The following is a 142,902-nucleotide window of genomic DNA, read 5'->3' on the forward strand; positions in this document are numbered from 1 at the left end:
TATTTCCAACTATATTTTAGTAATAATTTTTTCCCAGATAAATAAAATTCTTGTTCTACCATTGTAAATACACGTTAATATTTAGGATAAAATGACATGTAAATATATTGTAACAAGTACAACAACTGTTTAGTACAACAACTGTTTGAAATAATTTAACATTACTTTCTTATTTTTGTTTGGTGATTATAATTTTGAATATATAACACTAGGGGTGAAAGTGGGCTGGGTTGGGCTGGGCCAAGCTTTGCCCCGAAAAGCCCAAGCCTAGGTACTTTTTTTTTTAATTTGGCCTGGTCCAAGCCTAGTACGAATCTAACTGTTAGCCTGACTTTGCCCGTTTATAAAACAACAAATGGCCTGGTCTAGCCCGTTAGCTTGTTAATTTTAAACTTCCAAGCATAACCATGAATCAACTTTACAAAATATTCAAAATCTGTTGCTAAACAAAAAATAATAATTTCAATATCCAAACAAAATCATGAATCACAACAAAACTCATACAATCTGTCTTTAAGTCACTTTCAAAAGCAAAATGCTCAAACTAAATAACATATATTTCATCATATCCAACAAACAAATTCATACTATGTAAATTAAAATAACTACATGAATCCAACAAACACTTCATGATGCTTGTAGTAAATATAACCTTTCCCAAAAATCTTTTAATATATTCATATACACAATTTAACATGCTGAGATGTTGGTTCCTCCTACGTAAGAAATAAAGTCAGATTTCTATTAAAATATAATCGAATATAATTAAGTTATAAATAATTGCAATTGATTAAATTTATATTTTTTTTTTCAAGACATACTTATTCTATTTTATTTTATTTAAAATAAATAGTACAATATAGACTGACATATAGGCTTATAGGCCAGGCCTTGTGAAAGTGGGCCTACGACTTTTTTATTGAACAAGAATTTTTAAGGCCCAAGCCCAACCTATTTTACGAAATATACAAGGTCAGGTCTGGTCTGACGTAGGTCGAGCCATAGGCCCCTGAAGGCCGGCCCGGTCCAGTTGCACCCCTATATAACACTATGAATAATAGAGAATTTTCAAAATTTTAACTTCAACTAAATATTAACGTAAGTTTTAATTTACTTTATCTTTTCTATTATCTCATAATGGAATTGCATATTACAAACGGTTAAATCTAGATTTGAATGTTATATAGCAATTATCAATTAAAATTGAATTTTTAAAACAACATGGCTTCAAGTTCTTCATTACAACGCAAGATATGTCGAAACGGGATTTCTCTCGTCAAGCCATAAATTTAAATATTCATAAATTATTTTTCTCTATATACTATTCTGATTTTATTTTATTTCTCTTAAATTTTTGGGATACTTACATATGTATAATATAATGAGAAAGTTAGGGTGTTGCATTTCACTCTTCCAATCATCAACAGTACTATATATGGATTTTGTCTTTTCACTAAAAAGTAAATAAGAAAATATAAGGTTTGTATAGTTTTCAAATATTTTTTGTGTTTTAATCATTATATTGTTGTATCTAGGGGTGTAAATGGGTTGGGCTGAGCTTTGGCCTTCCTGACCTAAGCCTATGTAAAAAAATATTCAGCCTAAATGGCCTACTAAAGGCTTTATTTATAGGCCAAACCTGACCTATCTAAAAAAATTAGAGAGCCTGATATGGCCTACAGGTCTTGTAAACCTCCATCGTGATATATTTTTAAAAAAATTTAAAAATATTTTTAACAATTTTTAAAATATTCACTTGACATTACAAGTCAATAACGTGTTCATAAATTACTGCATTTTTTACAAGAAATATAAATTTCACTAGCGAGCATTAAAAATTTTACAATAGTAAAAAAAAATAACTAAAAAAATATACTGAGCAAAGTTTCATTCATGCAAACACTAGTACTTCTCATAAGAAATAAAAAATAACAAACAAGAAAGAGTCAACATAATACCCCAGCTCTATAATGTATATCAGAGAGAATAGAGTCAAAGAATATCTACCAAAAAAAAAGAGTCAAGGAAATGGCGAAAATGAAAAAAATACAATTACTAGGCCAACCAAAGCTGAAATAAAGTCTACAAGATAATATCATTCATTGAAATATCTTTAAACTACGATCAAGACAAGGGTTTGTACTAATTGCCACCTAAAATAAATATATTATTTTATTTTATTTTTAAAAATTAAATAGGCCAATCTATAAGGCTTTAGGCCAGGCTTGACAAAATTAGCCTACGACATATTTGTTAAAAAGGCTTTCTTATAAGTCTAAGCCTACTCAATTTTTTAACGCATGCCGGACTAGGCCAGGCTCAATGTAGGCCGGGCTGTAGGCTAGGCTAGGCCGACCCCTAGTTGTATCCATGTTGTTATATATTTTAATAGTTTAATAAATTTCAAAAAACAAAAATTTAATATTAATTAAAAATTACTTGAGTTTTTTTAATTAATAATAGTGATATCTTATTGTGTTTAATTTTTTTTTCAAATGTTATCTTCTTCCCATGTAGCTGTTAAATAATTTTATTTTCGGAAGTTAACCTTTTCTTCAACTTCAAGAGTCCGCGAACTCAATTTACAAATTTAGTATTTTAATAAAAAGGGAAAAGTGTTTGTCATTTTAAATGACATAAAATTATGTCATTTTAAGAGAGAGATAGACACAAAATAAATTTTTTTATTTAAAAAAAAAAACTACCCACTTTCTCTCTCCTATGATTTTTATTTTTTGTGTCTATTTCTCTCATAAAATGACAAACACCAAACCCTAATAAAAATCCCCATATGTAATTGCAACGTTGGCAACAGTGGCGGTAACCATGTTTTATTTAGGTAGGGCCCGAGTTCCAACTACATTTTAGCAAATTTTATTTGTTATATTTAATTATATAAGTAATCATAATTAAGTCCTAGCTAAAATTGTAAGTTGGTCCAAACTAAAATTGTAATAGTTATATTAGACGAAAATTTGGATTAAAAGATTCGTTTCAAACTGATCGAACTTGGCCTTTGTATTTTGGGGTGATAGCTTGGTGTTTGTGGGGGGAAAGAAATAAGGCGATCTTTGATCAAACTATCACCTCGAAGTATGGTCTCATTAGGCCCATTACCTATACTTGTGGTAATATTCAATTGGCTAATGAAACCCTTACTAAGATTGGTCATCAGGAGCTTAGAAGAGAGGAACGTCTTATTCACTGGAATTTTCCCTCTGAGGGTTATGTTAAACTTAATGTGGATGGTTCCAGCATAGACAGTGGGCAAAGGACTGCATGTGGTGGAGACATAAGGGATGCTGCTGGGAACTGGTTAACTGGTTTTACAAAATTCCTTGGGAGTGGTACTTCTACTTCAGCTGAAATTTGGGGGTTCTTAACAGGTATGGATCTGGCTTGGCATAAGGGATTTAGGAGAGTCTTTGTGGAGGGTGACTCCAAGGTGGCTTTGGAATTTATAAGAAAAGGGTGTGACGTAAGTCATCCTCTTTTTGGTTTAATCATCCGAGCTCGTAGCATGCTTCAAAGAGACTGGATTATTCAGCTTAGTCATACTTATAGAGAAGACAATTTTGTTGCTGATTGGCTTGCTACTCATGCACCTCATCAGGATGGACAACTGATTGTGCTGGATGTCCCTCCAACGGCTTGTTTGGAATTGCTTCGTAATGACTTGAGGGGAGTTAGTCTCCTAAGATTGTGCCCAGTATAGGGCTTTTTTTTTTTATGTTGCTTTAGTTTTCATTGTATTTCCAAAAAAAAAATTTGGAGCTTCTTTGCATGTGATAACAGATTGTTTTCTTCTTAATTTCTTCTTCTACTTCTTTCATCTTTTTTCAATTAGGATTTTCTTCTAACTTTTTTTTCTTATTCGCACACACCACCCGGAATCCAGTTATTCTGCGACAAGGTATGATATTTCGTTCCTTTCTCAATATTTAACGAATACATGTTTTTGGAATATGCATTGGTAATTACATTGTCCGTTTGTGAAAAATCAATTTACATTTTTGAACCTTATAAAAGAGAAATTCTTTGTCATAATTTTTTATTGGGTGTTTCAAACATGAGTGAAATTAACGCCCTTTTTTTATTTAAAACTTTCTTTTTGTGTGGTTGAATTTATTGATTTTATTTCTTTTGAAAAATGGAGTGTTGTTTTACGTTTATCTTTTTAAAAAAATTATTTTAATGTAGAGCTACAGTTGCTATTGGTAATGAAATTGAATTGTTTCTTGGTGTTATTTGTATTTGATCTCACAACAGGAATGAAAATTTTGGCGATTAATCAGTGAAAACTGTAAAAGAAAAAAAATCAATGAAGATATATAATATATATGGAGTATGAAAATTTCTTGTACATACACATTAACATCTTCTTTATTTTATTTTATTTTGTATTCTTAAATTTTTTAAAATATCTAAACACTGATTAAATGATTTATGTGGATCTAATGTCATTTAAATAATTTTAGACATTTGTTGCTGATTGTTCCATGTTTCTTTTTTAGTTGTGAAGTTTGCTTTGTCTCTTTACGTTTATGTTCTTCACAGGTCACGGCTAGGGTGTAAATGAGGTCAGGTTAAGCTAGGCTTTGGCTTTGATAGCCTAAGTCTATACAAAATATTGAGAGCCTATACTAGCCTATTAGCTTATCAAAGACTTGATTTATGTGTTTGGTCTGACCTATTATAAAAAAATTAAAAAATCTAATACGGCCTGTAAGGCCTACCAATTAGTTGCAAACTAAAGTTTATAGGCACAAACCAAATTGAAATATAAATGATAAACAGTTTTATTCACAAATATCACATGAAATAAATTTTCATTAACATCACATGAAATAATGTTCATAAAGATTACATGAAAATGTTCATAAAAAATCACATGAAAATTTCATGTATGTATATATACATATATTTTGCACTTTCTTTACTAATTTAATATATTATATTTTAAATTTAAAATAAATATTTATTATTTTTAAAATAACATCAATCTATTACTTTGACAATTAGTGTTACAAATCATGATATCAGAATATGTCTTTAAGTGAATAATAATATATATCATAAATATATTATATTATTAAAAAAATTAAAATGTTAGCATGGAGATATGTCAAATTTTTTATAGTAGATTTGTGTAATTGCAATAAATATTTTGATAATTTGATATGTCAAATTTTTTGACTCCGGCTAAAATTAAATTCTGACTCCTCCGCTGATTGGCAAGAATATTTAAATTTAAATTTTGTTTCTTTTGAATTTTGATTATTCAAATTTTGATTTAATTGAGCAGAAAAATGAAGGCCTAAGTTTTGCACATAGAAACAAATTGAAACGAAATGGACTAGGGAGTCACGTGCAAAGTGCAATATGCAACAATCTGATATCACTAGATCGCCAGCACCCAAAATAGCGCTTGCTGTTTTTATATTCACCTAATAAGATTGTAGATTCGTAATTTTAACCAATATCATAATATATTTTAGTATTAGACGTAGTAAAATAAGTATTCACAAATTTCCACACCAAAAAGAAAAGTATTCACAAATTTTGCAGTGGTATAATTTATTTTAGATTTAACAAATAACTTTTTTTTTTGTAAGCAATTTAACAAATAACTTTAACTAAGCTTCAATCATCTTATGGGGTAAAATGACATGTAAATACATTGCAACAAGTACAACAACTGTTTGAAATAATTTAACATTACTTTCTTATTTTTGGTTGGTGATTTGAATATATAACACTAATAATGGAGAATTTTCGAAATTTTAACTTTAACTAAATATTAACGTAAGTTTTAATTTACTTTATCTTATCTATTATCTCATAATGGAATTGCATATTACCAACGGTTAAATCTAGGTTCAAATGTTATACAGTAATTATCAATTAAAATTTAATTTTTAAAACAGCATGGCTTTGAATTAATAGTTTAAAATATAAGGTTAATATAATTTTCAAATATTTTTTATGCTTTAATCATTATATTGTATCCATGATGTTATATATGATAATAGTTTAGTAAATTTTAAAAAAAATTAAAATTAATTAAAAATTACTTGAGTTTTTTCAATTAAATAGTGAAATTATTGTGTTTGAAAAAAAAAATCAGATGTTATCTTCTTCCTATGTAGGTGTGAAATAATTTTATTTTCAGAAGTTAACATTTTCAACTCCAAGAGTCTGCGAACTCAATTAACAAATTTCGTGTTTTTATAAAAATCCTCATATGTAATTGCAATGTTGGCTAGAATATTTAAATTAAAATTTTGTTTCTTTCGAATTTTGATTTAATTGAGCAGGAAAATGATGGCGTAAGTTTTGCACATAGAAACAAACTGAAACGAAAGGGACTAGGGAGTCACATGCAGAGTGCAATATGCAACAATCTGATATCACTAGATCGTCCGCATCCCAAAACAGCTCTTGCTGTTTTTATATTCACCTAATAAGATTGACTCTTTTCCAAACTTTATTTTTATGTCTTATCTTAATTTTTAAAACCCCTTCTCTCTACTTGAATGGATAAGTACCTAACCCAAATTATTTACCCAAAAAGAATTGAATTTACCCGGATAGCGATAAGGTAAATTAACGTAACAGTAACAGTTCTGTTCTGTCCTGTTTTAATGACATATCCAAAAACACCATCATTGAATTGAGAAAAGAAGTAACAACCGACACTCATTAAAACTAAAATTTGTTGTTGTTTTGTTTTTTTATTTTTGTTTTTATTTTCTCTTTGTTTTGTTTCCCAATCGAAAATGGTGGATAAACCAATGAGCAATCATCGAAGCGCGCGCTTCCCTCTTTCCATTACCAAGCTTCTCTTGTGTTCCCTTATCTCGCTGAGCTTCATTGTGTTTTTCTTGTTCGGATATCCACCCTCCAATGCTTCTTCCCCATCGCGCCGCTCCCTCCGCGGCGGAGCTGACTGGGAAAGTTCCGTTCTTGAATCTGCGACCCCACGTGTTGCTTCATCCAAAGCCGGTCTCAGGGTACTTGTCACCGGCGCCGCCGGTTTCGTGGGGAGCCATGTCTCGATTGCTCTGAAGCGGCGTGGAGATGGGGTTGTTGGCATTGATAACTTCAATAGTTACTACGATCCTTCTTTGAAGCGTGACCGCACCAATGTCCTCACACGAGAAGGGATCTTCATTGTCGAGGGAGACATCAACGACGTTACCCTCTTGAAAACTCTATTCAAATTGGTGAAATTCACACACGTGATGCACTTGGCTGCACAAGCTGGGGTACGCTACGCAATGAAGAACCCTTCCTCTTATGTTAATAGCAACATTGCTGGCCTTGTGAATGTTCTCGAGGTGTGTAAATCTGCGAACCCACAACCTGCTATTGTTTGGGCTTCATCTAGTTCTGTTTATGGTCTCAATTCTAATGTACCCTTTTCTGAGAAAGATCGAACGGATCAACCTGCAAGCTTGTATGCTGCAACAAAAAAGGCTGGTGAGGAAATTGCACACACTTATAATCATATTTATGGCCTTTCAATTACTGCTTTGAGATTCTTCACTGTTTATGGCCCTTGGGGTCGACCCGATATGGCGTATTTCTTTTTCACTAGGGATATCTTGAAAGGGAAGCAAATACTCATCTTTGAAGGTCCTCATCATCGATCTGTTGCTAGGGATTTTACTTACATTGATGATATTGTGAAGGGTTGTTTAGGGGCATTGGACACTGCTAAAAAGAGTACTGGCAGTGGTGGGAAGAAGAATGGGCCAGCACAGTTGCGGGTTTTCAATCTTGGCAACACTTCACCTGTGTCTGTGACACAGCTTGTGAACATACTGGAGAAGTTGCTCAAGGTGGATGCAAAGAAGAAAATGCTGCCAATGCCTAGAAATGGTGATGTTCTTTTCACGCATGCTAATATAAGCTTGGCCACAAAGGAGCTTGGATACAAGCCTAGCACAGATTTGGAAACAGGTTTGAAGAAATTTGTGAATTGGTATATGGAGTACTATTCTGCATCTGGGGAGAAGAGTGTTTGGTAAAGAGCATTACTGGAATGGATGGGTGGTAGAGTCAATTCCATTAGTTTTTCGGTTTATTTAATTTTGCAAATTGTTCTTGCTTTACTCTTCTCCATGAAAAGTCCGGTACAGAGATCATGGGGTTGCTCCACAATTTTACAGGGTATGCTAAATGTCTCTGGCAACCAAATGTTTATTCGCCTACGTATTCTTTTCCTTCTGATTTTACACTTTTGTTTGGAAAGTCATTGGTAGTTTTGGAAATGTACAATCTTAGGTTTGAACATATGTTGATCGGTAATTTAAGAGCAACTTCAATTTTATATGTTCTCTTAAGGGGGCTTCACTTATATTCTGGAATTAATGTATATTTTTCCAAATGTTCACAGAAACACACAACTCTAATCTTATTATGTAAGTTAGTTTACCTCAGATGTTGTGCTTAATGGGAGTCCACTGGAACTTTGAAATTATCGTTTCGTCTTAATATGAAGATGCCAATTGAGGTGAATAGATATTATGATAACTGAAATAGATTATTTTACTATTCTTTAGTCATCTCTTCTAAGGAACGAAGAATTATGGTTTATGATGTGCGAAAATTATAAAAAATTATGTTCTTAATAATGTTACTGGAGCTATAGTAATCAATCAATGAATATAAATTTAATTTTGCCATCCTTTAATGTGATACTCCTCCCTTTTATTTTTATTTTTTTTTCTAATACCTGTCAGATATAATACATTATCTCTTCTAATGCATTTTTTTTCTTGGAATCGCAAGCCCTGTATTCTCAATCAAGTTGAATTGAATATATCCAGTTAGATATCCAATTTTAACACTTTATCATTAGGATATTTGCAAACAACCAATGACATTTTGAAATTCCATAAATTTTTTATCTTGTTTAATTAACAAAATTGAAATTTATTAATAATTTACTTACTCCTCTCTTGGATACCTGATTGCACAATGTGAACTTGATCTGTTTAAAAGTAATAATATAGATGTTCACTTAAGTTCATGAAAATCTGATAAACCATTTTATCCAACGTTAACATAATTTAGATAGGCGTGCTTGATGGAATGGGATGAGCAGATTGTTGAGATCAGTATGTTGTGCGAGAATTAGCAGTGTAATGGGGAAACTTCTGATTAGCATGCGCTCACGGATAGACTGCACTCAAGAATGGTTAGGCTTGCGCCGTGAATGGGGGACAAGAATCATATATCGATCTAATTTGTTTGTTTGTTATTTTATTTTTTTATTTATTTTGGAGTTCACATGATACAGGGAAATTTTTTTCAATACATCATATGTATCCACTTGGATACATCTTTTTTCTAAATAGGAAAATTATTTTTACATTTATACCCTTGCTTTTCTTTATTATTCCCACTTAATCTCAAAAACTTTCCCCAATAGATAAAGATGTACCTACATCTGTATGCTGTGTTGGATTGGATTCATATCATCCCTCTTGTCTTCACATGTTTGGGCTGATTTAAGGCCTTGTTCAATTTTATTTTATATGTTGATTTTTATAAACTTATTAAAGTAATAAAATTAGTACGAGAAAGTCATTACTTTATTAATTATTAAAGTAAATTATCCTCTTTTCTTGCTCACTTTGTGGTTATATAATCTATATTGTATTTTCCTTATATAAGATTGCGTACATTATTCAATACATGAAAAATCAATGTCAAAATTGGTCTTTGTATACATAAAAAGAAATTCTTTATTGCTAATATTGTGTTTTTTAAAATAATATCTTTTTGAGATATTGGCAAATTAGTAAATCACAACCTATGTTGAGTGGTATGTTAAAATTCGAAACTGGGAAAAGCATTCTACCTTTATTTGAAGTTTCTACATTGTATTTTCTGAAGAAATAGCAAATTGCGGGAATGATTGAAATGTGAGAGCCAATGAAAACAACTACCACAACAAGCAAGACACATTAGGTGAAGTAGAATAAGCTATTCCATGTGCATTGTTGCAGGAAGCATCTATCTTTGATCCTGAAGAAGTTGAGGTTATGTTAATTGCATCCATGATGATATCAGTGCACCCTACACCCGTGCCGCAATCCAAATTGATCGCTGTCTCACTAGCAGAAGTTCCATTTACATCACGATATGTCACGTCACATCCTGGTCAATTTGTAGTTTGGTCAAAGGAAAGTCAAGACTATTTCCCGCTTGACCCTTGGAAGAAAAGGTTTGAGCTTGTAAATTATACACAAACACTTATTACCAGCATTATGCTCTCTTAAAAATCAATCTCAATAAAATGCCAAAATACTCTTTTAATACGTAACATTTCGCCTATTATTACCAATGGTAACTAAACTATGCATACATTTCTTTGAATAAATTGGTAGCTAAATGTTGCCACCTGAATTTTAATAGCTGGTTCACCTTCAAAATTATCACAGTACTTTTAAGTGTTTTTTAAGGGGGAAAAAAAGAAGATAGAGAGTTAGATGCATGTGGATATCATGGAACAGTGACCAAAATGTCACTGTTCACCAACTTTTTTACCTAAATGCCACGTGAACAGTGTTATTTTCCAATCTGTCTCGGGGGCAAGTTCGCTTCCCGGTGTAGCGAACTCGGTTTGCTGACGTGTCACGTTTCTAGTGGACACCAACTTGATTTTAACCAAGTTCGCCTACATGCTAGGCAACCTTCATTTTTTTTTTTTTTTTTTTTTTAAATTTAATACTTGTTATCCACTAAAAATGTGACACGTCAGCAAACTGAGTTCGCTACACCGGGAAGCGAACTTGTCCCCGTGGCAGATTGAGAAATAACATTGTTCGCGTGACATTTAGGTAAAAAAATTGATGAACAGTGACATTTTGGTCAGTATCCCGGATGTCATCATATACCGGATGTCATCATTTTGGTCAGTATACCTGCTACACGTTACCAACCTGAAAATGAACCGAAGAGAAATTGCAGGGACCTCTGAATTCAAGAGGATTCAACATGAACGTTTTCGTGGGTGGTACCTTAAGGGTTGCAGAACCATTATTCATCCCACAAACCTCACTCCAAGCTTTGAGGAACACCTTGTATTGCATATTATAATCCCACGAGTCCAAGTAAATAGTAAGAATTAAGCAGCAAATTTTGATTGTGGAGTCAGATAAATTAATGCACTTTTCTTGGCCGAAAATAAATTTATTCAATTTAAACAAAAATAAACATAAATAGAAAAATCTAACAACGATTTACTTGGGATTCATCTGCTTGGCCATCTCCAACCGCACCATAATCCATTACGTTGATAGTGGTACTGTCTACAGGAACTTCTAATAATTTCTTACAATAACAACATGAAACAAAGGAAAATATGAAGAGAGTGGCAACCTGAACTTGCATTATGCTTATTGAAGAACTAACGTAGAGACTATGAAAAACAAATTTCTCTAGTACATGTGATTCTTTATCGAGTGAAAATGAGCATGTTCCTGAATATACATGTGTCCATCCAATTTTATAACTAACAAGATGAAGAGTTTTAATACTAATTAAAGGGATTAGTTTATTCCATTCCATTGTAACAGAATTTCTTACAAATTACGAATATTGATTGTATTAATGAAAGTTTCAACAAATTCAAGAACAAAGAGAAGTTAAGAAAAACAAGGAGTTTTTAATACTAGTCAAATGGGATTAATTTATTCGATTGTTACGGAGTTTCTTATAAATTAAGAATATTGAATGCATTGAGTTTAAACAAATTCAAGAACAAATATAAAGAAAGAAAAACAAATTCATTAACGTTTATTTAAGTAGAGATGAAATGAGCATTCAATATTTCATTGAATCTTATCAGTTTTGATGACTTTGAACCCTGGCAAAAATCCTTGGGGCTGTACCTTCTAGGTAGGACAACAAACTTGCACATTTGAAAGCTAACTTTAATTATGTTAAATGAAAAAGATTTTTAAAAAAGAAAATCGCATCTTAGATTCCAATGCAGAAAACCCATGATTCCCCTAAAAATAAAATAAAAACATAAACAATACAAAATAAAATCCTACCCTTGAAATTTTCTGCTCTAAGCACTAACTATCCTTGAAACTCTTGCTCAAGCCTATATTTCAGCTTTTTAGCCAAACAAAAGCGCTTAAAAAAAAATATTAATTTGATTTATTTTTAAGAAGATATTTCTAATTTATACGGTCAGTTTCGCACATTTATTGTTCGAAACAATTCACACGTTAATAATGAAGGATTTAGTGCCAGTGTGAAAATCATTCACGTTGACGAAACTTAGTGCTAGCATGGAAGTCTCGCATGTTGACCATGCAAGACTTTTATGGCAATCTTTTAAGTCCCGTATTACAAACGTACAGGAGTTTCATATACATACATGTACAAGACTTCCACGTTGGCACTAAGTCTTGTACGCCAAAGAGCCTCACATGATCAATGTGCAGGACTTGTATGCTGACACTAAGCCCTATATGTGGAACTTGTCTCATACATTCAATGTCGCATTAGTTTGAAATACCTTTTGAAAAAAGAATTAAAAGATTTTTTTTTTATGAAATGCTTTTGCTTTCTCAATGTTCTGGCTGGCCACTATATAGGTCCACAGGTTAAACCCAATATATAGGCCACTTTTAGAAGAGCACCCCATACCTTTACCCTAGCAACAAGTCTTGTGCAGTGACAAGACGAGGTTTAGGTGGAACAGATTTTCTCTCTATATACCATCTTCCTCTGCTAAAGTAAAGGTATCTTATCTTCTCATTATTCATCTTATTATGAGCTGTTACTACCATAACCATGGACACATGGAAAGCTCCCACAAAGCCATGGTTCCTACTTTGATTGCTGAAAGCACCCCTATATCAACATGCTATATCTCTTAAGGGAGATATCTATGGCTTTACACAAACCCACAACAGCTCACTCAAAAAGTCCAATTGTCATTCTACTTTTATTCATACGAATGTGTTTTACCCTTAATCTTTAATTTCAAGCCAATTATATCAAATTTCCTAACATACTTTGAGGTGTCTCTGACAACAAAATAATACTGAAATAATCTAAAAGAGAAATACTTAAATTATCCATATTTCAAAACCGAAAGGCGTTGCTATAATAAAAAACTTGATACTGGCCAAGGGCAAGCACTTAGTCCGCAGGAGTTAGAGAGTTCACCGTTCTGAAACATCTTTATTTTTTACTTAAGTTTTTCTTTAATCAATGTGAGTTACACAATTAATTTTTACCCTTTTCCTTCTGCCAGTATAAAAGAGTCGCTCGTTTATGCACAATAGATTAACCGAAATGGTAAAGAAAATTCACTGCCTTTACTTTTAGTGTTCGGAAACATCTTTATTTTTTATTTAAGTTTTTCTTTAATCAATGTGAGTTAATAAATCCGGACTGGCTGACTCGGTCGACCTAAGAACTCATAAACCAGTCATATAATTAATTCGGGTGAAGTAACGAATCGGCCAAGCATTGAAATCGATGCGAATCAGTGCAATTCGGCTAATTTTGATGAAAACCGGTGATCCAACCCAGTTCATAAATAAAGAAATTTTCCAAAAAAAAAAATCATAAAGAAAATCTTTTTTTTTTTTAAATTCACAAATGATTTGTTTTCTTTTGAAATATTTGAGTGATTTGTTTATTAACTTACATAGGTTATATACCTACGATATTAATATTATCTTGGTTGTAGACTCAAGGAATTAAGATTTAATTTATATCTAGAGATGTCGTATACTAAACCAGACTCACAAGCATTATATGTTTGTTTGATCATTTGTTGAATAATAATGTAATTTATTAATTTTTATATTAAAATATTTAAAATTAGTATTATTTTTTTACAGGTATTTAAATATGTTTATAATTTTTTTAATATAAATTATAGATTTGCATATACTTATTGGATCATGCGGTTAATCCACTATTTCAACCAAATCAATGATCGAGTTTAATAACATTGCTTTTGACGAAAATATTTAATATGCTCTCGTAATACCTACATCCTGCCTATAACATGTTTCTTGAGGAGAAAGGGAAAAAAAAATAATTTTAATATTATGCATATATATTTTCAAAAATACATAGTCTGTAACTTATTTTTTTAAAATAAAAGCAATACCCTAGTACCCAGTACTCACTGCAGAAGAAATTCTCCCTGTAAACCAAATAAAAAATAAAAAAACTCTCCCTTTTGACGTCTTCAAACTCGATTATGGGCTGGTGACTGTGCATTCAAATTTCCATTTTTGGATAATGAGAAATTTAAGCATATTTTTCTTCCGCTAATGCAGAAGAGTCACTAATTTATACACAATAGATTAACCCTACACTCACATTTTTCAAATGGGTCCCACAAGATTTTTTTTCTCTCACTTCTAACTTGTTTCTCTTTCCTAACTCTTGTTTGAGCATGAGATAATACTTCTCTTATGCAACATAAGAGAAGTATTACCCTTAACCCAAATGGAAAAGAACAAAAGCTTAGCTCTTGATACATGTCAAATAGACCTATATTACTATGCAACGTTGTATGGTTAACCTTGAGCATATTACAAAACGTTAAAATATTTGTTAAATGAATTACAAAAATCACTTCAGTACCATCATTATTATTTTTTTTAAAATACAAGCAAAATAAAAGAAATCAGTACCATCATTTTATCATTGAGTATCGTAGCAAAAATTTATTAGCTATTAATTACTTAATTCTCATCTAAACTTTCATTCTAAAATCAACAATTATAAATATTTAACAACACAGCCCGTTTGTTCCTGTTTTTTTTAAACTAAAAAAGTCTATTCTATTATAAAAACTTATAAAAAACTTTATTGCTTTTAAAAAAAAAAAAACAAATGACAGTTTATGGGAAAAAAACTATAAAAACCTATATCAAAATGCACTTTTTTAAAATTTATACAAACGCATAATCATGTTACATAACACCACCTTCCAATAACATTTTGCCCTGACGTTATTTCCTTTCTTCAAAAGTAAGTTACATTAGGGGCCCGTTTGCTACGCGAAATTCTTAGAGATTCTTGGAAAACTAAATTTTTCTAAATTTTTAATTTTCAAATATTAACGTATACTGAATGTAAAAATCATATTTTTGAAAATTAAGATTCCCGGACAAAAAAAATTTCTCATCTACCAAACGCCCCATAGGTTCATCTTGAGCATTGGATTTGCAAGGGATATAAAAATGTGATATAACATCAAACCAAAGCTTACAATATTTATATGAAAAAATTTAAAAATAATTTGGAATGACATTTCTCATGGTATTCATTAATGTCCACAACCATAAAACAAAAGATAATCAAGTCATTACCACAATTAATGAACTTCAAAAATTTTAATGGAAAAAGGAAAAGCATTAACCCTAATGTATTGGACTCAACATATCCCGAGCCAAGAGGCTAAATTACAAAATAAACTAGGATGCAGAGAAAAAAATTAGGACAAAATCAAGCATCTGCAATGGTCACCTCAACCTCCACACCAGGTTCAATTGTGATTGAGGTAATCTGCTTAACAACATCAGGGGAACTGTAGAGGTCAATGACTCTCTTGTGCACACGCAGCTCAAATCTGTCCCATGTGTTTGTACCTGAAACCAGAAGCAGGTCGTGAACACAAGACAGAATCTCATACATTAAAAATGAAACAATATCCAAAAATACACCCAGAATTTGAAACAGGTCAGGACAGTTACAATAATCAAGGCCAAGACTAAAACAATTCTTCAATGACATATCTAAAACCAACAAGAACCAATCACATATCTCTCGCTAAGATAAAGTACAACCAAATTTGAGACATAAGTCAAGGAAGATTGAAGGACATAGGAAAAAACATAACCACAGTGTGCACTCACTAAACAACTTTTAAATTGATACGTGTACCTTCAAAACCAATATCATAAAACTATATTTGTGTTTAGAATCTAGCAGGCAATAGCACGTAACAAAAAGGGCAAGTTAACCACACACATAGTGGATCAATTTAAAGTAAGATTACCTTCTCCACAGGGGGATTTCCTAGTGGTAATGAGAAGAACTTTAGTTGGCATTCTAACAGGTCCCTTGACCCTGAGGCGCTTGTCCTTAGCACCACGAACCAAGTCGGTACAAACTATCAATAAGAAAAAAAAATACAGTGAAATGTAAAACCGAATTCAAGTAATAAACCAAAAAAAAAAAAAAAAAACTCAGAAAAAATAATAATTTAAGACTATGAATCCAAAAACGCAGAAAGAGTAAATTTTTTAACATGAGCAAGTCCAAAACAAGGTGGAAATAATAGAGAGGAGACATAGATACCTTTCTCGAGATTCTTGACATTCTTAGAGGAGAGAGTGATCCTAATCTTATGGATCTGCTCCTGCGACTCCTCCAAGCCGGGCTTAGTGGGTTTCATAGCAGCGTAAGCCATTGTTTCCTCGAAGCAACTATGGTCCCCTTTACACACACACAAAAAAAAAAAAAAGTAAACATAAAAATTGAATCAGAAGAAACAGAACACTTGCACAGTATCACGAATCACAATGAGATACCTTGAGAGTTAGACACAAAATGCGGCTATGCTCTCTTCTCTTGCAGATGGGAACGATGGAAACATATTCTAGGGTTTTCAGGATTTCGATTTTATATCCGTCGTTTTAGGATTATTTTTTTAATTGGATTAGATAAGTGGGCCGGGTTATCTATATCAAAACATTAAGCTTGGCCCGGTTGTAACCCCTTCCCTTACAAATACAAAACAAACAAAACATTCAATGGACATTATAAAAAAGAAATAATAATCTAGTAATCCCTCACTCAAAAACTAGTTTAAAAATATAACCCTCGAAATATATATTTAATTATTTTTAATTTAGTGTATTAAAGATTACTTTTCTTAACTCAATAATCACTTAAATTTCAAATGTCCAACAAATTTTTTTTTTTTTGATACACAATGTCCAATAATGTAATCCTTTCATCAAACTATTTCAAAATGTTCACATGTTATTTACCGTTGTTATTTAAAAGATAGACTAGAATTAAAAAATAAAAAATAAACTTCCGTGAGCGAAATTGATAAAATTAATTTATTAAGGGAAAACCAAATCGATAGCGAGTGTAATTTTTAAAGACTAAAAATGGAGTTTTTCATTTACCAAAAAAAATGGAGTTTTTCTCGTACATTTTTTTTCGAATCTTTACTCTTTTTTTTTATTCCAACTATTCAAATGAAATTCATTCTCATAGACTTGAACTTTGTTAAACTTTCACAACCATTAAATCATTCCCTTATCTTATATTTAAAATTAATTTTAAACAAATTTTTAAATCTGTAATATATATTCGGAACGTTATATATAATTTTCTTATAATCCCAAATTTCCTGGTTTATTTGTGACCAAAAGTCCAAACTTTTGGAAATTAGTTCTTCACTCTTATTTTTTTGCAATCCAAAATGAGGAATGCTAGAGAACTAAAAAAAAATCAACAAAATTTAATTCATTTTTATCGAAATTTAAGAATAGGTGTTGGATAATCAAGGGTAATAAGCACCAAAAGCATTCAACATTACGCGAAATTCTACTGTACCTTCAAAGCTTAGGTTTGGTACGCCTACGCAATTAGTATGCTATTGGAGAAAATAATCAATTGAAGCAGATACCAAAAGCATTTGAGGTAATTCAAAACATCCCCATCTTTTGCCTTTTCAACATTTTGGCATATCGTCACGGCCAAAATACATTGTAACCCCCAAAATGAAGAGTAGCTTTTTAAATGCATTTTGATACAATTTTTTGAATTCGTTCTTATTAAATGCTCGAAAATTAAAAAATTTATAATAAATTTTGCCAACATAATGTACATGGGCGTTGACTCAAATAAGTGAGTAATTCTCATCACTTTCTTCCATTTAACTTCCATTGAATTCTATTAAAATTCTGACTCCGATAGTATCATAAATAGAATCAATGCATAGGAAATGAATGCATTTCCATACTATATGAGTTAAGTGAAATAGCTAGCTTGTACAGTTTGGGGAAGGGTTTTGATTGATCAAAAAGAAGAATCTACTTCAACCGATATGCCCTTAGGCACGGTCATATATAACATAGGCACGAAAATCAATGCATAGGAAATGAATGTATTTCCATACTATATGAGTTAAGTGAAATAGCTAGCTTGTACAGTTTGGGGAAGGGTTTTGATTGATCAAAAAGAAGAATCTACTTCAACCGATATGCCCTTAGGCACGGTCATATAACATATAGCTAGAGCAGCGGGCGCTGTAGCGAAACTGATTGCAAAACAGTTCTCCATAAATAATCCAAACAAGGTTAAGTCTACTGAATGAATGACCCTGGTTCTATCTGAACCTGCTACGAGGTTATACACAAAGTTGCAAATCCTATCGGCATCGGAAATTTCTCCCACATAAAGAGGCATCACAGCTTTATAGTCAATATTCAGCTGCTTTCTTCTATATAGAAAAAGGAGAAAAAGGTTCAAGTAAACCACTCTACGCATCTAGTCAAATGTTTAGTTTACATATATAGAACAGGACTGCATAACAAACACTTGGTATGACTTTTGGACAACACTAGAATATGCAATTTTGAGGAAAACACGGGCATCAACGATGGGTGCCATCTACATCATGCTCGATCTCATCTGCATCCTCAAACCGTTGATCATTGATTTGAAGCTGCAAAAAATTAAACGAATAGAAATAAGGGATCATAGAGAAAACGAGTTATACAAACTGACAAACACCACAGGTTTCCACTAATTTACAGATGATCATATAAGGGCGACACTTTGCTGATCTAGCACCAATTCTTAAAAACAACCCAATCCCATAGGTACGTCCAAGATAAGCAAGAACAAAGCAAATTAAATTCCAGGTATATATTCATTCAAACTTCACAAGCCACAGGTATAGATAAGGTTTGGGATAATGTGCATTGGCTGTACAAGCATGGTGAATATCCACATCATCAAGAAGAGATACAATATTGCATAAATATAAAATATGCTTTAACCAGTCAATAGACTCAATACATTGCTTTTCTGTTATCATTTTCAAAAATCATATATTTTTTCAACATACTCGGAAAATAAATATTCCAGCTAGGGATTTCAGAAAATTTCGGATGAATCTCTTATTACCAAAGAACTTGAAATTCAAAAAATAAAATACAATAAATAGCATTATGCTTATGTTCTATCAGAACACATTGAAGTGTATCGTGCGATACAAGTCGATACAAAGGTTGAACGATACAAATTGGAGACATGTATCATAACATAAAACCTGGAATCGTGCGATTCAGGATCATATTGTGAATGGTATCAAAATTTGAGATTCCAAATTCAATCCAAAATTTGTAATTCCTAATTTGGAAATTGAAACAATTATAGAGAATTCAATCCAATATGACTCAAAAGCGATTCAAAATTCAAGTTAATACGAATCTAGAAAGTCACTTAAGATTAGGGAAACAGATACATTCAAATTCAAATTAACTCGAGTATGGAATTTCATTCAAATTAATATGTTAAGAAAAAAATAAAACACAAAAACAGAGACTTGTGCAAGAGAACAACTTAGAACATTCAAACTTCAGGACGCTCAAGAATAGAGGCTCGTGCAAGAAAACACTAAAACAAAGACTTTCGCTTTCAAACATTCAGAAAAACAGAGAACAACTTAGAAAACAGAAACGTCAAACTAATACATATAACTTACATGATATATGTTTTTAAATCATTTTTCATTATATTTATAAATTTTAAAATTTGATACAATTCACGATACAAAAAAGAGCCAAACGAGCAATTCAACAACCTAAAATTAATCAAATTATCATAAAATTGATCTTATCAACAAAGCATTATTTTTGCAAAAAGATATAGGGCTTAAACTCAGGGCCTCTCTACCACTCTGAAACACCACAAGTGAGAAGTATAAAATTCTTAAAGAAAGTGGAATTAGAAAAAAGAAGATGGAGATCTTTTGATGCACTCAAGGAACTACATAGTACACCCACGCCCACACACACACAAAGAAAGTCACAAGTAGAATAAAGCCCAAATGAAATCCCTGTCTATCTTGTTCTCATGACAAGTTCTGTAACAACTTTTTACAACTATATATCTAGCTCACAGCCTCATACAGTGTTTCATGCATACCAGAATAGAAGGAAAAAATAGATTTTGCCAAACTTGATAATAAGTTATAAAATGCATTGCACATTAATCTTCAGAGCTAGTTACAATTCTACACATCTCCTTTTAACAAAGAATGCTACCTAATCCTAATAGGCAAGAGTAATTTCATTCATTCTATATATTAAAAAGATAATAACAAAACAAAAACTTCAGGTTAATAAAATTCGCGATTGTGACTCGCACGCTAATAACCCCAGTCTTGCTTATCCCTATGTCCCCATGCCTTGCAAGCAAAATGAAAAAACATAATGAAGGAGAGAAATAAACACGCAAAATGAAGGAGAGCACCACAAAGACATAATTTAGAGAAATAAACCACCAAAAAATATCATAACATAATGATGGACAAGTTCAATGCAACAGTCATGGAATTTACAGAAACTTATACACTAGAACAGTCAGAATGTCGGAATAACAGACTGCACAAACAGAAGTAGATAGAGAATTAAAAGAAAGAACACCCAACCTCAAGTACCGTACGAGCTAGGTCATGGTCTCCATTTGAGTGACCAAGAGAGTTGGCTGGATTCTGAGAGATATAACCTTCCTCCTCTGGAAAAAAGAACAGGTTTAACAATAATAAAGTAACTAGAACAAAACATAAGAATAAATCCTATCAAAGTATTAGGAAACAAGTTTAAAGCCCCCACATATACCTGCTTTTTCATCTTCCATCTGATCAGCGCTGAAAACCCAATCATGCTCTTCTCCTTCCTCTAAAAGAACAGTATCAAAATAAACAACTCGGCAAGAAGAAAACACAAGAGTTTGTGTTGAATACAGTATGTTAAAACAATACTGACCATCATTTGGTTCTGGATTAAGCTCAGCACACTCACAGAAAACTTCAAACATAGCATCCACTGGAAACAATGAAGTGAAGAGTGATACTGATACATAAGAAAATCTTGAACTAACGAAAACAAGCAGGACGCTATGCCATGTTAGTAGAATGTAAAGTAGCTGGTAATGATAAGAAAATACATTGAGTAGGATCAGATGGAACGAGCCTCATCTCTCTGATGTTGGATAAATCTTGGACACCATTGCATTCTGAATCAGAGTTGTCGGAATTATCCTCGTCATCTGCTTCTGTTTCAATCTTGATGAAGAAAACAGACCAATCAGAATCAGAATCATAACAGGAGGGAATAATGAAATAAAATAGGATGCATGCAAGCATGTATACCTGGGTATATAAACAAGGAACAGGGTAGGCCTCTGGGTCTCTTGAGACAGCATGGAGTGATATGGATAAAAAATCAACAGCATATCCTTTAGTGTTGTCTACGTCACTCAACCATATAATTTGCCTGTGAGCAAAAGAAAGAGCAAAATCAGTTACTATGAAATTGAAATTGAAAAACGACAATTTGTGAAATTGCAAGGAAGCAGAGAAAGAGCATACTTGGTAGTAATATAGAGCGTGCCGTGTGACTCACGAGGAAGATTGCCCAACACTATGTCTACGCCAGGTTGCACACGCATCAACTCCTCCCCATTCTCACTATCGAGGACAGGTTCTCCGCTATACACTCTCACCCCCAAACCCATTCCTTTTTTCTGCTTTTCCCTCCCTCAGTTAGTTGCTCAGGTCTAGGGTTTTCAAGGGGTTTTGGAGGAGTGGGTATGAACTATGAACCTTCAAATTCAAAATTATAATTTAGTCCTCGTTTTTATTTTAATTTGACAACGCCCCCCAAATATATGAAAAATCGTAAATGCCTCCCCCTCCCCGTTATTATTTTAATTTTGATACAAAAATATAAATAATTATCCATTTATCCTTGTTTTTTTCATAGGATTTGGATTTAGCGATGGAATCTGAATTGAAGTGACCGTCTCCACTCCACTAAAAATACCGTTTTTTTTTTTTTTTATTTTATGAAAAACCCCACGCCTATTTGCAGGCTCCACGTTGCAAATCCATTAGTACCCTCCAAACGACAACCTTAATTTAATTAAATTAGATCCATTTTATTGTTTCAAAGTTTCAATTGAAGTTAGTCGTATGAGTTTGGGAGGATGCTGTGTTTGGGTCGAGTTGCTGCGATCTCATACTCAATAAATTCGTTTAAATTGTGCGATTCTCGTTGCAGGGGCAACAGATTCATCCATGTAAACACCCCAAGATGGCGATTGATGGCTTTAGAATCCGACTCTTCTTTTGCTGCACCCTCTCTCGATTCTGATGCTACCGACAAAAACGCTTCTGCTGGGTATTCTTTCTGCCATAACATAACCACCACACCTCTAATCGACCCTTTGCAAAACCTGGATGAGTGGATTTTTTTTTTTTTTTTTTAAATTGGGAATGAATAACCAAAATAAAATGATAGTATTCACTTTGTTACTTCTGATTTACTTCAGATTCTGCATCATAGAAGGGCCAGAAACAGTGCAAGATTTTGCCAAGATGGAACTTCAAGAAATTCAGGATAACATTCGAAGTCGGAGGAACAAAATTTTTTTACATATGGAAGAGGTGAGAAGCTCCATCTTCTGCGGTTAGTGCATTGCATAGCTTAGCAGATCATTGAAATCATCTTCAGTGTGCAATCAATCTGTGAGCTTTACTAGATCTAGCTCTCTTGAAACATTTTATGATGAGGATAAAGTTAGGTGGCTTAGTTGCCTAGCAAGCTCCTTTTGTCTTTATTGCTGTTTATCCATGGCATTACAGCCCCAACCCTGTTTTAAGTGCCTTGACTAGTGATGATGTTAATGTTATGTATGAGCTCTGATTTATTAAATAGCTGTAACTCATAAGTCAAAGATGAAGGTCAGATGTAGAATTTATCAAAAAATAAAATTTAATATTGAAGGAAGGATTATTGGAAATATTTAATATGCAAGTATAGGATGCTTTTCTGAATCTTGACATCTTATGTTTGGTGCTCTGATGGTTTTGGACTTTTAGTACAGTAGATATCTTTCTTACTGCTGCTGTTTGTAGGAACCTTTCATTCCAAAATGAAGGTCTTACAGTGAAACATTCTGGGAGAAAGGGTTCTACAGTTCGATATTTTATTACTTATAATTGCTCTGCTTTTGTATAATAGATATTAGGCAGTCTTTTTTTTGGCTATGGTTCTATCCTCGTGTATTAAAATTATGTTGATCTCATATTTTTTCTTCATCGAATTTCCATATTTAATACAAAGAACCTGTTCAAAATCCAAATTGACATTTGTGCATTTTACTATTTGGGAGGCCCTTTTCTCATAAGCAATACCCTCTTATTTTTGTAGGTTCGTAGGCTTAGGATACAGCAAAGGATTAAAAATGCTGAAATTGGATTTTCAAAAGAAGAGCAAGATAATGAGCTTCCTAACTTCCCATCATTCATTCCATTCTTGCCTCCTTTGGTAAGTTTCTTGAAATTAGTTCGAATTATCTCATTTATGCATTTAATAACAGGTCAGAGTGATTTTGTCATTGTTCTTAATGATTATGAAGAATTTATTTCCACTGCAAGGGTTTGGCAAAAATGGTAATTAATATATATGTATATTATTTACAGAGTTCAGCAAACCTCAAGCAATATTATGCAACCTGTTTTTCTCTTATCGCCGGGATAATTCTTTTTGGTGGTCTCCTTGCACCCAGTGTAAGGTTTTTCTGCACTTAGTTCTGTATTTTCAAGCTTGTATATGCACTCAAATTTCAAATTAGCAAGGAAAATTCTTTGTTGTTTGTTCCCATTGTAATTTTCTTTATCTAATTAGCTTTGAAGCAATTGACTATGTTTACTTTTTTTATGAAAATTATCCTCAATGTGAATCTCACCCTTGTACTGGTGAAAGAAACGTAATGTTACATACTCTGCTCCATTAAATTTTTCTTAACAACATCAACAACACCTTTATCCCAAACTAATTGAGGTCGGTGGTAGATGAACCCAAATGAAAGATACGAAGAGATTGAAAAAAAATAAAAAATGAAATTTAAGTGTATATATATATATATATATGGGCTGTACTTTTCTCCAGCCGCTTGACGTCCATCAAATAAATTCGGAGAATCATAACCATATTAAGGTGGGTGAAAATATTAAATGCGGGAAATTATAACCAATCAACAGTGTAAGATTTATTGTTGGACGTCCAGCAGCCGGAGAAATGATTTTATATATATATATATATATATATATATATAAGTACAAATAAAAAGGGTGTGGAAAAAATTAAATAAATAAATAAGTAAGAGAAAAAAAAAGATGGGGAAGGGGAAAAGAGATAAAGAAAAAGAAGGGGAAAATAAGGAGAGGGGGGAGATGAATAAGAAAAGGACTAAAAAGGAACCATCTGTAACATTAAATTTTTCTTATCAATAAGAAAAAAATGAATTTCAATTTTAGTTGATTTAAATAAGAGACTTTTCAGAGAGAGAGAGAAAGGGAAGAGCACAGACAAAGATTACAATATTTACTAATTACTCATAATAGTTCAATACACAAGCTGACCCTATACCTCTATTTATGGTAATGCTGCAACTGCATTATTTAAGTCTCCCATTCCCTTTACTTGGGGAGCACTTTACAAGTAACTAATCACTTAACGTCAAAGCGCTGTCCTTATTACTATTGTCTTAGCAATGATAATATTATTATTGATAATGCATAGTAAGCATTGCAAATTGATGAATACTGCATTTTTTTGTTTTAATTTATATCTTCCTTTTAATATATCATGCTTAACTTGCAAAAAGTTACTTCCATATACTCATATGAAGTTCATACTTAATGTTAAAATGAATTGAAATTTGGTGTACAAATTTCCTATTTTTATCCATCTTTTGTGCATTTAGTAAACATGAATTCCATAGTTTTTCAACTTTTAGTCTTTCTAACTCCTCTCATTTCGTTTCAATTCCCAGTTGGAGCTTAAACTTGGAATAGGGGGTACATCTTATGCAGATTTTATTCAAAATGTCCATCTGCCTATGCAGTTGAGGTATTGCCCATTTCCTGGTCTTTTGTTGCCTATTTACTTAATTCTTTTGAGTGAGCAATGGAAAATAGTGCTTTCATATTTGAACAGCTGTAGTCCCAAAATCTGATAATATTGGAGTTTTATGAATTGAAGCTACGTGTTATTTGTCTATGTATGGATATTAGTTTCAGTTCATTGCTGCTGAAATGAATATCAGTGCATTCTATTTATTGTTTCATATCCGAACTGAATTCTGTTGGATATTCTAGTCAGGTTGATCCCATAGTGGCATCATTCTCTGGAGGAGCAGTTGGAGTAATCTCAGCATTAATGGTTGTTGAGATAAACAATGTAAAACTGCAGGAGCAGAAAAGGTGCAAATATTGTCTTGGTACTGGTAAGATTTCTGAAGTCCAAACCTTTTCTGTGATTCGCATATCAGGGGTTGAACTTTTGAATGGAGAAATTGAAGGATTTTGTCATTCTTCCCTTGGTCTGCTTTCCGTTCTTAATGCACATTCTTACTAATTTCTACTTCTAAGGAGGAGGTGGTGAAGCAAGAATTTTGTCTATTGCAATTAGCAAGGGAAATATAAATCACAGAACCAAATGAAGCTTGGACGCGTTCTTGTATCATTCCAAATCATTTTCACGATCATCCTTCTTTCTTCGTAGTATTGGAGAATTCTCCTGATACTCCCTGACTCTATATGATGGATTTTCCACCATGTATGTGTCAAAGTGGGACACTTCTACTTTCTGTGATAACTCAGTTGCAGAGGATTGTTGGTTAGAATGCTTAGCTGAAGTCCTTATTAAACATAATGCAGAGCGTGATGAACTATTTATGGGTTATCACTCAGCTTTCATAGTTTGTGTTGCATTTTGTCTGCCAAATGGAGATTTTAATAATTTATCTGGTTAAGCTAACTGCAAGAAAGTTGACATACCCAGTATACTTTTGCTCTGTTTCAGGATATCTTGCATGTGCTCGCTGTTCAAGCACAGGAGCACTAGTTCTGATTGAACCAGTATCCACAGTCAATGGTGGTGATCGGCCTCTCTCACCACCAAAAACTGAGAGATGTTCAAATTGCTCTGGATCTGGCAAGGTTGGTCATTTAGAACTTAGGAGTATGGACTTCATTGTTTGTTAGCTTTGCACTAATTATATTCAAGAACTGCCATAATCTTCATAACTAAAGCTTGATGTTGCTCAATTTAATAATATTAAAATTATTACCTATAATAATAATAGTAGTAAAATCTTTTTCATGTCTAGACCTTGACTAATTGGGTATATGTTAGTTTACCTGCTATGTCCGCCGCAACAGTGATTGTTGAGAATTATTTTGTAACTGTCATGCTAAATTCTGGTTGCAGGTTATGTGTCCAACATGTCTTTGCACTGGAATGGCCATGGCAAGCGAACATGATCCACGAATTGATCCTTTTGATTAGAGATTTAATATAGATAGTTATCCAAAGCAGGCAATTGGAAATGTATAATTTGTGCGGTACATGTTTACGTGGTGGAATAATGGAATTTTTGTAAATATGTATAAATACGTAATATGAAAAAGAAAGCGCTTAAGAATATGAAGACAGTTTCCCTTTATTTTTGAGAATTGAAAATGGTGCAGCAAGAAGCTATTATGCTTACTTTTTGACAATGACTGCAAAACCTTTTTTCTGGGTAAACGATTTAGATTTTGGTTATACTGACGTGCTGAACGTTCTTATGTTTTTCTAGCCATTCGCAACTTCAGATATCGTAAACAGTGAAATCACTACTTTTGGGTTTCTAACTGTTGTCCTTTTCGGACTCTAATTGGATGGTAAGAAGAAGACATGTTGAATATTATGCTTTGATCGTACTGCTACTTGTGCTCAGACAGGAATTATTTGACGTATGGTTTTATTTAGCATATGAGTTCGTTTCAAGTATTAAGAATTTCCCCTTCTAATAAAATATAACAATATATTATTTTATGCAAGTGTAAATTTTTTTTATAACAATAATGCATTGAAACTTAATTTGCATGTAAATTGTACTTCCGTAAGTCAAAAATTAAAATATTGATTTCGTAAACTAATTAAATATTGGTGGAATAAAAAAAAAAATGAAATTTTTTATTATCCCATTTATCCAAGATCATGCAATTATCCCATTTATCCAAGATCATGCAAAGTACACTGCTGGTTGTTGAGATCAATTTGATTAAAGAAATTCCCATAATTATTCGTAGTTAACAGATTTTGAAATATAAAAGTAAACTAACTACAAGTAAACATTTGGTCTTGAAAATCTCTCTCCATATCTTAAACTGAAAACACCAAGAAGATGAAGAGAACTGTAGACGCCGAGATTGTGATCGTGGGAGGTGGTATTTGTGGCCTTGCAACAGCCCTTGCACTTCATAGGTTTTATCTCCAATCCCCACGACTACGCAAGCCAAATGCTCTATTCTTTTCCTTCTTCGACATCACCTTGTTTGTATATATGAACTGTTTCTTCCGTATCATATAATATTCCATTTGCATTAACTTACTTGCAGGAAAAGAATTAGAAGTTTGGTGCTAGAAAAATCAGAGAAGTTGCGAGCTACAGGAGCAGCTATAATCGTGCAGGCAAATGGCTGGCGTGCACTTGATCAGCTCGGTGTTGGTTCAACACTTAGACAAACTGCCATTCAAATACAAGGGTAACCTCCTTCTATCTCACACTCTAATATAATCCAAATACTAATACTAAAAAAAAAAAAAAAAAAATTTCCAAATACTACATAATTTAATGGGTTTACGACAATACAAGAATGTTTTGTTGGGGTGAGGAAATTAATGACACATAATTGGTGTTTGCCATGACCATAAAATTGCCATGTATATTTTCATTAGTTCAAATAATTTGCCTAAAGAAATATAATTGATGATATTTTGCTTTAAATATTTCAAATTATTTTCACATGAAAATATAAGGTTTATTGTTTCTCATGTTGTAGAAGATAAATTTATTTTCTAAACACATATAAAAATATGTAGGGTCTATGTTTTCTCTTTCTCTATTTTCTTCTCACATCGACCCAAATGGGTTCTACACACTTTTATGTATCTGTAAGAGATAAATTTTATCTCCTACAAAAAAAAAAAAAAAAATTATGAAACCGGAAATATAAATTTTCATTCTTCAGTATACATGCTTGTTTATTTTATATAAATCTTCTCTGGACAAATCAATTTTAACTGTATAACAAAGGAGTACAATTGACATCTATAATTAATGGATATCATTCACTTCTCTGTTATCTCGCAAAAATTATATTAAAAAAAGAATGAAATCTATGTTTACAATGCATAAACAATGGTTCGAGTGGATAAATAAATATTATCAATAGCGTCGTCATCTCATATTTAGCCGATAACATAACTAAATGTACTTTTTCAGCGGAAAATTCATATCGCTTAGCGAGGCAGAGCCAAAGGAAGTGCCATTTGGGTGAGTTGCAAAGCACTTTTCAGTGTACATAGAAATGAACATCTCACGGTTGACCTGATTTTGTTAATAAACAGGGTCAATCAAGAATTTCGTTGTTTAAAGCGTACTGATCTGATCAAAGCCATGGCCAATAGTTTGCCAATGGGAACTATACGTACCCGCTGTCAAGTGCTTTCCATTGAATTAGATCCTATAACACAGTATCCAAAGCTTATGCTTAGCAATGGAAGTATCCTTCAAGCCAAGGTATATAATATATGTGTCTTTTCTACATTCCCGTGTTTCAGAATCCTATATACCTTATATATATATATATATATATATATATATATGTCAAAATTATGTCCATATAGCCAAAGCCTTATTTTTTAATTTGGGGGGCTGAAAATGCTTGTTAAATTTTAATGACAAGTAAATCGATGTAACTGCAATACAACAAGTATGTGTTTTCTGGTGTCAGGTTGTTATTGGATGTGATGGCGTGCATTCTTCCATTGCAAATATGCTTGGGTTAAATTCAACGAAGCTCTTGGTCTTCTCTATATGTGTTGCACGAGGCTTCACAAATTATCTAAATGGTCATCAATTTGCTAGTGAGTTTGTAGTGATAAGCAGAGGTCAAGTTCAACTTGGAAGAATCCCAATGTCTGACAAGCTCGTTTACTGGTTTGTGACAAGACTAAGGACTTCTCAAGGTCATTAATTTCATTACCTCTCACTTCAAATATTCCACTTCTATTTTTTGGTTAAAAAAAATTTAAGATGTTTCTTTCTTTATCCCATATGCGGTACTCTTAATTTAGTAAACATTTTAAGGTAGAGAATTAATTTTGTTTCAACCTACTAAAGCAGATTCAATAATTTCAAAAGACCCAGTACTTATTAGACAATCTTTAGTGGAATCAATGAAAGGTTTCCCTGTAGACGCGATGTACATGATACGAAATTGCAAGTTGAACTTGTTGCATCTCGCTGACTTGAAGTATCGCCCACCATGGAACTTGCTTCTTAACAACTTTAGGAAAGGTACAGTAACAGTCGCTGGTGACGCAATGCATGCAACAGGCCCATTCATTGCACAGGGTGGCTCAGCCTCCATAGAAGATGCTGTTGTTCTTGCCAGATGTGTGTCACAGAAGATGCACAATGGTAAGAAAACGAGAAGAGAGCGATATATCTTAGAGGAAGCATTCGATCAATATGTGAAAGAAAGGAGGATGAGAATCTTGTGGCTCTCTTTGCATTCTTTCCTTGTTGGGAAGAAGCTTGAGACACAATCATTGATAGTGAAATCGATCATCCTTGCAATCATGGCTGTTCTGTTTAGAGACCCAGATGAACATACCCATTATGATTGTGGAACTCTATAGGAAGATGAAGGTTTAAATACTTTTGATTTGAAATAATCTCGTGCACATATCAGGCATGTTTACTTCATTTTATGGTGAATTACACTTTCAATTAATTTCGTCAAGTTTTCATCCAAGTTAGTCTTGGAAAAAAAAAATCTCCTCCCTCTATGTTTTAGAATACACACACTTTAATTATATATTGCGATAAGGCAAGACAGTTATTATGTATTGTAAGCAAGGTTATCCAAACTAACAGTCTTGCATCATCAATTCATCATCATAATCTACGCGGTCTTGTAACATACAATGGCAAAAAATACTCTCCAAGTTAATTTTTCACAAAGTATATAATCAAATCTTAGACTTATATAGACATACATGTGAATTAAAATTAAACCACTGCAATTGCATTTTCGAATTGACATTATTGTACTAATTAACAAACATGAATCGAAAGATTATAATTTAATTAAGTCTTCAAATAAAGTAAAACGTAGCAAACAATATTCAATCAGTATCAAAATATATAATAAATGTCTTTCTTTCTTTTTTTTACCCATAGTTAGGGCCATCTAATTATATATCTCCAACCTTGCACTTAATTAGTTTCAATTCACTAGAAGATGGGGCAATCATTGTTTTCCATAGCCCCAAAAGTCCATCTCTCCCCGCAATGAAAGCTGGTTGATTTGGTGAACAGACTGTGGATTTGCATCCTCAAACCTAACCCCTTTGGTTGAGTCTTCGTTTCCAAGATGGGTGGTCACTAGCCTATCAAGCACACCCCATTCATTCATTCCTTCACTTCTTCCAGCACCCATTTCTTGAGCTGGTTCGCACGAGCCAACTTCCATGCCAGGCTCCGAAACTTGGTATCTGAGGCCATCGCTGCCGCTCTCACAGTCTCTAGGGTTTGTCATGAGCTGCTTCGCTATGATAGGAGGGTCTGATGGCAAAGATGATGCATATGAGTAGTCATAAACCAATGGTTTTTGGGTATGAAGAAGAGGTTGGGACTGGAAGAGTGAGTATTGAGGGTTTTGCAAATGGGGATAGTGGAGAGCAAGCTCAGGTTTATCTAGCTCAAACCCTGATGGGTTCCTAGGGTTTTGTTGTTGATGGAGTAAGTACTGATTTTCCCTGTGCATGAAGGAGCGAGCATTGGTGCCTGAGGAATTGTTGGCTTGTTGGTTTGAGTTGTGTGTGGAGCCACCTTCATTTCCAATCTTGAATAGGTTCTTCTTCTTGAAAACCCTGCAAACCACCCAGCCATCTTCCTACAAATACATTCAGATAATCATTATATTTATAAACTTTTTTGTTTACAAACTCTTACAAACTAATTATATCTGACCGGTCATACACTAATTAGAGTATATGACCTGTCATACTTAGTGTAATTTGTAAACGAATCATTCCCCATAAAATATATGCTTTCATAATTTGATATCGCATGATTATTCACTGGCCCCTATTAGCTTTGAAAACAAAAATCAAACGTTAAAGAAATTAAACAAATAATATTTCCTACTGATATGATTTTATTGAAGGATGATTCAATATAAAATTGAAATTAATTAATGTGTAAGAGAGAGAGAGATACATTGTTGTTCCCTTGAGGATCATTGCTATCTTCGAGGCGGTACTCGTGCATGATCCAATCAGTCTTTTGTCCATGAGGAGCTCTGCCTTTGTAGAACACAAGGGTTTTTCTCATTCCAATCTTCTTGTAGCTGTTCCTAATGCACTTGTCTCTTCCTGTGGCTTTCCAAAACCCTGCATTCGTTGCTCTATTAGTCCTTGACCCCGTGGGGTACTTTCTGTCCTTGTGACTGAAGAAATACCACTCGTTTTGTGGAGTTGATCCAATTCTACATCTTTCTGTGTATCATGAAAAATTTAACATAAGCAAACACTAGAAATGATGAAAGTAACAATTGGTTGAAAATTTCATCAACATCTAACTTTCTCTCACGACACTTGTGTACTAATTAATTACTATTTCTTTTACTGGAGAGGGGAAATTATATATATGATCTAAACAATCGGGAAATTTTCGAAATTATAATTCAATATTTGACTTTGTTAGTTGATATGGCTTCTCTTAAACAAGAGATATCATTAATTTACAACGATTTGTCTAAATATCATGTTATCAACTAAAACGGTGATGCATTCTTGCAGGTTTTAATGTCTAAGAAATCTGAGGAAATTTAGACCTACAATTTTTTTTCCCTCACAATGATTTTGTTATTATTAGATCAAAATCAAATTGAAGGCTCTTAATTACTTCATATCATTTTATAACCATTGATTTGATTTGATACCATGATAACCAAAATAGTTGTACAAGATTACAAGAAAAAAAATATTAAAAATAATGAGAAATTTATGAGTAACAAAATACCTTGCTAATAAAATAACAACTGAGTATTCAACCGAAAATTAATGACGACGGAGTAAAAAGAGTATTAGATTTTTATTTTATTTTTTTCATATCGATTTAGGATCAAGCAAACCGTACGGTTTATCTTGCTTGAAATTCATGCTTACAGGAGCATAAAAGGGAGATGCGAATAAAAGTAAAATCAATTAAAATTTGTCTTTCCATAAGATTAATTGGCATTATAAAGAACATATGTTAACTTATAGTAATGGTTGGAATCATCAAAATTGAGCATTCAAAACCGATTGATTTGAATTAAAAAAAAAAAAAACATAATTATATATATGAAGAATCTTACTCGAAACTTAAAGAAACCAACTTCAGCTTATACAAAAATTTCCCTTATAAACATATTGATATATATATATATAAGCTGAAGCTCATCAAAGCTGAGAAGACCTTAAAGCCAAACAGTAAAACATGTAAGTAAACGATACTTTACCTTGCAAGTCCCAAGGCTCCATCTTGTTCAAGTCCACCTCTCTAATGACATCCATGTCAAACTTCTGAAAGGACACCTTCTTCTTCAAATAGTAATGAAGCAGTTCTTCATCCGTCGGATGAAATCTAAATCCCGGAGGCACACCACCATTAGAAGAAGCCATCTAATCTCCAAATTCAAAATCTCAATCACTTAATTAGGAACAACTAAGTGGCTTCAAAACTATCCAGTAACCAACATATATGTATGTAGCTCTAGCAAGATATTTATCTCTCTCTCTCTCTCTCTCTATCTATCTAACTTCAAAGGAACTCTGAGCAATCAATTTGTACGTGGTGTTGCAGGCACATGGCACTTATATACGTTCATGGTTGTCAACGCCCCTATCACACACTCTAACCATAGAAAGGGTTGACGGCCGGTGACTACGCCGACGGGAATGGTTAAAGCTACCTATCGTAAAATGCAAGTTTACGGAATGAATGTGACTAGTACGATCGTTATTTTCTATAGTTATCTTTTATTATTTGGAATATTTGGTTAATTTTTTAAAAATTATTCATAGGGTTCCCCACAATCATATATGGAGCGTAAGGTACACTCTCCTATCCGTAGTAGCCTTCACAAATTTAAGAAAAAAATGGTTATAATAATTGAAATTAGGGACATTATTAAGTAAAAAACAGAAGGTAATCTATTTAGTAAATTGGAGGAGGGTTCAAATTTGTCAAAAATTTGTGGAGGGTGAGCTGTGGATATGAGTCATTAGGTGCATATGTACTCATATGCGTGAAGGTAATATATTCGTTGCCCTAACTTGAGATCGTCTTAGCCACTAATTACTGAAACTTATATATACTGAATTTATTATGAACTTGTCCAAACTTCATTATTGTGTTGACGCGAACCTGACTTGCAGAATGTGCTTGCTCAATTTGTGGTTAAAGCTAGGGAATGATATTGTTAGTCAAAACCCTAGTTTGTGGTTTTTATTTTTTTTAAGGACGGGGGTTAATTCATGGTTAGTTAGCCCAAATAAAACCCAACCATGGTTAACGAGTCTTAATAGTTATCCATCGAGCTACAAAGGACATTATATTTGGATCAAAGGTCACAAACATTACTATTCATCACAATTAGTAACTTTCTTATGGTACTTGTGAATCAGCTACACTAAAAACCTTCTACTTCACTTCACCTTCCAAATTCGATAGCCATCTAGAGAAAATTAGTCCTGCGGGGATCGAGAGAGTCATCAAGCAAAAACCATATGGTGAATTGTGACATATATACACAGTTGAGGGTCTAATTAACATGCAATTGATCCATAAGTAGGGGTGTTCAAAATGTCCAAAAGAATCGAACCAATCTATAAACAAACTGCTCCACATTTTAACAATCGGATATTTTTAAAAATCAATTTCATATAAAACTGCATTTTATTTTATAAACTGGTTATTTACCAAACCATAAAAGTAATTGGTTATCCATAACCAAACAACTCTACAATTAAAGAACAAATAAATATTATTTTTGAGTATGCCTATTATATTAGTCAATTAACTCAAACATCTAAACAATAAACTAGCAGAAAAAGTTAAGCAGCTCAAGTAGAAAATATTATTTAAAAAAGAAAATTACACATAAATCGAAAGGTCGCATCCTAATAAAACACTTCTTATGTAACGTAACAACTTTTTCCCCCAAAAAAAAAAAAAAAAAACCACATACAAACCTCCGGGTAAACTCACAACTTGACAAGGCAAAGGCTTTAAAATGACAAAGATGAAGTTAAAAAATCATAATGAAAAAGGCAACGAAATTAATCAATTGGTTTAACGTCTCTGATGATTTTAAGATGATGAATCAACGTCGTTAAAATGACAACTCAAAACGGATTTACTTATTGGGAAAAGTGTTTGTCCTTTTAAATGACACAACTTATATCCTTTCACTCTCACAAAGAGGTGGGACCCACATCTTTATATTGTTTTGTCCATTCTCTCTCTTCCTTTATCTCTCTCCTCCTTTATCTATCTCTTTCTCTCACTTAAAATGACACAATTTTACATCCTTTAAAATGATATACATTTTTCCCTTACTTATTTGTTCTTTAATTGTAGAGCAGTTTAGTTATGAATAACCAATTATTTTATGATTTGGTAAATAACTGGTTTATAAAATAAAATACAGTTTCATATGAAACTGATTTTTAAAAATAACCGATTTTTAAAATGTGAAGTAGTTTGGTTATAGATTGATTTAGTTCTTTTGGACATTTTGAACATCCCTACCCATACCTTCTTCCATTAGTTCAAATAAAACTCTAAGTAACATAAATCTTACGAGAACGAAGAACAATTTTTTTTTTATAGTTTTAAAATATATAATTCAACTATTCTTCTACCAATCACTCTCAAAACAACGTGAAACAATTTCTATAAGAATCATTTCGTCTGAATAGTTTCAAAACAATGAAAATTCTTGCAAGAAATAGTTAGTCAACTACCTATAACCGAGAGAAACAAACGACTACTTATAAAATAGCACAATTCATCAAAAATCAATTTTTAATTTGTTAAAAAATCGATTTTGAACTTGATAACCGGTTTATTGTTCATAACCGGTTTTGATTTAAAATCGATTTTGATTTAAAACCGGTTTTAAATCAAAACCGATTATAAACCATAAATCGCTTTTGGAAGCGGTTTAGATAATTAAAAATCGGTTTTAAAAGAAGAAAACCGGTTCGGTTTGAAAACCAAATCGTTTAAAACCGGTTCAATTCGGTTTTTATTAAAACCGGTTATGAATCGCTCCATGCACACTCCTATCCATAAGTTAATTAACTATTAGTTGTCATTAACATAACTGATGAAGTTCATGTAATTGCTTGAGTTCAAATGATTACAACCGAATACTAGGGTGTAAGAACTATGGTCATTTTGCAAAAATAAATGAAGATATAGTGTGTATATATGAAGAACAGCTATGCTATAATGTTGAATAGGGTAATCCACGCGCTAATCAAAAGACTGTGGACTAGTCTTACAATATAAATTGGTTAACTAGTTTTCAGGAAATATTTATATCAGTAAATGATCCCGAGAATTAAAAACCAATATAATATAGGATATTTGATTGTTCGTAAAGCAATGTTTGGAAAACTAGCTAGTAAAGTTTCTTGGGATTTCCGCATTTTCATTGGACGGCTGAAGTTTTATTCTAAAAAAATTATTCTTATTGGACAATTTTTTATGTAAATTATTGACAATCATATAAACTTTTGGGTTTTAGTCTTAATTGTTCATAGAAACAGTTGGAGACGCAGTCGCCATAGCTGGGGCATGCACATGTGGGTATGACCTCAAGGGCTTTCAGATTGATTTGCTTGATTCAATTGCACGCTTTCTTTCTGTAATTTTTGTGATTTATTCTTTCCCTTCCCGTTGGGGTCTGCGAACTTGCATATCAATCTTATATATGATATGTTTTTAAAATTAAATATATATTGAAGTTACGTACAGAGGATATATAGTAGATTAATTTCTTTTCATTTCTTTTTATTTTTTATATTACTAATTTTTTGGGTTTAAAGTAGTTAAGACAAGAAGAAATCTAAAGCTAGCTAGCTAGCTGCGAGATGTCTAATTAGTTTCCTAACGTTCATTGAGTCGGTTACATCATCTTCAGAGAATGATTAGGTTAATTCATAGAAAATTTGACTCTCATAGTCATAGTCCATTTGCTTTCATGCATGCATGTTTCATTGATGACAGCTTTCCAGCCATTCTGACTTAAATCTGGTGGAAATTTTGTACAATATTAAAACCATATTTTAAATATGTGTGTGTGTGCGCATTCACAACTTTCATACCAATGTTCTGAAATATATATGGTTTATATATATCTTGGATTTGAAGCCATCTTTGTCTATGTTAAATTAGCGGTTTTATTATTGCAACATCCATGTTCACCATTTAAATATTTTTATCACTGATTACCAAAAAAAAAAAAAAAAAAAAAAAAATTTATCACTGACTCCTTTAAATGTGAGACTAATAATTTTAAGTACAGAATAAAATAGTTAATAAAATTATTTTGGTAAGTAATGTCTTCAGGATTCAAAATTTTATTTTTTCCTTAAGTGTACTTCAGGATTCAAAGTTAATTTTACCTCTCTTGTGGGTGATTATGAAGATTGATATAACTACATGCAATAAATCTCCTTGGAACAAAGACAAATTGTATAATTATCAAATTTATAATTTAAATATCTAATACCAACATCACAATCGGGAATATATATCTGAGACATCTTAGATTTTTTTGATTGTTCGCTAGATTAATAACTGAAGTGTGAAATTACCAAAATTTAATTTTTCGCTACTGATCAGTACAAAGACTAGGTTTATGTTCGCTATGCTTAAAACGGAACACTAACCAAATTGCCAAATTTTTTTTAATTTTCACCTCAAAATGTCATGCAAATGATATTTTTTACTAGATTGTCACACGTCGAAGTTGGCAAGAACTGATAGCAAACTTGGTTAGCCTATGATTTCATGACACGTGATATATTTTCGTAGAAAAAACTGACTGGATCAATTCGCTACCAGTGGTAGCAAACTTGGAACGTTGTATGCTAAGAGGAACGTGCCACATGGCCTAACAAAATTCATTACCAGTCGTAACGAACTTCGACGTGTGGCAATCTGATAAAAAATATTATTCGTGTGATATTTGAGTAAAAAATTGTGACACTTTGATCACTGCTCCGCTTCAAACCCTTGAAATGATATAATAATCCTTGAATTAAATGATAATTGAGAATTTTTATAAAATAATTACATATACTTGTATGAAACAACAAAAATTCACATGAAAAATAATTACTCTCTGTGTTTCTTTTTCTTTTTCTTTTTATGTTATTTTTCCCATCTATTTCTCTCCTTTTGCTTTGGCAATAGTTGTATTTATTTTATTAATTTGGGCCCATCTTAATTTCTGTTTCTTTCCATTGCCCAAACTGCTTCCGCAATCTCTTTTTCAAAGCCCAATCTCGTAATGCAAAACCCAATTATAGATAGAGAAAGAAGATGGAGAACAAATTCAAAACAACATTCAAAATAATATATTAGCTAAGGATTAACGCAGCAATTTACATCCCGACACATCCAAATCCAGGCTTACCCTAAATATTTACAGGTTGTATCTGTTGTTTGGTTCCTTGTGCAGCAAGTTGCTACTGTTTGTTTGATTGGGATTTGAGTATATGTTCCTTGTCGAATTCAATCTTAAACAAGAGTTTTGTTGGAGGGATCAACATCAACGTTTTCGTCCCAAATCCCTGGATCTCATTCTCCTCCGATCCATTAACAGGTGAGGTGTAGTGTATAACAATAACCACAATTGTTCATGTTTTATTTATTTATTTCATCTATATTCCATGAATTTCAATGTGATGTCTTGAGTGAGGTTTTGCCTTTTGTCTCTTATTGTACCAGAAAATTGTACTCGAGTTTAGATTAATCACAGACATATTTGACTTCTTAAAATTTTAAAAATAATTTTACCAGATCTAGTGTTTAGCAGTTTATATTTTTCCTTGGATTAATTTGGTTCGTTTATAAATGCAGCTTAGTTTTAAAATTTAAACCTAAATTTCATTACCGCAGCATCATTCCGTCCATCAACATAGAGCTAACGATTCTTGAACACTACTGACTAAGATTACCAATACCGCAATGCTTTAATAATCCATATATCTATTTTGGGGCATTTTCTTGAAACGCCCCTGGCGTGCATCAGTGCTCTACTTGAAAGAGATGCACTGCAAGTATACTTGATTTGTTGCTTTTTCATGCTTTCATTTTTACTGGAAATTATTTAGTCATTATTATGTAACAAGTGGCCTGCACAATAAGGTACAAAACCGCAATTAGAGATCATTTAATTTAATGTGAGTAGGTGCCACTAATGAAGAGATCGACTGTGTAATGGAGGTACCTGCACTGCCTATTACATAATTTTGTATGCTATTATGTGTATAAGTTTTGAATGAAGTTGTCGTAGTAAGTGGTTCAGGTACAAAGAAGTTAAGTTAAATACAATACGGCCTTTTCTATCCCATTTCATGTCATTGGTAGTAATTTGTTCTCTTAAATAAGGTTAATGGTACTTTATGTGTTTTTACTTGTTAGAATAATTCAACATGAGACTTGCTTCACCACCACACCAAACACCCAAATGTTAAGCAAAACTTTCTGACTTAATAAAATCTAAAAAGCAATGATGTTATGTTTTTATACAACTATTGTAGAACCTAATTTACTTTGTAATAGCATTTATATAGTTGCTTTAAGCAAAGTGGTTGTGGTAATCCTGTCTTAAGGTATTATTGGCTATCTACTTCACATTTTGTACCTATGGTTTTTTTTTTTTTTTAGGAAGTGGGTTATCTGCTTCCTGTTCATAATGATGGATTTCTTACTTTTTTCAAACATTCCTATACCTGTGTGTTATATCTATAGGATTTAAAAAAATATATAATGACTATAGACTACATTGTTATCCTGGCATTTGCTGCTTCCCCTGAGAATGCAGACATTGATTATGAAAGGTCAAGAGAAAATATGCTTGATGTAAACCTTTTTGTAGCCTGAACATTTGGGCATACCAGCATTTCTTCGTAATGAAGCTTCATGGCTGGTATGTATAGTTAAGATGTATATTTGCATTTTAAATTTGTCAATTTGCTGATGGCATGTGTGTTACATTTCTGTTGAGTAATTACATTGGATGTGCTTTGGCTACATTTAATAACTGAAGTGTGCAATTACCAAAATTTAATTTTTCGCTACTGAGTACAAAGACTAGGTTTATGTTCATTATGCTTAAAACAAAACACTAATCAAAGTGCCACACTTTTTTTTAATTTTTACTCTAAAATGTCACGCGAATGGTATTTTTTACCAGATTCTTACAAGTCGAAGTTCGCAAAGACTGATAGCGAACTTGGTTAGCCAATGATTTCATGACACGTGACATATTTTCATAGAAAAAGTTGACTGAGTCAAGTTCGCTATCAGTGGTAGCGAACTTGGTACGTTGTACGTAATAAGAACGTGCCACGTGGCCTAACCAAATTTGTTACCAGTTGTAGCGAACTTCGACGCGTGATAGTCTGATAAAAAATACTACTCGCGTGATATTTGAGTAAAAAATTGTAAAAATTGTAACACTTTGGTTACTGCTCTGCTTAAAACCCTTGAAATGATATAATAATCCTTGAATTAAATGATAATTGAGTATTTTTATAAAATAATTACATATACTTGTGTGAAGCAACAAAAATTCACGTTTGTGTAAATTACTCTCTCTGTTTCTTTTTCTTTTTCTTTTTATGTTATTTTTCCCTTCTATTTCTCTCCTTTTGCTTTGGCAATAGTTGTATTTATTTTATTAATTTGGGCCCATCTTAATTTCTGTTTCTTTCCATTGCCCAAACTGCTTCCGCAATCTCTTTTTCAAAGCACAATCTCGTGATGCAAAACCCAATTATAGATAGAGAAAGAAGATGGAGAACAAATTCAAAACAACATTCAAAATAATATATTAGCTAAGGATTAACACAGCAATTTACATCCCGACACCTCCAAATCCAGGCTTACCCTAAATATTTACAGGTTGTATCTGTTGTTTGGTTCCTTGTGCAGCAAGTTGCTACTGTTTGTTTGATTGGGATTTGAGTATATGTTCCTTGTCGAATTCAATCTTAAACAAGAGTTTTGTTGGAGGGATCAACATCAACGTTTTCGTCCCAAATCCCTGGATCTCATTCTCCTCCGATCCATTAACAGGTGAGGTGTAGTGTATAACAATAACCACAATTGTTCATGTTTTATTTATTTATTTCATCTATATTCCATGAATTTCAATGTGATGTCTTGAGTGAGGTTTTGCCTTTTCTCTCTTATTGTACCAGAAAATTGTACTCGAGTTTAGATTAATCACAGACATATTTGACTTCTTAAAATTTTAAAAATAATTTTACCATATCTAGTGTTTAGCAGTTTATATTTTTCCTTGGATTAATTTGGTTCGTTTATAAATGCAGTTTAGTTTAAAAAATTAAACCTAAATTTCATTACCGCAACCTCATTCCGTCCATCAACATAGAGCTAACGATTCTTGAACACTACTGATTAAGATTGCCAATACCACAATGCTTCATTAATCCATATATCTATTTTAGGGCATTTTCTTGAAACACCCCTGGTGTGTATCAGTGCTCTACTTGAAAGAGATGCACTGCAAGTATACTTGATTTGTAGCTTTTTCATGCTTTCATTTTTACTGGAAATTATTTAGTCATTATTATATAACAAGTGGCCTGCACAATAAGGTACAAAACCGCAATTAGAGATCATTTAATTTAATGTGAGTAGGTGCCACTAATGAAGAGATCGACTGTGTAATGGAGGTACCTGCACTGCCTATTACATAATTTCGTATGCTATTATGTGTATAAGTTTTGAATGAAGTTGTCGTAGTAAGTGGTTCAGGTACAAAGAAGTTAAGTTAAATACAATACGGCCTTTTCTATCCCATTTCATGTCATTGGTAGTAATTTGTTCTCTTAAATAAGGTTAATGGTTCTTTATGTGTTTTTACTTGTTTAGAACGATTCAACATGAGACTTGCTTCACCACCACACCAAACACGCAAATGATGAGCAAAACATTCTAAAAAGCAATGATGTTATCTTTTTATACAACTATTGTGGAACCTAATTTAATTTGTAATAGCATTTATATAGTTTCTTTAAGCAAAGTGTTCGTGGTAATCCTGTCTTAAGGTATTATTGGCTGTCTACTTCCCATTTTGTACCTAAGGTTTTTTTTTTTTTTTAGGAGGTGGGTTATCTGCTTCTTGTTCATAATGATGGATTTCTTACTTTTTTCAAACATTTGTATACCTGTGTGTTATATCTACAGGATTTAGAAAAATATATAATAACTATTAGGGGTGTGAATGAGCTAGGCCGGCTTACAGTCTAGCCTATATTTGGTCAGGTTTGACCTATTACAAATAGTAAAATAGAATAGGCGTAAGCTTTAAAAAAAACATATTCAGAAAACAGGCCATAGACTTTTTTATACATGTCGGGCCTATAAGCCTACAGGTAGACCTATATGATATTATTTATTTAAATAAAATTATTATTTTAATAATATTGAATAATAAAGTAATATTATTTTAGTTGTTCTTTTAATTGTTGAATGTTTAATAGGCTTAAACAGACTAATTGACCTAGACTAAGGCTTTTATTTTTTTAATATAGGTTAGGCCATACTTGTAATTTTTGCCCTACACAGGCTAACAGGTCAGGCCAGACACAATAATTTTTACGCATACCCGGTCTATTTAAGTTAAAGTCTAGCCTAGCCTATTTACACCCCTAGTGACTATAGAGTACATTGTTCTCCAGGCATTTGCTGCTTCCCCTGAGAATGCACATTGATAATGAAAGGTCAAGAGAAAATATGCTTGCTGTAAACCTTTTTGTAGCCTGAACATTTGGGCGTACCAGCATTTCTTCGTAATGAAGCTTCATGGCTGGTATGTGTAGTTAAGATGTATATTTGCATTTTAAATTTGTCAATTTGCTGGTGGCATGTGTGTTACTTTTCTGCTGAGTAATTACATTGGATGTGCTTTGGCTTTGACATAGTCACTTAATATCCTTTCATTATCTTATTTATTTTTCTTTTCCCTGAATCTTTTTTTTGCTTTTTATTTTGGGATAAAGGTGATATTGATGTTGAATCTTATACATCAATTTAAGAAAACTGTTATTGATTAGCATTGTAACTTGTAAGAAAGCAAGGAGAGAAATTTTATTCTGTAAACAGTAGCAGAGCAGAGAAAGAAACTTGGCTCACAAACCTTGAGAAACATACTCTCTTTAACTCATCCTACATATTAATCTTCAGCACCAAATCTGAAAAAACAATAAGACTTGTGGGGGTGTTTGGCAATTTTGGAATGGATTCAAACTGTTTAATCATGCTTAATAACAACTTCTTTTTTCGAGATAGAGTAATTCTTGATAAAAGAAACCCGTTACTTGTTTGCTATTTATACTGAACTAGAGCACAAAGAAAAAAGCTTTAGCAAGAGATATGTCTGATTACGTCTCCTTTCCAATTTCTCAGTCTTATATCAATCCAAGCCCTTCAGCCTTTCTATTAATAAGAACTACTGAGTAAACATACAATTTGGTTTCTAAAAGATGTTACTTGTGTCCCTTCAGTCCCGAAAAGTTTCAATCTATTCAAATTGGTCACCTCAAGGATGAATTGTTAGCAAGTTGACAACTTCGGTAGGGTGAACTCAATAGTAAGTTAACAATTTTTGGGACCAATTTGTAATGACGGAAACTCTTGGTGACTAAAGCAACACAAGTAACATATTTCAGTATCAAATTGTATATTTTTTCAAGAAATATTTATCAAAAGTATAGTTGATTTTCTTGATGGGTATGACGAATGTTGATTCGACTTTCCCTTTCCATGCAGAAGGAATTACCGAAAATCAATGCTTTGAAAGCCCCCACTTGAGAAACTCCCGAATATAATGATTTATTGTAGGGTCATAATGATGAATGTTGGTGTTTTAAATGAAAAGAAAGTAACCATTCTCTTCGCTTTGTGTTTTCCTCTACAAATTTTTTTGTTATTAGTCAATTTCTTTTTCCATCAATGTGCATGTTGGAATATAATCTGTTATTATAAAGCCTTTTGGTTTGTCACTTTAAGGCTAATCCTCCACAACTGCATTCTAACCTCATTCATCCAGTTGTACCGATGGCAAGCAAAAGTTATCTTAGGAGCTGCATATTATTCCACAAATCTTGTGTAAGCCATGGCATTTACAGTTGACTTAATGCTACAGCCCTATCATATTTGAGGAGAGCATGCAAGTAGCCAAATTGACCAGTAAAGTAACAAGTGAATCATCTTCCACATCACAAATGAGCCGGCAAGGTGAGACTGAGTGCAGTCCATCGTAGCAAATGTACAACCCACTTGAAAAAAATGGAGGTTAGTTTGACTGATTTCCAAAGTGTTGCTTGTTTGATTTATTACTTGCTGGATTACCTGCACCTATAGCAATCATTCTAACCCCTTAGCTGTTTTTCTCATTATGCCGCTTGGATCAAATTATCAATATATGGAATATATGGAAGCAAAGAGCTGAGAGTTGGCAGAGAGAGATTTGGACAGATTATCAAGCCTCTACAAGGACTTAGTTGCAAAGTTCACTAGCCTGCTTAAAGCTATCGGTTACCTTTCAAATTCAGAGGAAGAACCACTCTATCGTCATCTAGAAATACTACAAGCAGCAGAAAACCCACTTGTATGGCAGCACCATGGAACCATAAGTACAAAAGAAGCACGCCCGGATGAATGGTATGAAATTGAATATTTATTTCTACTGCCGTCTTAGAAGCTTATAGTCACCTAATTCCTAAATTTATTTGTGTGCTAGTCTTTGAATTTATAAAACTTGTATCACGCCAATTTTTAGCTCCTAAGAAAATGACTGGTACAAGTTATATAAATTTGAAAATTAGCTTGCATACAAATAAAGGGAAAAAGCCATTGCACGAACTCCCCGAATGTAAGGATGAAAGTTAATTTAATCCTTGTATTTCATATTTCTGTAAAGAAATTCTCAAACCGATAACCTTTTGCTGACAAAGAAGCAATCTCATCACTGTTCCAAAGTTCACCCAAATTATATAGTAAATTAAAGTTTATTCTATTGACAAAATTGCTTATTTACCGGTGATTTAGTTTTAAATTTTTACTTGATACTGCTGTAAATAGTTCCCATTTTTACTTATGAACTACATTAAAATAAAGATCAAGGCATCAAACAATATATAAAACAGAAAAGCTTTAACGATCAATGCGTTAATTTTCATTGAGCTCGATAAAACCAAGCAAAATTGACCCTATGCTCTCAAAAGCAAAGACTTCGAAAATCTGTGCCCACATAGCATTTCATAAAAACCTAGCTGAAGACAAACAAAAACTATACAGGGATAAATACAAGAGCTATACACTCAGCGTACACCAAAATCTACCGTAAGGTTACAAACAGCTGCACAGTCGGTTACCACCGCTTCATCTCTACAAAATGCGTTCAATTTACATGGCTTGTTAGTTTCTTCGCGATAAGATTTAACACACCTTGTACATACAAACTTTGAAGGCATGGCATCAGAATTATCAATTCCAGCGCATCTGGTATGCTGCCAAACGCCACAAGTTTCACATTCTAACATCCTTTCTCCGTCATCATCCTTGGCCCCACAAGTGCAATCAACTTTCCATGCCTCGGTTCCTCTTTCCATGCGGAATCGACTTAGCCCGTGTTTGGCTGGGCATTTACCTCGAATTTGGACTGATCCACTTGTTCCAAGCAGGAATTTTACAGTGAGCGAATCACTGATTGACCCAAATCCTAGGAGATCCTCAGCTTTAAACCTCTTATACATTGCATATACATCTTGAAAAGCACTTGCGGCTTCGCTTTTGAGGTCAGCAGCAGTAGCGTTCAAAGGCAACACAATTAACTCTGGCGGTGGGGGTGGATCGTCTTTAGGCTGATCAGAAAGCTCCACATGACACCACAGCCTAATGTCTGAAGGCATTTCTAAGGCCATTTCATTCGGCTTGTAATCCTTCATAAACTGCTTACAGTCAAGTAGCTTCCTGGCTGAATCAGCAACCCTTTTCCTCATAATTTTAGGTCTGTAGCTTACTAATTTGTCAGGATGAATAATTGAATCAAATAAGAATGTCAAATCAGAGATCACTTGCTCTTCTGACGGATAGCTTGAATTTGCACTAAATGCGTTACCCAAAGGCTCTAGCCTGTTGATAAAGATATATCATATAAGCATTAGTTGCGCTAGTACAGAAGGAATTGACAAAAGGAACATCTTCAATCTTACCTGAATTCGACAGCACTAGAAATGGGATTGCATCGTGAACAAACTACCATTCCATTGGAAGCTAATTTCCCTTGTAAGTGCTTAAGACCGTAATCTAGAAGCTCTGGAGATGCAACACCCCTGCATACTGCACCCTTGAGAGTACGCCTTGACACCCATTTGGCCTCACTATAGGCACCTGATGCAAGCAGTACCTTGATCAAAGCCTGTTGCACATCTTCAACGTCATTTCTCGTCCAAACACACAATAAATTAGGCGTGCTAGTGTATTCATGCCGTTTAGATGTGCTCGTGGTCATGGGCTTACGAAGTTCATGAACCAATGTCAACAAAAAGGAGAAGATATCTTTAATTGTTAGAAGTTGAGTATCAGCCAAAGACTGGTAAAGAGAAATGACACACTGGAGGCGGCTTCGTTGTCCTCGACCCTGAAATAAAAATGAGGACAAGGGCATGCTTGACAGGGTATTCACTGCTTTCTGGTACGCATCTTGGGTAAGAGCATAGCTGCCAGTCCCAAATTTATAACCCCAATTGCCATACCAGGAGTATCCGTTGGTGATTGCATGAAGCAATCGATATTCCACCCCAAATTTCTTGGACAAATCCATCACACTAACCTTCCTGCTTAAGTAAATAACACAAGAAGCTAAAAATACGAAAGGGCAAGCTCAACCTGAAGTAAAATGTGAGAAAGTTGAATGATTCAGACCTAACAGAAATTGCAGCACAGAGCCTATCCCAGAAACCCATAATATCAGATCCAGAGAGAAGCTTCGATCCACCTTCTCGTCCATTGAGAGTAAGGAGGTGACCATAACCATTGACGTGAATAACACCATGGAGAAGATGGGTGTTATCCTCAATTTGAAGATAAACCCAATCCTCAAGATCATCAGCGGTAGTGGCGAAGTTACACGATTTACACCTGCATAAAGATGTCAAATAACACAAATGAATAGGTAGGTACTTTGCATTCAGAAATCAACTCGGAAAAAGTAGAAATCCCGACCTGGGTTCAGATAATTGGAGAAGACTTCCACATCTTGAACAAGGTCTTCTATATGCTTCGATGGCGTTACTTGCCGCCCTTATTATGAAATGATATCGCTTTCGACATACAGGATGCCCACTCCACCCTTTTTTCAACAAAATAAATCAACCATTACAACTTAATCACATGCATACTAATAATAATGATAATAATAATAATATTATTATTATTATAACAATCAAAAAGATTATTCTTACGACGTATCTTTCTTCGTTTACAATATCTTACAACCATATCTTTTACAAACTTTAACCATATCTTAACCGTTGATTGCTAACCGTTAAGATTTTGACAAAACAAATTTATTTATTAATTATTAATTCTCAATAAATAATAACCGAAAATCAACAAGATATGATCGTAAACGAAATGAATTATAAGTATAATCTTTCCTTATAACAATAATAATAATTATTATTATAATGATAATAATAATTTACCGACGTAAATGAATTATGACCAATTTAATATATTTAATAAAATTAGGAAAAAATATTATTGTATTTAGAAGAAAAAAATAATAAAATCAAATGAATGACTCTATACTTAAAAAGTTACTTTATAACCGTTAATTATATTTAATTTCAGCATACAAACTTTAAAGAGAAAACAAGAATCTAGTGTAAATAAAAAATTGGTAATATGAATATAAAAATAATTAAAGGGTTTAATATTTCTCTGTATTTAAGAAATACATATTTTCTTTTTCTTTTTAGCTCTTCTTTTTTCAAAAATTTATATGTGTTTAGAAAATAAAAATATTATTCCCATAAATAAAATAGAAAAAGTAAAGTTTTCAATTGAACAGAATAAATTATTATGAGCCTCGAGTTTCAGACTGGACGATTCGACTCACCAACGACTCGGCACTGGTCGCAGTAGACTGAACTGCGAGAACGAGTGACGTCTTCCTCGACAATGTCGAGTGTGACCGTGGCCGGCGAGAGATCGGGACCGTCGACGAGTTCACCGACCCGAAACAAGATCCGCCACGTCATGAGGGAAGGAAAGAGCGAGGGAGGGAAAGTGATGCGCGCGTGGTCGTAGAGGAAGCGCTGAACAGAGTTTCGGAAGGCTACAGAGGAGGAGTCGTCTCCGGCAGCGGGGAAAGTGAGAAAATCATAGAGATCGGCGGTGACCCTCCTCTTCATCCTCTTCGCGGGTCTCTCGTTGACCACCATGGTATGCCTGTACTGTAGGGTTAAAAACGACGCCGCATCCACGGTCCAGTAAGGATAGGAGAAAGAAAAAAAATTAGATCTAGATATAAATTAGTTATTAGGTTTGCGACTGTGTTTTGTGTGTGTGTGTGTGTGTGTGTGTGAGAGAGAGATAAACAGTTGCAGACGACACGACGGCGCGGTGGAGGAGAAAGCGCTAGCTAGTAGCTGTTAGGGTTTGTTTGTTTGTTTTTGATTTTGTATATATCCACTTCTTGCGATGGCATTATTGTCATTCGCCTTTCTATTGGCAGTTCTCTCTCTCTCTCTCTCTCTGCTGTCTTTTTAATATCTTCGCCCGTTTTAACTTTTTTTCTTTCTTTTTTAATTATTCTCTCAAAACGTTACGCTGGACCACCTGATTCTTCTTTTTTTTATTTCACTTTTAGGCAAGGGTGAATTTTAAGGGTTTGCTGTTGGTCCTTTTTTTAGATGAATTACAATTGGTTTATTTTAAGTGAGAAAAAAATATACACACAAATGATGGAAAACAAATTTGACCATTTTTTTATTTTAAATTTTAAATAAAAAAATATTAATTTTAATTAAAATAACTATCATTTAAAAGGATATATATTTTTCTCAAATTTTAATTAGTAGGTACCTAGTACATTTTAAAAATAAATATATAAACTTAGATAAAAATTAAAAACATGAAATTAAAAAATGTATATATAATTAATATAGCATAGTTTGAAAATAAAATATATTAAAAGATAAAAAATACTAAATATTAAAAAATATGCATAACTGACTAAAATAATTTATATTTAAAAGAAAACAAGTTGATATGTTCTAGAGTGAATACCATTTTCGGTCCTCAGTAAATTTTACAATGTTCGCTTTAGTCCCTAGCAAATAAAAAGATTATTCGTGGTTCTTAAAAAATTCAAAGTGGATCTATTTTAGTTCTTTTGAAGATTAATATGGGTCTTTTTTGAATTTGTGAGGTACCATAATTTCAATTAAATGGATCCATTTTGAATTTGTTAGAGACCACGAATAGTCATTTTATTTGTTAGGGATTAAAGCGGCTATCGTAAAATTTACTACCAAAAAAAGATATTTACTCTATGTTGTATTAAGGGAAAATAAATTAAAGCTGTACTTGGATTGATGGAATGGATCACACAAAATCGGATAATATAAGTTGTAATTATTTTGATAATTTAAGATATAATAATAAAAGTGTTGGGTGAATCTGATATCCATGTGATTGTGATTATGTTACTTCATTCGTATACGGTGAAAAAAGCTTAAGGATATATGGAGCATTTAAGGATAACGATTGAGCATCTATTGTCATTATTAGGATATTATTTGCCTTATTTAGATTGATATGATATAATTGTAGAATTAATGTGAAAAATTACATTTGTTATAAATTGATATTGTATTGATTTTCTTATTATGTATAGGGAGGGTGATAAAAGCAACGAGAGAGCACGAATAATATATGAAAAGATTATATTGGGTGCGAAACATTAAGATGATATACAAGTTAAAGCACTTTTCTTTTTTTTGGTAAATAAAGTTAAAGCACTTAAATTATGCAATCTTACTCATCTTTTATTTTTATTTTTATTTTTCAAAAAAAAAAAATCAAATAACTTTTCTGCAAGAAAAACTAAAAATTGTGATACTATTTTTAGTGAAAAGTGTTTCTCTTGTCACACGAGATAAAGTTATCCAACAATCTCAGAATTAATTCATTTTGGAGATTAAGATAATTAATGAAGAATACTTTACAATTTTTATTTATTTTCCTTGTTATATGAATTTTACGAAAATACCATTTATTAATTTTCTCAATCCTCAAAACGACATAGTTTTAGAGTTGTTTTATCTCTTGTGGCAGGAAAAATGATGAACCCCTATTTTTATATAAGAAATAAATATATTATCAAGGTATAAAATAAAAGTATAGTTGAAAATGAAATAATGTAATTTATTATATTTTACCATAATTTTTTATTTTTGTTCCTCTGATTTTTTTAGTGATCTAGACCTGACTCATGGGAGATTGAAGTCCAATCCAAAGAAGGCCCAAAAGTCCCATAAACCATTACTTTGCCATGAAGTGAACTAGGGGTGTAAATGAGCTGGGCTAGGCTAAACTTTGGCTTAAATAGACTATTAAGCCTGTGTAAAAAGTATTGGGTATGTCTTGACCTATTAGCTTGTGTAGGCTCCAAATTACAAGTCTAGTCTGACCTATATTCAAAAAATAAAAGTCATGACCTAAGTCTGTTAGCTTGTTTAAGCCTATTAAACATTCAACAATTAAATGAATAACCAAAATAATATTATTTTATTATTCAAAATTATTAAATAATAATTTTATTTATTATATTTTAAATAAATAATATGATATAGATCAACCTGTAGGCTTATAGGCCCGACATGTACAAAAAAACATATGACATGTTTTCTAAATATGTTTTTTAAAAGCCTAGGCCTATTCTATTTTACTACTTATAATAGGTCAAGTCTGGCCTAAGATAGACTAGACCGTAGACCTCTATAGGCCAGCCTATCCCATTTACACTCCTAAAGAGAAGATGTTGAGCTCGCGTTCAACTAAGCATTACATTTACCAACAGCTCAGTCAGACCTTGTGACATTAGCGGCTCAAAGCGAATAAATTTTTGGTACTGCTGTTGTACCTAGATTCAGTGCATTCCATGAATGAGAGCCTTACATATCAGATGAGAGAAAAAAAATTTGACAGAAAAAAAAATATTTTAACTGACATGTAATATTTTCATTGGTGGAATGCACTGAATCTTTGGTACAATAGTAATACCAAATATTTATTCGCTCAAACCAATTTGGTCACCACATGAACCAGTGAAAGGTTGCCACTTCCCACAAATAAGAATGAACACCACACAGAAGCATTCAGCCTAGACAAAATCATCAGTTCATTAATACTTAAACTACTTGAATATTGAACACCGTGAATCCCCTAAATATTTGTCTATCACCCCCTTCAATATCCTTTACCGCGTAAATTATCTTGCCAACAACACCATATTTTTGTCAGGCACTTTCCAACTCTTCTCTCCATCAATAGTATCAGATTCAACTATATGTGATTCAGCTCAATTGTTATTGAAGTGATCATTTAGCATGAGATCTAATATCATGAAATAAATTATTACTAATCTCTTTCCGTTTTCATACTCTTCAAATAATGTAATCTACTTTTCAAATAAAGCAATGAGAATTATCTTATGTTTCATAAAAAAATATCTAAATAATAATATGATAATTTTATTTTATTTTCGTTCCACCTATTATTGGATATCCAAACACAATGTAGAATATTAAGTTACTGTCAATCACAGTGGGCTCTAATTTAATATATAGGGTCATTAACGCTGATACGAGTAAACTTAATGGAAAGTTTGTGTATCCAAAAAAAATAAAAAAATGGAAAAGTTTGTTCTTAATTACAAAAGTGTGGGTCGTGGGAGGGACGGTGACAAAAAGTGATGTCCCTATCCTAAAAAAGAATTCGACAAAGAAAGGCGGGTCCGCTTTGAATTCCCAAAAGGAAACTTAATCAAATAAAAATAGTATTTTAATTAAACAAATATTTGTTGTATTATATTATAAGATTGGTACACGTCATGAACCATGATAATAAAATAAATATTTCATTTATCCCAATTCCCAAGCAGTGGGGTGAATAGGATCTGTGGACAAAGGCGGTTCTCCTTGGCTTTTTTGAGCTTGAACGCGCGCGGGCGCGCCTACCAACAATTTTTTGAATTTTCATTTTCGCACTCAGAACCATACTTTTTTTAACGTCCGGAAATATAAATTTTGATATACTAACTTCAAATTTTTTTATTTATTTATATACTTATGTTTTCAGTAAACATTCAATTTTATGAGTTTAGATATTAATTTAAATATTTCTACAAATATTTTAAATATAAAATTTTACTATAATTATAATAGATTAATGTTGTCCTTTTAAAATATATAAAATTGTATCATTTAATAAAAACTACCTTATTTTATAATGAGAGAAACATGAATCATGAAAAAAGAAAGTGGTTTTTTTTCTAATTTAAATATTAAATAAATAATAATAATATTTTAACTAAAATAACTGTAATTTAAAAGAATAAACATTTTTCCTTAATTATAAATGTTAATACATTATCACACTATTTTATTTTAAAGTATACAAATTATTATAAAAACAAGTAAACATTAAGTAATAAAGTATAAATTATAAAAATTTACTGTACATATTACATAATTTTTAAAGGGATATATTTTTCTTATATTGTAGCAAAAAAATTATCTCATGTTGTAGAAATAAAAGTATAAGTGAGACCCACAAGTAAGAGGAGAGAGAGATAAAAAAATGATGAAACTCAACCTCTTTTTGTCTGTGTAGGAAAATTATTTATCTCATGTAAAATGAGATAAACAAACCCATTTTTAAAATGATATTATATGTAAAAATTTATTTTATTATGTTAGTATCCATTAGTTATATAAAGTTTAACTGTTCAAGTGAACCCCTCCCTTTTTTAATATCAAAACAGTCATGTTTTGGTTACCAAAAATAAAATAAAGTATCAAAATAGTCTGACGGATCCCATTTACGTTTTATACTTCGTTACGTGGCATTAACTTATGTACGTATTCTTGTCGTTATTGAAATAGATAAAATAATTATTTATAATTAGCTAATATAATCAAATGAAAAATATAGAATATTGGAAATTGAAAAGCCAAACAAAATGAAAGTTATTATAGATATTGTCCCTCGACGAAATTCGATAACAAATTTCTTTTAAAATAAAAGGAAAATATGCTCAATTCCTCATAATACAAAAGTAGTAAAACTATAATTAATCACTTTAGTGAATCAGAGTTCAACGTTCCAAACAGCTCCATCTCCCTCTCCGCAAGCTTTGTGTATATCCTTCATTCTGTCCACGGACTTGCAGATACCACTGCATGACCAATCAAAAGACGCCACGCACACATTTCCTGTCCTCGCCTTCCAATCACAGTCTGTGTGAACAAACAAGATAAAATTGAGCAAATTTTACAAATAAGAATATTTTCTTTAAAACACTGTGGATTTGTGGGACACAAAATATCTCTGTTGAGATAAGAAACAAGGGCCAATTCACCTGGGGGGGTCCCGCAGCACATAGAGCGCGCATCGATATGTTCAACTTCTAGGCCCAATAACCATGAACCTAAAGACACATCTTCATTTGCGTATCTGTGCAATATGGGCCTGCAATGTAGATTTGTATGTGATATCCAAAATCTAATATAATCAAACAATAGTTAATTATTAAAGCATTTCGTATGCGTTTTTTTTTTTTTTTTAAGTAACTTGTTTTCAGTGGTTGCTTTGGTTTTTTTGTGTCTTTCCATTTTTTGAGGGTACATTTCATATCTGCACTATTCCATTTTATTAATGTAAATCAAGAAAGATATATGTTAGCCCTTCGAGTTCTTGAAAATCATTATCTATTTTAAAATTTTATTAATTAAATGATTGAACTTTGGGAAAGGACGATGGAATCACCAGTTGATGGATATATAGGTAGCAAGATCCTTGGAGATGGCATATATTTGGCCAGTGGCATGCCTGAAATACTTGTTCCCTTCTTCTCCAAACTTCCAGTGCTCTGCCTCATGATACTTTACCCCTCTGCCGCAGAAATTAAAAAAGCGTTACTTCATATAAATGACTAACCACATCCCTACACTAATATTCAATGTTAATTAATGTTTGAAAAAAAATAAGAAAAAACTCACTTTTGATATAGAACCGGACCAGATTTCATGCAACCAATATAAACTCTGGGTCTTGATCGATACTTAGCAAGTGTACTCACTAGCATACCTGCATTATAAAGAAAGAAAGAAAAAATGATATAAGTTTTAGTGTTAATTGATGCCTAAATATACTAGTTTACAAGAAGGAATACATGTAATTAATGTACAGATTATTAAATTGTAATTAAGAGTTTGCGTCACATACATACGGACACACGGTACTTAATTCAAAATTATTATTGAAGCAATATCAAATACTCATCAGTAATTTAGTAGTTTAACAGCAAAAAAATGGAAAAATATTTTTTTTTCGAACTTCTCTGTAAATTACCTGAGAATCAAAAACACGTACCTAGATTTAAATGGACATCATCGTCTACCTTGACATAGAAATCAGCATCCCACATAGAAATAACAGTGGAAAAGTAGAGGCGTGTCTTCGTGGATAGCTCATGATAGCCCTCAACGTGGTCTAGCCTGAGGAAATCGTTGTGTTCTGCCTCTTCTGCATCAATTGCTTTATCAAGAATGCCCCCTGGTGTCGTGCTATGCCCGATCATGAACCTTATAACAATCCCCTTCTCTTTCTCTAGTTCCTTAAGTTGCTTTCCTGTTTTAATTTTTAGTTGACTTTGACTTTTTAATAACACATTTATTGAATCAGTGGGAATTATATATAGTAAGAATAACTAGGATTGGACGTTCAACACCCTTTTGATTTAGAATTAGAGGTAACATGTACCTTTAGGTAACCATGTTCCGCGTATGGAATCTCTTCGTCTTTTGCTGCTAAAGGCAGTGTTAATACCAATCACCACAAAAGCTTTCTGTATATTGTAGTTAGAAGCATGTTGCCGCAAGTGCTGCCCACCAGTTTGGCTTGTCCTAGCTGCTGTCAGTTCCATTTCCAATGTTGAAACTGCCTTATCAAGAGACCTATTTTTGTCCACAAACAATTCATTTCACACATTATTATTAATTAATACAAATATTAAAAAGTAAATGTGCAAGTCTTCATCATATCATATATCTTTCTCTATATATATTTATCTTACTTGATAGCTTGATGGGTCTTTGTGACTTCCTCCATTACATCACCAGGTCTGCCTTCAATCAATTTCTGTTTTGAAAAATGAATGACATAATTAATTTTTTTTCTACATATATAGTTTCAAATAATGAAGCACTAGAAAATACAATATATACTCACTCGCTTATGATCACAATCACGTCTTGCAGGGAGTAAAGATTTTTCATGGTTGGAGGGGCGTGTCCACATCTGGCCAGTGAACAGTGTTCCAGCAAGAAAACATGCAATGCATAGAAAAAAAATGGCCTTTCCTGAAGCCGGTTTTCCCCTCATCTTTTTAATGTCGTTGCTGTACTCACCAAGCTTCCCTGGCAGCACCCTGAACTTAAATTGGAACTTGGGGATGATTTTCATGGAAAAGTGTTAGTACATAAATGACACTGTTGAACAATATATTTGAAATCAGTTGAGCATGGGCATACATATAGACATGCACCAACTATTTCCCGGGTTAGGTTGCGGGAATAAAGTAAATGAAGCTCTGTGAACAATGTGAGTTACCTTAATAAGCCAAAATCTTATGATCTTCCGTTTGTTGATGTAATTGTCGGTATACAAAAAAATAAGGTTAATCTAACTTTTAACTCTTCATTGCCATAAAAAAGGGAGGGTCTTGGGCTTATCATGTGAGCATGTGTGGGATGTTCATAATTAAGAGCAATGAATGTGTGAAGCATAAATGTTTATCTCGCTTTAGAGTAGACAAGAAGCCTAATTTTAATGCCATTTTTGTCAGTCACAAACTAACTGAAAGGTATGGACAGCCACGTATATGAAATACAGGCAGGCCTGAAATCATTGACTTCTTACAAATTGCTTGTCTTGCTTGTAAACAAGTGTAATCTCTTAACCGCATACTCATCAATTCCTAAGCATGTTGAGAGGAGGGTTTAGGCTTTGATGAATCACTACAATGGGGGTTATCAATCTACTTTTAAGTTGTATAAATGTGCCAATAAACTCCCCAATTTTTACTTTTTACAATTTACCTTAATTACCGGAATTATGAAAAATAAAAAGCTGATCAATATTGAAATAATGAACAAAGTATTATAAAACTAGACCAGGTGATGTGTCCAATTACCTGAAAATGATGTGTTTGATGATTGCAGGATCATGTCAATTTTGACTGAAAATCTTTAAAATACAAGTATAATAAGCGTCATTGGCAGCAGTTTCTAACAATTTACCTATCTCTAGGTCTCTATATATGCCATTATAGTTATATGGTGAGTTTCGATAGCTAGGATATTGGCAGTTTGATCATGTGGGTTACATGATGCAACAAATTCAGCTATTAACAAAAAAAGAACTTCATTCCTCTATTTGTGTGGGCAATCACTCTAACGCCAATTACGTGTGTACTGAAATTTTGCTTGCTGCCTAAACTGACTGTCTTCGTGTGAAATAGGGATGAGAGAGAGTGAGAGAGAGCAGCACATGTTAGTACAATACCACAATTCACCGATTTCAAATAGATTTTAGGGTTTGGTGGATAGAAAAACCAGAAATCACGGTGCTTACATTCCTAAGTTAAATCATGACCAATTTCTTTTGGAGCGCTTTGGTATAAGAGAAACTTTTTTAATCCAGGAAATAATTATTACTGAAATATAGAGAAAAATATATTTTACTGGAATGTTACTAAAAAGCTGTTTGATAGAATCAAATTTACCAGGGAAACTATGAATAAATTTACTGAGTGTATGTTTGGTTGGTTGTAATATATTTGTGGAAATGTGAGATTATTTTACGAAAATAACCTCAACCGTACCTTATGTTTGAAATATTATATATGGCCTCTATTCGATGAAAACGACGAAAGTACCTTTTACCTTTTTCGAAGACTATATCAACAGATCGTACACATTGAGGGGGCAATTTAGTAAACATTTTGGCGCTTTAAATTTGGCTTCCCTAGACACTATAATTCCACCAATTCTATAGATTCTAATTTGACAAACAGTACCAAAGTTAACACACAGAACCATTTTCCTGGAATGATATTTGGCCCGGGAAATTTTCATAATTGAGCTACCAAACGCAACATTCTTTGTTCCCCTACCATGCTTTCTCGAGTTTTCAAATAAAAGTCGTATACCAAATGCTTTCTTAAGGGGATATTTGGTATGAGTATTTTAGTTGGAATGATGGGAAAGTGGGGTGGAAAATATTTATTTACCATATTTGGTATAAGGAATGTGAACAAAATGCCAGCAATTTTTTTTTTCCATTTGAACTAAACGAAGCTAAAAAATTATCTCATCTAGGCTATGGTAATTTTTTTATAACTTTTTTAGACAAAAATACCCTGCTGAACTATATGACTGCATAGATATTTTGATAATTTCAATTCACATTCCCATCAATATTTTACCATCAACTAAACGTTTTTTCGTAACTTACCCGGGACAAAAAAATTCCTATCAAATCTTTAACAATCTTTTATAAAAAAAATATCTCATATACCAAACGCCCAAATTAGAGCCCCATACCTTTATATTATTCTACTTTATTAGAGGGAACTCATCGCGCTGTGGATGATTTGCATAATGCTCGTATCAACTAGTATAGGAAAGTAACAATTATATCGATGAATAAAACAAAATGAATTAATAACTATTGGTAGATATATAGGTAACAAGTAGTAAGAGAGATTATTGAGTACATTAATGCATACAGTTTGACGTATTAAACAATTCAACAATCAATACATTATCATTTAAAATATTTATGTGTGACACAATGATTTAGTTAATTATTTAAAATTGATTGATTAGTTCACATACATATACCATATGCATACAAGAACTTCTCAGAAAAAAGTTGATAACTCACACACAATGAGTGACGGAGTGAACTGCAGAAAAATTATTCTTGTCCAAATTCTTTTTTCACAAGCTTTTACAGGCTTCTTTCATAATTGATTTTAATTTGATTTTAATTTGATTTTCATAGTATGTGTTAATTTTACCAATGATATTTCCGTATCATATCATTGAAAGAGTTTAACTTTTCAATTGTCATAATCTTATTATTTAAAGTTAGGGGCAGTTATATTTACAAATTTTTTCGTTTACAAACTCTTACAAACTACACTATGTTCTCCACGGAAGAATACTGGTTACACTACGTTCTCCCGGGAGAACATAGTGTAATTTGTAAAAAAAATTAAAAAATTTTATAAACGAATCCTTACTTTTAAAGTTATTATATGACACTGATTACACCGTAAGCTAAAACAACACTGCATGGTAGGTCTAATTTATTTATTTATTTATTAATTAGAAAACGGTAAGCCTAATTTAATTATTGTTTATGTTACGATTAAAATATTGGCTAGAATGAGACAAATATTCTATTCAATTCTCATCTAAAATTATCGTAAAATGGAAATACCTTCAGATTTCTACTGAAAATAAATAAACAAATCGTAGAATCGTATATTTTAAAATCCTCACACATCCTACGGCATTTTGAACGAAAGGGTGAGGATAAAGTTACTGTTAGATAATAAATTGATGGTTTGGGTTTGATCATAATAAACGGGTCATGGGTCATACAAACATTGGTAAACAAAATTGATCAAAATATTTAGGATAAAACCGCAAAAAACGAAAGGGACTCACAGTCGACCCATTCAAATACGACCTAACCCAACCCAACCCAAATCTACTCAGACCCATCCGTTTGACCCCAGCAATTGAAATTTCTTTGGGTCTTTTTTTTAAGTAAAAAAGTAAAAGAAAGCGGTACGTAGTTACGTACCAAATTTCCGATTATTTAAGGGATTTCACAGAAAATATATTTTTTAAATCAATTAATTCATGTAACTAATCTCTCAGCTAATAAGATAAACCATTTTTTTTTATCATATACACTGTTCAACTTGTATGTATTTCCTTTATTGTCTAAAGCAATTGTCAATTGAAAGCTCGAGCAAGGAACAAAAAATAATTTTATGATACTAAAAAGTTATACCAAAATTGGAATTCCCCATCGGAAATTAAATAAAGATAGTTAATTATGTCACTTGGAGTAAATTATTATCTTTTATCAGAGTAAATTATTACTTTAGTAGATAAAAGATAATGTTAATATTAATTTAGTCACGTGAGAACCGTGGACGAAATCAATGAATAAAATTGAAAAAGTAATATTAATTCAAATCTGAATGACAAAGAATAAGATCAATTTAATTTAATTATCTCAATCATAAAAAGATGACATCAATTCAATCTTTCAATCTCAAAATTTATATACCGAAATATGATTTCAATATTATATATTTATAACTAATAATAATAATAATAATAATAATAATAATAAAGAAAGGGTATTTTTCTTCAACTTATAATTTATCCATTTATACAGTGGTTTAGAAGCAGGTTCAGGAAACTACATTTACCCAAAAGAAAAGAGGGCACGACAGTGATTGTCTATGAATTTATACAGTTTCTACAACCAATTGCCAAACTGGCTGGCACAAAGGTTAAGGGACAAAAAAGAGAAAGACAAAATAGAGAGACTAAAAAAGGGTGGGTGTTGTTGATGCCATCGTATTCATGAGAATCTCATCATTGAAATTTAATACTTCGTTCCATGTCAATTCTCCAAGAGAGGACTCTATCCTAAGGGGACTCATAAGAGGAGCTTCTTTCACATCCTCAAACGACGTCGTCCAAATGGAGTCTTCTCCTAAATGATCCCACCAATCCACGGAATCTGTTTTTGCAGAAGAAGAAGAGCGTGGCGGAGCCTGGTGTTGGCTCCGTTCCTGAACCAGCTCCAGAGCCGCTTTTGCAGCCGCCGATTGAATGTCTCTCCTTGATGAAGACAGAGGACGAGGTAGCGACTCAACCAGGTGTGGGAAATTAAGGTTAGCAGAGCTTCCTTTCAAGAAGAAAGCCGCTGAGTCATATGCTCGAGCCGCCATCTCCGCCGACCCGAATGAACCGAGCCATATCCGGGTTTTCTGACCCGGCAACCTTATCTCCGAAACGTAGCGTCCCCAGCTGCGTTTGCGCACCCCACGGAATGCCGAATCAGGGTCACGGGCACGCTTCCTGGAGCCCCGTTTGGTTGATGGGCCGGGTGCAGTGGCTTCAGCTTCAGCTTGAGCTTGAGCTTCCCGTGTGATGGACATGGACAAGAGAGTGAATCAACTGAGAGAAAAGAGTGAATGATGATGAGTTCGGGTTTAATGCTTAGAGGGGGGTTTATGTAGACAGAGTCGTTTCTCAATTGTGTACTGAATCTAGCTGGCATTGTTTTGCGAATCCGTGGCTCCCACAGGATTTTTCTTGAATAATCATATTTTATCCGTATCTATATTTGCAACTACATGGGTAATATTACAATCATGACCATGGATGTTAAATTTCATTTTTATACACACAAAAAGTTAGTATGTTAAATACTTGGTTTTTATTTATCATTTCTCAATCCCTAATTAAGTTAGTATTCTAATTATATTTGCTGGCAAATTTAAAATATTTTATATCATTAGTTAATGATCAACGAGTGTAAAATGATTTACCATACTAAATTAAACTCGTAATTAATGTAATTCAAATAATTTCAGAAGCGATGAATTCACTCAAGTTTTGTTTGTAGTTTAATGTGGTTCCCATATTACATCAATTGGCGTGTCTTAATTGATCACTTATTCTCGGTTGATCCTAGTAAGACCTGCCCAACTTTAAGTATATCCGTTAATTAACTAGGGTCACTAGGATTTGTCTCCTCATAGGCATCGCTTACTTGTCCTTTAATTCTAATTTGCAATAGAAGTTTGCTATTTACCATCCTCCATTTGTCAATTAGTTAAAGTTCATCATGTCAAGTTGGTTAGGTTACACTAACTGACACAATGCAATTAGTGTTTATTTTGTCAAGTAACTTTCCAGTCCGTTCTTGGCAACTTCTTAACAATTATCCTAACAGCTTACTGCCATATTTGTACCTTTCACCAACAACAAGTTAAATTGGTTAGGTTTCGAATAAAGATGGATAAATATTTTATTCAGTATCCTAGGTTAATGTGATAATTACTCTATGAAAGCATAGATTGTTTAAAATGTACATTAAATATACCACTAGCATATCATCCACGCAATGGCAAGATAAGAACAAGCTTTTAATTTTTTTAAAATTAATATAATATAAATAAAATAAAAATATTAAAAGATAAGCTCTAAAATTTTACATTGGAACAAGATATATTGATAGATTTTAGAATTAATCTATGGAGAGAGTTAAAGTTTATTTCAAAAGATTACACAAGTTAAGCAAACATAATATTTTTTTTAATTGATTAAGTTTATATAAGTTATGCTTGATTAATTCATGTCAAAATCCTTCTTATATTTAAATTAAAAAGTAATCATTTCATAGAAAAATATGGTAATATAAAAACCTCCATAATAGCAAAAGAATGTGGATGGGCATTGGTTTTATTTGGTCGAGAGTTTACTAATTATTTATTTTTCACCTACCGAATGTAACATTTTTTAAACAGGAAGACAAATGTACCAACAGTACAAGGTAAACATTTCTCGAAATCGAGAGAGACAATGCAACCATTTTATTTTTACCCCAGGGGTCATCTGTACATCAGCATGACATTATTCAGGAATGAATTTTCTTTTATTACAATTGCAAATTGTTACAATACTCATAAAAAGTAAAAACACGTGAATGGATCCTCCCGAAAAAGTAAAAACGTAGTTACATATATGTAAGGTATTTTTTGCTTCTTATATTGTGTCGCAGAAGAGGATAAGATAAAAAGGTTATAGTCGTAAATTAGGGGCGGGGAAAAGGACAGGAGAGTAATGTACGATTCATCATCATAAACGCGTTAGGACAGCTGGATCTGAATAAAAAAGAGAAAAAACACAAAAATGTTAATGAATCGCAAAGAATACGAATAGATGCAATGCAGCGAAGGCAGGCAGGCACTTATCACAACGTGTTGACTCCAACGCGCATTAAAATCAAAACTCGAACCATCGTACGTACTTATTGTCCTTCCCATCTTGTACCCAAAACTTGCATCATTCATAGCCTTGTCCTATTCTTGCCATTACTACTGCAACAACTGTACTACAGCTACTCCAATCATGCGCTCAATTCCGTGTTATTCACTTTTTTTCTCCGTGTTATTCCGGTGTTTCTTTCTTTCAAGTACAGACCTTGAATTAGAGAAGATACAAAAGCGTTTCCCGGTGTGCACTGATTAGTGTTTAGATTTATTTAATTTTTATCATAAAATCGTTTCTAAATATTTTTAATCACATCTGGCGTATATGTTATTTTAAACATAAAATAAATTAATTTAAATAGAAATTATTCATGAAATTATGATCCTGACACCATTTCAATTCTTTCCTGTGCATGTCAGGTTGTTGAATATTGCATAAATAACAACAGCATGCACACATTGACACACACGAGACTGATCCTCACTCTCTTAAGAAACATTGAAGGGGTCACCCTTGGCCTTGTTTAGGTTTCGCAGCAACATATTGCCAAACAGTTTCGTATCTTATTTTTGGAATTTAAGCTGTAACGCCTCCTGATTTAGAGTTAGGCATTCCCCAATTTACATCGAGTTGCCAATTTTAGGTCAACTGCAATTTATCGCGAAAGCCCTGATAAAATTCACCTGATTTGGAGTGTTTTTGTTATTATATCACCTAAAAATAAAGGTTGAACCAAAAAAAATGGGAAAAGGGGCTTTGTAGATTTGAATTACTTCATAATGTTGATTCTGCGTGTTACCTCCCCGCATTATCATACAAAATTTAACTTTACCCTTGCTATTTTGTTATTGAAAAACTTTATATCAGTTAGATTCCTTGATACTGTAATATGTATCACTTAACTTCTTAAGTGCCAAAAATATTTTTATCATGTAAAATGTTAAAAATATTCTTAAAACAAAACATTTTTTTTACTTTAATTACTATTTTGTCCCGTTCATTGTCTTCTCCTGTTGTGGTGAGCTCATCTTGGCAATTTCAGTGAATAAGTGATAGTGTTCTCCCTAATACATGAACAGAGGTGGAATCGTAAAACTTTCAAAACCAGAAAATCAATACAGAAACATTTATTTTTTCAAAAGCCCATCCAAATAGAAAAACAAACAATTTATAGATTTGCGGTGTAATTGAAGCCCATATTTACCTCACAAATTGTCTGTCGTATTTATTTTTTAGAATTATCATACACAAGACTTTTCTTCCCCAATGGAATAATGATAAATAAATAATTGTCATTGTTATGTTGCAAAAACCACATTTGCTTCGAAAACTTGAGGTAAAAGAAACATCAAAATAATCAAAACCAGATAAAATGCATGTAAGATAATATATATTAGAAGAATGACATCAAAAGTCTGAAAACCAAGCTGCAGAAAGCTAGAATTTTCAATCGGTAAAGTGACTACCACTAACATCAAAATGAAAGAAATATATGACTTCCTCGGTAATTGAATGTTGGCGTTGTCTTCAAAAGTAATCTGCAGCTTGGCCATACGGACTGCTTCACTTGTCTGCGCATAGCATGAAAAAAGCGTCAAAAGTCAATGCGACAGTGGCTATAATCACCCTATTATACTTCTTTCTTGTTGTCACTATCAGCCCAGGTTCGAATGCCCAGAATTTTACAAGACTATTATTCTCTGAACAGCCAACATCCATTCACAGCTTGACCATTACACCTATAGCCAACAGATACCAAGGCCACTTAGCTTCTATTGTTCTACTTAGAATCCGTTTGATTTGTTAAAAAAAATAAGGAACAACACATCACAAAAAAAATTGTTCAAATAGGATAAGTATTGACAAAAGGCAAATCAAGAAAGCAAAAATCTCCAAAAAAAAAAATTACCTACTAAACCAAGTTACGAAATTTTGTCCACAATGTACACAAGAAGAGAAAAAAGACCCACTAACCCAAACCCCTTGTTTCCTCAAATTTATTGTACACAAAATAATGCATAACACAAAGGGATTATAATTAATTTTGCTGTAATCTTTCCATGGATATATCACAAACTTTTTAGTCCTATGACTCAACTACTGGTGCTGTACTGTTCTGTTTGTGTTATCTCTTAATATGCATCAAACATAACCTTAAGGTAGCTTCTTTGGAACACTGAACCAAAGCATTTTTATCATGTGTAATTTTTAAGAATGATTTTTTTAAACCCCATTTAAGTTTGTTATGTGCTCAACTATTAGGTGAAGTTTAGATATCTAATGGTGGTTGGGATTTGAATGGAATGGGATAGGATAGGATGAAATGAAATGGAATAAATTACTATACCATTGGTTGAATATTTTATGATAAAATAGAGAAAATATTGCACTTAATTGTTTTAGAAATGAAAGGAATAGCAAACACTAAGTTCGTTCCATCCCATATCACCAAATTGGAGGAAGAAAAATAGAGATAGTGTACAAAACAGATGGAATAGATTCCATCAGGTTCCACTCAATTCCACTCATTTCCCTCCATTCCATACCTTTTTTTTAACAATGCAAACACAGCCTTAACCAAATTTGCCAGTCATTATTGAAAACAACAAAAATTGAATGCAAAAAGAAAAGGGAAAAGTTCAAAAACCCCTCTATGGTTTCACTTAAAATCAATTACCCCCTTATGGTATATTTTTTTTATCACTTATCCCCCTATAGTTTTTTCCATCCAAGTTCATTCTTTAACACTCTGAACTTGATTAGTATGTCCATTTCACCCTTCTTCAAAACGTTTCCTCTAGCAGACGAACTGGAATTTCAACAAAGTGCAATATGCATTGTGCTTTTGATTTTGTTCCCACATGTTTTGCAATTTCATTCCAATTTTTTTTTATAAAGTTCTAGTGCTCCAACTTGATCAGCCCATTTTCCATCACTAACCCCTGCAATTTTAGCTGGTTCCATGAGTGTAAAACCCAACGAAGACATGTCAAAGTTGTATCTTCTATTAATAAAGTAGCCCGTACATAGGTCACAATTTGTGTGCTTCTGGCAAGGGTAACATTTGCGAGAACAATTAGCATGTCTCCAACATAAAACTCTAACCAATCTTTCAAGTCAACTTGTACCGTTGGATTTGAATGAAACTTCTTCCATTTAAGACGAAGCATGGAAAACCAACTATACGAGGTGTAATCGATTATGTGTCTCCAAGTTTTTGGATTGCGACTTTCAATTGTAGGGCCCTCAACATTCAATCAAATTATATAAGTTGAATTTTTAGTTTTTCCATTTAAGAAAGAAGGTAACTATCAACGGATGCAGTAACTTAACTATCTTACCGTTAGAATTAGTTATGGACGTTGACAACTGTAGCGGGTTTTACGGATTCAGTTGTAACAATAATTAGTTGATTCACTTTACGTTTTAGTTGCATAGCCGTTTTCCATGGGCCTGATGTATCTTTAATGGCCTTTTTCTTCTTCTGTATAAATGTAGCTCCTTGTTGCTTATTTTCAATAAGATGAATCATTTTAATCAAATTCAGAAACTCAATATGGTATCAGAGCACCACAAAGGGCTCTGATAATCACGCTTTCCGCTTTTTCAATTCTTGTTTCGTTTTTCTTGAATTCAATCATCTTTCTTGGATTTCACAATGGCAAATCACGTTGCTGCTCCTGATTTTGTAATGAATCCATCGAATCCATACTACTTACATCCAAATGAGAGTCCATCCTTGATTTTGGTATCACCTCCATTAACAGGGAAGATTTATCACACATGGTGTCGTGCCATGACTGTGTCCTTGATCTCTAAAAACAAATTGAGTTTTGTAGATGGAACAATTATGGCTCCAGATCCAATAGATCCACTTTTTCCATCCTGGCAATGCTGCAATACAATGGTGCTGTCATGGATTCATCGATCAATATCAGAAACCATTGCTCAGTCTATAATCTGGATCGAGCAAGCTCATGAAGTATGGAGAGATCTAAGAGATCGTTTCTCACAGTCAGACATTTTCAGAATTTCTGAGATTCAGGAAGATATGTACAAGTTACAACAAGGTAATAGGAGTATTAGTGAGTATTTCACACAATTGAAGATTTTATGGGACGAACTTGAAAACCTCAAGCCACTACCAAGATGTAGGTGTGCAATTCCATGCAATTGTGGAGCAATGACACTAACAAGAACGCAGAGAGACAATGACTATGTGATTCTGTTCCTGAAAGGCTTAAATGAGCAATATGCTCAAGTGAGATCGCAGATCATGCTGATTGATCCACTTCCCAATGTAAATCGAGTGTTTTCAATGGTTACTCAACAAGAACGACATTTGCAGATTGGAAATGTCCATGAAGCTCAACCTGAAGCAGGTATCTTTGCTAATCTAGCAAGTCAAAGTAATTTTCAAAGAGGAGGTGGAAGTTATAATCGAGGTCGTGGCCGATTCAATAACTATGGAAGAGGACAGAATAATGCAGGCAAGCTTTGTACATATTGTGGTCGCATAAACCACACTATAGAGACCTGTTTCTATAAACATGGTTTTCCACCTGGCTTTAGGACCAGGAATAATCATTCTGCAAACAACACAGAAACTGTTAATGAGGAAATCGGTCAAGAAGTTTTTCCTCCAGCTCCAAACACCTCCTCTCAGCCTTCTTTTTCGCATGAGCAGTACCAGCAGATTCTGAATATGCTGCAAAATCAATCACAAGAGATCAATCCTACTCCACACACTTTGAATTTTGCACAATAATCTGCATCTGCCAATCAGGTAGATACAGAAATTCAACCATCCCATAACCAACCAGGTAAAACCTCAATCCAATGGCTACTTGACACAGGAGCCACAGATCATATATCATATGATATTTCTCAGTTTTATTTTTTGCAAAAGATAAAACATATACCTATTCTATTACCCAATGGCCATCGAGTCATAGCTACATATTCTGGAACTGTCAAATTGTCTCCACAACTTATTCTTTTAGATGTGTTATATGTGCCCAACTTTCATGTCAATTTAATATCTGTTACTAAACTGTTGAAAACCACTTCATACTCACTAATCTTTTCTGGTTCACTGTGTTATTTGCAACAGCCCCATACCAAAGTGATGATTGGTTTTGCTAGGCAGCAACATGGGCTTTATGTGATAGATCTTCAAGGCACAAAAACACCTACTCACCAATGCAATGCAGTATGCATTACAAAATCAGCTTTCAATAAAGATGCCCTCCTTTGGCACAGAAGGCTTGGGCACATACCAAAGAAATTAATGCAACAAATGTCAATTCAGTTTCCCTACATTACTTGTTCAGAAACAGTAGACCCTTGTGATATATGCTTTTTGGCTAAACAGAAACGACCCCCCTTTGTATCAAGTTCCACAAAGTCAAATAAACCTTTTGATTTAGTACATGCTGACATCTGGGGTCCATGTTCATTGTTTTCAATTCACGGTGAAAGATATTTCTTAACGTTGGTTGATGACTTTTCCAAGTTCACATGGGTGACCTTGATGAAAAATAAGGGTGAAACCAGAAACCACATTCGCAATTTTATTGCACTTATTGAGAATCAGTTCAATACTACTGTTAAAACTATCCGTAGTGATAATGGCAATGAGTTCATAATGAAGGATTATTTCTTTAGCAAAGGGATAATACATCAAACATCATGTGTTGAAACTCCTCAACAGAATGGAGTAGTTGAGAGAAAACACCAACATCTTCTAAATGTAGCCAGATCATTGTTCTTTCAAGCCAAATTACCATCCACCCTTTGGCCATACACCATAATCCATGCTGCTCACCTTATAAACAGAACAGCCACCCCTTTACTGTCAAATTCCTCTCCATATGAAACCCTTTATAACACCCCACCTAATCTTACTCATCTCAAAGTTTTTGGATGCCTTTGTTTTGCTACAACAAATACTGCCCATCGTACCAAATTTGCACCAAGAGCTCTCAAATGTGCCTTCCTTGGTTACAAACAAGGAACAAAAGGATATATTGTCTATGATTTAATCTCTCACCAACTTCATGTTTCTCGAAATGTCACTTTCTTTGAAAACCATTTTCCCTTTCAAGAAATTAATTCTCCACCTATTCCCTTTACCATAAATTTTCATCCGACTTATGATTCACCTTTTATAATTCATCCACTTCCCCAAATACAGCCACAACAACCACCTTCCCAATCACCACCCAATACTCCACAGCCTCAAACATCATCCAACACAACTCCATTGCATTCTGCTCCTCAACAGAACATACCTGTTCATAATACTGCACCACGAAGATCCACACGACCACATCAACCTCCCAGTTACCTTATCACATTGCTCTACTTGCTGCACAGCAATCTCAATCACATGGAGGTATGTCTTCCTCTCTCCCCTCTTCTCTTTCTTCTCCATATCCTCTTTCACATTTTTTATCCTACTCACATTGTGCACCACAATATAAAATTTTTTGTCTTACTGTCTCTGCCAATACTGAACCTCACACGTATGCACAAGCCATCAAACATGTTCATTGGCAACAAGCTATTCAATCTGAACTTGCTGCCCTTGAACTTAACCACACATGGTCTCTTGTTGATTTACCAATTGGTAAGCTTCCTATCGGTTGTAAATGGGTATTTAAAATTAAATATCATGCTGATGGATCGATTGAACGCTATAAAGCCCGATTGGTGGCAAAGGGCTTCACGCAGCTTGAAGGAGTTGACTATTTCGACACCTTCTCCCCTGTTGCAAAGGTTACGACCATAAGAACTCTTCTTTCTGTTGCTATGGCACAACGTTGGTTCATTCAGCAGCTGGATGTCAACAATGCGTTCCTTCATGGTGAACTTCATGAGGAGGTCTACATGACTCCTCCACCAGGCTTACATTGCACTAAACCAGGTCAAGTATGTCGCTTGCAGAAATCTCTCTACGGTTTGAAGCAAGCTAGCCGTCAATGGCATTCTCGATTATCTGTTGCGCTACTCTATCTTGGTTATCATCAATCATCCGCAGATCATTCATTATTCACCCTTCGACATGGCTCTACTTTTACAGCTATTTTGGTATATGTCGATGATATTGTGCTTGCGGGTAACAACTTGGATGAAATTTCACGTGTAAAATGCTTTCTCGATGAGCGCTTTAAAATCAAGAATCTGGGTGATCTTCGTTATTTCCTTGGTCTTGAAATCTCTAGATCATCCACTGGTTTATTTGTTAACCAAAGAAAGTATACATTGGAGATTTTATCTGATATTGGACTTCTTGGAGCTAAGCCTATGTCTACACCAATGGATTCATCTTGTAAACTCACTCTTGCTTCTGGTACAGTTTTGGATGATCCATCTCCTTATCGTAGACTTATTGGCAAGCTGCTCTATCTCACGACAACACGTCCTGACATATCCTTCGCAGTTAATAAACTTAGCCAGTTTGTTTCTAAACCATCTGATTCCCATTTACAAGCAGCTCACAGAGTGCTTTGTTATTTAAAGGGCTCTCCTACTTCTGGTCTCTTTTTCCCTGCGTCAAATGATCTAAGTATCCGTGCCTTTGCTGATTCGGATTGGGGTGCTTGTTCCGAATCCAGAAAATCCATCACAGGTTACTGTGTCTACTTGGGATCTTCACTTATTTCATGGCGCTCAAAGAAACAACCTACGGTTTCTCGTTCTTCTTCTGAAGCGGAATACCGTGCTTTGGCTAATTTAACTTGCGAAATTCAATGGTTACAATATCTTCTCCTGGACCTTGGTTTGTCTTGGGATCGTCCAGCCTCTGTTTACTGTGATAGTCGTTCTGCCATTGCTCTTGCACACAATCCCACTTTCCACGAGCGTTCCAAACACATCGAGATTGACTGTCATGTCACTCGAGAGAAGATTCACTCAGGCTTAATTCATCTGCTGCCCATTGCTTCCACTGCTCAACTGGCTGATTTCTTCACTAAGCCCCTGCCTTCAGCCCAGTTTCGTTTACTGCTTTCCAAGCTGGGAGTTCATGATGTTCACCGCCCAGCTTGTGGGGGGGTATCAACGGATGCAGTAACTTAACTATCTTACCGTTAGAATTAGTTATGGACGTTGACAACTGTAGCGGGTTTTACGTATTCAGTTGTAACAATAATTAGTTGATTCACTTTACGTTTTAGTTGCATAGCCGTTTTCCATGGGCCTGATGTATCTTTAATGGCCTTTTTCTTCTTCTGTATAAATGTAGCTCCTTGTTGCTTATTTTCAATAAGATGAATCATTTTAATCAAATTCATAAACTCAATAGTAACATACACTTCTCAATTGGATGGACATCCGACCATGAAAACCAAGCTCTTTGTGTATGTTTGAGAATAAGAAAGAAGTTAATGTCCCTCATCCTCAAAATTTTCAACTCAGAACAAGCATCGAGGGTTCCACTCTGCCTCCTTCCTTCCCTTAACAAGAAACAAAGAATAAGTTTTACTGCTACAAGAAATGTTTTGAAGAGGGGCAAAATGGACATACTAATCAAATTTATAACAGTGTTAGGAAGGTAAAAAAATATCACATGGGGTAATTGATCTTAAGTGAAACCATAGGGTTTTTTTTGAACTTTTCCCAAAAGAAAATGCTATACCAATCCAGTTCATGATTGACTGGTGGCCACAGATCAAACGCCAAATATACAAACACGGTTGGGATTTGCACAGGAATATCTACAAAACAAAACAGAGGAAGAAATGAGGTTCATACAACTCCATTGAGCCCCGCACTGCATTTTGAAGAGTTTATTCTCACTTGAGCCTGAAGACTAAAACCTTCAATAACTACCTAAAGGTTGAAGTAGTAAGTATTTGTAAGTCGAAACCAGTAGAAAACCCAAGACAAAGTAACAATTGACAAACTTAGAACCATGCGTTGTAAACTCTAGCTGATAAAATTATGAAAATGATAGTTGCAAATAAAAACTTCAAGCCATAAATTGTTAATATATGCGTCTTGGTCCAATAAAACTTTCTCTTAATACAAAATAGAAAGATAGCGATTCGATTTCATTGTTTACATGGATTGCATCAAGAATATGAGGGAGAGAAGTTGAATGTCACAATTCACACAACACCATATATTCTATATTTTCAATTCAGAACTCAATTAAGTAAACGCTGGAATTTCGTAATTGAGGCACAAAAGCAAAGTGAATACCCGGAATAGTGTTTAATGGTTTGATGAGTTGCAAGCCTGGCATATCAAGTTAGCCTGATCAGCGATTAGTTGTGCACATTTAATATAAAGCTCCAATTCAGAAACTTGCACGTCGTTCCTCCTCTTTTCTAGTTCTTCCCTCTTCGATGCTCCAATCAATTCCAATCCCCTCTTTACAATATCTTCGCTCAATCCAAACTTAATCATCTCTCTCGCTCAAACTCAAACTCAAACTAGGAATTCCACAAGTTTTATCAACTTCCTTTGAATTCGCGAGAATCGTACTAGCACCTTCCTTATTATGATCCTTCTTAGGCCTAACTTTGTCGTTAGATTTGGACTTGGCATGTTCTACTCCGACGGTCTTGTTTTCAAGAGAAACACCATTTTTCTTGGCTCTCTTGAGATTGTTGGCCGTTGGAGTTAGGCGGGGGCGATGCTCAGTCGTCTTCTGTGCTGGTGTCTTGGGCTTGGCGACCCAGCGACTTGCGGAGTTGGATTCAAAATCAGAATCAATATCATCGGAGTTGAGAGGAGAGGGTGGCATAATTGGTACTGGTTCATCTTCTTCAAATGATGAAGACGAAGCAATGGGAGGTTCATCCAGAGGAGATGCTCGTTTCGGAGCCATAGAGATTGCGGAGGATTAGGGTTTTGATTTGCTCCCAACAGAATCACTAAATTGTTGAGAGTTTTGGATTTGCCGCCCAAACTCCCCACTCCCCAAAAGTGTTAATTAAGATTTAAGACTTGACATTCACACTAATGAGGTTCTTTTAGAGGTGTATTCGATTCGGATCTTGAAAGATTTGTTCAGAAATAATTTTTTTTATAGATTTTAAAAAATTATGTAAAATTGGACCAACTTCAAAGACTTTTTAAAAATATATTTTTTATCGTTAAGATTTCATAAGAATAGATTTTAAAATATTTTAATAGAATTTATAAGATTTGAAAGGACAATATGGATGGCGGCTATACAAAAAAAAGAACCATATGAATTTTTAACAAACAATCAAAATTACAAGAGTCAATAAAAAGAATAACAAAAAAATGCAATGATATTAATAATAATAAAATCTAATATAATTTTCTCAATTAGTAAAACATAATATAATTTTTAACAAACATTCAAAATTACTTAGCAAGAACTTTCCATATATCTAAAGTTATACTAATACTCCATGCATTAGCATTTTCTTGTTCATGCGCTTGGGTTTGACCAATGAGTTAAAAATTATCTTCTTCATTTGGTATCAGAGCTATGCATATATGATTATAAGACCCAATTTTTTTTTTATTAAAATAATTCTAAATTTGCATATAGAACCTAAAGTTCATGATAAAATTTCGTTTGAAATTTTTCGCAATTGATCTTGTAAACCTTAGGATTTTTTTCTACGTGATGAGAGTTTTCTAACCATGCATCATATGCATGTTTTCATTGAGTATTCTAAGAAAATTTCGAATCTGAATTTCTGGGTTTTATTACATGAAAGTTTAGAAAATTTCTCAAATTATTTTCAATCGATACATTAAAACCTTAAATCGCTTTGGGGCTTTCAAAAATTAAATTTTTAGTTATCTATTGATACAAAAATTGTTTGAAATTGTTTCCTATAACGAAGAAATTTCGTTCATGAATGTATTGTTACGAAATATAGGATTTATATTACGAAAGTTTCAATCTTTCTTTATATTGACATTGTTTTATTGATGTAAAATGAAAATTGGTTTGAGGGTTTTATGTTATTTTTAATACAAAAATTATATCTTTTTGTGCCAAGAAAAATCGCGACCCATAACTTGAAACATCATTTTTTAAATTTTCGAAAGCTCTCAAAAATCTATTGTTTTGATATGGATTATATTATAATCTTGTCGGTCTGTTTTTTCTAGGTTGTTTTGTGTTAAAAATCGCTCAAAAATCTGCTGTTTTTTTAGCTTTAACAAAGCTCCCATGGTGGAACCCGATCTTGAACGGGTCAACCCGTCAACGAAAGAAGAAAATATTGCAATAGAGAAATCTCAAGAAATCTTAGGGGTTAGGGTGAGATTGTGAGAGAAGCATCCTATTTATATTTCTCATTAAAAAGTCTCACGAAATCCACATCAATAGAAAATCCATTAAAATCGTTAAATTTTTGAATACCACAAGATTGTTTTTTCTTTCTTTAAAATCCTGATTGAATACCAACGGATTTGGATAGACTCTAAAATAATCTTTTAAAATCCTAATCGAATACCACGTGACTTTTTTTCAGTCCTTTAAAATTCTAATTGAATACCAATGGATTTTTTTGTCGAAAAATAATTCATTAAAATCCTTTGAAATCCCAATCCAAATACACATGCTTCTGGTAACAAAATTAGCAGGAAATATAACTTGAAAAGTTTATTATAGTTGAAGATGAATGTACATAGGGGTGTTCGCGGTCTGAATTGGATCGGTTTTAGAAGTAAAAATCATTCGATCCAATGCTTTCAGTTTGATCATGTAATCATCCATTCAGTTTGGATTTTTTTTCAAATCTGATCTGGTTCAATCCAATTTTTTTCGGTTTGGATTGGATCGGTTTTTGATGTTTTGAAAATCCTAAATTACTTTCATGATTATTGTGCAAATAACATCTTTTGTATATATTGGCTTTGTAAATTATTATTTTTTGAACTACAAAAGCATTAGTAAACGATAATATTTTTTTTTTTGCAATGAGATATGAAGCTCTACACTGATAAAATTTTATTGATGAGATGTGACTAGATTTTTTCTTGGGTTTAGTTGATGGGTTAATGGATTTTGAGTTTAAAATTTTTTGGGCTATGATTGGGGAAAGACCCAAGTAGGTAGAGAAAAATTAATATATTGGATCAGTTTTCGTCAACCATTCCGAAAACCGATCCAATCCAATTAAATTTTACAATTTTTTTTCGATTTTCGATTTTTCAATTTGGTCACCGCAGTTTTAAACGGTTGATGAACACCCCTATATGTACCTAAAGCTAGTGGCATGACAGAGTCATCAAGTTTTTAAGCTTTTATCAAATGAATATTTCTAAGACTTGTAAAGGTTATTTATTTATTATTTTAGTATTAAGGGAGGGGAAATACCAAATTTGCTACGTCCTTTTTATTAAAAAAAAAACATTGTAACTCATATTTTTCTTTTAAGTCTCAAAAACTTTATTCTTTTTAACATGATGAAAATACCAAAGGTTTTCTCTTAGGCTTTGTTTGGGAGTTTGGAGGGGAGGGGAAGGAAGGGGATCCGAGGGAGAGGGAGGGGAAGGAAATTGAAAGGTATTCGTTTCCCTTGTTTGGGAGTTAAAAAATGGTAAAGGAGGAAAATTGAGGGTTAATGAGATATTTTTCTCATTTTACCTTTTTTTTTAAAATTAATATAATTGTTATATTTTACAAATTAAATTAAATTTAAAATTTCTAACAAAATTATTTATGTAATTTTCACAACACCAAAAAAGATCATATTTTCGATGAAATTTCTACGTTGCAAACGATGAAAACTTCATCACAAAATTATTTTTTTCGTCGGATTACTTTTCGTCGAAAAACGACGAAATTTTTCAACCGATGAAATTTTTTTCAAAAATAAATTTTCTATCAAAATTTTCGACGAAATTTAGTTTCCATCAAAAGTTTTGACGAAAATGATTTCCTCCACCTAATGTTTTAAACGAAAAAAGAATTATGTCAAAAATTTTGACGGAACATATTTCGTTCAAAATTTCGAGGGAAATGTGTTCTGACGAAAATTTCGACAGAAATTGTTTTGTTATAAATTTTGAGGGAAATGTTTCATTCAAAACTTTCGAGTAAATTTATATTTTGTTATTAATTTTTTTTGACAAAAATGCGTTCCGTTGAAAATTTTGATGGAAGTATTTTTTTTTATCAAAAAACTTGACGGAAATATTTTTCGATGAAAATGTGTTTTGTTAAAAATTTTGACATAAATTGTTTTTGCCCAAAAGTTTAACGAAAATGTTTCCGTCAAAAACTTTCGGCGGAATTTAAATTTTGTGAAGAATTTTGATGAACTTTTTTTTCGTCAACAATTTGCAATAGAAATGTGTTTCGTTACAAATTTTGATGAAAATATTTGTCGTCAAAATTTTGATGGAAATATTTTTCGTAAAAATTTTTGACGTAATTATTTTACGTCGAAACTTTTGGATGGGAATGTGTTTCGTCAAAATTTTGGACGAAAATATTTTCGTTAAAAGTTTCGACGGAATTTAGATTCTATCAATAATTTTGACTGAATTTTTTTTTTCGTTGGAATTTTTTTTTTCGTATAAAATTTATGTTAGTGATTATGGCAAAATCTGGTTCCGCCTCTAATTTCGTCTCTAGTTTTGATGGAAATTTTTTGACGTATATGATTTTCATTACTATTTTTGACGAAATATTTTTCTTCAATAAATTCTGTCAGTATTTGAGACTTTTCTAATAATATCGCATTTAAAAATGATTCATAATTATGTAGATTTAACATTTTAATACTAAAGGTAGATAAGTAATTTTTAATATTTCCCCCCTCAAACCCTCTAAATTAGGGGAATTTTGATTTTAAGAAGATGGAGGGTTTTGGAGGGTTGAGTAAAAATTCCCAAATTCTTCCCCTCCTTTTTTTAAACTCACAAACAAGGGAAGGGCTAAGTAAAACCCTCCCTTTCCTTTCCTTCTCCTCCTAAAACCAACTCCCAAACAAAGCCTTAGGGAGGGCGACGGGGCTAAGAAAAATTAAAAATCCTTTATAATTTTCTTTAAGTCCCAAATTTTTTCCTGTTTTAACATGAATGTACCTATAACAAAAGTACCAAAGGTTTTCTCCTAGGGATGGCAACGGGACTAAGAAAAAAGAAAAGAAAAGAGAGGTGCAGGTGACGTATGAAAGATTGAACTTGAACCAGTTCAATAAGTGTTAATATTTGAAGGTTTCTATACTGCTTTGGTTTAGCATGTTAGGGCTTGTAGGAAATTTGTTACTTGTGTGGGCTTTTGTTGTAGTTTGGGCCACCAGCTGTTTTTGATTACTTTACTTCAGAAGAAGAGCCCATGCGCTTTTGCATTTTCTTCCTAGAGCCAACTTATGTTGAGAGAATGCTGCACCATCTTAAACACAAGTCTAAGTTCTAACGTCATTCAATATGGTGCCAGCTGAGAATAACCGTGGAGACCACCATCCGCAGCTTGGTTTACTTTCCAAAGTTCATAATTTAATATGCACTTCCAGTAACGTCAGTACTCAATTTTTTCTAATTAAAAAACAAAGTAATCCAAAACTGTAATTCATAGCATGTGTGATAATATATTAAAGAAAAAAAACTTTATTCTATTTCTTTTCATTATTTTTTCGGCCATCATCACATGTTATGTTCCATTCCATTCCTTTCTATTGTGTCCTGTTTCATTAACTAGAAAACATCAATTCACAGTTAAAGTTTGAACCGCTCACCCAACTTTCAAGCCACAAACATTGTTTCGTAGAAGTGTCAATTTTGGTTCTGACACCACACAACATCGATTCGATATGAATATGAATGTATTTGCTATGATTACGACATAAATTTGAAATTGAGTTAAAATTTTTGACACGAATACGACATGTTTATTTTGTCAATTGACATAACACAACGCGAATAACCTGCAAACCCATATTGTATCGTTTATAATGCGGGTTGATACAATATGACATGACATGAATAACTTGTCAATCATAAATTGTATTACTTATTATACGGATCGATACGATATAATAAAATATGAATAACTTGTTTGTGACATGATACAAATATAAGAAAATTAATGTGTGTCAATTTTGGTATCGCGGATTGACACGTGACACGACACAAATTTTTTTGGGTTAATTTTTACAAACCTAAATACGACACAAATTTAAAAATGGAACAACCCGAACATGAATTTTTTGTGTTGTGTTCATGTTGTGTTAACCGATTGAAAATTATTACTCCTAATTTCTTGAAGCAACCTAGCCATGCCATTTTAATGGTCGGTGTTGGGTATTGATCAGTTGGAGTTTATCCCAGATCTACTAATTACTTCATTATTTCTCTAAATTGGATCCGTCATGGCAATTTGAGTCTGGTCTTATTGTGATAGCTAATATGCTAATATTAAATTTATTGGAGCTGTTTATTGTACAAAAGCAAGCAACACATATGTTATTTTGTAGGTTTATTCAAATATTTCTCCATTCCCTCTTATTCTCAGTTGAAGTATAAAACAGCTTAGAAAGTGGGTGTGTGTCATTTCAGTTCCTACTTTTGTTTTTAATATAATAAGTACATTTTTCCAATTTATTGTATAGCTCACGTTAATCAGTTTCACATATTGGCCCACCAGTTTCACATATTGGCCCACCAGTTTCACATATTGGCCCACCATTCCCTGATTCTAATTGCTTTTGTCATCATGTAGCATGTTGCTGCGAAGTATCAGCAAAGTATTCTTTTGGGTTAATCTATAACAAAATGATTAAGCCTATACTTTTTTTCAATCCTGCTGTTGGGAAAACTCGGTTCCCTCAAGCTCGGCTCAGGGGTCTTTGTGCGGAAGTCAATCAACAAGATCCTGATCTCGGATCTCGGCAATACCTCAGCCTGAAATTCACCAGGTCAGGCAGTGCAGCGGAACAATGAAAAACGAAAAAATCAAAATAGGAGAGAGAGAGAGAAGAAGAACACAACCAGTTTTAACGTGGGAAAACCTTCTCCAATGAAGAAGTAAAAACCCACGGGACCTAGTCCAGATCAGAAATCCACTATGAAAATAATGGTTACAACGAATCAAATACACCAATGTGGTGGTTAACTCAACCTCTCCAACAATGGTGATAATCAAACTACCCTAGAGATGTTTCACTCAAACTCTCTCTAGAGATCTCTCAAATGCAAAGCATAAAGCTTTACTCAAACAATCAAACAATTTTTCTCTCAAATTTGTTCTCTCAAATCTGACCTAGCCTCCACCCTCAACTAATGAGTATATATAGAGGAGGTGGAAATTAGGTTTAGGGTTTTTAGGAAACCCCTCAAATGGGCTTGGGCTTATCATTGAAGGAGGAAGCCCAACAAATCTCCCCCTCCGACTTCAATGCGTCGGCTTTAGCATCAATCCGGCTCCTTCACAGCAGTCTTCAAATTTTCTTGCTGGAACCGGCTTTGTCATCATGTCGGACCAATTTTGGTCAGTGTGCACCTTGACGAGTTCGAGCTCACCACCTTCCACCACATCCCGGATCCAGTGATACCTCACATCAATATGCTTAGTGCGGGAGTGATAGGTCGAATTCTTCGCAAGATGGATTGCACTTTGATTGTCACAACCCAGCTCGTACTTGTCTTGATCATGGCCGAGTTCCATGAGAAAATTCTTCATCCACAGCATCTCTTTGCTTGCCTCAGTAGCGGCAATGTACTCAGCCTCAGTTGTAGATAGTGCAACACATTTCTGAAGTCTTGATTGCCAGGAGACAGCTCCTCCGGCAAATCTCATCAAATATCCTGTAGTCGACTTCCTCGAGTCGGCGTCTCCCCCTAAATCAGAATCCGAGTAGCCTTGCAACTCGGCTTTGCCTTCTCCAAATCGGAGACATAAGTCGGTTGTACCTCGGAGGTACTTGAAGATCCACTTCACTGCTTCTCAGTGCTCTTTGCCGGGGTTTGACAAATACCGGCTTACCATTCCAACAGCATACGCCAAGTCGGGTCTAGTGCAAACCATTGCATACATCAAGCTTCCGACGGCGGATTGATAAGGGACCTTCATCATTTCATCTTTGTCTTCATCAGATCTCGGACATTGCTTCTGGTTCAGCTTTATGTGTCCGGCTAGGGGGGTGCTCACTGTTTTGGCTTTGTCCATGCTGAATCTCTTCAGAATCTTCGCAATGACGAGCTCAACGCCTTTTTCAGGGCGACTATCCTCGATTTGTCTTTCCCTACAATAAGCATGTCGTCAACATATAACAACAAAATCAAAAAATCTCCTGCTTCATACCTCTTCACAACTACGCAGTGGTCGGCTTCAATCTTCTCAAACTTATGATCAGTCATGAATGATTCAAACTTCTTGTACCACTGCCGAGGTGCTTGCTTCAAGCCATAGAGGCTCTTCTTCAACCGACATACCAAGTCTTCTTGGTCTGGAGCTTGGAATCCTTCTGGTTGCTCCATATATATTTCTTCTTCTAAGTCACCGTGAAGAAATGCCGTCTTCACGTCCATTTGTTCTACCTCGAGGTCCATTGAAGCTGCCATGGCTAACACGGTTCGGACCGAGGTCATTTTCACCACAGGAGAAAAAATCTCCTCAAAATCAACTCCTTTCTTCTGATTGCAGCCTTTCACTACTATCCGGGCTTTGTATCTCGGCTTTTGCCCGTTCTCTTCATTCTTAATCTTGTAGACCCATTTATTCTTCAGAGCTCGTCTTCCTTTTGGCAACTCAGTCAGCTCATAAGTTTGATTCTCGTGCAGAGACTTCATCTCGTCTTGCATTGCCTTTTCCCATTCTTCTTTCTCTGAGCTCGTCACAGCCTCATCATAACTCTGAGGCTCACCGTCTTCAGCAACAACAGTGTATTCATCGGATGGGTATCTTGTAGAGGGTCTTCTTTCTCGAGTTGGATATCTCAACTGTTCTTCAGCTTGAGAACTCGGTTCATCAATTTCAACCCGGATCTCATCATCAACTCGGACCTCAGTGTCTTGGTCATCTTCAGCTTGTTGCTGGTCATCAATTTCTTCGTTTTCTTGATTTTCCCCCTGCTTCAGCTCAGACAGGAGGGATGGGTTCTTCACGTCTGACAGTAACCCGGACTTTGGGCTTCGAGATGTCATGAATGTTCTCATGCTCATGAAAGATCACATCTCGGCTTCTCACGATCTTCTTATTGATTGGATCCCAAAGTCGGAACCCGAACTCACATCTCGGCGAACCAAGATAAATGCATTCTTTAGTCTTTGCATCAAGTTTTGCCCTTTCATCTTTAGGGATATGCACGAAAGCTCGGCATCCAAACACTTTCAGTTGATTGTAGGCCGCTTTCCGACCTGTCCAGACTTCTTCTGGAATTTCTCCTTCAAGTGGCCGTGATGGTGAGAGATTGATTAAATCAACAGCAGTTTTGACGGCTTCTCCCCAGAATGATTTCGGCAATCCGGCATTGGATAACATGCTTCGGACCTTCTCTTCAATAGTTCTGTTCATCCTCTCAGCAAGTCCATTCAACTGTGGAGTCTTGGGGGGCGTCTTCTCCAGTCGGATCCCGGCCGCTCTGCAATATGCATCAAATGGGCCGCAATACTCACCACCATTGTCAGATCGGACCACCTTCAATTTCTTGCTAGTCTCCCTTTCAACCATCGCATGGAATTCTTTAAAGGATTGGAGTACCTGGTCTTTAGACTTCAACAAATATACCCACACTTTGCGGGAATGGTCATCAATGAATGAAACAAAGTACTGAGCTCCTCCAAGTGATTTCTCCGACATGGAGCAAACATCAGTATGGACGAGGTCAAGAATATTCCTTCGTCTTCTTGGTTGATCCGGTCTCACAAAAGAAACCCGGTGCTGCTTTCCAGCTAGGCAGTGCGTGCAACTCTCCAACGCTTGGCCTTTCAACCCGGTCAGTAATCCTTTCTTGTTCAGGATCTGTAGCCCTTTCTCGCTCATGTGGCCGAGGCGCTTGTGCCATAGCTCCAAGCTAGGTTCATCTCGGACAGAATTGGCTTCTCCGCCATTGATCTTTCCTTGCATCACGCACAAGGAGCCTTCCTTCTTACCTCGGGCCACAACCAAGTTTCCCTTGGCCAGCTTCCATCTCACACTACCGAAGTAGTTCACTAACCCGGCATCATCAAGTTTGCCTACCGAGATTAGGTTCAAACGCATGTCAGGTACATGCCTCACATCCTTCAACACAAGTCGGCATCCGACATCTGTGGTCAGAGTCACATCACCGACACCAACAATCTTGCTGGTCACTTGATTTCCCATCTTCACGACTCCAAAGTCATCACCTCGATAAGAGGAGAAAAAACCTTTGTGTGGAGTAACGTGGAAGGAGGCACCAGAGTCAACAATCCAGGTGCAGTCATCATATGCAACATTCAAATAATTATCCTCACCAAGGAGGAATATCTCGGCATCAGGATTTGCAGCCACCGCAGTGGTGCTCTTGTCTTCCCTCTTCTTGGGAACAATCTGATCTGGCTTCACAGAGCCGTTCTTCTCATCATTTTGTAGGGTCCAGCAGTCTGGCTTCTTATGGCCTGTCTTTCCACAGTAAAAGCACTTCAACTCATATTTCGGCTTTGACCGACCTCTGGACTTGTCTCGTCTGTCACGACCTCTACCTCGGCTTTTGCTTCTATCGCGGGAGTCAGATTTCCCTTTGTTCTCAGCAACGTTGGCCTCAGACGTACTCGAAGTACCTCGTTCTCTTCTCCTGGATTCTTCGCCCAGGAGGCTGTCTGTCACGACATCCATCTTCAATTTTCCATCTGGAGTCGAGTTATTCAGGGTCACCACCAGAGTATCCCAGCTTTCTGGCAGCGAGCTCAACAGCAGCAATGCCTGCAGTTCTTCATCAATTTTCATATCAGCCTTTGACAGCTGATTCACAATACCTTTGTAGGTGTTCAGGTGTTCAATCATGCTCATACCGTCCTTGTATTCAAGCTTAACAAGTCGGCGAACCAGGTGTGCTTTGTTCCTGGGAGTCTTCTTCTGAATCATGGACTCTAATTTCGTCCACAACTCATACGCGTTCGTGAATTTGGACACGTGCTCAAAGAGGCTTTTATCAATATATTTCCTGATCGTGGCTACCGCCTTCCGACTCAGGATCTCCCACTCCTTATCTGTCTTGCCTGCCGGTCTCTCATCAAGGATAATGGGCTCATGCAAATCTTTGCAGTAGAGATGATCTTCCATCATTGGTCTCCAATATGTGAAATTATCTGCGGTCAACTTGAACATATCTCCTTCATGAGTTATGCCACTGGTCTCCATCTCGTCTCCCTCAGAACCCGTCGAACTCGGGCTCTGATACCACTGTTGGGAAAACTCGGTTCCCTCAAGCTCGGCTCAGGGGCCTTTGTGCGGAAGTCAATCAACAAGATCCTGATCTCGGATCTCGGCAATACCTCAGCCTGAACTTCACCAGGTCAGGCAGTGCAGCGGAACAATCAAAAACGAAAAAATCAAAATAGGAGAGAGAGAAGAAGAACACAACCAGTTTTAACGTGGGAAAACCTTCTCCAATGAAGAAGTAAAAACCCACGGGACCTAGTCCAGATCAGAAATCCACTATGAAAATAATGGTTACAACGAATCAAATACACCAATGTGGTGGTTAACTCAACCTCTCCAACAATGGTGATAATCAAACTACCCTAGAGATGTTTCACTCAAACTCTCTCTAGAAATCTCTCAAATGCAAAGCATAAAGCTTTACTCAAACAATCAAACAATTTTTCTCTCAAATTTGTTCTCTCAAATCTGACCTAGCCTCCACTCTCAACTAATAAGTATATATAGAGGAGGTGGAAATTAGGTTTAGGGTTTTTAGGAAACCCCTCAAATGGGCTTGGGCTTATCATTGAAGGAGGAAGCCCAACACCTGCCACCCCCATCGAACCATTGTGACAGTTAGCGCGCATGAAAATTGAGGAGAGGACACACCAAAACGCAGAAGAAAACGGAAAATGGTAGTTAAAAAGAGAAACCAAAAGCATGAGAAAAGGCACAGAAGCAAAATACTTGATGGGTTTGGCTTGGATTTTTGTAGTTGCCGTTTCTGAATGGACAATGAGCTATACCAGTTCACTGCCTTCATATTTATATTACCCACAAGTACCTCTGTTCCAATCCCAACCTTTACTTCTCCACAGTCAGATTTGCTTCATCATTTTCAACTACGCCTTTGTTTTTTTTTTGACAATTCAAATGAGGGAAGTGGGGATACGGGAATGTCTAAGCAGTACTGCAGCAGCGATGCTTGTACTGTTGCTATGCTGGGATGGGGTGGCAGAAGTAAACTCACAGAAGGTTCCTGCTTTGTTTGTTTTCGGAGATTCATTGGTTGATGTTGGCAACAATAACTTCCTAAACACCGTGGCAAGGGCAAATTACTATCCTTACGGCATCGACTTCAGCGGGGGTCCCACTGGGCGATTTTGTAATGGCAAATGCCTAATCGACTTCATTGGTAAACTTCCTTAAATTCTATCTACTTTTACATTGACTATGCTGTCTATGCATCAATGTGGACATCAACCTTATGGATATTCGAAAATTTTTGAGGCTCTTCCCTTGCTCTAAACACATAATTTTAAACTTTACAGGAGACTTGCTTGGTGTTCCTTCTCCTCCACCTTTTGCAGACCCCTCCACTGTTGGACGCACAATACTTAATGGAGTCAATTATGCATCAGCTGCTGCTGGCATTCTTGATGAGTCAGGGCGTACCTATGTACTTCAATTACACACTACTTGTCTTTATTATTGTTAACCTTTTTTATTCTTGCTTTCATCTAGGCATCAATAGAGTTTCATCTATATATATATATATATAGTATCTAAAAGCTGAAATACTGAGATGCAGGGTGATCGTTATACCATGAGCCGGCAAGTCCTGAACTTTGAGAGCACATTGAATCAGTATAGGACAATGATGAATGCAACTACATTGAGTCAATACTTAGCCAAGTCTATAGCAGTTGTCGTGATTGGAAGCAATGATTACATCAACAACTACCTCCAGCCTGGCTTCTATGGCTCCAGTTACAATTATACACCCCAAGCGTTTGGCAATCTTCTTGTTAATAGCTTTGTTCGACAACTTCTGGTAATTTTTCTCTCTCTTGTCTTTTATATTGTTTTGTGAAGAAGATTATATTTATAAAATTTTTGTTTACAAACTCTTACAAATTACACTATGTCTTACCGATAAGACACTTACTTAAGTGAAATCTTGCCGATAAGATATAATATAATTTGTAAGTTTGTAATCTATATGTAGTTCGTCACATATATATGCTCAAATTTAAAGAGTTTAATTAAAGTTGATTTTGGATTTATTTGTAGCGAATTCATTAATTATATTAATGTGGTGTATTGCAGGCATTACATAGCGTGGGATTGAGGAAGTTTTTTTTAGCAGGAATTGGACCACTGGGTTGCATCCCAAATCAACGAGCCAGCGGTTTAGCCCCGCCAGGAAGGTGTGTGGACAACGTTAATCAGATGGTTGGATTCTTCAATGAAGGGCTCAGATCAATGGTCGACCAGCTGAACAGTAACCATCCCGGTGCCATCTTTGTATATGGTAACACTTACGGTGTCTTTGGCGATGTCCTAAATAACCCTGCTGCCTACTGTAAGATACAATAATCCCTTCTCAAACAAATTGCATTATTATTATTATTTTTTATAAAAATGAATGAATTTGACCAAATTGTATTAATGGACTAATGGTTATCTTTTGCAGCGTTTAATGTCATTGATAGAGCCTGTTGTGGGATTGGAATGAATAGAGGCCAAATAACATGCCTCCCGTTTCAAGTTCCATGTGCATTCAGAAATCAGTATGTCTATTGGGATGCGTTTCATCCAACGCAATCAGCAGTATATGTCTTTGCCTGGAGAGCTGTTAATGGCCCGCCTAATGATTGTTATCCAATTAATATTCAACAAATGGCCCTCATGTAAATTCACTCTTTACAGTACTCTTGTTTCATTTATGAAACACATGTACCTAAATTGAAGTAAAATTCTACATCTTTTGTTACTGATATAAAGTTACTCTTTTCTTTTTGTTTTAAAAAAAGAAAAAGAAAAAATTGCAAGACTTGTTCCCAATAAAAAGGGTCTTATAGTTTAGGATTCTGCTTATGTGATAATTTGCAGTTGGAAAACGCTCCCTGACTTAAAACATGGAATGATATTGAAACATATTCAAATATTGAGAGGATGGAGGAGGCAAGTGTGAAGCTCGTGTTCTACATTGAGGAGGTGCGATAGTACACGTTTGAACAACTGATTGTGACATTGAGAGCGAATAATTTTGTTCTCAGAGAGAGAAGGAGAGAGTCTCGTCGTCTTTCTATTGCCGAATTGGCTAGAAAACACTAAAAAGTTTCTTTCAGCTTATCATGACCGTATCTGGCAGGGAAGGAACGATTCAATATATAAGGATTCATTTGATTTTTTTTTTAATTCTTTTATCTAAGAGTCAAGTCGAAAATGGTATCGTTTAAGAGGATCAAATTTTGTATTCCAAAAAAGGGAAAAGAAAAGAAAAGGATCAAATTTTTAATTTAACTCTAGTTAAGTACAAGCTAGTGTCACGTTATTAACCGCTTAATCAGTTGGACAAGCAACAATTAGAAGTGAATAAAAAATAATTTCACGTATAAGAACCTGGGAATTAAAGCGTGCTTTGAAGGTCTCATCAGCGGGTATAATAAAATAAATAACGATGATACATAATAGAATAAAAATAATAAAATCATTATATGGTCGTTTAAATATTTTATGATGTGATTAGGGGTGTTCGCGGTCTGGATTAGATCGATTTTGAAAGTAAAAATCATCCAAACCAATCCATTCGGTTTGGATTTTTTTCCAAATCCGATCCGATCCAATCCAATTTTTTTTGGTTTGGATTGGATCGGTTTTCGGTTTTTTGAAAATCCTAAAATTTATTTCATGATTATTGTACAAATAACATCTTTTGTATATATTGACTTTGTAAAAAAAAATTGAAATAAAAAAGCATTAGTAAATTATAATATAGTTTTTTATTTTTTGCAATGAAATTTGAAGCTCTACAAAGATAAAATTTTGTTGATGAGATCTGACTAGATTTTTTCTTTGGTTTAGATGATGGGTTAATGGGTCTTGAGTTTAGAAATTTTTAGGCTATGATTAAGGAAAGATCCCTAAGTAGAGGAAAATTAATATATTGGATCAGTTTGGATTAGATCGGTTTTCATCAACCCATCCAAAAATCGATCTAATCCAATTAAAATTTGTGATTTTTTTTCGGTTTTTTATTTTTTGGTTTTCGATTTATTCAGTTATCGATTTTTCGGTTCGGTCACCGCGGTTTGAATCGATTTGGATCGGTTGATGAACACCCTTAAATTTGATAGAATAAAGTTTTTATTCTATCGGTGGAGAGATGGATAAAATGATAAAAGTTATAACTTTATTAGACTTACGTTCCTAAATTGTGAGAGAGAAAAAAACAATATGAGATAGAATAAAACAAATTCAGATAAATTTCATCATGTTTCATTTTATTTTTTTCAATTTATTTAGAGAAATCCAAAAACAGTTATAATAATAGATAGTATTCTACATCGTTTGGAATCCATTATAAATCGGCCCAGATTGGTTATATAAAAAGACGAAAAATGAAGTGAGGCCCATTAGTCCAGGTTTAAACGTTGAAATATGAAGATTTTTGGTATTTTGAGACATGACATAATGGCATCATCCCTGAAATTGAGCAGGGCATGTTCCTCCTGGGTTCGCTGTCGTTTCAAGTACACTCGGTCTTATTCGAAGTTGGACTTTGAACCATCAGAGCCACAGGGTGAGGATGTTCCTCCAAGTTCGGGAATCTGTAGGCCTCTCTCTGAAATACTGAAGGAGCTCAACAAGAAAGTCCCCGATTCTCTTGTCAAAACCCGCTATGAGGATGGTGGCTTCCCCATCAGATACATTCCTTGGTACAATCTTCTTCTTCTTCTTATTATTATCATTATTATCAGTTTTTAATTGCCTTACCTTTACACTTACACTAACCCTAAACTTTTTGCTCTCCATATTCTTATTGTTATACTTTTTTACAGGCATACTGTGAACCGCATTTTGAACTTACACGCTCCTGGTATTGTATAATGTATTATTGTATGCACTTATTAGTTATTACCCTTTTATGCTCTTTTGGTTTAATATTTAATAATATGTTTCAATTTATTCTTTAGAGTGGTCTGGTGAAGTTCGGAACATCATCTATTCCGCTGATGCCAAGTCTGTCTCTGTTGTTTACCGAGTTACCCTTTATGGGACTGATGCTGAGGTACTTTATTATTATTATTATCTCTCTCTAAACATTTATGTCATTATCTGACTATATCCGTGTTTCACATTCTAATCATTATAAGTTAATTAATCAAGTTGCAACTTTCTTCGCAACTCTTTTCATGTGTTCTATACCTGCTAATATATTCATCTATGATAACATTTTATCATTTCAAAAGGAAGTTATGTGCTTGTGTTGTTAACTACTTCATATGTCTTTGTAAAAGAATCGACTTTAGTCCTTCCTTGATGAGGTTCAAAGTACTAATTGTCAGTTTGTCGTAGCTTAAGCTCATTTATATATATTTCTCAGGTTTGTGTATCAGATGCTGAATTATAAATTGTATGCTTCCTTTGTTAATATAAACTTCAAGTTCCATACAACTGAACTCACTGTGTATTTGGTTTAGCTGTTGGGAGCTGCCAATGTGATTTTGGGTCTGCAGAAGCTACGTGATATGGCTTCTGCTCTGCCTGCAATATTTATTCTTGAAATCTCCTTTTACCGGTTCCTCTTCCGCTGCACATCCAAACACACACTGACAATTGCTACTTATATTCACCGTTCAGGATAATTGGAAGTTGATGATGGATCCTTAAAATTGCTTAATAAATCAGAAGGCTCACCTAACACTCACATTGAATTTTTTGCTTGCATCAGCATATCGATTCTCACATTTCTATGGAAAAAGCATATATCCTCCACCTTCAAAACACACTGTACCAATGCCATCTTCATGAGTCATCAATCTATAGAATTAAGTTCTGGAAACTTTAGCCGGCCTATCTATTGTAGATTATTAATAATGCGGAACTCAGTTTCTTCATCATGCATATAAGTCAGGTGAGTGACTCGTGAGCAACCAAACATTCACTGTGCTGGATTGATGAATATTCTGAGCAAATGAATCTACAATTAGAGTAAAAGAATCTTGAACTATGTCTGTAGAGTGTAGATATATAATTTCAAAACATATGAAAGTATTCAACTCACCACTCACTAGTTTGGAGCTAAACTGAGACAGAGAGCTTAAGATCTAGTTTTATTTGTCAACAACAAAGTTTACATTTACATGATTGTAAATCATTTTTGCTTCTTTGCCTTTTACTTCATTTATTGGTCGCCCATCTTCCACCTCTCTTTCCTCCAATGTTGCGCCCCACACATTTAACCTCAAGACAACATTATAATCTTGAGTAAATAAACCTAAACACTTGATAACCTCCACCTTGCATTCGCCTAGCAAGCTACCAAGGAGAAGGAGGAATCAAGGGGAAGGAGTCCTCACTTGCGATCAAGAGACAACTGTGTGGACTATCATTAGAGTCTTGTTCTTAATTTTAGTCTCTGGGTACTGGGTAGTTATATTTAAACATGTTGAATAAATAATATGGTTATGGTGATTGAGTCTGAAAATGAGTCAAACAGACTTAAGTTGTTTGTTAGCTCCCGTTAATTCTTTCTTCAATTTTTTCTATTCTGATTCATTCTTCTGCTAAACCCCCATTTATTTCTCTAGATATTTAGGGAATCTACCGGTACTGCTTCAGTAGATGACACAAGTTATGGAGATCCTGTACAGAAGGCAGAAGCAATGGCTTTTCGTAGAGCTTGTGCACGCTTGGGGCTAGGGCTCCACCTTTATCATGAAGACTCATCATGATCAAGCAATTCTGCTTTTCAGGTTCGATGTCTTGATGGTTGCCATTGTCTCTTTTTTGCTTTTAGCCTATGTTAATATTAGACGAGACCATATAGATTGGTTAATACTAGAAGAGAAGCATTTTGTTACTTGTAACTTGATAGTGGCCTACTATGCTTCAGCCCTTGTATGTCACGTTTGCTATATGCTTTATCTTTTGTAGTTCTTCATTTATCTGCTTCGCTCGTATGCAGTAGGGAGAATTGATATACTGCTGCACTTTTGATGTAAAATGGTAAAAGTATGTTCAAAATTTGCTTGCATTATAGTCATTTAATTACTACTAGCACTTTTTTGCTTAAAAGATATGCACTAATTTTACTACATTTTGTTACCTGTTTGTAAGGAATATAATCTTGTTCATTGCGTTGTATCATGAAATAGCAAACGATATTAAATTTATCAGGATATCATAGACATTAAGTCTCATTTACATAATCTCGGGAAAGAAAATTATGAATTAGTTGACTGTTGCTAGTTTGAATTTTGATCGCCCCTTCGGATGAGTTTTTTTCCTTCAAAAGCTTTTTTTTTTTTTAAGAAAAAAAAAAAACACCTCTCAAAAAAAGATTGTTTGGATGCCTGTTTTTTTTTTTTAAAAATAGAAGTCATAAAAACAGTTAAAAATATGTTTTTTTTAAGTTAAAAATTTTAGCTTATAAAAAAAACAGAACTCAAAAGTCAAATATATTTTTCAAACACTAAATATTTTTTTAAAAATCTAAATAATTTTAGTTTTTGTACAAAGTGTTTTTAAAATAAGCAAGACATAAAAATTACTTTTTTTATAAGCCCGTCCAAATGAGACCGAAAGTGTCAATTGGAACTCCTACTTTTTTACTATCAACTTCTCTTTAACTAACTTTTTTCTTATTTTTTTAAGAGGTGGCTGTATTTATCACCAATTAGGTTTACTACTCTTACAACCTGTTTTTACTCTTTTTTTAGTCTAGCCGTTGATTTCAAATTAATCCAACCAGAACTAAACAAGTTGTAAGAATGATAAGCCTAAATTGGTGGTAAATATAACTTTTTCTTTTTTTAATACCTTCTATTAAATAGTTTAGCTATATTCTATCACCACTATTATACTTATTTAAACGTTTGATTAACAGTTACATACTAATCATAATATTAGCCTTTTTTAAATAAAATTTCAAGGTACCTTAATCCCAAAAAACTAAACACTAGAATAATAGTTAACAGAAAAATTTAGGGTTAGTCTGAAACAATTTTTATACAGGATAGTCAATTGATCAATGATCATGACGCCTGTGATTTTATATATAACATCAATGAATTAGTCATATAGGGTTATTTTATATTTTAATAAAAAAAAACATTCGTTATTTCATATTATTTTAGCTTCCATGATTTAGTCATACTTTTTTTATGAAATTTATTTGTAAAGTATTTACTGAAAATATATTATTTTTGTTGTTTTATTTTATGCAAAAATCCTGAAACTAATGTGTTTGACTCAATAATTCGAGAGACCATTTCTTAGTCTCAACGATTAAATAATGGAAATTTCAGAAAAAGAAAATGTTATTATAAAAGAAATAATAATTGATAAATAAAAATAGAAATAGACACTTTCACATTTACGGATTTACCTCTCCTCTCTGTATGACCTTGTAAAAAAGTTAAAGACGCGTAATCAGTTTTAACTTCAGAAGTAAAATGAATGTAAACAATTTTGGTAAATCAAGATTACTGTAATTTTTCTGAAGAAAAATTTCCTTTTAATTGTATTTGTTATAAATTTAAATAAAATATTGTTTTTGTTGCATAAATTCTATAATTTGCAGGCACAAATCGAAATAAATTGCTGAAGCCCCGTCTAAGAGAAACACAGTTGTTATTGGCACTAAAAATCCACATTTGAGTGGAGACATTAATGACTAATAAAAAACAGTGTTAGACTGTTAGGCCCATTTTATTTTAAAATCAACTCGGGCGATTCAAGCGTGTCTTAAAGTGGGTTGGTTGTAGTATCATAGTATGTCTTAAAAAGCCAGTTCAAGCTGTTGAAAGTTCTACAAACGCAGTCCAATTCAAAGTTGAAACCTCCAAAATTGAAAATTTTGTGGAGCCAGTGCCTATACGGGTTCAGCTGCGGTGTGTCCGAAAATATGGGTGGGGGCTGAGGGGACCAAAACTGGCATCAACACTTATGAATGATACGTAAGAGTCTTTAATATCATAACAATTTCAAGAAAAAAGAATGTATATAATAGGATAAGACATGATGATAAGAGACTTAATAGTAAAAGACCTCATAAAATTTATACAATGTTGGTATGACAACATTATATTAAATGTTGTATCATATAAGAGAATACTATTCTATATTTGGTGATGTTCATATAATACTTCATAAGATAAAAATTAACACTTCTTACAAAAATGCCTTTTGCTTAAAAATATTTCATACTCATATATTACACTAATTTTTAGAGAAATAAAAGTTTTCAAGGTCTAGGAACAAAAAGCTCATGCCACTATGTATATTTAAAAAATAAAATAAAATCTGCAAATAAAATTTTGGAATTAATAAGCAGTGACAGATTTAGGGGGTCTTACAGGACCCTTGGACTCTACGGTGGTGCATCATTTATTTATGCGTGTGTAATATTTTATTTTAATGATATACACCAATTTTTTTTTTAACTATCTATACGTTATTATATAATTAAGTATTAAATTAAATTTTATTATTTTATTTTATTTTATATTATTTATATATAGTTTATTTTTTTTAAAAAATATCAATAACAAATTTGATACTAATTCAACTTGTAATAAATTTTATAGTATAAAAGTGTCACATTCAAACTTAATAAAATTGCAATACATTTAATTTTTAAAATAAACAGTATTTAAGTATATTGATTTTTTTCTAATATCAACCCCTTTAATAACTCATTTCTAAATCCATCCCTCCCAATAGTCATTTTCATCTATCTATTGGTAAAACCGAACTTATCAATAAAACTTAATAAAATTTTATATAGATATCTAGTTTTCAAGCACACCACCAAGTACTATAAAAATTAGCTTAAGTCTGGATACAATGTAGGTAATGGGACTGAGAGGTCAAGTTAATTATATATTAGCTTAATTATTAATTATTTTATAAGTGAAATTTTATATATATATATATATATTTGATGGCAAGACTCAGGAGTGGTGGTGATACAGAGGATGAGTGGGTAGGGTGGGACCGATAACTGTATGCGTGGGTTATAAAGATGTAAAGTTGATGGAGAAGAGAAGCATGTGTCATGAGTCATGACTCATGTCATGTGTGTAACTTGTGAGTGTAAGGAAATTGGGGACAGAAAAAGAGAGAAGAAAAATAGTTTGGTTTTGGTGTGCGCTGTAATTGGTTGGCTATGCAGTGAGAGTTGGTCATACTCTTTCTCTTTCCCTTTCTCACTCCTTAAGTTGGATACAGCTGCGTTTGTTTGCCCCCACCTCTCCTTCAGTCATACACTCATACATACGCATTTGCCAACTTCAATGTCAATTAAAGACCCCACATTCTTTCCTTATATCACCACATTGCCATTCCCTTCATTTTCAACTAGGGGTCGCATTGCCCAGAATTTGACTTAAAATAATTTTTGTTAATTTTGTCTGTTAATTTTATATAAGTTCATATTATAAATTAAATTTGATCTATATTTAAAAAATAAAATATTTATTATAGACCTGTTAGCCTATTTATATTCGTTAAACATTCAATAATTAAAAAAAATTATTTTATTATTTAAAATTATTAAAATAATAATTTTATTTAAAATAAATAATATGTTATAAAAATTAACCTATAAATTTGTAGGGCTGGACTTATAAAAAAAAGTTTATAACCTGTTTTCAAAAAGACTCTTTTAAAAGTTTGAGTATATTCTATTTTATTATATATAATAAGTCAAATCTAATATGATGTAGACCCTTGACAGGCTATCTAACCCATAACCACAATAAATTAATAATATATCCATGCAACGTGACTCGCAAATTGCCACATCTCAAATTATTATTTTTAACCTCAGCGTAGTGAACATTTTATTTAATAAAATTAATTCAGTTAAAAGTAAATTTATAATAAAATTTAGAGAAATTATTCTCTCATGTAATAAGAGAGAGTTATCTTATATTATAGATACATTGACAAGCGTGTCTCTTATTTAATTTTTTATTTTTTAACACATGATGAGACCCACTATAACATAAGATTAAATGCTCCCTAAAATTTAACATGGACCATTTGTGCAGCCTTCTTACCTTTACTAGCCACGTTGTCTTTGTATTCAAGGCCTATTTATAGACTTACGAACAGAGTGGGGCTTGTTCTTGTAATTCCAAACGTCGTCCGTTTAAAGCGAATAGAGATGTATGCTAATGCTACTAAAAAAGCACGTATCTATCCAATCCCTATTCATAATTATTGTCTCAATGACATTTGCTTGGGCTTCATTTAAATAATCAATTTAGTGGCTATTACCGATTGACAGAAAGGGCTCACAACATTGGGATTTGGTTCCTCTACCAATGAGTTATAATTGTAGTGTTAAAATGTGTGAATTAGGTTAATAAAATAAAAATAAAAAGTAATAGTCTGAATTAATTTGACCTATTTCAACACGAATTATAATTCTTAAGTTTTTTTTTTAATTTGTTTAAATAATATTAATTTATATTTTTATTGCAAGTTAATCAAACAAATTATTTATAATTATTTGAAATTTAATTTTATAAATCGGTAAAAGAAATACAAGCCAACATAAGCTTTAAATAGCCCGCATAAGACAAGGTTGGGCTAATTACTTGTTCAGCATTTAGCCAATCCGCAATGGACAAACCCAACGACTCAAAATTGACACCCGAGGTATAACATGACGGACAAAACTTCATCAAATAATTTTTAACGATTACATTTGTTTTAAAATATATGTCATTTACGGTTATTGCATACATATTGAGAAAGTTACTAAACAATTAACCTTAATTAAAGCTATTAAAATACTTTAAACATTATCATTTATCAATTTTTTTACTTTTTTATTTTATTTATTAGAGATACTAGGAGATAAGAGTAAAGTTAAGAAAATATATATCTTCTTATTTTTTAAAAACGACAAGTAAAATGAAAGAATTAATACCACTAATATTTAAAACGGATGGAATACCTCATCAACATTGATTATATTAATTTGTTGGAAAAAAAGCATCAATTATCTATTTATCGGTTAGTTCCAATTTTAAAAATAGCTATATCAGTGCTAATTGATTTCTTTGGTTAGTGAATTCCGATATTTATATTTTTTTTAATATTTGAATCCTAGATTTGGAATGAGAAAGCAATTTGACAACAACCACCGATAGACTACATTTCTCTTGTTTCTTTTTCTTTTTTGCTGAAAGCAATTTGTAGAGAGATAATGGATATTTTGGATTCGATTGTTGATGAGATGGGACCACATAGTTTTGAATTCTAATCGCACACGGGTACATGGTTTCATGCGAAGTCATCACCTGGACGAATTATGTAACAATCGTAATTTTGTGATTGTGCATAAGTAGTATTTTCAAATAGAATATATATTTCAGCATACCTTAGTCCCTTGCCAAAAACCTTCAAAAAGTTTATATGCATTTAATGTAAACGTTATATATGGTCGACTAATTCAGGTTTTTGGTTTCAAGACATGCCACTTGCAAAAAATTTAGTTCTAGCTCCGTTCAGATACGCAATTTTATAGAGCATGGACCATGGAATCTAGGTCCATGTGTTGTGAGAAGAGGTTTAGCGCCAATGGACCAAACATGGATGAAAAAGAGTTAGGGTTTGATCACGTAATCATCTATTTGGTTTGAATTTTTTTTCAAATCCGATCCGATCTGTTCCAATTTTTTTCGGTTTGGATTGAATTGATTTTCGATTTTTTTTAAAAGCATAAAATTTGTTTCATGGTTATTGTGCAAATAACATATCTTTTGTATAAATTGACTTTGTAAAGTTTTTTTTTTAAATACAGAAATATCAGTAAACGATGATATAATTTTTTTTTGGGCAATAAAGTAAAAATATGAAGCTCTACACATACGAAATTTTGCTGATGGGATGTGGTTAGGTTTTTTCTTGAGTTTAGTTGATGAGTTAATGAATCTTGAGTTTAAAATTTTTTGGACTATGATTGAGGAAATGTTGAAGTAGGTAGGGGGAATTAATATATTGGATCGGTTTTCATCAACCAAACCGAAATTCGATCCAATCTAATTAAAATTTGCAATTTTTTTTTTCAGTTTTTAGTTTTCGATTTTTTGATTCGGTCACCGCAATTTAAATCGGTTGATGAACACCCTTAAAAAGAGTTATCTCACACTAGTAATATGTGTGTGTGAGAGAGTAAATATTATTCAAAATTGAAATTAAATTTCACTAAGATTAGGCTTGAACCAGTTAACATCTAGGCAAGTGGGTCTGACTGGAGTCCAACAACTTATACACCGCATATACGTGCTTCGCCCCTATGAAGCCCCGAACGACAAAAAAAAAAACCACTAGTAAAAAATTTGCAGTTTTCTTCAATAGGAATATACGCCCATGGATCTTGGAAGCATCAAATATTAGGGGTTTCTACATGAAAGATTAAACATTCGTTATGGAGGGCTCAAGCCAACACTGGTATGTACACTAAAACTGCTTTGACTAATCATTTTGAATTAACTTATAAAAAAAATTTAATCATAAAATTACAAATTGGAGGCGGAAACAATTATCCCCACTTGATAAAGAGGTTTTTATTAAAATCACTGACTGCAACTATTCTCATTATTCAACGACATGTTTTAAGCTACTTGCTCTACTTTAATATGTGTGATGATATACAGGACAATGATAAAAATGCCATGTTTTAGCATCTTATTTGTCGAAATGCTATGTTTCATTAACATAATACCAAAATATTACAAAATAGGGACTTGGTTAGTAAAAGCGGGTCCCATATATTACATGTGTTATGGGAACAAGGATCCGTTGTCAAAAATAGCAAATCCAGGATCCGTTGTGAGTCCCAGTGAGTTTAAGACTTGTTGCTTTTGATAGCAGGTCTCATTACACTACGCCATAATTTGTTTTTATGTAGACGACATGTTAATAGGTAGCAATAGTGAAATGATTAAAGCTACAAAGTGATTGCTTACCAGTAAGTTTGACATGAACGATATAGTTTGGCAGATATTATCTTGATTATTAAAATTCGTAGAACATCTGTAGGGTTGGTTTTGTCACAGGCTACTATATTACTAATTCTTGAGAAATTCAAGAGTTTGAATATAAAGCCTGTGAAGAATCTCATAGGTTCCAATATTAAACTATTGAAGAATACTGGTAAAGCTAAAGCACAAGAGGAGTATGCTCAAGTATTAGGAAGTCTTATGTACATTATGAATTGTACCAAACCTGATATTGCTTATGCAGTGAGCATGTCAAGTCATTTTACTTGCAATCCAAACGAGTATCATTGGAAAGCTATGGTAAGAGTTTTGAGTTATTTGAATCATAATCAAAACTTTGCTTTGCATTACGAGAAGTTCCCTGCAGTTATAGAAGGGTTTTGTGACGCAAATTGGATCACTGATTCTAATGACACTAAATTCACAAGTGGATATGTTTTCACCCTTGGTGGGAGTGTTGCAGACTTGCATTGCAAGATCAACTATGGAAGCAAAATTTATTATTTTAGATAAAGCCAGTGAGGAAGCTGAATGATTTCATAACTTTCTTGAGGATATTCCTAATTAGCCGAAGTCGGTACCGACATTGTGCATACATTGTGATAGCCAAGCTACTATCGAAAAGCCCAGGAACGTCATGTATAATAGCAAGTCTATACATATACGTCACATACATGTTACAGTTAGACAACTACTCTCAAGTGGAATCATCACAATTAACTATGTGAAGTCTAAAGAGAATATAGCAGATTCGTTGACTAGAAGGATTCAGAGAGAGTTAGTTGAAAATTTGTCGAAAGAAATGGGTTTAAGGCCAATCAATTGTTGATTATTGAGGTAACTCTACATTAATGAGTGGAGATCCCACAAACTAGGTTCAAAGAGACAACTAAGTGATGGTCGACTATTAACATGTGGAGTTTCTAAACTCATACTCATTCTTATGACAAGGCAATGTATTTATGAGGCTAAACATTTAGGCTTTTAATGATTTTTTAATCTGATGTATTCATATAATGTATGTTGCGATACATTATAAGAAATCACCTATATGAGTGTGAAGTGAGAGCCGCTTCTATGAGAATTATAAAGGCCAATTCTCTAGAACACTCACAAAACCAGGCAGGTGTCCAGGGCCAAAATGGGCACAACAATGAGGACCAACAATGTTAGGGAGGCAATTGTGCGACTCCTATTGTCTTGATGTACACAAAAGGTCGACGGTTCAAGTCATTATGACCACCGATTGATCGAGTACAATCGATAGGTTTCACTATAGAAGGTTCCAAGGTGACCCTTACCTATCTTGATGCAATTGTTTCTCATTGAGGAATGTCACTTTGCATTAATGTTCATTTGTATATGGACATGATGAATAAACTTTTTATTCATGTGGGGTATTGTTAGAATTTGTGTCTAAAATTTCATGGGTTATGAATAATAAGTAAATGAAGAAGAAGAGGAAAGGAGAAGATGAAAGGGTGTGTGGGTGAAGTCCCACATTGGACAAGTAAAGAGAGGTGAAAAAGGTTTATAAGCATTTACCTCACCTCTTATTTTGACCTTTAGGGGCACTCCACTTTTGTGGAGGAGAGAGGACGCAGGTGGGCCTTGGTCCACTACACACACACACGCGCATGTCGCTGCCATCCGGCCGGCTCGGTACAGTACGATACAGTTGCGTGTGTGTGAGAGAGAAATAAATAGTTTTTATTTAAATAGTTTTTTTTCCCAAAATACCCATGTCTTATCCATTGCTTCCCTCCAATTTTTTTCAAATCAAAACGTTACTCCCTGCCAAATTTTGAACTGGAATGGTGTGTTCGGTTATAACTGAACTGATACCGGTACCGGTTCGCTGCCGCCAGCAATGATGGTTCGTTGGTGGTTGTTCATCGTGTTTGATTAGTATCTATATATAAACACTAACCCCTTCAGAAAAATTGGATCTGAAATCTTTTCTGCCTCTTACTTCATGCATCCGTAGTTAAAACATTATGCCTTAGGATTAATGAGTGTGATTCCTCAAGCATTTAGTTGTATTCGTGGGGCTCTTGATTGATAGTACCATCATTTTTTAAACACAATCCGTTCTATCATGGGAGACAATTGTTCTTCAACCTTCGGCATCAATTGAGGGAACAAATTATTTTAAGGAGACAACATTTGTTGGGCTTGGATTTCTTCAAACTTTTGCATCATTCACGCGTCTGCTTTTCGGACTTATTGTGAGTTCTATTGATACTTTCTTTTATATATTTATCGTTAATATAGTATTGCTTCATCTAGACTTAACAGATTCTAACACTTGTGAAATTGGGTATATTTCAATTTCTAAATGTCTTACTCAATAACTGTATGGACGGTGTATAGGCGCTCATCGCCTTATGTTAAGAGTTTTTTAGAATTAAAGCATGAATATAGATTCATCAACTGCATTTAGGATAAGTCAACAATCAATATCTTTTAAACTTTTTCTCCTTAATGCTATGTTGGCATTAAAAAGAAAAAAACAGGATTAATATTGTGGACAAAGGACCATAAGTCTTGAAGTGTTGGTTAACCTATGTTAACTCTCTCTATATATATACTTTGCAAAACACCAAATAAATAAAAAAATCTTATGAATAATTAACTTAGGTTATGTAGAGGAATGGAGAAAAACTTTCGAAGCTATTCGCATAATTAAACTTTTACTATTGATTACCCGCAATTACTCTTTTAATACGAGATTAGTAAGCACGCCGTGTTTCCTAGACCGACATAATGAGAACAGCTGAAATGTTGGGAGGGGTGACAGATAGGGAGACCTTTTGAGAGATAATCTAAAGAGAAAAATTAATGTGTTATCAAAAAAAAAAAAAATTAATGTTAAAATATTTACAAAACTGTATTTTTTATAGCATCTTTAAAAAAAATTTCTCATAGTTTAAAACATATAAATAATTTCTTAGAACCTAAAAATATATTGTCCTTATAGACAATGGATTGGATTAAAATAATCTATTAAAAATATTTCAAAACTATAAAAATTCATTTATATTTTACAAACTATAAGCACTTATTTTATATTTTTGAAAAAAGTCAATGAACTTATAAATTAATTTCACGCACAGTTTGAAAATAAATTAACCTTACATCATTCATTAATCTTATGGATCTTTTCAATTAATTTATTTGTAAAATATACAAGTAAGATTTTTGTATTCTTAATTTTTAATGTAAAATTTCAACATTTTAAAATAAATTAAAGGTAAATACACTATTACTTGTGTATTTTAGGCATAGACTCATTTTAAAAGATTTTTTTCCTCTTTTTCATATTAGTGTATATAAATTTAATAAAGTGCTTCAAATTATTGAATTTGATCGAATGCGTGTCTATATTTTTTTCATGAAGATCAACTCAAAACATTTTCTGTTAATTCCTCAATAAAATTTTAAGAGAAAAATGTTTGTCATTTTAAATGACATAAAACTATGTCATTTTAAGAGAGAGAGATAGACTCAAAATAATATATTTTTATTTAAAATTTAAATTAAAAAAAATCACCCACTTTCTCTCCTATGATTTTCATTCCTTGTGTCTATCTCTCTCCTAAAAAGACATAACTTATGTCATTTAAAATGACAAACACCAAATCCAAATTTTAATTATTAAATGAGTATTATTTTACTATTTTAAAAATATTAAATGTATTAACTTTTAATTCAATATTTTTTTATTAAATATTATTGCAACTATTAAGAAGATAAAATTCAGAAAATAGATTGTATAATTTTACATGCAATTCAATTTAATTTAAAATAGTGTTTAATAATTTTAAGGTTTTAGTAACGTATTTTCTCAGTCATGTGTTAAGAAATTATTAATAAAAACTTAAGAAATATAAATATTTAATATAATGATGAGAATATTAAATATTTCACACTTTATTTTATAAATAATTATGTTCATTTAATAAAAAATAATAAACATTATTTTTATTTATTAACACTTGTCCTAACAAATTTCTAAATTTTAAATCAAATACCATTCATTAAGAATAATATTGTCAAAGTATTTTATGATTTCTCAGTAATTGATATGGACATTCCCTTTTATAAAATTGATTGTCAAATGTGTATTAACTACTGGTTATATTTATATTTTTATTTTAAATTTTGAAATATTTTGAGAGCAAGATATTTTTTTAATGTGTCAGTGAATGTTAACTATATCAGGTTTGTAAACAAACAGTAATTATTGATAAGAGATTTTTTTTATTTTACTACGAATAGACAAGAAATGTTATTCAAACAAATTATTATGATTCTAATAAATATTTAATTTTTCAGCTTAAATATGTTACAAATAAAGTTACTATAGTCACTTGAGTATAATATACATACAAAAGAATCTAGTGAGGTGGGAGTAATTGGTTTTTCTATTGTTTATCGCAAAACTTGCTTTATATCTGTACTACATTACAAAGAAAAGAAAGCTACAAACCCCATTGGAGGGTTGACCGTTGACTTCCCTTGAAGAAACTGTTGGCGCCATCTACGTTCTCTGAACATTTTGTCTGCCGTTCCGTTTTATGCCACTGCAGTGCATTTACCTTAACAAAAAATGGGTAACTCACAGGGGCAAATAGGTAATTAAGAAAAGATATGAGGGTAATTATGCACCCCACACCACAACACCACATGTCTCCTCAAAATAATAGAAAGTGCAAAGACGAAGGAACATAATAATACTCGCTGCATCATCCACTTCCACGCCCCCATGATTGCGCGTGTAACTCCCATACACAAAATCACAACTACCAAGTATTCACTCGTAACCATAGGCACGTGGATTACACGCCATACGATCCGGTTCGCTTACGCTTCAAAACCGGTGTAGTCAACCGGACCGCTGACATGTTAAGTGATTTATTTGATCTCATCTCGTTCTGTTAAGAGAACAAGGGTCCTTTGTTTATTTATTCAATAAGTACGCTTGTATTACAAGTCTATTTTTAAATTTAGATAAAATATAAAAAGTATATTAAAATAATATTTAAAAGTATAAAAATATGCTCAATTAATTAAATTAAAATATAAGAAGTTTAAATTAGAATAAAAAATTTAAAATTATAAAAAAGGTATGCATACATAATTTTAAAAAATAATTTATAATGTTAAGAAAGGATCCAACCAAGTTGTAGTGAACAATTTGTTTATGTACTTTCTTTGGGTGTAATTTTCTTATGAGGTTTGTTTTTCTCACGTCGTAGGAAAATAGTATATTTTTTTACACACATAAATATAGAAAGGAGAGAAAAAAGAATGGTAAGAAAAAATAAAAAAAAAGACCCATGTACTTTATGTGTCTGTAAGAAAGTGTTATTATTTTTCTATAATATGATATTTGTTTTTCCTTTTCTTTTATTTTCTTGTGGGAGTTAAATGCAATCCCTTCTGTTACCTTAGCCTTGAATCTATATTATTATTATTTATTAAATGCATGTAAATCTTAAAAAAGTGGAAAAACTAATGGTTAAGACTTTAGACACGGTTTATCATTCGCTTACTCTGAATATTGGATGCTTTTGAGATTTAAGGATTAATCGGCAAAAAATGGCAATGTATTATTAGGTTTAATACTAACAATATAGTTTTAGGGAAATCATTATCTCCTTCTACATGAGATAATAAGAACTTTTTTCTACACAAATTCGTTTTTCGTGCCAATTAATTTTTCTTTTCTTTTTTAATTTAAAATGTGAGACCCACATTTAATTTATCTCTACTTTTTTACTCTCCTACTATCCTACAACGTAAGAAAATATGCACCCATAGTTTTATTATAACTCGAACCAATAGGAGCAGGAGCAGGGCAACCCTCCGGTTTGGGGTTTAATTCTAAAAAAGCATTAAATAATGGAAGCAGGTGGCGACTGCTGAGTATATAATTCATGTCCTTATTATGTGAGGCCCTTTCCTCTTTTTCTAACTTTTGCTTTCTCTTCCCTCCCAATTTTCTCTCTTTTTTTTTTTTTATTTTAGTTTTTGGTCTCTGACCTAATTGTCTCTCTCCTGTTCTCATCAATATCATATCACCACTCATCTCCACCAAGCACCCTCCACAACCTAGAGAAGATCCCTCTAAATTTAGTGGGTCTTTCTCATCTTCTTTTGCCCCTCCACCAGCTAGATCTGTCTATAGACTCATTGTTTGACGAAAAAACACACTGGGAAGTTTTGGCATAGCTGACTCTAGAGGATAATCATCATCATCTAGCAGAGGAGAGAGAGAGAGAGAGTTTTTTTGATCAGGATGACTCCAGTTAATTTGGCAGGTCAGTTTGGTGACACCACATACACCAAAGTGTTTGTTGGAGGATTGGCTTGGGAGACTCAAAAAGAAACCATGAAGAAGTATTTTGAGCAATTTGGTGAGATCTTGGAGGCTGTTGTCATCACTGACAAAGCCACTGGAAGATCTAAAGGCTATGGATTTGTATGCTTAATTCTCTTCTCTCTATATGTATATATGTCTTTCGTTTGAATCCTTATTAATAATCATCGTATAAATAATATCATATATTCTATTATCGATTTAGTTTCTTATTACCATAGCTCGCTAGATCTCAAGTCTAAAATGAAGCATATGATAACACATGGGAAAACTGGCCTGTTATTATGCTTCTGTCAATTTCATCTTTCTTTTCATTCTTGAACTGACCGTGAATTCCTGTTAATTTATCTCCATTTTAGGTTACTTTTCGGGAACCGGAAGCTGCCATGAGAGCCTGCGTGGATGCTGCTCCTGTAATTGATGGTAGGAGAGCTAACTGCAACCTTGCTTCTTTGGGTGTCCAGAGATCTAAGCCTTCAACGCCAAAGCATGGTCTGTATATATAAATAGAGAGATATACCAACTTTTCTTCAGCTTTCATGATCTAATAATCTCATCTAATCTGAGTTTTTTTTTTTTTATCTGAATTAAGGTTTTGAGATTGATATGCTGTATAAGATCTCCGAAAAAGATACATAAACTCATTTTTCTCCATTTCAGTTTTTCACTGTTCAAAGATGCGCTCATATATATATATATATATATATATATATATATTTCTTAATTATTCATATACTCTACGTACAAGTTCAATGTTAATGGATATTCCTCTCGCAAAACAATTGTTATTGTGTTTGAGCGAAACCCAATAAATCATAATATATGTATCGATCACTGTCAAAATATTCTTTGATAAGAATGGAAGACACACACAGCTAAATGGCAGCTAAGATTGAATATTCTTCCAGAATGGAAAGTTCCATCATGTTTTATCCGAGATCGAGTGAGTTTCATTTCATGTATATTTTTGGGAAACAAACGGAAAGAATGTCCCTTTGAGAAGCATGGAACCAAAGCACTCTACTGCATTTATTCCCTTTTTTGATTTTTTGGATTATTTTTTCTTTCTTTCAATAACTGAGTACATTTATCCTCTATATATGTTCTTAATTATATATATCAAGCTCATCAGACTCATCCTGATTATATTTTTTACTGAAACAAGCAATATTTTCTTTTCTTCAATAAGATTGCTAGAAGTAATATATATACTCTTAAAAACGTTATTTTTTTTATTTTATTGTAAATAACTTTGAAAACAATTATAGTGTTAAGTTTGTATATATTGATAAAGTATTGGTGTAATGATATATATTTGCAGGTGGAGGAGGAGGAGGAGGGAGGAACTTTAGGGTAATGAGTTCATTCCAGACAGGATATGGAGGGGGAGTGGGATCGGCTTTTCCTTCAGCAGCAACCTTCCCTCATTATGCCATCCAGCAAGGAATACCTTATAATGTTTATGGGTATGAATATACTTACCCTCTTTAATTATCGCATGCTACTCCTCTCTCTCTCTCATTTGTACTAAGGAGGGGATGGCACGTGCAATGCCAACTCATGCACAACAGAAAACCACCCAACATATTATTACTAATCAGTAACCAAGCATGCCTTTGCCAGTTCATCTGTGTTCTTTTATCACAGAATCAACCTCCACATGATCCCTATATGTAGCTTTTCCGTCAACCTTCTTTCTCTCTCTCTCTCTGTCATGTGCGGGGGGACACACACACACACACACACACAAAAGAAAAAACACACGACACACATGTATAAATAGTCTTCGATCCCTTTGACCTATATCTGTTAGCTAATCAAGTTTAATTTAATGTACGCCTTAATTTCATGAACCTCGGGTTCTCATATAAACTACACATTAATTAATATTTCTGTAGCCTCCTCGAGGCTATTTAATCTCATTCTCTCATGTATCTTATTTACTTGCTTTAATTTCAGGTACTCTCCTTACTCGCCGGATTACACTTACCCTACGGTTTGTACATATTTTACTTTTACTTTTACTTTGTCTGCTCTATGTCTTTTTCTTCGGATGCGTTTTGAAGCATAACCTTTAGGACACATTGGCTTTTCAACTTTCATGAAATCAACTATTTTCACTGTCTTCTCTCTCCTTTTTCTTTATTTCATTCAAATATTTCATTATTAGATTTCTAAATACAAGATAGGAAAATTTAATTGCTAATTCGTCTTCTACAATCTCCAATTCTATATAGGAAAATTTCTCCGATTTGTTACCAAATATTCTTCCTCTTTTTCCCTCAATCAGCTTGATTATTCCCATTTTTGCATAAGTACTGCTGAAACGATTGGGTTATTTTTTTAATTGCTAAATAATTATTAGTGTTACTCGGATCTTTCTTTTGAGAAATCGCTAATTAATAGCCTTAGTTTTGGAAATTATTTGGCGTTACTTTTTATGCAATTAAAACATTAAATTGGATCTTGTTTCTAAAAATAGCAACACGTTTAATCGCATTGTGGAAAATCAGAATCTTCAATATTTGAAATTCGGTCAATAAATCTTCATCGTCACAAAGAAGCTAAAGTAGCTATATCAAATCATGCAAGTCTAATTAGAAGTACATAAATATGGTCTGGACTCGCAATTACTTGAAAGATTCATCACTTATAATTATAATGAATTAAATTCACACACACAAACACGACATGCATTGGGCTTTTGTAGAATGAAAGAAAAAAAAGAATATTCTTTATACATAAACCAGCATTTGGGTGGCCGGGCTGAACAAAACAAAATAATGTATTTGCTAAAACTAACGAAACAAAGAGATTGGTGATAAAAGAAAATTCTCTTTATCCCTGTACGTGAGAAGATGATGGTGATGACTCTGGAATATTCTATACGAACATAGGAAACTAAAGGGTATAGTGGTAATTCCCGTCGAACTCCGACGATCTTATTTTTACTACATCCCATTATTGTATCCTGCGGAATGTGTAGTAAGTGTAGATGAACGTGGTAAGTCGGTGACTTTTGCACAGTTCCTATGATTGATTGATGACTCCTTAAATAAATGAATGAATGGATGAGCGTTGGTCAAAGTTTTCTTTGTCCTGTCTGTCAACCTTTTCTTTTATTATTATTATTATTATTATTATTATTATTATGGGGTTTGATTTTCTCATGTTAAATGAGAATTTAATTCTCATTTTGTAGAGATAAAAAGCATGTGAAACCCAGGTGTTAGAAAAAATTATACGTAGGACCCATGTCAGCACGAAAATCGGAGGGTGTGTAAAAAAATTTGAATTTTCATGTTAAATGAGAATTATAAAACTCTATTATTATTATCATTTATTTTGTTAGAGAGGATAACTGGGGCTTGTGGTCCATTTTCTGAGTCACACTTACACAGTCTTGTAAATTCAAGATATCCGTAGCGCCTAAAATTTTTAATTCACTGAATGCTAGTGGTCCACCATATTTAAATGATATTGAAACCTTGTTGTAATGTAACTTCCAAATTATAAAAAAAATACAATAGAATTAATTAATTAATTAATTAAAATTGATATATATGTGCTTGATTTATTAATTGATGTGAGAAATGATAAAAGAAGTAATGGAAAATGCAGAGCTACTATAGTGTGTATGGAGGAGCAACGGCACAGTACCCAGTTTATGGAACGGGACCAGGAGGGATGATGACGGGTGCTGCAGCAGCGGCAGCGTTTTACCCATATCTGCAATACGGAGGAGAAGGGAGTGGCGCCGCCGCCTCAACCGGCGGTTATAGTTCCGGTCAGGGTTACGGTGTGAACTACCCGCCTCAGCTGTTTCAGTATTCTCCGATTGGTTCAACTGGTGGATACGCGCAGCACTATGGAACACCCATGTCTCTTGCACCTTCCCCTGCTTTGCAATCAGGTAATTTGTACTCACTTGCTAATTAACTTTCACAAAGGAAAATGAATGAATTAATGGTTACGTTGGTTGTATATATGGTTTTTTGGAAATGCATGCATGAGACACTAACATCTTTGACAGTGTGTTTTGCTGTGCCACAGGCGTGACAATGGCTCTTCAAGCTCCGATTCCTCATCGCTAGAGACTCATCTCAAACTAGCTATGTCAAAACTTCCCAGTTGTCTCTCATCAACGTACCTTTGGCCTAACCATGGTGTTCTCTTTCACACACACACACGCACTCCTTTCACTAACACCAACAAGTCCATCAATGGCATTTGGGCTTTTTCCACGCATAAAAAAGAAGGCCCCCCATAGGGGCTAATTAAATGTTCCTCCACATTTGGAGAGTCATGCATGTCTATCCTCTTATTCCTTTCTCAGAAAAAAAAAATGTTGCATCTTTTTTGAATGAACGGTTCCTTGATGATCAAGAGAACCAAAATCACCAACACAAGCTATCGGATATAGTTGAGTTGGATGAAAAATGAATGGCAATGGCAAGGCTTAGCCCTGGAAAGGCTAAAGCCAAAGAACCATCTTGTTAACTTCAGCCCAAGACGGGCTGAGTGAAAATACAGAATGGTTTCAAAAATTGTAATTAAATATGGAGATCACACATAATAGGTAGCTCATCAACTAGAAATTAAGTAATTAGTTCTGCAAAAATTGGTATTCCCTCCAATCAGTACTGCTAATCACCTCTGGATGAAGAGGTGATTTTAGCAATCATGGACATTGGATGTCCCAGCTTTTTTGTATGGTAACATCTAGCTAGTCTTAGGCTTTAGCATTAGGATCAGTCATGTCTTCATAAATGCTTTATTCATTTTTCTTTCACAAAGAAAAAGGGTTTAACCAACCAATCAATTAACCATCGATCTTCCCTTTGGGTAAGGGGAGGCAATAACTAACTACTGTTTTTTACTTGTAAATTCATTGCGGCTAAACTGTGGGAGTTTAAGCCCAATTCACTAATCTTTAGGAGGGTTAGTGTTTTGTTTTTGCACTTAGCGTATGTAGTAGTACATTTCATCATCATCTTGAGAACTACGTCAATGGATGTGGAACTCAAAAAACCTTGCATGTAACCCTGGGAGATATTTTGGTTCCCTCGGGCGCTTCACTTACTCACCAACCATGGTTAGGACATAGGTGAATCTCATCACTCTCTCTCTCTCTCTTTCTCGATCACTTCCTTTATGTCTATTTCTGGCAACTTTTACATCGAGATGGACCATGATACTCTTTATTAATTATTTGTTTAAGCCTATATGGTTTGGATTGTAATTAGGAATGCTGAACTAGGGGGATTTCATTCTCTATCCTTGCTGGATGAGAATGGATTTGCTACTTATTTTACTATGTCTTCAATATTTTGATATTATGCTTGCTTCTGCTCAAACTATGTCAAGATAATCAAATCAAGCTAATGCTTCAAGCAATGTTAAATTTTTTGTTATTTCTCAACCGGGGATATTTTCTAACATAGCAAGGTCTGGTTTTATGCTAAATGTGAAATTTATAGAGTGGTGTAGTCGAGTTCTCCCTGAAAATTAGGGATATGTTTTATGGTATTTGTGTTTTTTTTTCTTCTTAAATCTTTTTTTTATGGAATAATTAATGAAATATGTGTTTTCTGTATTTTTTTTATTTTGAAAGTTAAAAATTAAAACATAAAACAAAAACAATAGACGTGTTCTCTAAATTTGATTATGAAACAAAAAAACAGTTATAATTTTTAGAATTATTTGTCCAAAAAGTCCTTATCAAACAGATTTTTTAATTTTTTTTATGAAAAATAAAAAACTCTTTTGAAAAATAGTATTCAAACAGGCGTAGGACTTTTTAATTCCCAACCCACCATAACGAAACCTTTCAAGACCCTCGTGTATGTTCCAAGTCATTTGGCATAGAGTTTAAAACTCGCTTGAACCAGTTCTATCCAGTTCATGATGACATGGTAGGACAGACTACGGAGAACTGAATCAATAAAGAACACCAGCTGTAGCACTGTTATGCTTGTCGGACAGCAAGAAAAGATTGAAGTCTCTGAAATCACAAGAACGGGTAAACCTCAAATAAATGCTTACTTGTAAATGCCCTTAGCAAAGTTTAATTGCTTTTGCTCCATGTGTAACAAACCTTGACATAATTTATGTAACTAAATTGGTTGTAAAGGTTATGTAACTGGGTAGAGTGTTAATTAGAAAAAAAAGGAAAAAGAAAAAGAAAAGGAAAAGAGTGTTGACAAAGGCTCAAAACCATGTGGGCAAACAAAAAAAAAAAGAAAGAAAAGAGAGAGGACTATCCAATGAATAATATTATATCATGTAAAGGCTGAAATGGCCAGCCGACAAACCAAATAAATTTTCAAAAGTTTCCTTCGTGGATTTACAACTTGTAGTCCATTATAAACATATATTTATCAATATTTCACGATGTTTGAATTACCTTTACGCTATAAGCTTATATTGTTACATGAATGACAACAGTTTTTGAAACCAAGTTCTAACTTCATTGATTCAATCCACTAAAACAGGCCAAACTCCCCACAATCTTCTGTTTCCCCTAAATGATTGGCATTCTCTTTGCGTGGAGCCATAGATTGCGCACTAGTTCCAAAATCACGAAATTTGGGGAGCTCGGGTGGTGCTGCACACCGTATCAGAGCCCAATTGAGGCCTTCAAAGAAGGAATGCTGCTTTATTTCAGCAGCACCTTTTACAGAACCAAATCTCCTTTCAGGGTCTTTTATTAACAATCGTCTGATCAAATCTCTTGCTTGAAGACTGACAATAGGAGCATCAGGGAACTTAAGGCTCTGTGACACTACATTGGCCAATGTATCTTCATTTGCAGGGCCTTTGAATGGAGTCTTACCATATAAAAGCTCAAACAAAAATATACCAAAAGTCCACCAATCTACAGCACTCCCATGACCCTCACCTTTGATGATCTCTGGAGCAAGGTATTCATATGTTCCAACAAAAGAGTTAGAACGTGCACTAGTAGGCTCCACTACAAGCTGTGGAAGTGGACCAACCTGAGCAGCTATATCAGCCTTAGTTTTTTGAGATTTTGCTCCGGTTGATAATAGAATCGGAGTAAAGCATGAGACCTGCCAATTTGGTTGGAGACAGAAAGGATGTATGCAGTTAGCCTCAGAACAAGGGCTGGACATCTTTCTTTGGTTCACCTCTGGTGAAGATGCCTTGACTACCATTGGATTGACAGAACATCTGAGTGACAAGTCAAAATCTGTCAGCATAATATGGCCATCTTCTCGTACTAGGATATTTTCAGGCTTCAGGTCTCGATATACAACTCCTAGCATGCGCAAATACTCCAGGGCAAGGAGAACTTCAGCAACATAAAACCTGGTAATGTAATGTCATGAATTTAGTCAAGAAAATGTGTGGAATAGTAGTTATGACAACATCACCCATGACAGAATGTGATAATTTTGTCTCCATTGACAATGACAGAGTTTTCCATGCAGGAAGAAAACACAACATTGCCCTTGAAGAACCACATTACCAAGTCACCGACTTTAAAGGAATATGTTAGCCAACCCCATTAGAAAGAGAAAATCTTTTATAAAACTATTATCTAGCCTAGGCATCAACCAAAAGCTCTGAGTGCTAAATAGCTTGAGAACATCATATCATGCTAACTACACAAGATTTAGTCTCAAAAGAGAAAAGGAGACTTCTTTAATGATGATGAAGAGGAAAGACAGGAAACATCCTACCTGGCTGCTTGTTCCGAAAAACTCCTACAGGGTTGCCTCTGCCGCAGCACATGCAGATCTCCACCTGGACAATACTCCATAACCAAGCAAGAGAGCTTACCTGTTGCAATATAGGCATAAAGCGTAGGAAGAAACGGATGATCCAGCATCTGCAGAATCTCTCTCTCTGTTTGTGCCCTGCACATTTTCTTCCGGCTTGCCAAAAATTCATTGTCCATCACTTTCAGTGCAAAAAGGCAGCCTGTACCAATTAGTTCCGCAAGATAAACAGTTCCAATGTCCCCACAACCAAGCCTCCTGAGCAGTTTGAAGTGCTTCAAACTTAAATGACCATACCGCTGCTGAACAACAAAAATTGCTTCCCATCTCGAGTGTTTTGACATGTGAGGTCTGTGGCCACTGCTAGTGGAAACACTTGGATTGCTATCCTCACTGATGCTTGTACTAGCCCTATACTCACCAATGCTACTTTTTGAACTTTGGGAGAACTCACCCTTTTCCTTTGATCTTGATTTATCATCAATTTTTGTCACCTGAAACTTAGTTCTCCTTTTACTAGTCAAACTGAAACCAAGTTTCCTTGAATCCATGCCAACATTAACTGAGTAAACTTCAATGGTATGATTTGAACAGCTGAGGGATAGTTTCTCGTTTTCTTTCATTTCATTCTTTAAATCAGAATTGTCAGTCACCTTGTTCAAATTACTTGTACTAGAAGCCAAATTATTGCCATTATTTCTGGTACATGAAGTGGAGCAGCTCGAGGAAGAACATAAATCTTGCTTTTCTTTTTTCATAAGAAAGTTCTTGTCCTTGAAAATTGGCTTTGCCAAAGATGTATTATTTCCTGTGGGCTTATCCACTCCATTACCAGTGCCAGAACTAGGTGGTGAAGCCGGAGAAATTAACTTTGCTTCCATCCCCTTATCTGGCGTTGAAGAACTGAGAGAATCTTTGCTGGAGGAAGCAGGAACTGTTTTTAGTCTGACCTCCAACACTTCATCGCTTGCATAGGCAACTGAAGATGAATTTGCAAGTATTTGTTTTCCCAGCCCAGTGACTAGCTTCTCAGCCTGAGCTTCTGATGGAAGAGGAACAATTTGATTTCGGTATGCTGATCTGGTTGTTTTTGGGTTTGTTGCATCAACAAAAGGAATAGAATGATGAGCACTTGAAGTTGAAGTTGATATCTCGTGATTCTCGTTGCTGCACAATTTATCAGAAGGCTTAGATATCTCGGGCACATGGGAGATTTCCACCAAGTCCCCTTGCCGCTCATCTACTACTTCTGTATACAACTTTTTGATGGTTCCAGCCTCCGATACTCTTGATGATTTGGGTGACTTTGACAGTCGCTTCAAAGCAGCCATTTCTGATGCCTGTGAGATGCACAACCCTCTAAGTGCCTGCTTTAAACTTACAGGTTCTGAGATGCCAATTTCTGAGGCCCTAGATGAAGTGACTCTCATGGGCTTTTTAAGAGCACTCTTCTGTGAATGTGAACGTGGTGTATTAGGACCTCTGGCTGAATTTTTAATATCAATGGCATGGAAAAGACTATTGATATCATCCTCAATAGAATATTTTTTTCCTAATTTGTGGGCACAACTACTCTCAGGCTTCTCATATACTTTGAACTCAGAAATGATCTCTTCCACTATCTCACACTTACTGGAATTGGATGGTATATCCATATTTGCTAGATGTATTTGATGAGGAGATAAAACTATAACCCAAGAAACTTAATATCAGCCTGATTGTAAAGATGAGACAAGAAGAGAAAATAGCAGGCAAGTCACAAACCACACAGGGAATCCTCCAAATTTATCTTTAGTCATACTTCTCTCAAGAATTGATCGGTTGACTTGAATCCATTTATTGATTTACAAAAATGAAGCATTCGAACCTGGTCTGGCAATTTGCAATATTTCAGATTAGTTTAAACTTCAAACAAGATTAGTGCTTAGTGCAATCAGTGAGAGTAGGTATTTGTTGATTAGTGGATATCAAGGCTAAATTAAAAAAGGATCAAAACAGACAGATTTATCGTACATTAGAATTCGAGTTACAATTATACAAAAGCAATATTGGTTTTAGAGCCTAGTAGAGACGAGGGAAATTCAATGGAAGTGAGAGAGATTTGACTAGAAAAGAAAAAGAAAAGAAAACTAAACAAAAAATAATCAGGCTTGAAAATCAAAAAGGGGAGAAAAAACCCAAACTAAAAAAAAAAAATGAGCTTTACAACTAAACTGCCAGATCAAAGTTAATCTAGCAAACACAGCAACAAGAAAAATGAAATGAACGCGAAAAGGAAGAAAAGTTGAACAAAAAAAAAAAGTGATCAAGTTGGGCAAAGTTAGAAAGAAGGACAGAAACATTACCTAAAACAAAATCAAAAGCCCAGAACATAGTGCGGACGGAGAAGCCAGAAGGCAAAAACTTTGTGGTGAAAACATGACCAAAGGCTAGGGTCTGAGAGAGAGAGAGAGAGAGAGAGATGGTTGGGGGAAGTGAATGAGGAAAGAGAGAGGAAAAAGGTTGAAATGAAACGAGTAGCATAAAGAGAGAGAGAGAGAGCAGTTGAAGTTTTGAATAGAACTAACTAGATGTTGAGGAAGAAAGCAGGTGTAGTGTTACGTTTGTTTGTTTGTTTGTTTACGTTGAATTGAATGTAACTGTAATGGCGGAAAATTCATGTGTATGTGTTAATAGAAGGCAGCACAGCACCTACAACGAAAAGAGAGAGGACAGAGTTAGCACTTGCACAGTCACTCATTGGACCCACTTTAAACCCTTCCCCTCCTCAGCTCAATCGTACAAACTGACACGTCATCCATAGAAATGTGAGTCCATTTGGATAGTTGTTTTTTTCTCCAAAAATTAATTTTAAAAAAAAATAAATCCGTTTAGATATTTATTTTAAAAAAAGTATAAGTCATAAAAAAATCAAAAAAAAAAAAAAATAGTTACAAATTTTAGCTTATAAAAAAAATCAAAAATCAAATCCAAATATTTAAAAAATAAAATTAAATAACCTTAACTTTTATAAAAATCATTTCTAACATAAATAAGACATAAAAAATATTTTTTTGGAAGCTCGTCCAAATGGGTTATATGTCTCAATAAAACATCCATCTTTATCCGAAAAGATCACACCACTCACTTAACTATTGTATTAAAATATCAATAGATATTTATGGTCAATGAAAGTATGAAACTGAAATTGATTTATGGATTTATTATTTTTATGGGATAAGTATATATTTATAAAAATATGTTGCAGAAGAGAGAAAAAAAATAGTAAATTTATTGAAAATTAATTCTCTTTTTAGCTAATATATCAATTTATGTGCTGCTATTTTTTAATAATGAATGGACCCACACATAAGTATATATATGATAAAAGATATCTTATCTTCTAGTACATAATATTAATAAAATCCTAATGATCTAAATTTATTGAATTGTTTCATGCACCGTATAATCGATGGCATGTGAGATTATCATTCACAATAGCTATAAATTTCACGTGTCCCATTTAGAAAGTGTTCTTATTTAGGCTCTTGAATTTGTATTGATGAAAAGTGCGTAGGACATGTGACATAAAGGTTGCAACACACGAGAAATTAACAAGATTTATAGCCCTTGGTTGCTACTGCGGGATGGATACTCTTGAATACAAATTTTACATGACCAGGTTTTATAAAAAAAATTATATTTATCTCTTTTTCATTAAAACAGAGATAAATACAATTTTTGTTAGAAATAATCAAGTGTAAATAGTGATAAAATCCCACATCATTACATCTATTAGAAATATTCTAAGTGAGTATCAAATAAGGGCAAAAAAGACTCATACGACTTAAACTTTAAGGTTTTGGGTTGAAATGTAATGTAAGTTTTTTTATTGTGATTTGTTATTTGACTCATTGATAAAAGAATCAAATTAGTGTAACACCCTCCCTTGTATGCATCCAAGAGAGTTGTTTGCTAAGCGGAATTAGAGTTCTTTTGTCTATATTTTAAATTCTGGAAAATCATTTTGATGTTGCTAATTAAAATTTATAATTGAAATCAGATTACTTATAAAAATCAGAGTATGCTTTCAAAATTTTCTTAAGTTGCTGAGAATATAATTTTCCTGGCAGACCTTGCTGTCTTTAAAAATTCGTATAAAATCAAGTTTTCAAAACTCTTTTGTAACGTTTATATAATCAAAAACTAGACACGCGGGGCTTCGCGTGCATATAAAATAATAGTAAATCGGAGGTCGTTTGCCCTTTGTAACGTAACTCGCAAAGTGCTCGCAAAACTGTTCCAAAATCAGCATGTAACAAAACGTCAAAATTTATTTTCGCAAAATGTTTCTAAAATTTATTTCCAAGTACTTGCTGATCCTAAAAGTCTTAAAACAGTAGTAAAATCATAGTTCAACAATAATACAACTTCTCAAATTAATACAATCATCCCTCAAATAAACAGCAACAACAAAAGTCCAAACAGCAGCACATAATAGCAAATATCCATATAATCATGTCTTCATATGCTCTTCTGTCCTCCTGCCATTTTATAAAAATAGCAGCCCCAAAGGGGTGAGAAAAATCTCAGTAGTGTGGCGATAAAATCAATACAGCAACAATATTAGACTAGGTACAAAATTCCAAAACAGTCGCATCAACATTTAATTTTCCGAACATATGCTAATATATAATCAGAGTGCGTTATAACGCCAAAGTACTAACCATATTGCGTATATAACGCCAAAATACTAATCAAGATGCGTATATAACGCCAAAGAGTACATTCATAGCACCGTCGTGCACGTACTAACAAGCACAATGGAGGTCCCTCCCTTAATGGCTCCTCAGAGGGTTCCAACTGCAACCTATGCAGACTGAAGCCAAATGTCCCATACCCTGGTACCGTAGGGATGCCTATATGATGCGTGCTCAAACGTATGCTTATATTTATTATATACTTCAGTCTCCAAGATGAATGCAAAATGCTGTATGCGATGGCATGTTCGACACACACACAAACAGACACAGGTGAAACATGATGTGCAAATGCATGACTAAATCATATAGCATATATCTCTTGTATATTTAATACCAAGCTGCCGAATAACAAACACTTCCATAGTCAGAATTTTCCATCATAACAAGTCCAAGGCAGATTTCATATAACATATAACAGAATACGAGTCATAAGGCACATGTGAGCATCAGTTCAAAATTCCATACTCTAGCTAATAGTTGGGCTCCCTCGTACCATTCTCAATAATGATATCAAAGCCAACGGTCCCATATCATTCTCAACAAATTTTACATGATTAAATTATATGAAATTTTAATACGAGAGGATCTACTCCCGTTACGACTGGTTTCAATCACAAAGCTTTGAAATTGACGCTATCATGCCCACCCAGAAAAGAGAGAGGAAAGAATGCTTTTGCTTATCTGTGTGATAATGGTGCTTTATGAGTTATTTAGTTTACTTACAAATTTATATAAATATAGGGTAATTGTACTCTTATGTGTCAGCAAAATTTTTTTGTCTCCTGCACACTTAACCTGAAGTGGAGCCCAATAAAAGAGAAAATAAAAAAAAAAGAAACGACACAAGTATCGATGTATGAATGGAAGATAAGAAAATTTTCCTATTGCATAAGAGCAGTGTTGTAAAACTTGGCCCGACTCGGCCGGGTCGACCCGGGACCCAGAGACCCGGTCATCAGACCGGTTCGGGTCAAGCATTGGACCGTTTATGCATCGACCCGATCAAAATCGGTCAAAACCGATGACCCGGTGACCCAGTGACCCAGACGGGTCATGCATTTAAAAGAAAAACAAATAAACAAAATTATTTCATCTTGTCAGAAAAAATGTAGAACTCATTTTAATTTTTTTTTGTACTTTTTTTTGCTAATATACTTTTCTACAATGACCTCCAATTTCAACTTTTAATACTGAAGCAATTTGCGAAATAATAAATTAAGAGATTATAACATGTCATTTTTTGTGGTAAAAATGACGTATGTCGTTTTTAATGTAGTTGAATTTGAAAAATATGAGTTCAATGTCATTGAGATGTATGTTTATAGGGATTCTGAGTTGCAATTTAAATTGAAATAGAAATAGTATACATTTTTATTTATTTATACTTCATGTTTTTGAGCTTATTTAATGAATCTTGTTTAATTCATTTTAGATATGAAGAATATAATTGAATTTACATGTTCATATTTATATATCTATTTATATATCTATATATATCTGGGTCACCCGGTCCGACCAGTGACCCAGTACTCCGACCGGGTCGATGGCCGGGCCAGGTTTAATAACATTGCATAAGAGTAACATTGCCCATAAATATAATATGGGGTTTTAAGTTTCTCTTGTCACATGAGAGACTTTCTGTCCTCTGCACAGAAAAAAATAATGTAAAGGCTCTTTATATTTAAAAAAATTAATTAAATATCTTTTGGGTCAGCAACAATAGGAATGTAAATGAGTCAGATTGGCCTACAAGATCCTACAACTTGACCTATCGGAGAATTAGATTAGAATTAGGCTTATAAACTAGCCTTTTAAAAAAATAGGCCATAGGCAAATTAAGTAACAGCCTGTTTAATTTTTTAAATAAAATAATATATTCATCAATTATCATAAATATTATTTATCTATCCTAAGTCGCATATTTATCTTGTGAATATGTCATAATTGGTAAGCCTAGTATGCCTATATGTTAGGTTTTTTATTTTTCCACAATAAGTCAAACTTGACCTATCAACCAAGCCTTTAATAGATTAATAGGCCAATAAACTCAACATATTTTTATATAGGCTTAGACAATAAAAATCAAAGTCTAATCTAGCCTGACATATTTATATCCTTAATCAGGCGGAAGAATAGTTTCTCTAGTAATAGGAGAAACCATTCTCCCGTATAATATATTTGTTTTTATAAATAGAGTAACTATAAAATAATAATAATATTATTATTATTATTCTCATTACATTTTTTTTGTTATTTAAATATATATTATTAAAAAAGTAAAAAAGGGAAAAGAGAAAATCAAATTGAAGAACACATTTAAAGCCTTTTCTTTTCTCATAATTTTATTAATTATAAAATAATTCTTACAAGTAAATAAACTACAAACACGAAAAGTAAAGGGGAAAAGGAATATTAAATGAGACCAAATAACAAATGAAATACCTTTTCTTTACTTTTTCCTCAATGTTATAACATAATCCTTAGTTACACGCAATTTTTTAATTACATCATTTAATTCTAAAATTGATACAAAAAAACTACTTAATTTTCTTCTGCAAAGTGTACATGTTTATGGAACAATGAAAGCATTTTTATATAAAAATAAAAGTCGTATAAAAATGATATAGAGAATGCTATAGAACAGTGGCGGAGCCAACAAAATAATTAAGTCAGGGCTAAAAAAAATTTAGCCAGTGCCAATTATTAAATTTTTGAAATGTGATTAGTTACGATTAGTTAGCTACGTCTAAAATATGACTAACTTTTAAAAATCAGCAGAGGCCTTAGTGACTGAAGCCAATATGGCTCCGCCACTGCCATAAAATAGATGATATGTTAAAAAAAAAAAAAAATTACTCAAAAGCTTTTATTTTGTTAAACTAAAAAACTTCAAGTTTTCAGCTTCACAAATCACAATTCTTGGCAGCACATCAAGCTTCACATGAAGTCTGTCTCTTTACATAAAGCAGGTAAAAGAATATTTTATCTTTTTTTTTTGTACACTAATGAATATTTACCTTTTATTCAAACTTCTCATTATTCATCGCTAACTATAGTGTTTGATGTGAGGGCAATCTGATGGGCTATGGTTGAAGGAAATTAAAAGTATGCATTATAACGTTCTCCAAAATAATTTTTATTTTTATTTTTAGTTTGGGAAACAAAAGTGGTATAAAATAGTATGTGATAAAATCAATTTATGTTTTCTATTTCAGATAATGAACCGAGTGTCTGGAAACATAAATTAACAGAAATAAAAAATAATTTATTTATTTTATCCCTAACACACACTATTTGTTAATTACAGACATCCTAAAATGTATTATAAACTTTAATTACACACTATTTATTACATATACATTTTATCTATTTGATATAAAAATAAGTTGGGGCATTAAATATTTTTTTCTATAAACTCTTTCTGAGTACATAAATAAAAAAAATTAGTTTATCCAAAAATATTTACAGAGAACAGAATCATCCACACCCTAAAATGATAAGTATATTGTTATAAGGACAATCTTTTTCTCATATTACATGAGATAACATTGTTTTATGTAGAGACATAGTTAGATGAGTCCCACAATTAAAAGAAAAAAAAATGCTGACCAGATTTCAATATGTGTATAACATAAGATAAAAAAATTTATGTAACATGAAAAAAATATTTCCCTTGTTATAAACTATGTTCATTGTAAAGATATGAGGTGAGGAGATTACTTGATATTTTTATTTATAAATAATAAATTCAAGGGTTCTCCCGCCCATTGACCGGTTTTTAGGATGTGAGATCGTAACAATATATATATATATATATATATATATATATAAAAGGAAAAATATTTTTTCATGTTGTAGGATAATTCAATTCTCATGTTGTGACTCAACTAATGGTGAATCTCACATTTATTAAAATAAAATAAAATTTGCAGACAAATCGAAGAGTCATAACAATATGAGAATTCATTCAACATGAAAAAATCAAACCCCATAAAAAAAATATCAATGATGCTTCACAAGCTTCTGACTTGACTTGCCAGCTTAAAACTACTTATGCTTCACCCTTGAAAGAAAGAACAAGAAATGACTCGACACCTAAATTGTATTTGGTTTATGGAAAGAGAGCACAATATTGATCGGCATTCATTATTATTGTAAATTTGTTTTGTCTATATATATGTGATATCTAGCAACGGGGGCCGCATAGATATACTCGTACGTTTTGCCCCTGTCTGCATCACAACGAAATCACCTGTATACTGTGTGTGAACCTACGAAAAATTCTTAATTATTTTGAGGACCTGACATTAAGACATAAGAACAAAAACAAACGAGATCAATAAGAGCTGATTAAACAATTGGCGATTCTCTCATCTTTTGTTTATCTCTTTCAAATGGTACAATATAAGCAAACAGCTAGACGAACCAAAACAAAAGAGTAATATGTTACTTTCATATCAATTACTAGCTAGGCTTTTGCTATTCAAGTTTTTTTTTTTTTTTTTTCATTTAAATCTCTGATATTTTAATATGTTACACGTTTAAATCAGACATCTCTGTCTAAGACTCTAAGATATAATTAAGGCTATTATAAACACTTCATATTACTATCTCCGGATAAAAAATCCATATACGTATATAAAGTTTATAATTTGTATATCTGTACGTACCTTATTTGATATTTATGAATATATGATAAGATATCCAATATACTTTTTTGAATAGATAAGATCCGATATCTATATTACCTAGCTGCTCATATATATTGCCCAAACATGAAGATCTTGTGGTCAAAAAAATAAAATAAAAATGAAGATCTTGGATATTAGTGTCTCTAATATCCATTCAAAAGGTATAGAAGAAGTTAAAAAACTTAAGTCATATATATACCAATTACCGAAAGCCCTTTACGTCATAAATTCAAACCATTAAAATTTTCTGAGAGATTTTAAATAAGAAAACATAAATTTAAACTTTCTTCATATTATTTATTAAAAAAAAAAAACTTGTGATCAGTTTGATTTTCGCTGATGCCTAAATATCCTCATTTTCAAGACAATAAATAAAATGAATTTAGTATAAGTAATTTTTTTTTGGTGAACAGTATAAGTTGTTTCAACATAAACTGACCGTGGGTTATATAATTAGACTATGCATTCTGTAATTTAAGTTACATCATTTACTCATGGACCCATTTTATTTAAGTTAAAAAGTTAAAACGGATCGACTAGGATTTCATCACTCACGGTGAATGCATGGTTTAGGCGTTTTGTCTTTTACGATATTAATTGCTATATATGTTGATACGTTTTCAATTGTGGTGGGAAGAACTAGATACTACATATAGCTTTCTGGTTTTACGTGCATTGAATTAATATATATATATATTTTTTGAAATATTTTAATCGAGGCGAATCTAGAGATTAAAACTTTAAACCCCTCTCAGAACTTACTGAGAGCATGATGCTCTCACTACTTATCAACTCAGTTTCCTGATAGTAACTGAGCTACCATCATATTTGGGTGAATTAATATTTTCATAAGGAGATATGATGGTTGCACGAATAATTTTTTGAATCCCAAAATAATAAATCTAGGTATTGATAAAAAGAAAAAGTGAAAGAATTTTTTTTATAAAAATTAATAGTTGTGTTAAAAACTTAAAAGGAAGGGTATTGTTGTGCCGCACGAGTTCATGACCTGATTAGTCGAATATTTTCATCCTACGTTTCTACTAGAAATCAGTGTTTAAAAACTTGGTTCGGCCATCAACCTGCGGGCCGAGGTCAGGGGTCACGGAGTCATGGGTTCAACCGGAAGATCATGGGGTCACTTCGCTAACTCAGTTTTATACATTAAAAAAATATAAATATATATTCTATATAAAAAATTCAAACCACCAATCATTAAAGATTCAAAATATACTTAACATAATTCAACCGATTACATCTACAAATCAATATTCACAAGCTAATCAAACTATCAAATTATAAAACACATATTCCAATGCATATCAAAGTATAAAACACATATTCCAATGCAGTTAATGAAAAGTTATATCATTAAACTCAGGTCATTCTTGTTCTTCTCATGCACCTATAATAGTATCTAAAAAGAGATCCCTTACCCAATAGATAGTAATGGAAGAAAGGCGGCGACACGATAAATTAACGTTGGGGAAAGAAGAACCAGCACAGTGGAGGAGATCACCGAAATAGGAAAACTAAGTCTGAGTCAGGCAGAGAAGATCGGAAGAGAAGAGGAACTATTCAGATTTCAGATTTCAGATTTAGTTCTAAATTTAGGCAGTAACGAATTTTTTGTTTTTTTTGTTTTATACATCAAATGACGTCATTTTGTGTATAATATTTTTTGAAAAAAAAATGCCGTGACCCCTTTAACCCCTCCAACCTGGGAGTCAAGGGTTCAACCGGGGGGTTTTGGGAGTTAGAGGGGTCAACGTGCAAGTAATGTCTAATTACTAACCCGAACCCTCAGAGAGAAGGGGTCAGTGACCCGGAGGGGTCGACCCCGAGGTGGGACGAAGTTTTAAAACACTGCTAGAAACTAGAATGGAGAGTTGGTTCAGAAGAGCGAAGGTGTATCAATTATACAAACTTACCAAAAAGACCAACACTATCTAATTATACTACAATATACATATATATATATATATATATATATATATATATATTCTCAAAATGTTAAGTAATTTTTTTTTATAAAAAAAGTGGCACATAGAACTGGTTCAAGTTCTATAATTGCATGAAAGCCAGAGCGGCAAAGGTCAGGCTATGGAGTTCCCATAGCACATGTAAACGCATATTCCGTTGCATTTCACAAAGCATGTTGAAGAAGGACAAGGTTGACATAATGGCATAAGGGGTGTCACGTGTTTCGGAGTCTCCAACAATTCCCTTCTTGTCTTCTTTCCCTTTCTTGTTCTATACCTCTTTTGCCGTCTCCTTAGACCTTTAAAACTGCCATCTTTTCATGCTTCTCTAATCTTAATTGTTTTCTCAACCATGAGGTCTGCTGGAGCATTTGTCCCAAACCACCAGGTTAATTGATAGCTCTATCATGCTTTTGTCTATGCATTTAATAACCATTGACAATAGTTACTTCAAACCTCTTGAGCTGAATGTTTGTTTAATATTAGTATCTATGCAACTATGCCAGTTTCAAACTGATATCATTTTCATTTTATTTCTTTGTTTTCTTTCAGTTTTGGTTCATTCCTAATATGATTTTGATCAAATAGTGGGTTATGAATATATAGTCTATTGTTACGATTGCTACTTTTGAAGCTTCACATAGAGGTTTATAACCAATAAACTGAACCGAATCATGAACTGAACCAAATTGTTCTTAAAATAATCGATTTTTAAAAATCAGTTCATGAATTGAACTGGTTTTTAAAGAATCAGTTCATGAACCGAACCGTTTTTTAGAACCAGTTTTAGAATCAAATCGTTTTAAACCGAACCGAACCGAATCGAACTGTTTTCAAACCAAACTAAATTGATTTTTATAATTTTATTTTTAATTTTTTTAATTTTTTTTCTTTTTAAAATAAGGCTGACCTGAACCGATTCAACCGAACTGAATTGAACCACTTCCGAACCGAACCAGTTTTGAATCGAACCGAACTATTTTCGAACTGAACTATTTAAACCAATTCGGTTAAGTTTTTCAAAAAAAATTGTTCGGTTCAACCTATACACGTCGCTGGACTTGTACCTGTCACAAGAGGAAGAACATCCAGCTTTGTGTGGAATAGACTTGTGGTAGAAAATAATAAAAGAATAACTTTACAATCAATATTTTCATTTCAACTCCTCCTTTTTCTCTTGCTCGTTAACAGGTGCCTTATTTCATTTCATTTCCCCCCCTTATATGCAGGAACAATTCATTCGTACTAGAGAGAATTCTTACTTTGATGGCCTTCTAAGAGCTGGTGATCAGGTTCCCTTGAACTCTCAAGGAGGAGCTGATTGCAGTAATGTTTTCGTATCTGTATCAGATATTGGTGAAACCACACCCAAAAAGTTTGTCTCAGATATGTCTGAAGAGGTTATGGACTTCCCACAGGAGAATTCAGCAGCCTCAGGTTTCAACTATGAGTCCTTAGAACATTCTTCATCTGAGACCTGGTTAAAGACCAGCAAAGATGCTCCATTTATACAATTAGATATTCAGTCTGAGCTGATTGAACTGGCTAATCCAAAACATCTTGGAAATGGCTGTAACCCTAAGATTCCTGAAACTGATGAAGAGCATCAGGCCTTACAATCTCCTGCAATATCCAATACAGAAAAGACATACATTGTCACTAGAAGAAAAGAAAAGCAATCAAATATTCTACTTCCACTATCTGCAGCTTCATACTATAACGGAGTATCACCAGAAATGGAAATTGTTGAATCATGTAAAAGCATTGACAAGCTGAATGCATATTTGAGAGCAAGAAAGGGTGATGTCAATGCTGGTGTACCTGGGAAATTCTTACATGCTGTAATGGGTTCAGATGATGCTGGTAATTTCTTCTTACTCAGCTTCTGTAATATGTAACTCAAAAACTTACCACACATTGAATCTGGTGAACATGGATCCATGAGGTTAGACTGTTATAAGTTGATGTCGGCTTATTTTAGTATAAGCCTTTATTAGTTTCTTCACAGATATCAATATATTTTTCTCATTACCTTTGTTTTCTCGAAGGACATGTTCCAAAGGTCATCTTTGATTTATATTATATGCAAACTGTTCACAGACGTGGGAACTGTGGCTTCAACCATCATGTATGCCTTCTACCTGAATGCAACTTTACAAAGCCAGCAATTCTGCACAGTACCAATTATCAACATTAACCGGGCAAATCTTGGTTCCAATGTTGAACTCAAGTGGTTGCTTGATTCATGTCAAATTGATCAATCATCCTTAATTTTTGCAGATGAGGTTAGTTTTACGACACTGTTCTAAGGCCCGACAGTTAGATTTTGATAAAACAAGCTGTAGTCTACATCCAAATATATAGGCCTGCTAATTACTTGAAACCTACTCATCTTGGTTTCTTGATGGGTATAGAAGTCGACGCAGTATATGAAAATATTAAATGACAAAGTAATGAAAATATGCAGAGATTTGACCTCCAATGACCCAAAGTATCACATTATTGAGGCGCAGTGATAGATATTGAAATTCCCGGGGTCAGAAAAAAAAAAATTGGAATGCAACTTCAGTGCATGTTTAATAATGATTATTTTGAAGAAAATAATAGTTTTTTATTTTAAAAAATTCTATGAGAAATTTTTTGATTAAAAGTTTCTTTAAACATAAAATAGGCTAATTCAAGTCCTTCATGTATTTATATTGAAAAGAAGTTTTTGTATATTGATTTTGAATAAATTACATGAGTGAGTATTTATACAAGAAAGAATCGCTAAGAATGACTAAGCGATGACTAATCAATCCTATCACAATCCTAATCACAATCAATTCTAATCAATCACAATTAATCCTAATCAATCATAATCAATCCTAATCAATCATAATCAATCCTAATTAATAGGAAATAAAAACGGAAACATGTTTGAATTCTAATTTTCTACACTCCCCCTCAAGTTGGGAGGTAAATATTGATCATTCCCAACTTGCCAATCAAGTCTTCGAATGCTGGACGGTGTAGGCCCTTGGTAAGGACATCTGCCGTTTGCTCTTTGGTTGGAACATATATCAAATGCACACTTCCATCATCTAATTTTTCTTTGATGAAGTGACGATCAACTTCCACGTGCTTTGTTCGATCATGATGCACAGGATTTTGAGCAATGCTAACAGCTGCCTTGTTGTCACAATATAGTTTTATTGGTAGGGAATATGAAATCTTCAACTCTTGAAGAAGTCTTCTTAACCAGATTCCTTCACAAACTCCATGAGCTAAAGCTCGAAATTCTGCTTCAGCACTACTTCTTGCAACCACTGTTTGCTTTTTGCTTCTCCAAGTAACAAGATTTCCCCACACATAGGTGCAATAGCCTGAGGTAGATCTTCTGTCTACTGATGAGCCTGCCCAATCTGCATCAGTGTAGATTTCAATTGTCCTTTTATACCCCTTTTTAAAGAATAATCCTCTTCCTGGAGTATTCTTGAGGTATCTAAGCACCCTATAGACTGCACTAAGATGCTTCTCCTTGGGTGAGTGCATGAATTGACTAATCATACTCACCGCAAAGGCAATGTCAGGACGCGTATGAGATAAGTAGATTAGTTTACCAACCAATCGCTGATATTGTTCTTTATCCACCTCATTCCCATCTTCAATACCTAACTTGGTATTAGGTTCCACAGGTGTCTCAGCAGGTTTACACCCTAACATTCCTGTTTCCAACAAAAGATCTAGAACATATTTCTTTTGTGTTAGAGTGATGCCTGTTTTGCTCCTAGCAACTTCCATACCAAGGAAATATTTGAGAGTGCCAAGGTCTTTGAGTTCAAATTGAGCTGCTAGAAATTTCTTCAAGGTGTTCAATTCCTCAATATCATCACCTGTAAGAATTATATCATCTACATATACAATAAGAATAGCAATTTTACCATCCTTAGAGTGTTTGTGGAAGAGAGTATGATCAGTCTGTGCTTGAATGAAGCCTCTTCTTTTGACTGCTTGTGTGAATTTGTCGAACCATTCTCTGGGAGACTGTTTCAATCCATATAGAGACTTTTTTAGTTTACACACTGATTCATTTCCCCTTTCAAAACCAGGTGGAGGATCCATATAGACTTCTTCATGTAAGTCACCATTTAGGAATGCATTCTTCACATCTAACTGTTGCAGAGGCCAATCTAGATTGGCAGCAAGAGATAAGAGAACTCGGATGGTATTGACTTTAGCAACCGGAGCAAAAGTCTCATGATAATCTATCCCATGAGTCTGAGTGAAACCCTTTGCAACCAATCTTGCCTTGTATCTGTTGATGCTATTATCTGCATTGAATTTTATTGTAAACACCCATTTGCATCCTACTGCCTTTTTTCCTTTGGGTAGGGTCACTATCTCCCAAGTTCCATTTCTTTCTAAAGCATTCATTTCTTCAAAGACAGCATCCCTCCATTTTTTATCATTGAGAGCCTCATGTATATTTCTCGGTATCTTTGTACTATCCAACATAGTATTGAAAGCACGAAACCCTGGGGACAACTTTCCATATGAAATATGATTAGAAATAGGATGAGTAGTACAAGATCGAGTACCTTTTCTAAGAGCAATGGGCAAGTGTAGATCATTTTCACCATGACACTCAAGTATTGGGGTGCTGGAACTAGAACATGGTTCAGAATCCTGGCAGTGTAGAGGCTCTGGGTTATTCACACTTTGAGGAGGCTTTCGCCTGCTATAAACTTGTCCCCATGTTGAGGAGGCTCCTGATGGTGAGGATTCTGTAGCTCCCCCTGTTTCCAAAAGTAGAGGTAATACTGTGGCATTAATAGGTTCCCATGACTGATCTTCATCTACTCCTATAGACTCCCCCTGAAGAGAAGTCGAGGGAAAGAAAGGGTCATTCTCAGAAAAAGTGACATCCATAGAGACAAAGACCTTACGAAGAGAGGGTGAATAACACTTATAGCCACGTTGAGTAGGAGAATAACCAATAAAGACACACTGGAGAGACTTAGGATCAAGCTTAGACCGTTGATGGGAGGGAATATGGACAAATACAACACAACCAAATAACTTGAGAGGTAAGGAGGAGACACCTCGGAAGGAAGGGAAGATACGAACAAGACTAGAAAGAGGAGACTGAAATTTCAGAATGCGAGATGGCATTCGATTTATCAGATACGAGGCAGTGAGAACTGCCTCTCCCCAAAGATATTTAGGAACACTCGTGGTAAACATAAGAGCCCGAGCAACTTCAAGGAGATGTCGGTTTTTTCTTTCCGCAACTCCGTTTTGTTGGGGTGTGTCAGGACACGAGCTTTGGTGAAGGATGCCATGTTGGGAAAGATATTCTCCAAGAATAGAGTTAAAATACTCTTTGCCATTATCTGTACGAAGAATTTGTATAGCAACTTGGAATTGGGTTTGAACCATGGCATGAAATTTTTTAAACACGGATGCAGCATCGGACTTATCCTTTAGAAGATACACCCAACAAACTCGAGAATGGTCATCAATGAAGGTAATGAACCATCGAGTACCTGAAATATTTTTAACACGGGCTGGACCCCATATGTCGCTATGAATTAAGGAAAATGGGGAAGAGTCATGGTGAACTTTAGAAGGATAATGAGCACGAGTATGCTTGGCAAGTTGACAAATATCACAAGAAAACAAACTTGGACTTTTATTAATAAATAAGTTTGGCAACAACTTCTGAAGATAAATAAAATTTGGATGGCCTAGCCTACGATGCCACAGCATAACATCATTACATGAATCAAAAGGAAACATAGAGTTTTTTTCTACGAAAACAGCTTCATGAGTCACATCCTCCTCAAAGTAGTAAAGTCCACCATCCTCTCTAGCACTGCCAATCATCCTCTCCGAGTCCTGTTCCTGAAAAACACAACCATGTGGAAAGAATTTAGCAAAGCAATGCAACTCAGAGGTGAGCTTGCTAATGGAAATGAGATTACAAGTCAGAGAAGGAACATAAAGAACTGATGTCAAAGTAATCAGCTCAGAAAGTTTAATGGTTCCGTGTCCCGCAATCTGGGAAAAACTGCCATCGGCGATCTTGACCCGAGAAGGTTCAGAATATGGAGTGTATGAACAAAACAAGCCAAGATTACCTGTCATATGATCAGAGGCTCCAGAATCAAGGATCCAATGATTTTGACTATCAACATGGAAAGTTGTACCTTGCTGGACCACATGACTAGTGGCCTTAGGAGGTTGCTCGTGGTAATAAAAAGAGTGTTTTGAGGAAGCCATGAATAAAAAGAGAAGGGTTGACCGTTGATGAAAAATCAAGTTTTGTAAACTTTTGATCTGACCTCTGGAACAGGAAGGGGAGAAGCCGGCGAGAAGGTCTGTGCAAGTCGCGATGGAAAAAAAACGTCAGGAAGGCGGCGCGTGGTGGCGCGTGCAGCGGCTGACGGCGATGGGTCCAGCGGCGGTCGACTCGTCGGATCCTTCTGAGTCGAATGGTCACCTCACTTTTTTGATCGGAGGTCAGTAAACTAGGTTTCTGTGTTGGACAGATTCAAGGCGGTGTTTAGGAGGTGTTTGACGGTGATGGAAGTGTTTGGATGGTTATTTCAGATTTGAATTAGGGTAGGAACGAACCCGCTCTGATACCATATTGAAAAGAAGTTTTTGTATATTGATTTTGAATAAATTACATGAGTGAGTATTTATACAAGAAAGAATCGCTAAGAATGACTAAGCGATGACTAATCAATCCTATCACAATCCTAATCACAATCAATTCTAATCAATCACAATTAATCCTAATCAATCATAATCAATCCTAATCAATCATAATCAATCCTAATTAATAGGAAATAAAAACGGAAACATGTTTGAATTCTAATTTTCTACAATTTACTATACGGATTTTTGGAGGGGGGAGGGGTGTGCGTCCAAAAAATTTATGTTGTTGGTGGGAATGTGGGGCAGAAAGTTTTAAATAACTTCTTGTACATAATTAAGTACAAACTGATAAATGAGAACTAGCTCACGAGGAAAATATTTTCAGTAATACGAATTTATCGACCACTCAGTACATTTTTTATCAAATATGAAAAAAAAGTAACAAATTTACATTACCTTTATTTTTATAGTTATTTTTTTCCTTTTTGGTAAAAATGAACCTACTACATCCGTTGCACCAAATAGCAATATTTTAACATTTGACGCTTATTATAATCTTCTAGAACAGAATTATTACCTTTGATTTTCTGAGCAGTCCCTTTCTTAGCAGGATTATTTCAATCATCCTCTCGTGTGTGTGTGTGTGTGTGTCCACTTTCAATGAGTTCTAACTTTAACATGCTTTTTCTGTCATGAATAAATTCCAAACAGATTGATCTGTCATATTATGATCTATTTGGCAGTCTTCGGATTGTACTGTTGAAGAGCAGCAGGATTGCCAATAAGCAAGAGGTAACAAATTATGCATTGGACACACTGCTCTTCATTCTATCGTTAAAAATTGTTACATGTGACGGATATTTTGTTCTTTTGACAGCAGAAATTGAAGCAGGATGTGGTTGAAATTTTTCACTGCAAAAAGGTTATAATTTACTACGCTTAGTTTGGTTCCATTCTATCAACGGCTTTTTTATTCTAGGAATTTCAGAACTAACACATACCATCGATATCCTATCTTTTCTTGTTCAGGGTGAGACAATATACCCATGGGTCAAAACTGTCACAACAGGAGAGGTAGGGCTTTAAATTCCCAATGACAATTTTCACTGCTCTCAAGTGATCTCTCTCTATCACACACACACAAACAATCAGCTTCATTGTATTTGGAAGCTTGTGTAGTGACCATGGTCATGCTAGATTGTCAAAGAAAAATATAATAGCCCTAACCTAATTAATTAGCAAATTACATGTAATTAAATAATTAGGCATGTTTTAAAATGAAAAAAATTATCCGGATTTTAATTGAACCCATGTGATTGTAACTGCGCTTAATATCATAATGCGATGTTAACAAACCGGTTCTAGAACGGGATGTTACGTGTAGAAAAACACCAAGCGCCTTTACCTGACTATTTATTTCTCGTAGTGAAAAAATTGGTTGAAGTTCAAATAGAAGATGTTTGGGGTTTCGTATGGACTTATTTAACCAAGTCCTTGGGTAGTGTTATATCTGCATAATGCTATGATCTGATAAGTTCATGATAGATCATATTATCTCAATATACTTTCTTCCAGGTTCCATTTTTTGCTCTCTTGGAATGAAGAACAAATTTACTCTGTTCTTCGTCACCATCAAATTGAAATTGAAAATTCTCTTTAAGATATAATTGCTTCAGTTTTAGATATTGATATTATAAAATAGAATGTATCTACAATTGGTAGAAACTATTATAATTCTGTACTTTCAAGTATTTATGCAGAATTTTATGAATCTTACAAGTACATGGTGCTACCGAAAAAAAAAAACTTGTGCATGTCGGAGTACTCTCTTCTTATCTTCCTTAAGACATAAAGCATGAACAAATCTGAACAAGTGGTAGCAAAAGAATTTTTTTTCTCATATGAACTGGTGTAAAATGGTCAAGAAGAATATTTTTTTTCCTATTATTGTTATATCATTATATGGAGTCACAGTTGATATCATAACGGCTTAACCATGACTACAGGAAAGTTCTTGTTGTACTGCCATAGCTGAGAAATTTGCAACGTGTTCGCCTGAAATTTTGGCTAGCAAATCATTCAGTAAACTTCTGGTACTTAAACTTCTATCTCTTTCGAGAAGTATTTATTCATAAACTGCCGGTTTATTGCATCATATGAAATTGGAGCAACTGCCACAATATCTTCTCCATTTCTCATAAACCCTCCGCATTATTTTGATTTTGCACTTGACTAGAAACTTAGAAATATGTCACACAAGATTTGAATTTCCTGTCGGATGGAGACAGCACGAGAAGAATTTCTCAATCACGAGGTGTTTGTTTTGTATTTTTCACCGACGGGTCCAACTTGTTACTGCAGAAATTGAAAATGAAATACCTTGACAATTGTTTTGCTTAGTAGGTGCTCTTGTTCTTGTGAGATAGAATTCATATTTCCTGTTGAGATATATAGTCCCACATTAGTTGTATGTGCAACTAATGTGGAGTTTATAAGGCCTTTAGCACTCTCACCCTTTGAGCTAGCTTTTGGGGTGATGTATCCCAAGGTTCTTAACATTTCCGATATCTCATTGTGATTTCTAAGATTATGGGAATTTTGTCTCGCAAATATAAGAGCATTATTCTACAGAACAAAATCTCAACCAGATTGTCTTTGGTATTTATAAATGCTTGCAGTTAGCTGGCATCCTTTTGGATACTGCGAATCTAAGGGACCCTCGTTGCACCTCCAAAGATAAGTACATGGCTTCATTATTGATCAATGGTGCTGGTCGTTATGGATGCAATGGTCTTTACCAATTATGTAAGTCCAACACCATTTCTTTATCGATTTAGTTTTGTACTACATGCATATTTCGATCAAGGATTAATTGACTGTGGTTATTATTGAGATTTTGGTTTGTTAAAAGTTTGCAATGATTAGTGCTGCAAAACATTACATAAGAGGGACCTCACAAGTTTGTTAGAAAACCAACAAGATTTGAATTTGACTACTTCTACTGCATTTTATGTATCTGATACTTAGCTTTAAACTTTGTTTAGTCATTTGACTACTTCTATGCATATGAATTTCAGTGAGGTACAAAATGCATGATCTTTCCTCCCTGCAAGTAGCAGATATCTTGCGAAAGGATTTTAAAAAGTGGACAGGACAAGGTATTGATCTTTATAAACGGGAATTTGATGAATCATTTCACAATTAACATTATTCATTCTCTCTGAGTGATGTTTCGGCTTTATATTTCAAACTACCCAACAATACACAACAATGGTATACTATGTACTACCCATATCGACACGGGACACGGAACACGACATGACACTTTGGACACATTAATTACTAAAAATGTTAGATTTCGGCACGTTAGGACACGTTTTGATATTAAATAATATTTTTAATTTATGTGGTGTATATTATATTTAATATTCAATAGTTTAAAAAAAATGAATCTAAACTTATAATATTCATAAATTTTGCAAAGAAACATAATATATCCCAAATATTTATATTAAACTCAATAAAATAGTAATCGTAATTCAACGAATCTAATAGTTGAAACTAAAAACTCAACGCAACACAACCTTTAATCCTTTTCTTGAATTTCTATCGTGTGTTGAAGTGTCAGAGAGTGTCAAAGTGTCCGAGAGTGTTAAAAAATATCGGACACGGATTTTTAAAGTTTCGGTGTATATATATTTCACACATGTGCCCCCACCTCACTTGTGAGACTCGCTATTTCAGTGTTTTGTCTGGCAGTTAGGATTCCATAGCCGTTTTTATAGAACATACGTGTTACCTTTGCATATAGTGTATTTATACTATACTTTTCTCCTTATAACCTGATTTTTTTTTTACTTTAGGTGCATTATTGAAAGCTAGTTGAAAATTTCAATTATCTTACAGTCACTCGCCTTAATATTTGTCTTCTTAGTGAGTGTTACAGTTTATGCTTTTTTCAGAGGTTATTGCACATATAGGAAGGTTCACACTATCTTATTTAGGGATGTGAAATGGGTACACACGGCCTTGAAATTTTTTTAGTTTATATATGTGTGGCCTTGAAATTTTGGAACATCACCATCACTTAGAGAGAAAAATGTTTACTATGAATAAGATAGAATTTTCTAGTTCTGATTTGCTGGATTTCCCCTAGATAGGAATAGGATTACAGGAGCTCTCCTTCGAGTTTGATAAGTATTAATAAAATATTTTTTTATTGTTTTATAAAATTCCATATTTATTAATTCCAGTATTAGAAAAAAATTCGTACACCTTTTTTTGTCTTGGGGGGGGATTGATTTTCTGAAATAGTAAGTAAAAAGCAGAACGTATTGCTATATCGAGTAAGAATATATTGAGGAATCAATAACTAGGTTAGATAGGTTTCTAGAGTGCGAGGCCCACACAGCAGTTTTGGTGTGAGCTGTCACACAACAAGAAGCCATTCCTATGGCCTTTAATTCAATCTTTCATAAGAAGACAAAGTTTGTTGAGGCTGACTGCAATTTTTTTCATGAAAAATTCTAGTAATTACTTTTTTCAATATATGACAATGTTAATTATATATTATTTATTATACTATTTCTATAACATTTACATAAACATTTTAGAAACAAATACCTTACATAACCCGTGAGAGCTTTTGATTGGAAAAAAAAACCCGAGAAGGACAGAAAAAAAAAAAAAAAAAGGTGATGGGACGAACTCTGAAATTTTTTGTGATGGAATGAATAAATGTAAATAACACAACTATTGAAAAAACCTGATATTGAATATTATTTCAGTACATATCACGTGTCGGCTGATGTGATGTTTTTCGTCTCATTGCTTTGGATAATTTCTAAGAAAAGTATCTTTACGATATTATTATTTTGAGGTTTCTTTTTTTAAGAAATAAACTGTATTTTTTTTTTTGGAAAAAATATTAAACAAATATTTTTTATTTTTTAAAAAATTATGTAAATATTATATTTTTTTAAAATAATTAATTAATTTTTTTCTTTAAAAAACACAAATAAAGGAGTTTAATTTAGTTCTTCGACAAGTAAATTTACTTGATTTATTAACATAATTGCTTTTGCAATATTACTATAATTAAATTTCATTTTCACCTTCTAAATGTTTAGTATTATTATTATTATATTTTTTATAAAAAAATTATTATTAAATTAGTTCTTCAATAATATGAAATTCCATTATTTTGGCTTAATTTTTTAAAAGATTTTGACATTGATTTAATACTTCAATAATATAAAATATCACCAAATTAATTATTAAATTACGATTTTATTAGTCTTATTTTTCTTTGTAAATATTTTACATAATTGAGAGATTAATTAATAAAATAATTTTTCTATAACTAAAATAATAATGTTTTATCATGACATTTGTCACTTTAAAGAAGTCTTTTTCTGACTACCACTTCATGTTAGCAATTCCAAAGAAAAAAAGTATATAATTTCATATTTTTAATTCATTAAACAAAACATGTATTATAATGTTGATGCGATGATAAGTGCACAACATAACTGAAGAATGGTAAGATATTTTCATTTTATCACGTCAGAGACGAGAAATAATTCTAGGGAAAAACTATTCTTATTATGTTATATGGGATAAGTTTTTTCTCCTACACACCTTTCGATAACTGTGCCACTTTTTTTTTTTCTTTTCTTTTATTTTTTCATGTGGTTGAACCCACAAATTTATCTCTATAACATGAGATAACTATCTCCTTTAACATGAGATTAATAAAACCCATAATTCTATAGTACAGGCCCGTAGGATTATTAGATGCTCCCACTCACGTAGAAATAGAAAGGGATAAAAAAAGAAAATCAAAATTAGAACAGGGGTAAAATAAGAAAACAAAAAGTTTGATTGTAAGAGGAACCACAAAAAACAAGGATGGAACGGGACCTTAAATTTTTTTTCCCTCTGACACATGTCATGAATCATGATTATATATCCTTTAACGTTTTTGATATTTTCTTCGTTGTATGTAGAATTTGTCATATTAATATATATATTTTTTAATAAACCAGAAAGCGCAGATTCAAGGTCAGTAGTGTCGCAAATTGGCATGAGTTGTATTGGAATTTCAATCGGACAGCTTCTCACGCACTCAGAAAATCTAGCACAAGAAATAACCTCCTTCCAGTGTGAGTTTTAGACTTGGGTTTAAAATACAATATCTGTTTTTTTAATGATATTCATATCCATCTCTTATTATTCCCATATTATTTGTAATATGCATGATATGAACATGCAAATAATATTTATGAAAATCAGGCTGAAGAGCCCCTTATGCACAATCTAGTGTCATGGAAATGCATTGCATTGGCAGCATGCACAATGTTCTCATTGACTACCTCAAGTTACATTATGTGTTCAACTTTAGTTTCAGCGATGGTATACTACATATTACATATTACTTACGACTTCTTCTTTTTTTGTTATACTTTAGTATCAGAGAAACTTCGGGCACTTATTATCGTTTCGGGGTATTACAATGAGGAAAAGAACTTCAAGGTTTGTCCCTACTCCCATAATGTTAATCGATCTCTCAAAATATTTTGATGTGCAAAAAATTAACTATACTCCTTTCTTCCCAAATACATGATTAATTTAGATTAAATATGTAATTATTTTGCTTAGTACTAATTTTTGTCAATGGTTTTTTGTTTGTGCTACTTAAGTTTGCCTTTGCTGTGCCCTCCTATATATAACATCACCTGCTAATTAAGACATACGTAATTTATAAGGTTCAATATGTAATTATTCTGCTTAGTACGAATTTTCATGAACCTTTTTTTCTGTGTTACTGATTATTTTTACCTTTGTTGTGCTCTTATTTGTGTGATAGTGATACAAACTAAACACACATAATTTCTATGAATGTAATTGTTTAGAGAGAAGTTTTAGTATCTACGGAATCTGTGAAGTTATTGGAGAGTTTGCTCTTTTTCTTCGATTTCAATGCCTCCCGGCTGCCACTCAAAAATTTACATCTACCAGGTTAGTTTTGACTTTTGATAAATATTACAATGAGCATTAATAAGCCGAACACAGTTATATATGTTGATGTTTATGGAGTAATGATCAATAATACCCAACATAAAAAAAGTTTCATTTAACTTCTTTAATATACACTCCAATATAGTGTGCTAGATGTGTATATAGCTCACTATATTTTGCTGATAATGACTGTCTTTTCTCATCACAGAAAATGATATAGATGCAATGCTTGCCACTAAATTAATTGGCGTCATGTTATTGCAGGTCTGAAAAATGAGATGAAAGCGTATGAGATTGATAAGATTACATCAAGAAAAATAGTAGAGCATCTTATAGAAGAGCTTGTTGGGATAGCAAAAGCCTAATAGCCTAATAGGATGGATTTAAATGAAAAGAAATTGTTTAAATAAGTGATTTATTTAAATTGTAAACAGAACGATAAAAACAAGCTATATTCACTTATTCAGGTCCGGGGCCGGGGCGCTGGAAGGAGTTTAACGAACTAAAGGGTTTATGAATAGTAACATATAAGTGCTACAGCAACGTTATTTTACTTGCAATTACTACACATATAAAAAAAAAGGACCTTTTATTATTTACCAAAAAAAAAAAAAGGGCCTTTAATTTGACTAGTATTTGATTTTATTTTATTTTTGGTGGATAGTATTAGTATGGATATTTTTAGGAATGACATTTTTGTAAATAATTTAAGGATAGAAAGAGAAAGCATTGTGGAATGATGAGAAATAAAAATATAATTGGGTCCACTATTTTTCTCTTTTTATAGCAAATATAATTAGGGAACTCCAATAAGTCCAAAATGATATCATTTTGGAGTTATAAAATCAAAAAATTATAATAATAAAAATTAATATAATTCTACAATATATTAAAATTATAAAACATCTTGATTTTAATTTTAAATGACATCATTTTGAATTTACTAAATATAACTTATCTATATTGATTGAAAACATCTTTTACTCGTGTAATTTATTTGCTTTAGAAATGATATTTCCAAAAAATTAAATATTTGACTTGCCTTGATTTTGACACGTATGTAACGGATAATGCTCTCTTTTTTCCTTTATAATTCCTTTGATAGAATTTTCGAGAAAAATACGTTTTTGTTATTAAAAAAATATATTTTGTACAATGACATTTTAATTTCCCATTTTTCAAGAACCTACATAAAATTTGCAAGAAACACTCTTTCAAAAAACGACCTAGAAGTTTCTTCGTCTTATCCAAACTCTCGTGATAGATCTTTGATTCTACTAAACTTTTCTCTCACTTGTCAATTCATTTCCAGGTTGTCACTTGATTTAATATTTATCAATCAATTTTACAAAGGGTTTTATAAAAGTTATGTTATAAAAAAAATGATTGTGTTATGTTATAGAGATTCATTTTGCGTACCGTAATTTTTTTTTTCTTCAAAATATACGGATCTCACAAAATATTATGTATGTAAGAAACTTTGTGTGGTCATGTTAAATGATAAATGTAAACTCCTTTTACAAATTGAAGGATAAATCTGTCGGTGAGTGAAATGGAAACCAGGCTGCAAAAATATTTGTGTAATCTTATACAAGACGGATAAATTAAATCAATCAATCATCATGAGTAAAATTTTAAAAATTTGAATAGACTAAAATAATAAATATATTATAACAAGATATTTATTATTAGAAATTTATTAATCTCATGTTATTGGAGACATCTTATCTCATGTCATACGTATAAATATGTGAATTCCTTTAATTTATTTATTATTTTTTATTAAAGGTAAGCCCAATTTATTTATCTCTATAGCATAAGACAAGAAGTCTTCAATAATGTGAGACAATATTTTCTTTTATTATTAATCGATTAGGTTTAGATAATTTATATGTTACGCGAGTTTTTTCTCTATGGGTAACTATATTGCACCGACATAAGACACGATATGATACGATACTTTGATACATTAATTTAAAAAAAATGTTAGATTTTGATACATTAGAACATGTTTTGATATTAAATAATATTTTTAATTTATGTATTGTATATTATATTTAACATTCAATAATTTAACAAAAAAATAAAGTTAAATTTATAATACATGTCAATTTGCAAAGAAATATAAGATATCATAATTATCTATACAAAAACTCAATGAAATTATAATTGTAATCCAACTAATCTAACTGTTGGAATTAAAAATAACTAATCTAACGGTTGAAATTAAAAATATAATATAATGCAATTTTTGAACCTCTTTTTGAATTTCTACAATACGTGTTGTAATGTGATAAATATTGAAAATTAAATAGGATACGTCAGATTTTTGAAACAATTCATCATAGATGAGGAAGGTATCTAATTTCTGATATTTATTATTGAAACGATTTTGAAAGCATTGTGTCAAAGCTCACATGGGGGCATTAAAGGTTGCTAGTGGAATGATGCTAAAAGGAGCACATTTTCGTGCAACGAGTTGTCAAAAAAAAAAAAAAAAGAATATGAAAAAAGATAATCATAAAATTAAGAATAATGTAAATATTTTTTTTTTCATATTTAATAAAGTCTCGCAGAAAATATTTAGAATCTTGATCGAGTAATATAGGAATTAATTCCTAAAAATTGTTCTTAGTTATGCAGTGACATGAAAAGGAAGAGATGACAACTGTTGATGAGAAAATAGTGGCTGGTACAACGACCGTACATCTTTTTTGTGGTCCGTCCACGACTAAAGGATGAAAGATGAAAATGTGGAACAAAAGTTGAGAAAAATATGGGAATAGCACATTCCTTTTTCTTTTTTTTTTGGATAAACGATGAATAGCACATTCTAAGCCTAATCTATAAAGCATCATTTTCTTCCCCCCCACGCCCTTGATTGTTGATAGGACTCCAAAACCTCAATCAGTGGTTCCCCCCTTGACATTAGGCAAATGCATTGAAATATTTATTGTGAAGCTTAAGCAATCAATCCCCTTTTAACTTTTCTGTTTTACTTTTAACTGTTTTCAATTTCAAGGCAACTTACTTACTAGTAAAAGTAAAACTCTCTTAACAACAGGGACAATGACCATACTGCCATTTTTTAGGTAAAATTTTACCTGATTGTCATTTCTGAAAAAAAATTTGTCAAAATGCCACGCCTGAATCCCGTTGGTCTGACAAGCGGGAATGGACTAGACACGTATCAGCGTCTGAATGGTGAACCATTCTCGCTGAGCTGCTCAGCTAGAATGACAGAATGCTGACACGTGGCAAAAGCACAGGCATTCTCTGGATGTCTGTACTTTTGGCACGTGTCAGCATTCTGTCATTCTAGCTGGGCAGCCCAGCGAGAATGGTTCACCATTCAGACGCTAACACGTGTCCAGTCCATTCTCGCTTGTCAGACCAGCGGGATTCGGGCGTGACATTTTGGCAAAATTTTTTTTCAGAAGTGACAATCAGATAAATTTTTATTAAAGAAGTGGTAATATGGTCAATTTCCCTAGACAACAAAAGTGTTTTTGTCTGTGTCTCCCCCATCCCCCACCCCACTCCACTACGGAACAGCTCACTACCATTTTCTCTTTCACAATTATAGATATAGCTGTTGTGCTCAGTGCTCACACACCCACTAGTGACTAGTCCACTACCAATTTTGTCTCTTAAACAAGCTCCATCCTCTATTCTCTACTCCATAATTGATCCTTTAGAAACTTCTAACATAAAAAAAGATTTCCCATATACTTCTCAGAGAGAGTCATGCATCCTATAAAATTTTCTCTTGCAAAAGTCTTTTTCTATCCTTAACCACAATTTTACTCTATAAAATTCTATGTAGAAGGCTCAGCTTCTTGTTTCTCTCCCATTTTGGAAGAGACATTCCAGGTAAGGTATGCACCATAGTTGCTATATGTCCACTGAAAATTATATCTTTTATTCATAATGAAAATTCTTCTTCGAATTTTTGATTCAATTTTTGTAAACAAGATAAAAGAGCGAAAGGAGAAAGAAAGAGAGCCAGAGGGTGTTCCTCAGGATGGAAAGCGACTTTTCTAAGGATTACCCTGTGATTAACTGTTCCCTAAGGAAAATATTATTCTAATGTCCATGGTTGTTAGTAATATTAAACCCATGATTAAAGAGGAACAAGTATACCTGGCCATAATTATGTGTGCCTTGCTTGCTTTCAGAGCAAATTAGATTAGAACCTCTTTTGTGCAAAAGATGCGATTGAGTGGCTTCAAAGCATTATCTCTTTCTTCAATTCTTTGATTGCAATTATAGTAATGACAGTACAATAATTCTCTACTGATAGAAACAAAATCGACGTTCCAACGTCACCTCTTTTTTTCTCTCTGACCTCACCTTGTTGCTTTTCCTTGGCACTATTTATTAATGTTTGGCTTATTTTTATTCTAATGTCAGTGAATGTTTTTGTTTCATGATCATCTGTTCTGTTTACAGGATGGTGACCCCTTTTCATGCAATAATGGTTTATTGATCATCAAAGTTCTGATATCATCCACCTCCTCCACCTAGCTGCCATTCCAATGATTCTTGTTTCTCTTCTGAACTGACAACTTTGTCCCTTAACTTTGTCCTAATGGCCAAGGGTACCCGTCTCTTTCACTTTTTCCAGTTCTTGGCAATGCTGTTATTCACTTCCTACTCTATTTTCCTGCCTTGCGTGTCTCTAACCTTGGAAAGCCAAGCTCTTCTTCAGTTCAAGAACCATTTAAAGGAACCCTTGAATTCTTTGGGTACGTGGAATGAATCAGACTCTCCATGTGAGTTCTATGGAATTACATGTGATCCAGTTTCTGGGAAAGTCACAGAAATGTCACTGGACAATAAGTCCCTCTCTGGTGACATATCTCCATCACTATCAGTTCTGCAGAGCCTGCAAGTTCTGTCAATACCATCCAATTTAATTTCTGGAAAGCTTCCATCAGAAATAAGTACTTGTACCAACCTCAGAGTCTTGAATCTAACAGGAAATCTGTTGGTTGGACCAATCCCAGACTTGTCTGGACTGAGAAACCTGCAGGTTCTTGACCTTTCAGCAAACTACTTTAGTGGCAGCATCCCCAGCTGGTTGGGGAATCTAACTGGACTGGTTTCACTGGGTCTTGGGGAAAATGAATACACTGAGGGTGAGATTCCAGAGACACTTGGAAATCTGAAGAACTTGACCTGGCTCTATCTCGGTGGTTCCCATTTGATAGGAGAGATTCCAGAATCAATATATGAAATGAAGGCATTGGAGACGCTGGATATTTCAAGAAACAAGATCTCTGGCAAAATATCCAGATCAATTTCCAAGTTAGAAAACCTTTACAAGATTGAGCTCTTCGCAAATAATTTGACAGGAGAAGTCCCAGCTGAGCTTGCAAACCTCACCAATCTGCAGGAGATTGATCTTTCTGCAAACAGCATGTATGGTAGGTTGCCAGAAGAAATAGGTAATATGAAGAAATTGGTTGTTTTTCAACTATATGAAAACAGCTTTTCTGGAGAACTTCCTTCTGGATTTGGGGATATGCAACATCTCATTGGGTTCTCAATATACGGAAACAGCTTCACTGGGATGATTCCAGAAAATTTTGGCCGATTTTCGCCACTTGAAAGTATTGACATATCTGAGAATCAATTTTCAGGTGATTTCCCAAAGTTCTTGTGTGAAAGCAGGAAGTTGAGACTTTTGCTTGCATTGCAAAACAACTTCTCTGGAAATTTTCCCAAGTCTTATGTTGCATGCAAATCTCTAGAGAGATTTAGGATCAGTAGGAACCACTTATCTGGGAAAATTCCAGATGATGTTTGGGCACTTCCATATGTAAACATAATTGATTTGGCTTATAATGATTTCACTGGCGAGGTATCTTCAGAAATTGGGTTTTCTACTAGCTTAAGTCAGTTATTTTTGTCAAAGAACAGGTTTTCAGGTAAACTCCCATCAGATCTTGGCAAGCTTCTGAGCTTGGAGAAGCTTTACTTGAGCTACAATAATTTCTCAGGTGAAATACCACCTGAAATGGGATCTCTGAAGCAGTTATCCTCTTTGCACCTAGAAGAGAATTCATTAACTGGATCAATACCAGCTGAACTGGGTCACTGTGCAATGCTTGTGGACTTGAATCTTGCTTGGAATTCTCTATCTGGAAATATCCCCCAGTCAGTTTCACTTATGAGCTCATTAAACTCTCTCAATATATCTGGAAACAAACTTACAGGTTCTATTCCAGATAATTTAGAAACAATGAAACTAAGCTCGGTGGATTTTTCTGAAAACCAATTTTCTGGAAGAATTCCATCTGGTCTTTTTATCATTGGTGGAGAGAAAGCTTTTCTTGGCAACAAGGGACTGTGTGTTGAGGAAAACTTAAAACCTTCCATGAATTCTGATTTGAAGATTTGTGCCAAAAATAATGGTCAGACAAGGGTCTTTTCTGATACATTTATCTTCCTCCTTTTCATTGCTTCTATCATTGTTGTTATTTTAGCTGGGTTCCTGCTTTTGAGATGTAGAAGCATCAAGCATGGTGCGGAAAAAAACTTACAAGGTCAAAAGGAAGCAAGTCAAAGATGGAAACTTGCATCTTTCCACCAAGTAGATATTGATGCGGATGAAATATGTAATTTGGATGAAGATAATTTGATAGGGAGTGGTAGTACAGGAAAGGTTTATCGAGTGGAGTTGAGGAAAAACAGTGCCATTGTGGCTGTAAAGCAACTAGGGAAAGTAGATGGTGTGAAGATTTTAGCTGCAGAGATGGAGATTTTGGGGAAAATTAGGCATAGAAATATACTTAAACTTTATGCTTGTTTACTTAAAGGAGGATCCAACCTTTTAGTGTTCGAGTATATGCCAAATGGTAATCTTTTTCAAGTTCTTCACAGACAGATAAAAGATGGGAAGCCTGAATTGGATTGGAACCAGAGGTATAAAATTGCTCTGGGAGCTGCAAAAGGAATTGCCTATTTACACCATGACTGTTCTCCACCTGTTATTCACAGGGATATAAAATCCAGCAACATTTTGCTTGATGAGGATTATGAGCCAAAAATTGCTGATTTTGGCATTGCAAGGTTTGCAGAAAAATCTAATAATCAGTTGAGTTATAGCTGTCTAGCTGGCACATATGGTTATATTGCTCCAGGTAAGTTTGCAAATGCTTTCAACTGGAAATTTCATTTTACTGTTTATGTTTCAGAAACATCGTATGTTTGACACTGTTAAGCTATTAGT

At 33.5% G+C, this 142,902-nt stretch overlaps 15 protein-coding genes and 1 long non-coding RNA gene across 24 annotated transcripts in view; 9 read left to right on the plus strand and 7 right to left on the minus strand.

Moving 5' to 3' along the window:
• The first annotated feature begins 6,779 nt into the window (after positions 1-6,779).
• Positions 6,780-8,126, plus strand: LOC133303482 (UDP-glucuronate 4-epimerase 2-like). Its single transcript, XM_061503395.1, has one exon. It carries the CDS (start codon positions 6,780-6,782, stop codon positions 8,031-8,033), a length of 1,254 nt encoding a protein of 417 aa, XP_061359379.1. The 3' UTR covers positions 8,034-8,126.
• A 7,168-nt stretch (positions 8,127-15,294) lies between these two features.
• On the minus strand, positions 15,295-16,690 carry LOC133303492 (small ribosomal subunit protein uS10y-like). Its single transcript, XM_061503408.1, has 4 exons — positions 16,596-16,690; positions 16,363-16,500; positions 16,061-16,174; positions 15,295-15,650 (listed from the first exon to the last, which is right to left on the minus strand). Exons 2-4 carry the CDS (start codon positions 16,472-16,474, stop codon positions 15,508-15,510), a joined length of 369 nt encoding a protein of 122 aa, XP_061359392.1. The 5' UTR covers positions 16,475-16,500; positions 16,596-16,690; the 3' UTR covers positions 15,295-15,507.
• Positions 16,691-18,323: 1,633 nt separating this feature from the next.
• LOC133303497 (chloride conductance regulatory protein ICln) lies at positions 18,324-21,889 on the minus strand. Of its 2 annotated transcripts, none has more exons than XM_061503415.1 (7): positions 21,683-21,889; positions 21,464-21,587; positions 21,259-21,376; positions 21,078-21,137; positions 20,908-20,990; positions 20,741-20,824; positions 18,324-18,748 (listed from the first exon to the last, which is right to left on the minus strand). In XM_061503415.1, the coding sequence occupies exons 1-7, from the start codon at positions 21,826-21,828 to the stop codon at positions 18,677-18,679; spliced, it is 687 nt and encodes a 228-aa protein (XP_061359399.1). In that variant the 5' UTR covers positions 21,829-21,889; the 3' UTR covers positions 18,324-18,676. The 2 variants fall into 2 exon arrangements, with proteins under 2 accessions (XP_061359399.1, XP_061359400.1); XM_061503416.1 differs by having other exon boundaries at positions 18,326-18,748; positions 20,741-20,826; positions 20,931-20,990; positions 21,683-21,887.
• Positions 21,890-22,194: 305 nt separating this feature from the next.
• Positions 22,195-26,844, plus strand: LOC133303488 (protein ORANGE, chloroplastic-like). The gene is made up of 8 exons (XM_061503405.1): positions 22,195-22,493; positions 22,645-22,759; positions 23,526-23,642; positions 23,798-23,884; positions 25,153-25,229; positions 25,478-25,605; positions 26,184-26,320; positions 26,592-26,844. Exons 1-8 carry the CDS (start codon positions 22,300-22,302, stop codon positions 26,667-26,669), a joined length of 933 nt encoding a protein of 310 aa, XP_061359389.1. The 5' UTR covers positions 22,195-22,299; the 3' UTR covers positions 26,670-26,844.
• Positions 26,845-27,552: 708 nt separating this feature from the next.
• Positions 27,553-30,079, plus strand: LOC133303481 (monooxygenase 1-like). The gene is made up of 6 exons (XM_061503394.1): positions 27,553-27,632; positions 27,767-27,913; positions 28,654-28,704; positions 28,779-28,950; positions 29,165-29,399; positions 29,557-30,079. The coding sequence occupies exons 1-6, from the start codon at positions 27,553-27,555 to the stop codon at positions 30,072-30,074; spliced, it is 1,203 nt and encodes a 400-aa protein (XP_061359378.1). The 3' UTR covers positions 30,075-30,079.
• Positions 30,080-30,688: 609 nt separating this feature from the next.
• LOC133303506 (protein BEARSKIN2-like) lies at positions 30,689-33,107 on the minus strand. Its single transcript, XM_061503427.1, has 3 exons — positions 32,945-33,107; positions 31,660-31,937; positions 30,689-31,333 (listed from the first exon to the last, which is right to left on the minus strand). The coding sequence occupies exons 1-3, from the start codon at positions 33,105-33,107 to the stop codon at positions 30,689-30,691; spliced, it is 1,086 nt and encodes a 361-aa protein (XP_061359411.1).
• Positions 33,108-38,084: 4,977 nt separating this feature from the next.
• On the plus strand, positions 38,085-44,774 carry LOC133303499 (uncharacterized). 4 transcript variants are annotated; one of them, XR_009750484.1, is made up of 6 exons: positions 38,085-38,326; positions 40,663-40,806; positions 42,291-42,332; positions 42,438-42,568; positions 43,904-44,052; positions 44,204-44,774. It is a non-coding gene; the product is annotated as an uncharacterized LOC133303499 (long non-coding RNA). The 4 variants fall into 4 exon arrangements; XR_009750483.1 differs by lacking the exon at positions 42,291-42,332 and having other exon boundaries at positions 40,633-40,806; XR_009750482.1 differs by lacking the exon at positions 42,291-42,332 and having other exon boundaries at positions 44,199-44,774.
• A 197-nt stretch (positions 44,775-44,971) lies between these two features.
• LOC133303508 (PHD finger protein At1g33420-like) lies at positions 44,972-48,420 on the minus strand. The gene is made up of 5 exons (XM_061503429.1): positions 47,885-48,420; positions 46,987-47,113; positions 46,687-46,902; positions 45,975-46,598; positions 44,972-45,894 (listed from the first exon to the last, which is right to left on the minus strand). Exons 1-5 carry the CDS (start codon positions 48,207-48,209, stop codon positions 45,081-45,083), a joined length of 2,106 nt encoding a protein of 701 aa, XP_061359413.1. The 5' UTR covers positions 48,210-48,420; the 3' UTR covers positions 44,972-45,080.
• Positions 48,421-53,142: 4,722 nt separating this feature from the next.
• Positions 53,143-55,446, minus strand: LOC133303509 (probable beta-1,3-galactosyltransferase 8). Its single transcript, XM_061503430.1, has 8 exons — positions 55,285-55,446; positions 55,130-55,194; positions 54,817-55,010; positions 54,427-54,684; positions 54,054-54,141; positions 53,821-53,946; positions 53,414-53,523; positions 53,143-53,291 (listed from the first exon to the last, which is right to left on the minus strand). The coding sequence occupies exons 1-8, from the start codon at positions 55,435-55,437 to the stop codon at positions 53,143-53,145; spliced, it is 1,143 nt and encodes a 380-aa protein (XP_061359414.1). The 5' UTR covers positions 55,438-55,446.
• Positions 55,447-59,555: 4,109 nt separating this feature from the next.
• Positions 59,556-60,406, minus strand: LOC133303507 (ethylene-responsive transcription factor ERF036-like). Its single transcript, XM_061503428.1, has one exon. The coding sequence runs from the start codon at positions 60,308-60,310 to the stop codon at positions 59,693-59,695; it is 618 nt and encodes a 205-aa protein (XP_061359412.1). The 5' UTR covers positions 60,311-60,406; the 3' UTR covers positions 59,556-59,692.
• A 22,952-nt stretch (positions 60,407-83,358) lies between these two features.
• On the plus strand, positions 83,359-85,122 carry LOC133303503 (GDSL esterase/lipase At1g71250-like). The gene is made up of 5 exons (XM_061503420.1): positions 83,359-83,620; positions 83,757-83,884; positions 84,017-84,259; positions 84,535-84,790; positions 84,902-85,122. The coding sequence occupies exons 1-5, from the start codon at positions 83,359-83,361 to the stop codon at positions 85,120-85,122; spliced, it is 1,110 nt and encodes a 369-aa protein (XP_061359404.1).
• Positions 85,123-86,902: 1,780 nt separating this feature from the next.
• On the plus strand, positions 86,903-89,479 carry LOC133303501 (DNA repair RAD52-like protein 1, mitochondrial). The gene is made up of 4 exons (XM_061503418.1): positions 86,903-87,149; positions 87,273-87,310; positions 87,408-87,502; positions 89,025-89,479. Exons 1-4 carry the CDS (start codon positions 86,905-86,907, stop codon positions 89,166-89,168), a joined length of 522 nt encoding a protein of 173 aa, XP_061359402.1. The 5' UTR covers positions 86,903-86,904; the 3' UTR covers positions 89,169-89,479.
• A 12,960-nt stretch (positions 89,480-102,439) lies between these two features.
• Positions 102,440-108,218, plus strand: LOC133303505 (uncharacterized). 4 transcript variants are annotated; one of them, XM_061503425.1, is made up of 6 exons: positions 102,440-102,942; positions 103,200-103,332; positions 104,162-104,306; positions 104,800-104,836; positions 106,462-106,753; positions 106,874-108,218. In XM_061503425.1, the coding sequence occupies exons 1-6, from the start codon at positions 102,760-102,762 to the stop codon at positions 106,897-106,899; spliced, it is 816 nt and encodes a 271-aa protein (XP_061359409.1). In that variant the 5' UTR covers positions 102,440-102,759; the 3' UTR covers positions 106,900-108,218. The 4 variants fall into 4 exon arrangements, with proteins under 4 accessions (XP_061359409.1, XP_061359407.1, XP_061359410.1 ...); XM_061503423.1 differs by having other exon boundaries at positions 106,894-108,218; XM_061503426.1 differs by having other exon boundaries at positions 104,171-104,306.
• A 1,018-nt stretch (positions 108,219-109,236) lies between these two features.
• LOC133303504 (serine/threonine-protein kinase D6PKL1-like) lies at positions 109,237-112,240 on the minus strand. The gene is made up of 2 exons (XM_061503422.1): positions 110,547-112,240; positions 109,237-110,172 (listed from the first exon to the last, which is right to left on the minus strand). The coding sequence occupies exons 1-2, from the start codon at positions 112,238-112,240 to the stop codon at positions 109,326-109,328; spliced, it is 2,541 nt and encodes an 846-aa protein (XP_061359406.1). The 3' UTR covers positions 109,237-109,325.
• A 10,112-nt stretch (positions 112,241-122,352) lies between these two features.
• On the plus strand, positions 122,353-136,030 carry LOC133303483 (uncharacterized). Its single transcript, XM_061503396.1, has 15 exons — positions 122,353-122,388; positions 123,230-123,284; positions 123,351-123,863; positions 124,101-124,302; positions 125,915-125,939; positions 128,517-128,543; positions 129,357-129,437; positions 129,526-129,567; positions 129,675-129,719; positions 130,652-130,738; positions 131,324-131,450; positions 131,723-131,803; positions 135,115-135,179; positions 135,560-135,665; positions 135,930-136,030. The coding sequence occupies exons 1-15, from the start codon at positions 122,353-122,355 to the stop codon at positions 136,028-136,030; spliced, it is 1,593 nt and encodes a 530-aa protein (XP_061359380.1).
• A 3,223-nt stretch (positions 136,031-139,253) lies between these two features.
• The window catches only part of LOC133303494 (receptor protein-tyrosine kinase CEPR2), a 4,572-nt gene continuing 923 nt past the window's right edge, over positions 139,254-142,902 (plus strand). Inside the window, exons 1-2 of one of the 2 annotated variants that reach the window (XM_061503410.1) lie at positions 139,254-139,543; positions 140,118-142,813. In XM_061503410.1, coding sequence (XP_061359394.1) covers positions 140,257-142,813 — 2,557 coding nt within the window. In that variant the 5' untranslated portion in view covers positions 139,254-139,543; positions 140,118-140,256. The remainder of the gene's footprint in view (positions 139,544-140,117; positions 142,814-142,902) is intronic. The other variant, XM_061503412.1, reaches the window with a different exon arrangement.

This window comes from Gastrolobium bilobum, unplaced genomic scaffold, assembly GCF_033153095.1.
Source record: "Gastrolobium bilobum isolate Gb01-03AN ecotype WA unplaced genomic scaffold, APGP_CSIRO_Gbil_v1 utg4957, whole genome shotgun sequence".
NCBI lineage: Eukaryota > Viridiplantae > Streptophyta > Magnoliopsida > Fabales > Fabaceae > Gastrolobium > Gastrolobium bilobum.

Bases quoted from the DNA above. Each gene is read 5' to 3' on its own strand.
- LOC133303482 (XM_061503395.1), top strand. From the start codon at position 6,780: ATGGTGGATAAACCAATGAGCAATCATCGAAGCGCGCGCTTCCCTCTT.
- LOC133303492 (XM_061503408.1), bottom strand. From the start codon at position 16,474: ATGGCTTACGCTGCTATGAAACCCACTAAGCCCGGCTTGGAGGAGTCG. The intron at 16,175-16,362 runs GTATCTATGTCT...TCTTATTGATAG, and splicing joins TGTCAAGAATCTCGAGAAAG to TTTGTACCGACTTGGTTCGT. The intron at 15,651-16,060 runs GTAATCTTACTT...TTCTGGTTTCAG, and splicing joins GAAATCCCCCTGTGGAGAAG to GTACAAACACATGGGACAGA.
- LOC133303497 (XM_061503415.1), bottom strand. From the start codon at position 21,828: ATGGGTTTGGGGGTGAGAGTGTATAGCGGAGAACCTGTCCTCGATAGT. The intron at 21,138-21,258 runs GTATTTTCTTAT...CATTGTTTCCAG, and splicing joins TCCATCTGATCCTACTCAAT to TGGATGCTATGTTTGAAGTT. The intron at 20,991-21,077 runs GTCAGTATTGTT...CTGTTCTTTTAG, and splicing joins TAATCCAGAACCAAATGATG to AGGAAGGAGAAGAGCATGAT.
- LOC133303488 (XM_061503405.1), top strand. From the start codon at position 22,300: ATGCTGTGTTTGGGTCGAGTTGCTGCGATCTCATACTCAATAAATTCG. The intron at 22,494-22,644 runs GTATTCTTTCTG...GATTTACTTCAG, and splicing joins GACAAAAACGCTTCTGCTGG to ATTCTGCATCATAGAAGGGC. The intron at 23,643-23,797 runs GTAAGTTTCTTG...TATTATTTACAG, and splicing joins TTCCATTCTTGCCTCCTTTG to AGTTCAGCAAACCTCAAGCA.
- LOC133303481 (XM_061503394.1), top strand. From the start codon at position 27,553: ATGAAGAGAACTGTAGACGCCGAGATTGTGATCGTGGGAGGTGGTATT. The intron at 27,633-27,766 runs GTTTTATCTCCA...ACTTACTTGCAG, and splicing joins ACAGCCCTTGCACTTCATAG to GAAAAGAATTAGAAGTTTGG. The intron at 28,951-29,164 runs GTATATAATATA...TTCTGGTGTCAG, and splicing joins GAAGTATCCTTCAAGCCAAG to GTTGTTATTGGATGTGATGG.
- LOC133303506 (XM_061503427.1), bottom strand. From the start codon at position 33,107: ATGGCTTCTTCTAATGGTGGTGTGCCTCCGGGATTTAGATTTCATCCG. The intron at 31,938-32,944 runs GTAAAGTATCGT...CATGATACACAG, and splicing joins GGAGCCTTGGGACTTGCAAG to AAAGATGTAGAATTGGATCA. The intron at 31,334-31,659 runs GTATCTCTCTCT...ATGTATTTGTAG, and splicing joins ATCCTCAAGGGAACAACAAT to GAAGATGGCTGGGTGGTTTG.
- LOC133303508 (XM_061503429.1), bottom strand. From the start codon at position 48,209: ATGGTGGTCAACGAGAGACCCGCGAAGAGGATGAAGAGGAGGGTCACC. The intron at 46,903-46,986 runs GTCGGGATTTCT...ATCTTTATGCAG, and splicing joins CTCCAATTATCTGAACCCAG to GTGTAAATCGTGTAACTTCG. The intron at 46,599-46,686 runs GTCTGAATCATT...TTACTTAAGCAG, and splicing joins TGTGCTGCAATTTCTGTTAG to GAAGGTTAGTGTGATGGATT.
- LOC133303509 (XM_061503430.1), bottom strand. From the start codon at position 55,437: ATGAGGGGAAAACCGGCTTCAGGAAAGGCCATTTTTTTTCTATGCATT. The intron at 55,011-55,129 runs GTAAGATAAATA...GGACAAAAATAG, and splicing joins AAGACCCATCAAGCTATCAA to GTCTCTTGATAAGGCAGTTT. The intron at 54,142-54,426 runs GTACGTGTTTTT...TTTATAATGCAG, and splicing joins TGATGTCCATTTAAATCTAG to GTATGCTAGTGAGTACACTT.
- LOC133303507 (XM_061503428.1), bottom strand. From the start codon at position 60,310: ATGTCCATCACACGGGAAGCTCAAGCTCAAGCTGAAGCTGAAGCCACT.
- LOC133303503 (XM_061503420.1), top strand. From the start codon at position 83,359: ATGAGGGAAGTGGGGATACGGGAATGTCTAAGCAGTACTGCAGCAGCG. The intron at 83,885-84,016 runs GTACTTCAATTA...ACTGAGATGCAG, and splicing joins ATGAGTCAGGGCGTACCTAT to GGTGATCGTTATACCATGAG. The intron at 84,791-84,901 runs GTAAGATACAAT...TATCTTTTGCAG, and splicing joins AAATAACCCTGCTGCCTACT to CGTTTAATGTCATTGATAGA.
- LOC133303501 (XM_061503418.1), top strand. From the start codon at position 86,905: ATGGCATCATCCCTGAAATTGAGCAGGGCATGTTCCTCCTGGGTTCGC. The intron at 87,311-87,407 runs GTATTGTATAAT...TTTATTCTTTAG, and splicing joins TTTGAACTTACACGCTCCTG to AGTGGTCTGGTGAAGTTCGG. The intron at 87,503-89,024 runs GTACTTTATTAT...TTATTTCTCTAG, and splicing joins TTTATGGGACTGATGCTGAG to ATATTTAGGGAATCTACCGG.
- LOC133303505 (XM_061503423.1), top strand. From the start codon at position 102,760: ATGACTCCAGTTAATTTGGCAGGTCAGTTTGGTGACACCACATACACC. The intron at 102,943-103,199 runs GTATGCTTAATT...TCTCCATTTTAG, and splicing joins GATCTAAAGGCTATGGATTT to GTTACTTTTCGGGAACCGGA. The intron at 106,754-106,893 runs GTAATTTGTACT...GCTGTGCCACAG, and splicing joins TTCCCCTGCTTTGCAATCAG to GCGTGACAATGGCTCTTCAA.
- LOC133303504 (XM_061503422.1), bottom strand. From the start codon at position 112,240: ATGGATATACCATCCAATTCCAGTAAGTGTGAGATAGTGGAAGAGATC. The intron at 110,173-110,546 runs GTAGGATGTTTC...TTACATTACCAG, and splicing joins TTTTCGGAACAAGCAGCCAG to GTTTTATGTTGCTGAAGTTC.
- LOC133303483 (XM_061503396.1), top strand. From the start codon at position 122,353: ATGAGGTCTGCTGGAGCATTTGTCCCAAACCACCAG. The intron at 129,720-130,651 runs GTAGGGCTTTAA...CCATGACTACAG, and splicing joins AAACTGTCACAACAGGAGAG to GAAAGTTCTTGTTGTACTGC. The intron at 131,804-135,114 runs GTATTGATCTTT...GTTATACTTTAG, and splicing joins TAAAAAGTGGACAGGACAAG to TATCAGAGAAACTTCGGGCA.